This window comes from Macaca fascicularis, chromosome 3 (genome assembly GCF_037993035.2).
Source record: "Macaca fascicularis isolate 582-1 chromosome 3, T2T-MFA8v1.1".
Lineage (NCBI taxonomy): Eukaryota > Metazoa > Chordata > Mammalia > Primates > Cercopithecidae > Macaca > Macaca fascicularis.
In genome coordinates, this window is record NC_088377.1 from 165,320,125 (window position 1) to 165,438,083 (window position 117,959).

Consider the following 117,959-nt stretch of genomic DNA (forward strand, 5'->3'; position numbering starts at 1 on the left):
GAATATTTTAAAAATTAGGCATGTTATTGAAATGTATACCAATCTTCTCACATTAAAAACTGTAGTCACTAGCACTAACTGCTAAATGTCTTTCTCCCTAAATAGAATCTCAGAAGATCCATTAATCACTGTTACATAAACACCAAACAAATGATCTAAAGTCACTTTCAGGTTACAGTTTGCAAGTTGTCCTTCCTGAATCTATTGTGAAATAATTCCCTGTCAAGCTGGGGGTGGGTTGGTGGCAGCACCCAGATTAAAAGCCAATACATTCCTGTGAACAAATTATCCAATAAATAGCAGCTCAAAGGGATGCTTTACATTGAGGCAAAACTGGAAAAATACAGCTCTTTTTTTTCTTCTTAAATTACATTTAAGGGGAAGAGTCAGAGGGAAAATATATTGATACCTATTTGTGAATTTCTTTCTAGAAGTTATACCTCAATCTTCTGCAGTTCTTGCTTTTTCAACATGTTAGCAATTGGGAGTTGTGGTGACTATGCAGGAAACCAGCAGCAACTGAAAATATCACATTCAAGAGGAGCAAAATAACACCAACTTTTTCTCTAAATGCTGCCAAGAATTTCTGGTGACTGCAGAGACACTTCTGGAAAATTTAACAGGAATCTTGACCTGTTAGAACTTGCTGGGATGGATTACAATCCTTTTGCCTCAGAAGCTGTCACTAATAAAAGCTGTTTTTAAAGAAATACAAATCCAAGTTGTTCCTGACCTCCTTAAATTAAAAATCACCATTGGGTTCATTCAAAAGTATAAAATAAATATGAAATACTTAAGAAGACACATTGGCAGAGATTACTCTAAATTCACAAAGAAAACTCTGAGGTAATGCCAAATAAATTGTTATATAATCATTTATTAAGCATGTGGGATTACTCAAACATACCAGTTACCTAATCTAATATTTCAAGTGGAAAAAATATTTCATTGGTGAAGTAGGGAATGGGGATCAGGGATAAGCAAACCAGATAAAATATTTTAAAAATTATATTAATGTACTCCAAAAATCTGGGGCTGTTCTAATCTTAAAACTTGCCTTAGTGGCTGCTGGTTTAGTTGCATGATTATAATGTATTTTTCTTTCTGTTGCCTTTTTTTTTAAAATCAGTGTGACAGCATTTTTCTTTGAGTCTTTGCATGTGCATAAGCAGAAAAATCCCAAGCCCTCCACATTTGAAGTAGGTAATTGGAATAATCATTTTATCATTGCATCCAGACCATCTCTGGTGTCTTAATGCTACCTGGTAGGCAGGGTACTATAGTGGTGAACGGTTTGTATTAAGACAGACTTTATTTTGAAGCTCAGCTCTGCCATTTATTATTAGCTACTTAAATTTGTGCAAATTATTTAATCTAAGTTTCATTTGCTTTGGCTAAAATATTGGGATATCTTGCTTATAGAAACCATTTCATGTAGCATGCCACACTTCATAAGTGTTCCCATAAATACTAGTTAGTATTACAAGAATTCTTTTCAACATGATTTTCCTCAAAGGAAAAACATTTTGGTGATGAAGGTCTGGGAGTGGGGTGAGCACAGCCATGGGACTTTTGGAAGCCCCTCTAAATGGCTTCTTCACCATCATGAAAATGTAGTCCAGTTTGAAACTAGATGAGAGCCCACATACCACCACCTCTGTAGAAAGGAGACAGGGCCAGAGGATGCCACCCTCAGGAAGTCAGAGAGCAGTCTACACTGGGAAACGCAAACTAAGTGGTTCAATTGTGCCCTCTGGAAACTGTGTATTAGAAAAATACCACTATGGACGGATACACATATTGTCACTGCAAAGCAGGACGAATATTTTAAGGTATTCTTGTTACTACTAACAAGAAGTCCATGAAAGTTTCACTGTGCACCCATCCTCCAGTATCTATTCGCTTACAAGTTATAGAACCCACATATGAAAAAACAAATCCTCCTCTGTGCATTTTATATCCACCCCCCTCCACTGCCCTCTTAATACCTGCACCTGAAAATTCGTACTCACTGCTGTAATGGGGGACAGGAGGGAATGGCAGAAACTATAAAACAAAATTGCATTGGATAATTTCTCCAAGTTGTAAGCAGAATGAAGGTTATTACCATAATATTCAGAGAAAAAGTAAAGCAATGCTTTGAAGAGAAGCAGTAACTGAAGACTGAGAAGCAATACCATAATTCTCTGAAACCTGTTGTTTCTTCTAGTTGCCTGTTCAACATCATGCAGTTTCTATCTTTTGAGATGCTGCAGGGAACAAAAAAGCCATTGGAAATTTAGGTCTTGAAACCAAACAGTTGAGAAAAACAGTTTTCTACATTTTGAATTTTATATAGCATGATTTACGTTCCTCCATACGAGAACCGGAACAGCTCTAGCAAGCTGCCTAATCCCATTGCCAAGGTGCATATTTAGTCAGGCTAGTTCTTCCAGAATAGATATTCATCTAAAAACGCCACCTCCACCTACATTTCTCTCAATAGCATGTTGGACACAGAGACTTCTGCATGTCCAAAATCCTATGGTTAATGGTCCCTTTTTCCAATTATAAGAGAACAAACAGATGATTTAGCTTTGACAAAATGATTCAAGGATATGTTTCCTACATCAGTGACTTAAACTTTCATATTTAGAAATAAATTATGCAGCAATTTGATATGAACCATCTTGCAGAAAACAGCCTGTAGCCACCAAATCTTCCAACTAGCCTGTTTTCACCACTGAACCATTATCAGTTTTGTGGGTAACAATTACAAATATAAATCTCCTCCTTACCCTTTTATTTTACCAACATTTTTCCTTTAGATTAGATGCTGAGTGCAGTCATGTAAACCTCCCAAGAATCATGACCTATGGATAAAAAGCTATTTCTCGATCTAAATGGAGTCAGCCACAGAATAATTTATGCATTAGTTCCTTCTCCTTGTACTTAGCAAGTTGTTTTAAATTTCCACAGGTCACGATGGTTCTATAAATATTTTATATACATCAATATACATAAATGTTCTTGCCCATGCATACTAAGACAATCTCTAAATAACATGAAGTAGTTCCAAGACTGGCCTCTCCAGTGACCTGCTAACGCAGGCTTTGTGCTTTTGCACGTTTGGAAGTGGCCTCAGCTGTTGGTGTACACACACACACACACACACACACACACACACACACACACACACACAACCAATGTATCTCTTCAAGAGAGTGTCAAGCCTTTCCAGCTGTCCTTTACTTCTCCACCAATGCATGCCTTTTTGCCATTCTTTCCCAATTGGTCATGTGCACAATTTCTATCCCAAATCCCACTGTGCCAAGGGAACTTAACTATAAATACTTGCTAAGGAAGTGACAGAAGAAAAAAAAAAAAAAAGCCTGATTTCTCAATGGGACTTAGCATTATATGGTCACATGAATTTCCTGTATTACCATGATCTTAGAGATTAGTACAGAGAGAGATTTGTTTTATTCTGGGGTCTATTTCCAACTTACAGTAATAATCATTTAAAATAGTTTGTTTCAGTATAGGACATTAGAGTAATACTTGCATTCAAGTGCATTTATCCATTGGCTTTGAAAATAAATCATACTTCTGGAAATTTCTGAAGACTCAGGAATATTAATTAAGAGAACATTTCCTTACATTTCTGTTCTTTCTTGTTTTAGTCACCATTTCCCATTAATATTTAAGAAACGTGTATATTTAAAAGCTTTCTGGGGAAAACAGAAAAAATTCCTTTACAGTTTTACAACGCCTATGTCTACCCTCAATTTTGTGGAAAATCTTACCAATGTGAAGACAGAGCGATAGTTTTTCACAAGTTGAAAGATACCCCAAAGTTTATTATGGCAAGCAGTTCACATGTAGGCTCATTACCACAACCCTAATATCACAAGGTAAGACCAAGATACAAAGATAAGGCTACACTGAAGTGTTAACCTGCCATGCAGTGGTAATGGCAACTACATTTCTTTTTTTCTGTACATACAAGTTACCCTATCTTTTCCAACAACCTATCAAATACCATTTAACAGCAGTACATAATTAGTGAAGTAGTCTTTGCAAAGTCTTTACAGAATCAAAACTGAACTCAATGCACAATCTATTTGTTTTTCCTAAGCTGGTCGAATGATCTTGGTTAGTATGATTTAGACAATTTGGAATCAAACAAACCAACCAAAAAAACCATGAAAAATATAGTGATTCCCATAACAAATCAGTTTTTCTGCTGTTTTGAGTTTTTGGAAAACAAAGTGATGAAAGTGCTAAAGCAAACAGGGTGCTAAAGGGCTCATGTGGTGTGTGCAGACTACCTCTCTCTGCACAGTCTAATTGGCCTAAACCATGTCAAGTTAATGCAGTATGTTGGCTATAGAACTTAAGGGCACTGGTGCAGATCTAAATCTGGCTCAGAATCTACTTGAACTTCCTAAACATCTCTGGGCAGCAAGTCCATTATAAGCATGTTCTAGAGCATCCAGATATTCAACCATGGCCAAAGCAAGGCCTCTTAAATAGAATCCTAAGGTCCATTTAATGGTGGTTTGGAAAGAATGTGGTTGAAATACTAAGGCTATGCTTGTATCCACAACGAAGTTCAGAAAACTTAAAAAAAAAGAAAAAAAAAAGAAAAAGAAAAAGAAAAAACCCTTACACTTGAATGGTCAAGTGTAATTCTGAGCTTTAGCTACCAAAATTAAGAAAAGGTTTGGCCCTTATGCATTCACATCCTTGCTCAATAAACAAACAAAACACAAATATGAGTTTCCTTCTCTAGAACTAGTTTTCGTCCCTAAAAATGGAGATTCAACTGCATTTCTTAATTCTACTTGCTGAGCATTCCCCAGATCACCAAAATACGCTTACAAACACAAACTCTCCTTTCTGTTCTCTGCCTCCTTAAGATTCCCACCCTGGCTTAAAAAAAAAACTTATGCCAGACACTTACTTAGTGAGCTCAATTATACTTGCCTTTAAGACAACTATAGAACTGAGACATGAACAGCTTTGCTTTTCCATAGTTACCCGGACATAATGCCTTTTCATTTGTTTCTTGTATTTGTGAAACAAATTTTCCTACCTCTTTTCCAGTAAGGTTGAAATACATGCAACCAAGTTAGGATCTCCCTCTCTCTCATCAATAATAAAGCCAGAAAGTTGGATTTGAAACATTGTCCTTGTGGTCCTTGGAAGAACTCCCGGTCTTTAAATTGACAGTGCAGCTGTTGATCAAGTATTATTCAGAAAATTAATATATTCTTAAACTAATTTTCTGTCAGACAAGTTGATCGTAAAGACTTATACTTATGTCTAAGTAAAAACAATGCCTATTTACATCTGTAAGAAACTGACAAAAATAATTTGGATGTAGAATGAAAAGCTCAACCTCATTTCAACTCTGTACTAGATGACAGAAATGCCCTGTGATGACCAAATGCTTGGGCAATGTAGGGTGACTGCCACCAATGAGCCAAAATACAATCACATGCATCAGAGTCAGAGGCTGGCTCCTCAAAGCAAGCCAGCTTTTCTGGTTAGAGATGGACACAGAATGTTGGCGGCGTCTACCAACACCCAGATGATATGAGAAAGGGTGACATTTGTAGCCATATATCTTTCAGAAACAAATGAAATCTGCAGTTGATCCTTAAGAAAAAGAGAAAGCCATACAATAGGATTATAGTGCATGAGAAAGAGCAGCTGAACTAGTCAGATCCGGCTTCTAGTAAAGATACTTCTAATTAACCTCGGGCAAGCCCCATAAGCACTGTATGAACACCCTCACCTGCAAAATTAGAGAATAGGTGTGGTGGTGTCCACATGCCTCTGTTCTCATATAACTCAATGGTCTCCAAACGTCTTTCATTTATGAAGAAAGTATTTTAGATTTAAATGATGTAAATGTGGGTGGGGACCTATCCTATCCACTGTTGCATCTTAATGTCCACTACACATTTAGTTCATAATTAAATGTGATGATTTTGATGCTTTAAAAATCCTTAAAATAAGGCCTTGATGAAAATCTTCACACATCTAGCAATAGCTAGACAAGACAAAATTTAGGTCAAGAAATGCTAACCAATTCAAGACAGAAAACAGTGTTTTGTTCAAGTTCCATAATGCAATCTGATACTGCTGAAATTGAACTTTGCTAAATACTTTTTTTTTTTTAAACTTAAGGTAGATTTTTTGTGGTTGTTAAATAATTCAGGGACTACTTCAAGTTTTTAGAAATGCCCCAATACACAAATATCTGATTAGACTGAAACCACCTATAAACTACAATCCATTATGTTTTACTCAAAATAATTGTGTGCTATTCTTATCTTGACTTGTCCATCTTGATGGTGCGCATGGCCAATTTAGAGTTACACTGGACTTGGGTAATAGTAAACACTGTATCAACAGTTAACACAATCTGTGATGCTTTTCTTTTTTTGGAAAAACCTATGGCAGATGCACCTGGAGACAAATTTTTCAATAGGCTCCTCACGGCACTGGAGGATGCCACGTATTACATACAGAAGTAAAGGCGGTAGCTGCAAAGCATGTTCCCTAACATATTCATAACAGTGTACTATACCTTTCCCAGAGGCTTCCTTAGAAAGCAAAGTTTTGTTTTTTAATCCATGAATAAATGACCAAGAGATTATAAAGAATGCTGTGTTTTGGAGGTGAGACGTGACAATGTCAATAAATGTGGAAAGTAAAATTTCCCAACATTTCCATAAAGGTTTCTCTAGTGTACTATAAATAAGACTTATCTCTATACTTGTCCTTTAGGAACTCTGTTTCTAAAACAAGAGTTATCTTGGGAATCCCCTTTGTTCATTAGATAAAAATGATGTGACAGAAACAATTCTTAGGCATATTTCACTTCTCTTTAAAAAATTCTTTTAAAAGTCTAATATATTCTTAAGTGTTCACATTTGCACAACAGAAACAACTTTTATTTAACAGAATGTATTACTCTTGAAATGGTTGTTAAATTTGGCCAAAGCTCTTAAGTAATTTTGTAGCATCCTACACTCTGAATTCCGCAACTCAGTTTAATCTTCAGACACCCACTTGTTCCAGTCAGTGAAACAGAAAATTCTATTTATCAAAAACACAGTTTCCTGTTTAAAATGAGCACCCTCTTTGATATCATTTATTAAAAGCTACTTATGTCCCATTACAAGCTGCTATATTTGGCATTTATTGAAACTACCAGTAAACTCCAATATCATTATGATTTAGAAAACTTCAACATTTTTGGTATGTGGCAGAGTTCCAAACAGTTTGACCTTGCAATGTGAATGCTCTGTAAACCACAGCAGTGGCTTCTAGGGGAGCTGCTGAGCAGCTGTCATGTTTCCCAACAGAACAGGGTGTAACATTCTTCTGCTTACCATGTTTATTTAATGGCACACTCTAACTCTCAGGGCATGCAGTCTGCTGAAAACATCAACCATTATCACTGATTGCTGTGTACCCTTCGCTATACAGTTAAAAAACATTTAAACCTATTTGACTCTTTTGACAATAAATAAAACACATTATTTTATACTATTTGGGTCAAATTAATTTTATTATGCTCCATGATGAATTGCCACCAGTGCAACATCCTATTCACTATACATTTCAAAAAAAGAATTCACATACTAAACAAAATTTCAGTTGTTTGAAAATGAAATGATTGAAAGTCTTTATGAATCTCATACATACAATATGTGGCTAGCTGAAATTGTCTATCACGTAGCATTTAGATATAAAAAGCCTCATGCTAGTTTGTTAAATGCAAAGGCTACCAGACGACCATTTAGCTGGAGAATATACAGGAGGCTTTCAGACAACGCACAGGTATAGTGCTGCTCACAGTGCAGGATGGTAGAGGACTGAAACATGCAACCTTACGCCTTACTTGGTAAAGCAGATTTAGTCTTCATGCCTGGACTGAACTCCACAGCTGCTGTGTTTCAACCGATAGTAATTTAGACTTTTTGCAACAACAACCAATGTCTTTTTTTTCTTTAAGAAAAAAAGAGTAAACCAATTACCTTTGGCAAATTATATGTCCATTTTACATGTTTAAAATTGTGCTTCGAATTCAAAGAATGGATACTCTCTGCTGAGAGAAGCTCCTGATAAATATTTATTACCACCAAAGTTAGCTGGAAAATCTAGGATTTATTGGCCAAAAGTCTTTTAAGAGAGATCTTAAACTGGCCTTACCCTGAAGACATTTCTAGGAAATTTAAAATGTTTTTTATATTGTCAAAAAGAAAAAAAAAATTTTAATTAACATTACTTGAAATAAGTATAATATCCCATTTAACTTTTGTACAAATTCCTGATTTTATTGGTTAGTAGTTGTCCAGCCTCATCTGCACCAGATTCACTGAGCTCAAGCCACAATAAAAATGATAGTAAGTAGAAAAAGGTTTCTAGCAGCAGAGGGCACTGTTGTTGCAAGAAACAAAAAGTCTAGAATCTTTCCCATGTGCTTAAATTACTCTTGCAAGAAAGATAACATTCTTTGAATAACTTAACTGTTTTACTGCACCACTTACTGCTTTCAGCAACAAAACCTTTTAAATTATTTCTTATGATAACTAGATGCATGATCACTAGAGATTATGTAATAAATGGTTAAAATTCAAGCCATATCTTGCAGGTCCAGCCTGTCAAGATCTGCCAATACTAGATTTTGGTCGGTACAATTCTAGATAGCGTAATTTTTAGTTGGATATTGTGACTATAGTAATGAAATACATTTGGAACTACATTATGCATATGACTCAATGTGAGAAAAATATGTGTCTGTATTTAAATCAGATAATTTTCTACCTAAAATTTAAAGTAGGTAGGTATGACAATTAGCATTATAAATATGAAACAACCACCTTTAGGCAGATTAGTGTACTGTAGAGAGGCAAAGAAACCCTACTTTTAACACACCATTTAGTATGCATAACAAATGTGCAGGTTGTAAAGTTTTATCTTTAAAAAAAAATCTATCATTCAGTTATGTGTTTCAAGAAATTTGACATTGGGACCACCAATCTTAAGAAAAATGTAACCCTTCACATGCTATTTGACAAAAACCCTCAAAAATTATCAAAATAAATGCATGTTAGGTTCTGTGCTTTGATGCATATCTTTGCCAACTAGATTAGATTTTTATGGTTGGTATTTCTGAATACCTCAATCCACACAAAGTGCAAAATAAAAATGCTAAAATTCCACAGTATTTTAGTACTATTCTGATTTGTACAGTATTTTTAACCAATTATTGGAGTAATCATATTATTTCAGTTCATGTAGAATGAAAACTACTCCCTAAATCCCCCAAACTCCAACTTAAATTTTGTTTCAGAGTAATACCAAAAAAATTTTCACAAATTTGGCCAAAAAGAGCCTGCCACATTTGCTACAGCATAAAAATAACCTCAGTCAATAACAAGTATGTAAGGGCTCCTTATGATCCCAGTCTGCAAATACCACTCCTATACCAATAACAGGCAGTATTGCTGTAAGAGGTGTGTTACTCATCTTCCCCACTAGTATCTCTGTAGTGATTTTACGTAGAGCATATTGCTAAAATTTGAGAAACTGCATCGGTGTAGTGATATCTACAGAACTGTGCAATGTATCAGCTTCAACATTCATATGTAGTGTTGTATTCAAAATAAAGGGGCTAAAGAAACTAAGGTTTGCATCACTTAAAAAAGAATGTAGTGCTATACTAGATTTTCTTTTTTTAAGAAAATTTAGGTACAGAAAAAGTAGGGTATGAAAATAGTGTTCTCCTTCTGGCATTATAAGTAAATTACATTAAGGTTTTTGTCAGTCTCACATATAGTATTTAAACTCCCTTGTTGATGGAATGAAAAATATTCACAAATCAAGTGAGCATCCTGGTGTAAACTTGCACACAATAACAGGGAGTAGCTTTGTAGAGGATTACGACAAACCTTTACAGATTAAATGAGGTATTGCACAGATTAAAAAAAAGCAAAAAAGGCAACAAAAATATACAGCAAATTGGTAGAACATTTACATGATAATTTTACAGAATCCACAGACAGAAAGTAGAGTTTAGTATTTCACCTTAAAAATATATATATATATATAATATATAGATCAGTCTTCCCACTCATCATCATCCTCAAAATCTTCTTCATCATCTTCATCTTCATCTTCATCTAGAAGAAAATAATCGAGACAATTAAAACATATGCATAAATAAAATGACATTACATAATTCTTGGGTGGTTTCTCCAATTATTTAACTCCTGAAACACAGATAATGTGACTCCCAGAAGAATCCAGTTACTAAAACAGTTTAAAGTGAATCTAAAGAAAAATATTTATAGAGTATGATAGTAAACTAAAGATTAAAACAGGGCTCAGAAGACAACGGTTCTAGTTCCTTAACATCTATGTGACAAATTTCAACCTGTTAATGTATAAAATCACATCTGGGTTGACCTGTCACAAATCCAACTGCCTTCTTGTACTCTTCACGTGGATTCTCAAACTCAAAACTTCTAACTTTTATTTCCTTCCCCAATCTTCTTTTCCTGCTCCATCCTGGTCTGCTCCATTTCAATAAATGGCATCACCATCCTGTCACATCATCAGGCCAAAAACCTAGAAATTATTACTACTTCCTCCTTTTTCACGATCCAATTATCAACCCTGCTCTTTTTCACCTCTTTCACTGCTACTCTCCACACCACCATCACATCCTGCCTGGATTATTGTAACTCTAGAGTCTATCTGACTCAGAGCAAATGGAGTGATATTATTTAAATTCCAAGTTTAAAAAATATGTTGCTACCCTTCTTAAAAGTCCTCCTGTGGCTACCACTGCTATTTGAATGACGTCTGACGTTATCTCCCTCCACAAGATCCTACATGATTTGCCCAGATATAGTCTCTCCCTCTCCCCAAACTTTTCTCATAATGCACTCTCCATTCAAGTCACTCTCTCTAGTAAGATGGTTTCCTTTCTGTCCCTTAAACTTACCAATCTTATTCTGGCTTTAGAACTTCTGCAGTAGCTATTTCTTTTGTTAAACTGAATCTTTTCATCATTTAGGAACCATTCAAAAACTACTTCCTCAGAGAGGCCTTTCCTGACCATCATATGTAAAGTACAGCCCTTCCCCACAATCAGTAACTGCCTATCCCATTTTATTTTCCTCATATCACTTACTAACATCTAAAATTATTATACTTTATCTATTAAGTTCCATGACAGCGGGTACCTTGCCTATCTTATTTTTCACTGTATCCTCAACACCAAAACAGCGCTACGCATCAGTTGTTCAATAAATATTTGTTGAAGGAATATTTAGATGTCATCAGATTTTATAAGCATACTTCTATATTATACTGACTTTCCATATTTAACCTCTTTATATACCTACATAAAAAATATGTATAAATATATATGCTATATATAAATATATATACATTTATATATCTATACATACAGGACCCATGAAGGCCAAGTATATAAAGTGAGACAGTAGCTGAGTAATGTACTTGGTAATGATAAAGAGCCAGTAAGACTGTGTGACATATGTGTGGGTTACATGTACAGAACACAGAACCATCTTTTTCTTCTATTTTTCTCCATATAAAATTGATTGTGTGAAGGTAGTATTTGTAGTAGTACTGGAGTTGTAGTATTAGAACTTGAATAACAGAAGCCTGAGAGAGGCAACGTTATTTTCTCTTAGCCCTAAACTAAGTTGTTACTTTTACAACAATAATAATTATTTATTTATTTAAGTCTGATGGTCAGCTCTAAATTGTTACAGAATTTATTTGGAAAGGAGTTCAACTGACTTCATGTTAATTTTTGTGTTTACTTTCTAGCAAGGGAAATAATTTGCTACTAGCTTATGCTAGACATGCTTCACAAAATTTATCTGGATGAAAAGCATCAAAGACACCCAACTATGCTGGCATTACAGAGTGACAAAAGACAGAAACTTATCAGTATCTATGGTGAAGAGGAAGATGTAGCCAATAATTCCAACATAAGGTACTACCACAGAAATACTAATGGTTAAAAGAAATGGGTCTGAAAATAAGTAAAAACCATCCTATATTTTCATTATATTAGCATGACTATTATATATTATTTAAAAAAAAAAACAAAACGTATTGTAGGGAAATAATTAGCAGAACTCACAGATACCAGCATAGAATAAATGCATTTTCAGAATCATGTATCTCACAGAAGCCTTACATTTCTTATGAATGAATGAAGACCTTTATCTCTTCCTAGCAAACAACCTCTAAACAAAAGCTTGAGATTTTTAATCTCATTCCTGTGACATTACTATGACATAAAAAATTCAGGCAGTTTACCTCATCTGTGAGGATTAGGGCTAAGAATTTAGGCAATTTTCACTGTTTTTAGAGTTTGCTAAAGAAGACTATACCATAGATATAACCTTAACTTTAAATACCATGTGTCTACGTATATCCTACTGACGTGTAATTTAACAATTCAGACCTCTCCTGTGACTTCCAGACTCATAACCAAATGCCTACTCCAGATCTATAGTTGAATTAACAGGTATCTCAAATTTAATATGTAAAACCAAACTCCTAATCTTCCCTTTCAAACTTTTTCTTCCTAAGTCTTTCCCCTTTCCAGTTGTTCAAGTCAAAAACCTTGGAGTTATCTTGCACTCTTATTTTTCTTCAACTTTCATTTTCAAACCATCAGCAAACCCAGTGATCTCCACATTCAAAATATAACTAATATTTAACCACTTCTCATTGGTGCTATAAACCTGGTTCAAGTCTCCATGATCTCTTGCTTGGATCATTACTATACCTCTGCTAAAAACCCTCCAATGGCTTCCCATCACATTCAGAATAAAAGCTAGTGTACTTCAAGGGGTCTCCAATGACTTCTTGTATTTCATTCCTTACTATTCTTTCCCTCCCTCTCTTGCAAGCTCCCTGATCTCCTCATTGTTTCTCAACCTAACAGACTTTATATTTTCTGTTCTTTCCATCGGATACACTTTCCCTAGTTTTCTACATGGTTCACTTCCTGAACTGCTGGTCTTTTCTTAAATGTCACCTCAGTTAGGCTTTATCGTCCCTTATCATTCTTTATCATTTCAAAATGAACCTCTCTCTCTCTCTCAACAGCCTGCTCCCTATTTCTCTTTTCTGTTAGACTTTTGTCCTTAGTTCATGTCACCATTTAACATACTATACATTTTTCTAGTTTGTTTACTGCTTATCTCTCTCTCTCTCATTAGACCTAATGCATGTCGATGAAGGAAGGGACTTCTGTTGTTTTGTCAAAATTTTATTACTATTCCACAATAAATATTTATCTCTATCTCTGTAATGGAACAAATATGCCTATTTAAGGAAAATAAACATTGCTCAAGGATCTTAAGACATGCACATCCTTACAGAGAAACAAAAGGAAGATAACATTTATTGAGCACCTACCATGTGCTAGGCAATCTGCTGATTAGTGATATACTGTTTAATTCTCACATCTATATGCTTTGTGAATTCTCTGAATGTAACAAACAAGAAACTGAGGCTCAGAGATTAAATAAATCTAAGAAGAAGAAAGGTCTGTTTCTAGCACATTATGTTAGAGAAGCTATTTAGCAAACCTTAACCACTCCAATCAGCAAAACTCATATTCTTGTCCTTTCTTTAAAGCAATATTCATTTATATGGTGGTATGTATATGTTTAACAATAACCTCAGAATAGGTACTGGTTTATTCAAATCAACCTTTTAGAAAATGATAAAGGTTTAAAAAAGGTCAGTATTCTTTAGCAAACTCTAGAAACAGTAAAAATTACTTAAAATTCTTAGTCCTAATCCTCACAGATGAGGTAAATAGCCTGATTTATTATTATTTTTATTAATATTTAATTAATTTTTTTTTTTTGAGATGAAGTTTTGCTCTTGTTGCCCAGGCTGGAGTGCAATGGTGCGATCCTGGCTCATCGTGACCTCCACCTCCTGGGTTCAAGTGATTCTCCTGCCTCAGACTCCCGAGTAGCTGGAATTACAGGCATGTGCCACCACGCCGGCTAATTTTTTTGTATTTTTAGTAGAGACGGAATTTCTCCATGTTGGCTGGGCTGGTCTTGAACTCCCAACCTCAGGTGATCCACCCGTCTCGGCCTCCCAAACTGCTGGGATTACAGGCATGAGTCACTGCACCCAGCCCTGAATCTTTTATGTCACAGTAATAAGATCCAAAAAGCTCAAGCTTTGTTTAGAGGTTGTTTGCTAGGAAGTCTATCAGCATTTCCTGATATAGGAAACAAAACGGTCAATATTCCCAAAGCTGTTCTTTCAATTTATGGCTATGGCTGTGGTGGTGTTGCATTGGTAAGTCTCAGACTAGTCACAGAGGCAACAACTTTTTAAAATACACCCTAGAGCCCATATCAGTAGTTACTCAATTAGCAGAGAGAAAGCTAGCAAAGACAGTCATAAAATAAAAATAACAGAATGTCATTCAAATTTATTAAACACACACACACTCTGTCTCACTCTCTCTCTCTCTCTCTACCTGAAGAATGAATGGCTTTGCTCCTTTTCTGCATCACTTCCATTAATGCACCCACAATTCCTGAAGTGGGTGCAGGTGTTGGTGGTGTAGACTCTGGGCCATCAGACACCTTGGAAAAGAAAGTTAGCAAAACTCAGTAATAAATCTTTAGCAAAGAATCTTTGTCTCCAGAAAGTCCTACTTTCTTAGAATGACTTATTATCGTAAAAGACAAAAAAGATATTAAACTGGCAAGTCCAGGACAAGATTAATTAAATTAACAAGAAACAAACTGCTGCCTTAAAGATATTATTCAAAAATATTTCCTTTCCATCTTAATGTATAAGCCAACAATACATTTCTAAATCTATGTTTATATTCAGATAACAAACCCTCTCCTGAATAGTACTTGCTGGGTTACTTCTGTTTATTCCAGCACACACAGACTTAGACGATCAACTTTAAAGCTATTATCAAGGGACTTCAAGTTATAAACAGAGGGTAATATTTAGACTCAAGTTGTTACGTGGGAAGCACACTGAAGATATTGAAAAACAACTGTAGAAACTTATGTTTGCCTACAAAAATTCAGCTTTACACCTTTATGTTATATTTATACCTTCAAAATGAACCTCTTTTCTCATAGTATATAATTTCTTTTTAAGGAGATGAGTTGAACAACTTTCAAAATGTACCTGCCTCACTAGGCAAGTAACAATCCCTAACTGAAGTACTTCCATCTGTGCCAAAGTGCATTCAGGAAAAAAAAAAAATTATCACTAAAGATGAAACAGCACAGCTGTACTAAATATTACTTATGTTTTAATACATATATATATATAAAATATATATATTTTTGAAATTCTTAATCATTTCCCAAAGACAATTATTTTATTAAGACAAACTTCCCATTTTTGATCTGTATAATTCTTCCTCTAATGCTTTTTCTTCCTGGAGTAAACACGTTTTTTAAAAAAAATTCACAGCGGTTCCCCCTAAGATACAGATTCATTCCTTAGTATTTTGGCTTTAAACATTATGTATTAATTATTTCCAGTATAGAAGTACCACAAATGAAAAAAGATAACAGAGAGTTTCAGAGCTTTGTATTTCTGTACAAGGCTCTCAGAGGTACAACAGCAGTAGGGACATTTAGACTACCTTTAAGCAATGTGATAATGTAAAGTAGAGAGCACAAAGCAGAAGTGAGCACACTGTCATCAAACACATTTTTTGAAGTGCTTACTTGAACAAGGTACTATTTGAGGTACTGAAACCATGCAATTCAAAATATATGTGAGTATTGAATACTTCCTACTAGCTCTGTAAAGTAAATCCATGGTTTTATGTTAATCATATTCATCACAGAATAAACTGATGATTTACTCAAAAAATTTAAAGAAACACAGCCATAGAAATTTCAACCACAAAATGGTCTTTTTAAAAAAAATAACAAACTCAGATTACATATATAACATGCCAATAGTTCACTGACTATGCACTCTATGATTGCAATAAATGCAATCAAAAGGAAAGTGATTATTTAGGATAAAAATGGCCCCCATTCAACACTTAGAATAGAAAATATTTTTCTTTCTAAAAGGTACTTACACATCAATTAACGGGTTTTTCTTTTTGGAAAGAAAGGGAGCGTTGGGATGGGAGAAAGTTATGGAGAAAGTAAATAGAAAATTTAACTCTAACTTTTTAAAATAAATGAGGATACAACTTTATTCATTAAAAATTTAAAATCACCTTATTATAGCTAAATGAGAGAAAGAAACAAAAGTTGGTTTGTGAAAAGGAAATAGAAAAGGGAAAACAAAAAGGTAGGTTAGGAGTGGGAGTTACGGGAATGAGAGTGACACAGGAACTAGCAGAGATTCCAAGGCAAAAGCTGGGCTGTGGTCATTTTGACGTTAATTCTCCCCACTAAACACTCTTTAAAGTTCTTCAACTGCTTCTGACAGATCTTTAATCTGATCTAAACGGGGAAAGAGAATAGAGATGATTGCTCATAGGTTTAAGTGTCATCCTGAATACATATAAAGAAAAGAGTTAGATATATTTTAAAGATCAGAGTCTTCTTAAATCTATGCTAATGTTTACACGTTTTCATTCAATTAGTTGTGCTTCCTATCTATTACTCTCCTTTTAGACAAAGTTTCTGAGATCTAGAAAGCTACTTTAATTCCTATACTGGGAAATAATTTTCAATTAAAACATCCTCTGTCGTCTCCGTTTACTTCACAGAAAAAAAAACCTATCATTCATGACCTGCCTGAAGTCCTGGAGAACGTGTTATAAAAGGCTCCAAAAGACGTATGTAAATGTAGACAGGTCAGGCTCAAGGATAGGAGTAAGCAAACTACAGCCCATGGGCCAAATCCAGTCTGTTCTTGTATTTTTTTTTAAAAACTATCTAAAAACTAAGCTTGATTTTTACATTTTTAAATGGCTGATAGAAAATAAGAGTATTTTTGATATGTGAAAGTTATATAAAATTCAAATTTCAGTGTCCAAATACAGTTTTATAGAACACGAGCATGACCATTCATTTATGTATTATCTGTAGTGCTTCTGTGGTAAAACAGCAGAGCTGAGTGGTCACGACAAGAGGCCATATTGCCTATATAAGCCTAAAATTTTACTACCTGATCCTTTATGGAAAAATGTTTGCTTAACTCTAAGATTAAATGACCTGTAAGATTAAATGATTACCTCATCCAAATCAGATAATCCTAAATTTATTTGCCATCACTGTCAGAAATTCTATTACAACTCTTTCAATTTTTTTGAGTCTGATTCTCTACTAATCTAAATTTTAGAACATGAAAACTCTGGAACATGATTTAATTTTCATAAAGCTACTGGTTTAGATTTCCTAAGGAAATTGGTTTCAAGTAGGGCTATTTTTAATTCTCATAGCTTAATAAGGATTTTTCTTTAAAGTGTCTTTTATTTGAAAGTAAAGTCTAGAACAAGGAATTGCAAACATACTGTAAAATTCCATTCATATGAAGTTCTAGAACAGGTAAAACTAATCTACGGTGATTAGATCAGTGATTGTTTATGGAAAAATTAACTGGGAAGAGGTATGCAAAACCTTTGGGGTGACAGAAATGCCCTACATTTGCATATAGAGATAGGGGTTACATGGCTATAGAGATGTATCAAAGCTGAATTAAAACTTGTGCATGTCATTGCATGTAAAAGTATTTTTAAATTTATAGGGTTAAGAATGAATTAGCAAGAGAAAAAAAAGAACGAATACACTTTTCAAAAATGTCTTTCAATAAATTACTTTAAAATTTCATCATGATAGAGGATCTAAAATGAAAAAAAAAAGCTTACTTACAGACTTTAGTTGGATACCCTGTCGTATCTGGTCTAACAGTGCATCTCGTCCAGAGCAGGACACTGGCCGACTGTTCTGCTCCACTTTTTTTAGCTGAGCACCCTCTCTAATTTGATCTAAAAGAGCTGCTTTGTTTCCTGCAGTAGTTGGAACCTGATGGTCCCCGTCAGAAGGCAGGCCAGTGGGGGGCGGTGGCCCAGGTGGAGGCGGAGGTGGAGGCGGTGGGGGTGGTGCCACTGGCCCTACCCCCAACACAGATGGAGGTGGTGGTGGAGGCCCTGAAGGTGCTGAGGAGGGAAGGGCTGGAGGTGGAGGAGGGTACATCCTATTTGGCGGTGGTGGAGGGACTGCTACACTTGGCCTGGAAGGAGGCGGTGGTGGAGGTGCAGCTGTGGGAGCTCTTGAAGGTGGTGGGGGAGGAGCGCCTCTTCCCCTGGCAGGAGGAGGAGGAGGACCTGAGTTGTGTGGAGGGGGAGGAGGAGGAGGTGGCCCTCCCCTTGATGGTGGTGGAGGTGGTGGTGCTGAAATGCAAACAAAAAAACAGAAGGCATGCTTTTTTCTTTTCATAAACATCATATTGAAAAGTAATTCATTTTAACATGTATAAAAATCAAATATCAAAAAAGGGCCTCATCTTTGCATTTTATTTTACAAAGATACCTGAGCACAGATGATATCTCACAAATTTTTTTGAGAATTGTCAGCCTAAAGATCACTTTCTTATTGGTTCTTAAAAAAATATGAGCTAAAACAGAATAGTTCACTTTTTAGGAATTAGTACAGTTCCGAAAGTAAGGGGAATAAATTTCTACTTTACAAAATAATAACAAAATATACCAATGAAATTAAACATTTTGTTAATTAGCATTATTTTACATTTTAATAAAAATAAATGAATACCTTCCCTCTTTAAAAAAGAATCAAGTACACTTATTTTTTTTAAATAAAATCAATTCACATTCAGAATTACAGTGTAGTATAGCTTAACAGAATTCATTCACATTAATCTGCGCTAAAGCCCAAATATAATGCTTTCCTTTGAAAATGTAAGCCTTTGTCATCTAATTTACATTTGTACTTTCATAGTATAATGTCTGTATCTCTAAAAATAGTCTACAATTCTAGTAATGGCATTATGGGAGGCTGGTTGCTTCGCTGAAATGCTCAATTACTTATTCCAGAGATATAAACTAACGGGTTATTAACAAATTAACTGAGAATTTCTATACACTGCAAAATTGAAGTTATTAACAAAAATTACTATTATTCTAGCAGTCAGGATATTAGCATTCTTATTCTACATCAGTAAAAATGAAAGATATAACATGGCTGAGCATGGTGGCTCATGCCTGTAATCCTAGCACTTTGGGAGAGCAAAGCGGGAGGATCACTTGAGGCCAAGAGTTTGAGACCAACCTGGCTGACATGGAAAAACCCCGTTTCTATTAAAACTATAAAAATTAGCAGGGTGTAGTGGTGCATGCCTGTAATCCCAGCTACCTGGGTGGCTGAGGCATGAGACTCCTTTACATCTAAATATACTGAGACCAGTACTGGCATAATGTTTATGAACTATATGAATGAATCAATCAATCAATCAATCAAAGTTGAAATGAACACTGGCAGTGACAAAGACACAAGTAAACCGAATGCCTAATCTAAAATGACTGTTAAGTTCTTCAGAAGAATGTTTTAACAGGAGCTTTTGCTTGATTACACTATTATGAGTATGCAAAAGCTAGGAAGAAGGAAAGAAAGCAGTCCTAAATGAACAAGGTAGCAAAGAGATGACTGTTACATTGGAAAATTTAGAGTATTTTATCTGCATTTTACTGTGCTAATTATTAAGACAAAACTAAAATACAAGGTCCTTTAAAAGAAATATCAAATCTTAAAAGGTTATAAATTGTGCTCTCAGGTACAAAAGAACATTTTATACTTTATCCAAGAAAAAGGATTTGTATTTCAAAATTAATAGAAAGTTTACATTATTTATATTCTGAAAATATATTACTAATTAGAAAGTGATTATATTTAAATTACTACTTCTGAATTACAATAAAATCTGGCGATTTATATGACTTCTTAAGTAAAACATTTAGGCAACTATAAGTTTTTACTTTAAAATAGAATAGCTGGAAGATTTTGTATGGATTTTTATGAATAAAGACTTAATAAACAAAATCTTGTAAAGTTTTTAGTTATAATAAAATAATGTTAAGACGTAGTATGATGGGCCACATTTGTTGTCCAGAAACTTCAACACTCTGCTCAAGGAAGAGTTCACATGTATGAATGTACCTGTTTTCCATGAAACTGACCTCAAAAGATTAAAACAAAACAGAACGCTGAATAGAGATAAAAGTTACCTTGCCTTCGCAGTTCATTTTTAACAGCTTCAACACCTCCTGTTTTTTCAATAAAGTCATATATAACTTTTGATGTTTCTCTGTCTTTAAGCTGTGCCTCTGAGATTCCACACATATCAAAAAGATTCTTCAATTCTGGATCCAAATTATTCAGCTACAAAACAAAGTAACTGCTAACTATAAAAATACATCCCAATTAAAAAAAAAACACATTAATTTTAAGGCTCATCTGTGTCCTTCTGAAATTATTTTGCCTTTTTAAACTTTTAACATGCTTATATTACTTACATGCTAACTAAACGATTTTACTTAAAAAAAACTGAACAGATAGATTTCCTATTTTCTTCTTCTTCTTTTTTGTTCCCTGCCTTCAAAAAGAGGGCATCTCATCTAGATTTCTATTAGCCTATTCATGATTCAGACATCTCCAATGCTCATGTGATCTACCTTGTCCTAAGTATGTATGTAAAACCAGGAATACACAGACAAAAAAAGTAAATTAATTTGAAAATCTGAATCTTCCTGTAATCCCAAGCATAATGCCCAGCACAAAGAGGTGCTCAGTATGTTTGTAGAGTTAACATTGCAGCTATGACAAAAATAACCAAAAAGATTCTTTACTCCAATCATAAATAATACCTCTTTAAAATAACGTATCCAAACGCTGATTAATTTTTGCCAGCAATTTCACAGTGCTACAAAACAATGGCAAAACTGCCAAAAAGAACAGGAGAATGAAAAGATCTAGAGAATTCAACAACTGAATATTCAGATACTACTTTTTAGTAATTTGGTATACATTCCCCTGAAATTATCACTTGGCAGAAATGATTTTCTTCTCTTGGCTTTCAAAGCACAAGGATTTTATTTATACAGCATATAAAGCCAAGGTACACAAACCTTGGTCTAAGTCTTTAGCAACTTAGTCATGAATGACGGAACAATAATATGGTTTTAAACCTTAGTCGCATACGTACATAAAACACAAGCACATTCAAACAGATACTAGACACCACAAAAATGAATTTAAAAAAATCTAAAATAGGCCAATACATTTCCACAGAGCTATAATGTACATGATTTGAAAACATACTTACATCAAAGCCTGTATTTGGATCCCAACCAACATGTCCAATGTGCCTAAAGTAGAAAATAGAAAAAAAACCAGAAAAAACAAAATGCATAAAGGGCATTATAAACACAATATATATGAAATCCAGTCAACATTTGGCTTTGAATTTTTGGCCTGAACTAATAGTTCTCACAGACATAACCATATTATGATAAAAACTATGTACAAAGAGTCAGAAGAACAGGATTCTAGCCCTGACTCTGCTACTAACTGAAACTTAAAATTTTTGTACAATCTCTCTCAGCATCTATTTACTTAACTGTCAAATTAGCGTAAGAGTCCAAGCATTATATATATGACCGGATAGGGTTTCATAATGAGCTAATAAAATAATGCATATGAAAATGTTTGAAATATGTTATATAAATACCAAATGTTTTTACTGGCCCTAGGCAGTATCCGTACACAATTCCTAAATGCTATTTTTAGAACAAAGCGAGAAATCGTTTTTATGTTCAATAATTAGTTGAAGAAGCAACTTTATCTTATTTTTCTTTTCTCATAGTTGAAAAAGTAAATAAACTGTAAGATTCCAAGAACATCTATTGAGCAGCTGCCTTAAAAAAAAAAAACTCCAATAAAGTGCATAGTTAAAACAGTATCCAAGTGATGAATGTACACACCCTCCCAAAAAGAAAAGAAAATTTTCTAACAAGTTAAAAATCAAGAACAGCAATGAATAAATCAAAAGTGAAGATAAAAACAACAAAAGAACTGTCTTACTGGAAATTGCTTGGTGTTCCTATATCTGCCTTGGTTAATCTCTTCTTTTTAGCTTTTCCTTTTTTCTTTTCTTTGGTATGGGAGATGTTGTTGACTTGTGGACCATAAAATCTATTTGTTGTGATTTCTGGATTTTTTATGTCGACTGTAGCCATGGGTAGATTAGGACCTGCAAATAAAACCAAATTATGTAGAAAGGATATAATTTAACAATGATATAAAATCATAATTTACAATTTAAATTTTTTTTTCTGAAATAGGATCACTTCATTATAAATTATTTATATTTTAAACTTCTATATTTTTCCATAAAGTGCTGTCTAAATTTCTAAAATCTGTAAGTTCTTAAAGACATTAGTGTAGATGCACTATTTCAAAGCAAACTTACATTTTTATAACATTAAATTTCATAAAGAATATGAACTTCCAGCTAGAATTTAAATATAATTAGTCTAATCTCTTAAATTTTGATTATGATAGCCTCATACCCAACACATTGCTCAATGGTAAAGTGAAACGTATCTTATAACAAGGATAAAGAAAGTAAAGTAAGTGTCTATTTTGTTTTAAATTTAACAAAGAAATATAGGCTTAACTCTTTGTTTCAACTCTGTTAGTCAAGAGGAAAAAGGATACTTAAAATTATTACTACCATTTGTTCCAAAACTGACATACCTAAGTCAAATGATCTTTTCCCCACCAGTACGCATACACCTTCACTATCAGAAGTATAGAATTCAAAAACTTAAAATGCAAAAATTCTTAAAGCACTCATCTTGTGCAAGAATCAACAGTAAAAATATCAAAGGCATCTTTCCATATTATTAACAGTATCTTCAGAAGTGGTACTAAATGTAGCACAAAACTTGTCTTACAATTCAAAATAAAATTCTTGATCTCAAAAGTATGAAAGTTTGAATGTGAAGCATTCAACTGAAAAATTTCTTAAAAATTCAACTAAAGGGCAACGCATGTTCCTTAGAGATCCTATTTTTATATGTTTCTCTGACAAATCCTCCTATGAGGCCAAGTTCCTCTGAGGTGACTACATTAACGACCACTTCCAAAACATATGAAATACTATCATCGTTGTGTAGAAAATAATTTAACACAGCACACTTGAGACTGCTCTTCTTAGAAAGGACCACTTGCAAGGTTGGCCCTCAGTTGACCATTTGGGAAGTTGGATTTCAAGAGGGTTTCCACTATTCCCTGATAAGGTGGGCTTTTTGTGTCTAAATTGTTTGTGCTAACATTGCAGTTTATGTTGAACATCTACTTTCCTTCTGGGAGTCTGGAATCTTGGTAAGTGCAAGGCAGGGGAGACCTATGTAACCAGCCCCCAACAAAAACCCTGAGCACCAAGTCTCAAGCTTTTCCTTTAGACAACATTTCACATGTTGTCACAATTCATTATTGGAGGAATTAGGTGCAACCTTTATGACTCCACTGGGAGAACTCTTGGAAACTAGTGTGTGGTTTTTTTATGAACTTCATCCCACGTATCTTTTCCTTTGCGGATTTTGTTTTTTATGTGTTTTCACTGTAATAAATGTTTGCCATGAGTATATTTATATATTGAGTCCTGTAAATCCTTCTGGTGAATCGCCACCTCTGAGGATAGTCTTGAGGATCCCCAACATAATCAATAAATGGCAAATAGAAATCTCAAGGATAATTTATATTAGGTGATTCTTAAAATCCAATTTGACTGTAATTCTTTAATTATGCCCCAAACCACCAATGTATCCTACTTACTAAAATTATCTGGGGAAAAAAAAAAAAGAAGTTTATTTACATGGGTAAATTGTATATACCCTATTTTCTCCCAACTCTACTATTAAAGATAAAACAAAGCTAAAACAAATTTATGAAAGCCATGTCACCTTATCAAAAAAGTAAATAGTCTAGAAAGGTATATTTTTAATATCACCAAAATTCAACTATTTTCCCTTAATATTCAAATCCTATTTATATATAGTATGTTAATAATCCTAAAGTTTTAGTTACAATTTTATTCAAAAATTCCATAGGAAGTTGCTGATATTGATAAGGAATAATTTTTGGAAAAAATGAGAGCTAGTGAATAATATGCATAAAACCATTAAAAGCTTTTTCAGTGCCCAGGAATAATCTGAAAAATAACTAGATCAGTAAGTAAAGGTGAGTTAAGCAGTACAGAATGACCTGAAAGGCTTATTAGGAATATAGGATATGAATTTTCAAATTTGCTCAGGCATCAGATTTTGGCATTTACACAGTTGTACAAAATAAGGACTTACTGAGAATACCCAGAATGTGGGGGCTAGAGGGTTGAATTGGGATTACACTCAGACCTTCACAGACTTACCTGGTGGTCTGCTTTCACTTCTCATTCTTCCCTTTCTGCCCTCTCGCTTATCTTTACCAGTCAGTATCAGCAACACCATCCACAATAAGGATGCTACAAATTACTTTTAGCTTCTTATCTTTATATCTTAATAAAATTTAAGAATTAAGACAAAATTAGGAGTATCAGAATTAGGTACTCCCTGGCCAGGCACAGTGGCTCACGCCTATAATCAACACTTTGGGAGGCCAAGGCAGGCGGATCACGAGGTCAGGAGTTCCAGACCAGCCTGGCCAATACGGTGAAACCCCGTCTCTAATAAAATACAAAAATTAGCTGGGCGTGATGGTACGCGCCTATAATCCCATCTATTCAGGAGGCTGAGGCAGGAGAATCACTTGAACCTGGGAGGCTGAGATTGCGCCACTGACTCCAGCCTGGGTGACAGAGCAAGACTCTGTCTCAAAAAAGAAAAAAAAAAAAAAAAAAAGATTTAGGCACTCTCTTTATTCATATGACTTTTCCTGAACTAAGTATTCAAACAGCAACTACAATCAGACTCACCAGTAAAATATAAAAACAGAAAACAACAAAAATATTTTCTGCCACTTTAGCTTATGTAAAAGCCATCTATTATACTATAGATGATTAGCAATGGAAACAGAGTTGGATAAAGTTAAGTTTAATGATTTAAATTATCCAAGCTAGTACATTTTTGGAAAATCAGTTTCTTATAACCTTGATTTATAACTCACTAGAGAAAGTAATTCAGCTGTCTCTGAAGAAGATTCAAGAATGAAGATAGGAACAAAATATAAGTGATATGGGAAACGAATAACAATGTTTAACTCATACTGTAATCAGACTGTGTGTTTTCCCTCTTCCTCTACCCAAAAATCAGGTATGGATATATTATTATGCATCAACATTATCTCTTTAAGTCACTATAAATGAATTTCGTTAGTAGTAGTTAAAACATTATTTTAAGTAAGCCTATAAAGAAAAATCCATATAATGGAGATATATAGAAACTTAGTATTAGATGGGAAATTAAGAGTTTCTTTTCAAAATCACCTTTCATTTTATTAATGAAAATGAAGGACAGTAAGAGTCAGGGGATCTTTATAAAGTCACACGATTAGTGACAGAAGCAAACATGTACTCTGGTATCTTGGTTCCTAGTCCACTACCCTTCCAATTAACTATTTTACCTCTTTTATTTTTGAGATGGAGTCTCGCTCTCTCACCCAGGCTGGAGTGCAATGGCGCCATCTCGGCTCACTGCAACCTCCACCTCCTGGGTTCAAGCGATTCTCCTGCCTCAGCTTTCCGGATAGCTGGGACTACAGGTGCATGCCACCAAGCCTGGCTAATGTTTTGTATTTTTAGTAGAGATGGGGTTTCATTGTATTAGCTAGGATGGTCTTGATCTCCTGACCTTGTGATCCACCTGCCTCGGCCTCCCCAAGTGTTGGGATTACATGTGTGAGCCATCGTGCCTGGCCAACTATTCTACCTCTTACACAAAAGTCAAACTACAAGGTGGATGACATTGCTAATTTTACAAATGCCATAATACATTCTTTGTTTACCAATTTATCAGTTTTCTTGGTCTATAGTCCAACAATTCATTATTCAATAAATATGTACTAACAACTCACAGAATTTAGAAAAAAATGGAATTCTACACATTCAAGAGGTTAGGTACTTGGTTATTTCTGTTGACAATGGTTATTTACTACTTTAGGGTTTGAAGATGTTAGGAAATAAGTTTAAAATGGTATTCTAAAGCCAAATTAAATACCTGTTTCAAGTGACACACTAAAAAAAGTGAATACCTGTTTAAGGTATAGAGTCATTTTTAAAATAATGTAAAGTATATGAAAGATTTAGTAACAGAAATATGTACTCAAGTCATTTCTAGTAAAGTTTATTCCATTTATGAAATTACACTCATCCTAAGAACTACTATGTAAACATATAATGAAGGGGGGCTGTTTTCCTTCTTTTTTCAAAAAACAAACGACAAATTATCTCCTGATTAAGGACAACTGTTGCAGGAAAATGTTTTTAAATGTTCTTGTGAACAGACATGTCTAATTTTAAATCTAAAAGAACTCAAGTTTCCCATTAATTACATAAAAAGCAAAGAACCTCATCAAGGTATAAAACAGTAGAAAAACAGGTGGCCTAGAGGCCTCTGATGTCAAGCAGTCACGAAGCTGGGAACAAATCATTGGAAAGCATATACGCTAAATGTGAAATTGACCAATAAAAAAATTAGGAGTGAGGAAGATACTGAATTGCATTTTAGGAATGTATGTAAATTCCACAGAAAGTATCTTTTTAATAATTAAAATTTGAAAAGGTGTGGTAAACTGATAATCTAATCTAAGTAAGGATCTGAGACAAAGCACCTGCATGGCTACTGGAGGACATGGTACAGGGGCCCACTGCCACCTAGTGGTAGTGCACCAAATACAGTCAAGTAATAATGCTGCCTCGTCTCCACTTAAGAGGTGAAAGCAAGGTAGTTGAAAGCAAAGCAGTTTTAAAATATTACAACTTGTATTGATAATTATTTATTTCATTTTTTATTGTGTATTAATATATTAATTCCATATTATATGTATATTTTATAAGTATACAAGTATGGGCAACACATGCTGTATAATTTTGCCCTTTAACAACACTATTAAAAAAAAACCCCATCCACTTATTTGATAAAAGAAGTCTGAAACCACTGAGCCAAATGATTAAAACTAAAGATTAAAAACCAACAGCCAACTCAGAGAAAGAAACTACATTTAATTCTAAGTGGGTCTCTTAGTAGGGATAATAAAATTATGAAACACCACTGTTACATAAAGAGTTTTCAAATTCTATCTATTCATGGAAACTAGGTGCCTCTTCAGAAATTCATTTTATAAATATTCACCCCTCCATATTCACAGTTCCATGTCCATGCATTCCACATCCATGGATTCGACCAACTGTGGATTAAAAATAAAAATGGATGGGTCCATCTGTTCCGAGCATGTACAGACTATTCTTGCTATTATTTCCTAGACAATACAGTATAACAACTATTTACCCAGCACTGCTTCTCAGCCTTTTGGCTAAGATCAAATGTACCTAGCATTTACATTGTATTAGGTTTTATGAGTACTCTAAGGAGGATTTAAAGCATATAGGAGAATCTGTGGTTATATGCAAATACTATGTCATTTTGTATCACAGACTTGAGTACCAATGAAGTTTCCTATCCATGGGGGGATCCTGGAACTGATCCAACATGGATATATGTATTTACAACTTTAATTATATTGTTTCTACAGCATCTACACTTTAAAATCTGGGGTTACTTTACCCAAAGTGTTTCCATGGCACCACTAGAAAGTCTTCTCCATTGGTACTCAATACTGTATATACTCTCCAAACTCAAAATAATGTAACAAATTCAGAAAGGTTGAAATACTAGACTTATATCAAGGAAAATTTCCAATACTACATTGAAAGTTCACAGATGAGCAACTTGTAACTCAGCTGCTTCTGTTTCTTTTGCCTCTGCCAAGTACTAGCTTATATATTCTGAGACATGATATTTACCCTGTGTCTCAGTTTTGCCTTCAAAATCATTTGGACATAACATAGTGGTTAAGGGGCCAGGCTCTAGAGTCAAATCATCTGATGTTGAATCTTGCTTCACTACTTACTAGTTATGAGACCTTGAGCAAGTTACCTATCTGTGCCTCAGTTTCCTTATCTATAAAAGAGATAACAGGAGCTACTTCAGAAGGTTGCTGAACAGTGCCTGGCAGATAGTAAAAGATCATTAAATACTAGTTGCTATTATTATAGTTGTCATCATCTTCATCAGAATAACGAGTATTTATTAAGCACTATGCTAAGCTTTGATTACTTCAATCCCTGTAACAGCCCTAAAAAGTATTAATGTTTCTATTCAAAAGAGAAAGCGAAACTATACAATATTTGTTACCTGTTAAGCACTACTGAAGGTAGTCAGGCATTTAAAAAATTAATAAGGTAAATAACCCAGAATTTAGTACAGCAAAATTTGGTTCATGTTTCTGTATCAGGAAAAGAAATGTAAGGACAAAATCAAAAAGCAACATACCTGTTTAAAAGAAACAAACCCCAACAATCACCAATAGCTGTCAGATATTAAGAACTTTGGATTATGTAAGTTTTCCTTGAATAATCATTCTAGGTTCTGATAAAAGGATTTGAGATGTGATTTTAAAAAGCAGCAGCCATTTTCTCTATCATAATAAAGGGTCCTGGAGAATGGTTCTTTACCTTCACAGAGTCAGGGACCTCATTTAAACAGATGAAAGCCATGGATCCTCTCTCTCCAGAGAAAAGAACATATTTAGCACATATTTCAGGGACTTTATGAAGTCTAGGGTAAGAATTTCTACTCCTGGACTTTATCTTTTACTGCTTTTACTCTCTGGTATTTAATATTTTTTAAAAAATGAATTCATAATACTTCAAGTTGTCATTATCAAATTAAAGAGCATTATATGAAGCTAAATTAGTTCTAAATACACCATAACAGTAGGTGTTCATTCTGAAAGGGGCTTCATGTAACACATAACCAGTGTGAAATAATACTTTGAAATAAGAATGAAAGATAAATGTTAAAGTAGGAAATTAACAAATATGCTAGACAAAATTTACTGCCTCTAGGAAAAATGTTAAGGCTAGATTGTATACTCAGTCAACTGTGAATCCAGAATTAAGATATAAGTATTAGTGATCTCCACACTATGTATTCTTTCTTCATGTCAGAAAAATATCGAAGAATATTGTTTCCTAAGTCTCATCTGTCAGTCATTAATGAAAAAGAACACAATAAACCGTATAATTTGATCATAGATACTAAATATTACTTATTAATGTATGGTACATGTTTTCACAAGGATTAAGATGCAATAGATACTAAATATTACTAATGTATGGTACACGTTTCCACAAGGATTAAACTGTCATCTAAAATCTTAAACGATTAATAATTGTCAAAAAGCTTACCATTTGGGGGATCTCGTCTTTTCTCTGTTAGAAAATAAATTAGAAGAATATTATTAAATATATGTAAGACAACATCAACATAAAAAAATTAATTCACTAAACTGTCTTATTCCTAAATTGATGTATGTGTGACTAAGGAAGATTTTTCAGAAGACCCGACATTTAAGCAGAGATCTAAATAAAATAAGGAAGGGAACAATATATTCAAAGGCTCCAAGGAGGGTGCAACATGAAAGAACATCATGAAGGCTGAACTGTAGTGAGCAAAAGGCACAGTGAAAGGAAACAAGTCAGAAGGAAAGAACAGGACTAGATCATGTAGGATTCCGTAGGCCATGGTTAAGGACTATAGATTATATGTGTATATGATAGGAAGCTCTTACAGAATTTTAAATAGAGAAAGTGATATAACCTAATCTACAAGTTTACTCTGGCTACTGTATAGAAAAGTGATAGTAAAAAGGATTGAGTAGCAGCAGGGAGACTAGTCAGAGAGCTAGTGTAGCAGTCCAACCGACAGATCATGGCTGCCTGGATTAGAATGGTAGCAGCAGAAATGGTAAGAAATAGTCAGACAGGACAAGTTTTTGAAGGCAGAGCCAATCTGATAGGACTCTGATAGGATTTATGAGGGACCATGGTGAGCCTGAGGGATAAGATGGAACAAATGCCTTTTGCTGAAACAAGGAAGATTAGTAGAAGAACAGGAACAGGTCTGAGTGGGGCTAGGGTTCGGGATACAGGACATGGATCAAATATTCTGCTCAGACGTGTTAAGTCTAAAGGCTATTGTGTCACTTAACTTGAGTAGACAGAGTCTGAAGCTCAGGGAAGATGTGTCAGTACTGAAGACAAAACTTTGAGAGTCATCAGCATACAGTTTTTAGAACCATAGGACTGGATGAAAGCACATGTTCATTCTCCTGAAACTGATCTGCTTAAGATGATTTTGGAAAGGTTCCCCTTTCCTAGTCACCCTTCTCCACTTTACAAGAGAAAGGCCTGGTACACTGTTGTCGAACAATAGTTCTATACCAATTAATTTAAAGCTTTATACTATCCTGCATTGTTCTGTAATTGTTTTATATGTGTTACACAATAAACAGGTTCCTTATGGGTTTTATAGTATATAGTATTAGGAACAAAATAGAGAGACAAGGCAATGTTTATAGATCTTGTTAGCAACTCTGCTTATTTGCTTCTAAGTTTACCTAAAGTCTTTGTTTACAAAGTATAAAATACTTTTAAAACTTAACAAACAATGCTAACACAAATGCAAAATTAAAAGACAATACATATGACATTTTATCAACAAAAAATGTTATTGGAATGGGTCCTTCAGTAAATCTAAAAAAAACAGTTCTCAAGAAAAATATTATTTTAAGGTAAAGACCACCAAATTTTTTTGTAAATAGTAAATATTTTAGGTAATAAATAGTTTAGGCTTTGAGGACCACATAATCACTGTCATCACTATTGAACTGTGTTGTGGCAAAAAAGTAGCCAAACACAACATGTAAACCAATGAATATAGCTAAGTTTCAGTAAACTTTTATTTACAAAAACAGGAAGTGGCCCACACTTGTCCCATGAGCATTAGTTTGCTGGTCCAATTTAAGTAATTAAAAAAAGGGTTACCAGATTTCCTTTGTCGGCGGCCCAACAGGTCTGTAACTGCTTTTCGGAATTTTTTTGCTTCTTCTTCATTGGCAAAATTAAGAGCAACTTGACAAGTCTGAAATATTTTCATCATAAAGCAGAAACAACAGAATCATGCTTTATATAACAGCTTTATATCATAAAAACAATGAGCAAAAGAAGTATATTTCTAAAGAATGAAAGGTTAATTTTACTAGCAGATAAGACATTATTTCACCTTCAGCAAAAAAAAAAAAAACAGTAAATTGAATTTGATCTTTCAATAAGGCTCTATAAATAATTTGGATTAGAAAAGGCAAGCAATGAAAAAAGATGGTAATAAAGAAAAATATGACTTACATCTCCAGCAAAGGTATGAAAATATCCTCTAGGACTATTATATACAAAGTTATTGTATAGCTCTTGTTCCCACAATAGTTTCCCATCCTAGAAAAAAGTCAAAAATTAAAATAAGAACTACCAAAACATAATCTCTAGGAATAAAACAAAGCAGATGACTCATATTAAGATAACTGTTTATATTAAAAATAACTTTTACATGCACACATGCAACATATTTATAATATATAAATAGTGTCACATAATCTAATCAGTAATTTCTTAAAACTGTAAACACTGGATAACGTGTCTTTCATAAAACCTACATATCAAGTCAGTTTAATTCAGCTAAGATATAATCTCCCTAGCCAACCATTTCCAAATTCAGTTACTTGGTCAAATACATAACCAGAATAATTACTAGGTCATCAATGTTACATAGAAGGAATAGGACACTTTTGTACATGAACTGATTATCAAAGCACAGTTCTACCAGCAATATTTAGACAATGTACTATCAAACACTGCAGGAATACTTTATGATCTTTTCCTCTATTTTATAGATGTGGGAGGGTCAAATATACCTTCCTTGTACTGCTCATTAACCATCTTCAAATTCTTAACTTTTGCAGAGTACCTTTCTAATTACATACTGGTATAAGTAGTATTAATCATGATGCAGAAAGAGACTGATAATTAAAATGTATCAAGGTTAAACTATGGATAAGAGTACCATGATGACTGCCATATCTATTGTCATAGTATAAAAAATAGGTTTAACCTTAATACCAAAGGTGAAGAATCATGAACGTTCAGCAATTGGAAATAAGTGGTTAGAGAAACATAGTCATTGCCCTATTCAGAAATGCAAGGTTCTACCCAGACCACAATTTAAAAATATGTACAATACACTGTTCACCCATGATAACCACTGCAATGGAATTCCTTTCTTCTTAGTGTAGTATGCATAAGCCATTTCTAAACAGTGCTTCTCAACAGTTATGAGAAATATGTCAAAGCACTTGGGGGTTTCTTTCAAATTATGTATGTGTTCCCCACCCTCCAGAATCACTGCCATAGTAAGCCACTGCTAGTGACAGAAGCATGTCATATCTCTCAGCTGTCTTGGAAGCAGACTTTAAGAAGCACTAATTTAGCCTGGGACTGGTGGCTCAGGCCTGTAATCCCAGCACTTTGGGAGCCTGAGGCAGGAGGATCACTTGAGTCCAGGAGTTTGAAACCAGCCTGGGGCAAAACAGCAGAACCCATCTCTACAAAAAAATACAAAAATTAGCCAGGTGTGGTGGCATGTGCCTGTAGTCACAGCTACTCAGGAGGCTGAGGTGGGAAGATTGCTTGAGCCAAGGAGATCAAGGTTGCAGTAAGCTGTGCACTCCAGGCTGGTGACAGAGCAAGAGCAAGACCCTGTCTCAAAACAACAACAACAAAAGATGCACCAATTTACCAAATACCATAACTAAGATCTCATTTAAACTCAGTGAAATACTTCAAAACAGACCAAGATGGTTATCTGATTTTACAAATAAAGCTGAGACCAGGGGTGTAAAAATCTCTTGACTGTTATCTATCAGGTCATATTAGTGCCCAGTAGTTTAGAGGTAGTTTTAGTATTTTGTAATTAAAATCTCATTGCACTTATTGTCACATATAAATATTAACCATAGAGGCTTACTTACAGAAAGGTTTTTTAAAAATAATGGAGACTTCATCTTAGCAAAATGATGTTTTTATGACAACTGTAAGAAATGAATATCTAACAAAGGGTATCCAATCTATAGCAATGTGATTTATGATTGGGAGTGAGGGACATAAAGCTATGAAAATCTGAATATAGTCTATCATGAGAAACAACATAAGGAAAAATGAGTAGCAAACAGATTTTTATAGATATTGAAATGTTTTAAACCTGGGCTAAATAATAGTACATACTGAGCTAAAATATTATTTTGTTGTTCCCTGAATAGACTATGTATGCTAATCTATAATGAACAAGATAGAATAAAAGAGTATCATTAAAAAAATACAGAGTGTAGAGAAAGCCCAAGAACCAATAGGCATAATTAAAAAAAAAAAAAAAAGGCTTAATGCATGGTAGCAGTAGAAAGATAAAATAGGAAACTATTCACATTCTGGCTTCAGACATGTTCCCATTTGGTCATGATTTCCATATGTCAATATCTAAAAACCAAGCTTCGCTCTTCTAGTATCAGTTTATGTACAAATTTAAATATCACATGTAGGATAATCAAATCTAAACTGAATTGTAATTGATATAGAAAACCTAGCCGGGCGCGGTGCCTCACGCCTGTAATCTCAGCACTTTGGGAGGCCGAGACGGGCGGATCACAAGGTCAGGAGATCGAGACCATCCTGGCTAACATGGTGAAACCCCGTCTCTACTAAAAATACAAAAAATTAGCCAGGTGTGGTGGTGTGTGCCTGTAGTCCCAGCTACTCGGAGGCTGAGGCAGGAGAATGGTGTGAACCCAGGAGGCGGAGCTTGCAGTGAGCCGAGATGGTGCCACTGCACTCCAGCCTGAGCGACAAAGCGAGACTCCATCTCAAAAAAAAAAAAAAAAAAAAAAAGAAAACCTAATCACCTAGTTTAAAGTGAAAGCAAATCAAAGCTCACCTTAATGTCAAATATTCTTAAAAAATAAGATCTCTGTGGATTGTCCTTAACAAGACAAGCAACACCACTGCACTTCTTTGACCACATACAGTTCCGATCTGCTGCATATAACTGCACCACTGCTGAAGACATAGTCTGCAAAATATAAAATTTATAACCATTAGGTTCAAAATAGTATGTAGATAAAATAGTATGTAGATGATCACAGCCCCTGCTGACAGCTTGACTGCAGCCACCCAGCTAAGCAGCTCCTAAATTCCTGATTCACAGAAACAAGGAGATAATAAACATGTATTGTTATTTTAAGCCACTAGTTTTTGAAGTGATTTCTTATGTAGCAATAAAGAACTAATATAACACTCACATAACAATTACTGAAAACATTTACTGATGCTTAAAATGTGTTAGAAAATGTGTTAATCACTTTTAAATATAGCCTCATTTAATTTTTATTACTATGATAACCTCATTTTATACTTCAGAAACCCGACACTAAAGAGGGTAATTTGCCCAATACCACACAGCTAAATGGCAGAGCTGAAATTCCAAATCCAGGCAATTTGCGACTTCAAACCTAGCATTCTTATTCCCCCTATTATACAGTTTCCCAATAAAGTGAACATTTAGGCAATGAAGTAGTAGTAACGGCTAACTTCTATAAAGCAGTTAAGCACTTATCTAGATAAGGACTGAGTCAAACGTGAAAGCAGTATTACCACCCTGGAAGGCAGATTATAATATCTTCTTTCTAAAGTGAGTTTAAGATTTTAAGTGATTTGCAGAAGGGGCCACATAGTTTTAATGCTATACTGAGGATACGAAAAAGATCTGAAAGACTACTGTCTCAATTTTACCAAGGATAGTCCCTAAATAGAACCCTTTCAGATGTATAAAAGGGAAGCCAACTGGTTACATGCAATGGACACTTTAGGGCATTAGGATTTCCCAGTACACCATGTTGCCACCTTCCGTCTCAAGACTGTATCATGAAAAGGTATAAACTAATTTTATCCTAAGTTAAGTTTTATAACTAGAATGTAACTATTCAACCTTCAGTTACTATGAAAGTGATACATATATATACTGATAAAGCACTTACAAATCCTCTGAAAGCTGTAATTATGTTTTCTGATCCAGTAATTTCACTTCTAAACTAAAAATTAAGAAAATCATTTAGAATATACTTTGCATTTTAATGTAAATATAAAAATAAAGTATTTCACATAAATATGTATTCTTTTTAAAGAGGAAGAACTGAAATAACCTAAAATAGGAGCTGATTAAGTAATTATGGTATCTTAGTTCAATGGAATTGGGCTCTGTAATAAAAAATAGACTACATTAAGATTTGGAGATACGCTGTTTAAGGTTTACTTAACTATGCCTGAGGGGTGCCGCCCTCTTTTGGTAAGAGGAATTCTAAAGAACAATTGTATGCACAAACCTTTTATAACTGGATACTAAAGTCAGAAATGTAAGATCAGTATACTGTGAGGATCAAAAGTCCATAAAGACTTGCTCATATAACAATGTTCAATGTTATGTTTATTATTATTATTATTATTATAATTATACTTTAAGTTCTAGGGTACATGTGCATAACGTGCAGGTTTGTTACATATGTATATTTGTGCCATGATGGTGTGCTGCACCCATCAACTCGTCAGCACCCATCAACTCGTCATTTACATCAGGTATAACTCCCAATGCAATCCCTCCCCCTTCCCCTCAATGTTATGTTTTTAACATTACAGACCAAACTCAACCTTGAACTTCACACACAATACTGAGCAGGACACAAAGGAACAGAAAAATTTCTACAAGAGTCATTAAAAATTACGATAACTTAAAAACAAAAAATGTGTATACTGGGACACTGGGTTTCAAAGAGAAGACTGAAGAATGTGGGACATTTTTTGGCCTGCTCAAAACACACTTGTGTTTGCAAGTGTACAATCTCAGGATGACAGCGTCATAGGCATCCTGCTGCCAGCACTGAAAACTTCAGAAAAATGGGTCTTGCATACACTATCTAAAGGTATCAAATACCAGGCTGAATAATTCAAAAATCAAACAAGCAAATTTGTTAGTTCTAAGGAGAATTCATATAAAGTCTTTTTTAGTATGGTACTATCAAAAGACATTCATTTCTAAAAAGGAAAGCAATTAGGAAATTAGATGTACCAAAATGAAGATCTAAAAATCTCCCTACTTTTTACCAGAAATCAAGAAGTAACAGCTCACCAAAAAAAAAAAAAAAAAGAAAAAAAAAACCAAGTTATTCAATAGGGTCTGAAATTCCATTACGAAAATCCCCTTGCTAGCCAAAGGACTAAATATTCATGATGTTATAAATATTCATGTTGTAAAACACCACGCGGCTATATATGTGAACTTTAAAGAACAAAACAAAAAAACCCAAACTAAAAAACATATAAACTTTTAGATAAATTTAATTCTTAAAACACCTGCTTAAAAAATAAAGACTAACAATGCTATAATTTTTCACAGACAGGATATTGCATTATAAACATTAAAACTAAAAAAAAAACCAACTATTCGAAAGCAATTTTCAGTAACTGGATTTTCAAATATTTGCTACACTCTTATTATCAGTCTAAGTGTCTATTTCATTAATTCTTACCTTCAGTCTGAAAATGATACACCACAGTACCTTGTAAAGCCTTTTCTAATTCAGAATAATTACAGTGAATATGAGAATAACTAGCATACATTTAACACAGTATATTAATGCTAGACAATATAAAAATAATAATCCCCACACTCTAGATTGACAGTGACTTAATTAAGTTTTTAAAGACATTCCTTCCATTCCTTTAGGTAATTACAATGAATCAATTCCATTCCTTCTTGTCTTTTGTAATTAAGAAGATATTAATGAAAAACAACCTAAGAACAAGTGCTTAGGAAGGAAAATCTATTTCTTATTACCCTAATAATGTTAAGGTTAAAATCTGCTAATTAAAAGGAAAAAAAGTACTGTATCAACTTTGGTAGAAACAGAACCTGTCGTCTCTTGTGTATTCCTGATATTTCAGTACTGAGTAACTGTAATAACATATTCATTCTTAGAACTTTGATGATCAAGGGCAGGAAGAATATGGGGGATGTATTCTAGGAAGTGAATTCCCTCCCACTGTCCTTCTGCCTGGCACTTCCACCTCTTTTGAGGTTGACTCTGCAACAGTCTACTTGAAGTATTTCTCTGATTCCTTAGGTTGAAATGACTTTTTTGGGGGGGGCACATTTCTGAAGTACTTGTTTGTGTACCTTGTGTTACTGTTATTCCACTGGTCTTATTCTAAATCAGAATAATTTTCTGTATTGATTTCTTAACCACTAAAAAGACTGCAATTCCCATAAGCACTTAAATTAGTTCTGCAAGCTTATACTTCTACTCCACCTATACTTTGTCCCCAAGTGAACAAGTATTTGTTAAAAACTACATGTTCTGATTTTGATAATAATACTACAGTAATAAGAAAATGACTCTGATTTTAGGATATGTAAGCCTGAAATATTATAAAGAGGCATTATGTCTGCAACTTATTCTCACGTTATTCAGAAAAAAAATAACATGCATGTATACACACATAGAAAAAAAACATGGTAAATGTAATAAACATTTGGCAAATCTGGATGAAGGATATATAGAAGCTCTTTGTACTGTATCTGAAAGTATGAAATTATTTCTAACTTTAACAAGCACAAATGATTCATTAAAATGTATGACTCTTAGCTCTCTTTCACAACCACAGCAATCCTGAGAAGGTGATCCTCTCCCCAGAGCCATTACTACCTCTATATATGTTAGCCACTGCTGCAATGGCCCAAAACTAAGAAAACTCCCACTTTCTCCTATTCCCTCTATATGTATACCAACTTTCTTGAAAGTTCTATCCGAGTAAGACTTAAACCACAAACATTCAGCATTTCTACTGTTTAAATTCCTTTCACATTTTCAGAACAACCACATTATGTAACAGGTCAGAATAAGAATTTTAGATCAGGAAAATAGGTATTTCTTTGACTACAGAATCAGCTAGACAAGGAAAAGACTAGAAAATACTACGAGTCACAGGGATCCTTGAGTTTAGCCATCAACTGCCTACAACAAACACTAAGATGACTTAACACTGAATAACTGTCTACAATTATTTTAATAATCTAATAAATATACAATGTTGTTAAAGAAAATATTTAAAAATATTTTCTTTTTCTTTTTGAGACAAGGTCTTGCTGTGTTACCCATGCAGGAGTGCACTGGTGAGTGAAATTGCTCACCACAGCATCAAGCCCCTAGGTTCAAGTGATCCTCCTACCTCACCCAGCCTTCTGAGTAGCTGGGACTACCAGCACACACCACCATGACTGGCCAATTTTCTAATTTTTTTGTAGAGATGCGGTCTAACTATGTTGTGCAGGCTAGTCTCGAACTCCTCACCTCAAGTGATCCTCCTACCTTGGCCTCCTAAAGTGTTGGGATTACAGATGTGAGCCACTGGGTCTGGCCAAAAATATTTTTTCAATAAATATTCAAAATACACTAAATGTGGGGGGAAAACCATATGACTTAACAAAATAAAGCATTTTCTATGATCATGTTGGCCCAGATTAGCAGTCAAATACTCCAACTTTTATATGTATGCATGTATCCTAATGTGTATTTGGCCTCAAATGTCTGAAAACTAACATTGGAAAATCCATTCTAAGTTTTCTCATTATATAAAAGCTAAGATTTAAACACATTCCTAGATGTTCTGATGATATATTTAAATGAAATGACCTATTATTACTCTGAATATACAATTGGCCCTTGAACAACACAGGTTTGAACTGTGTGGGTCCACTTACATGCAGGTCTTTTTCACTAAATAGTCAGGACTCCATATTACAGGGTTCTGCATCCACAACCAAATGTCGATTGAAAAATATGGTTATTAGCAGGATGAGACACACACAAAACAGGAGGGCAGACTTTTCACATGGGTGGGTTCTGAAGGACCTCAGTATGTGTGAACTTTGGTATCCGTAGGTGGTCCTAGAACCAATCCCCCACGGATACTAGGAGATGACTGTAAAATTTTAATCTATACATTATAAAAAGTAGTATAAAAGTAAAGAAATGCAAAGAATTTAGTTGAATTCTTATAGTTTATTATGTAGTGATCTCACGAAGCAATGCTCTAAATAATTAAAGTAGCAACACCTGTTACATGCCCACCTCAAAAACCCAATACTGAAATAATAAATTAAAAAAAAAAAACAAAAAAAAAAAAAAAAAAAAAAAAACTGTATCTGGCAGGGAACAACAACTGAGTGGTATCAGTAAGAACTATCCAGGAAAAGAAAACATAAAAATTCACTTTGGAGAGAAGGGATCTTATCACCTGGTAATTTCTACAATGAGAAGTAACCAGAAAAGAAAAGAGAAAACAAACAAAAACAGTACAGAATTTATAAAGAATATGGCAATGACAAAAGACTCCACAAGAAATAATTTTTTAAAAAAGCAAAGCTGGAAGAATGAAGGAGGAAAACCACAAAAGCAAAAAGTAACCAACAGAATCTCAACAGTGAAGAAAAATGGAGCCAGATAAAAAGAGCTGCTATCTCAGGGACCAAACACAAAGAGTCTTTTAGATCTTAGCAGCTTTTCAAAAAAATTTCTAAGCCAGACATATTTGTTCACCAAATGTTTATGAAGAACCTACTATGTTCAAAGGACTGGGATAACTGGGGGTAAGGACAGGAATGAAAATGAGAGCAAATACAAAAATGAATTAGACAGGGTCCTCATAAAACATCTAGTTAATGGGAAGACTGGCATTAGTAACTATTAAAATGCTACTAGGAAAAATTAATATGCAAGAAAAATTAAAATCTAACTAGTGTAGGAAGGCTTCCCTGAGGTGATATCTTACCTGAAGAATGAAAAAGGGTGAGTTAAGTGAACAAAGGGTTGGTGGGGGGCAAGTATGGAGGAAATGGCATTCTAATCAGACTCATCAAAAAACATCCTACCATAGGATAGTTTGGTGAACTGTGTGGAGTAGGGAATAAGAAAGAGAAGAGTGGCATGGAATGAAGACACAGATTTAATGTTAAAGTAACACAAAACACAGCTCAATTCTGTGATTTAAAGACATAAACAGCCACATACGGTTTGGAAACTTTGACTGGAGATTTGGTATAGTAGCACATCATTCCTGTAATGGCCCTTGATTCAAGTTCTTATATATTCTCTTCCTCCACTTATGCTGGATTTATCTATGTGACTTGTTTTGACCAAAAAGACACTGGTAAATGGAAGGAGAAGCGGGAATACTTGTACCCTATAGCCTTGCCCTTTTGGAAAAGCTGCCCTAAAACCTGGAATCAGAAAGACCACATGGAGTGCAAGGCCCTAGCTCATTTCAACTGTCCTTTCTGAGCCCAGTCCCTACATTCTGGTGACATTAGTCACCAGCAGACCAATCACTCAATCTACAGAATGAGAAATATGTTGATACTGCTATTAAGTCACAAAGTCATTAGGTGGTTTGTTTGCAACAACAGATAACAGATGTAGGGGATTGTTTTAATATACTAAAAGACATATGACCTATAAGAAATGGCTCTACATCTTCCTCCATTCCATTTCTACCAGTATAGTTAGGACAAATTTTTGGTTACAAATCATAAAAGTTTTAGACCTCCCTTCATTATCAGTGCACATTCCTGTTTGGAACCATTTAAAAAATAACTTAATATACAAAAGCCATATGGAAAGGTGTGTGCTAGACAGCAGGCCTAGGTCATTCACAATCACACACCAATCTTATATACTGCCTATGATTTAAATTCATACATCCAGAAAATTGCAAATTATTATGTGGCATAGACCTCTAGCATTACCAGTAAACAATCAAAATTAGATATTAAAACTAAAAATGGCAAGTCTTACTGTATTCTCCTTAACTTTCTACTACTGGAAGGATAATCATATATAGATAAAGGTGAGAGGAATGCCGATCTCATTATAGACTGGGTTATATTTGCAAACGGGTGAGGACACTGTGTTAAAGGGTAGCTCATAGGTGTGGCTTATTCTCTTCTGCCCTACTCTGTAACTTAAGTGGATCTACTTAAAAGGAGTTTTTCCTCTCTCTTTTCTTCTGTCTCCTTTTCCTTCTGTTTCTTGCAAATTCAGTTGGATTATGGTAAAACTAGAAATTTGGTTCTGGATTTTCAGGGAATGAAGTTGGAAAGGAGGTACCCTAGGAGTCCCAGCTTACCAATTAAGGTTTTTTTAATTTTAATTTTAATTTTTTTTTAGACGGAGGCTCACGCTGTCACCCAGGGTGGAGGAGTGCAATAGCACGATTTTGGCTCACTATAACCTCCGCCTCCCAGGTTCAAGAGATTCTCCCACCTCAGCCGCCCAAGTAGCTGGGATTACAGGAACCCAGCATGATGTCCAGCTAATTTTTGTACTTTTGTAGAGATGGGGTTTCAGCATGCTGGCCAGGCTGGTCTTGAACTCCTGACCTCAGGCAATCTGCTTGCCTCACCCTCCCAAAGTGCTGGGATTACAGGCATGAGCCACTGTGCCCGGCCCAAAGTTTAGCATTACTAGTGGAGTCCCAAGTCCTGATAATAAGGGGAAAAAATACAGAAAGAATACAGGAAGGGAGGGAGAGTGCGACTGCAGGATGGAAAGAGAAAGAGGGAAAGAGAGAGAGGGAGAGAGACAGAGGGAGGCAGGAAGGAAGGGGGAGAGAAAGATTTTTGTTTTTTAACTTTGCTACTACTCTTCTGTGGGAACAGTTTGGGATGAGAGGGTGAAAAGTAGTTACTGCAGTTGCTGGTGTGATGTGGGTGTTCCTGAACGCTAGAGCCAAATAGCACTTAATACCATTTCACCATATATTTTATCAATCATATAATTTAATCCCCTCATTTTACAGATGAGCTCAATCTATTTGTCAGAGGTCACATATTATACAGCTTTGGATGCATTTCCCAATCAGCTGCTAATTCTATACTCAACATATACTACATAATCAGTGGTTCATCCCAATTCCTAATTTGTCATATTTTTGCCCTATGCCAGCTAAATGGTCCTCCAAGAATGATATATCCTTAATATAGTTGTATTCCTCTAACGTTCCCTTTTGGTTTGTTTTTTCACCTTAATTTTGGGGCAGGGAAAACGGCAGGGAGGGAGAGCTTGTGTTAGTGGTTGTAGAAAGTAAAGGACTGCTGATGCATGAGAAAAAAAAGGTGTTTATGAAGGGAAAATCTCCAAACAGACATTAAGTTGTTTGTCCTGGGGAAAAGAGATGAACTTACGATAAAGCTAATTAAGTTTAAGTTTCAGGATATTTTACTTGGTAGAGTCCCTTACAAGGCTTGGATTACTCTCCTTTGGGACACAGGACCAGCATCAACTGTAGCCTCATGCCTAGGGGCTCCTCTTTAACTATTCCTGAAGATGATCGTGGTACTTAAATCAAGGATGCACTATCTCTGTATCTGCCCAGCTCCTAGCAGTGATGCCCCGTCCCTCTTGGACCACATAATGCATCCAGACTCAATCTTTAACCCAAAGATTTGCATGAGTGTTGCCCAGCTCCTGCTGGGTGTGACATACTATGATCCAACTACATGGACACTTCTGGGGTCAGGGGCAGTGGTCCAAATGAAGGAGATATAAAGTTCTCCCCAGGCAAGAAACACGTTTTACATAAAGGGAAGGAAATTACAGATGTGCTATTACATTACTAGTAACTGGTTTCAAAACTTTTTTTTTCAGCTTCACAACTATCAGTAGGAAATAAATTTTGAGCAAATATGTTAGAGCAGGGGTCTTTTTCTGTAAAAAGCCAGATATTTAATACTTTAGGCTTTGTGGACCATATGATCTCTTTCAACTCATCCATTGTTGCACACAAACGCAGCCATAGATAATATGGAGATGCCTGTGCTACAAAAAACTTTATTTATAAAAACAAGCAGGCTGAATTTGGTCCATGGTTGGTACTCTGTCAAGCCTTGTGCAAGAGGAAAAGATTCTTCCTATAGAAAATATAAAACTGTCATGTAAAGAAGAGTTGAATGAATATATGGCCACAATAGGTAGAAAAAAAAGTACCAAAGAGGTATAATATATTGGGCTATTAATAGTAAACACAGTAAGTTATAATAATAATAAGCTATTTGTCTACATTTTGTGAAGTTTATGGCATTTATTTGTTGTGATCTTTTCTCACACCAAATAAACATTCACTTTTATACTTAATTTTGGATTATTTTCTTAAGGAGAGCCCCTCCAAATTATAAGCTTCAGGCCTCAAAACCTGGATTAGACTTGCTTGGGGTGAGAAAATGATGCATCAATCAGAACAACAGAATTTTGTATATGAAGAAAGCAAACAACTAAGCCAATATATTCATTTTGCCAAACTACACTTAATGAAACAACTTTTGAACATATAGTGATCTTATCCACTTAAGAAAACTAAAGCCAAGCAACTTCAAAAAAACACAAAAACACTAAGATCGGTGGGTAATGACAATGAGTGTATGTGGAAGGAGGAGAGTCTTCTATATTCAATGTTTTAAGAATCCTTCATATAACATTACTATTATTATTTTTTAAGAGATAGGGTCTCACTATGTGGTCCAAGCTGGTCTCCAGCTCCTAGCCTCAAGTGATCCTCCTGCAATGATCTCCCAAAGTGCTGGGATTACAGGCATACCACCATGCCCAGTCCCATTTTTAATAGATGATTACATAACATTTGCTTAAATGCTTGCTGTAATGGGGTACTCACAACTTGAGGGAAAAACTGTCTTATTGTTTTAGCAGTAAGAACATCTGACTGTTAGAAAATTTTAAACACTTAATCGAAACCTGTTTTCCTGGCAATTGCCACCCATAGGTTTTGAATTTTTTTTCTATAATTCAAGCATCTGTTCAGCATTTGTTATGTGGCAGGCATAATGCTAGGTACTGTAGCTACAATAATGCAAAAAACTTGAAGGTATATACCGTGTCCTCCAGTTACAGCATACTTATTTCTGTGTAGTGGCAGCAATATTTTCACTTCCACAGCAATGTTCCACTAAAACTCTACTTGTCACATCATCTCTTTTTAAGGTAAAATTTATTTTGATCACACCTCATCTGACCTGGTTTTTATGAATCCCTTTAGTAGTTTGGTCACCCTTGTTAAAATGAAGTCAATATTTTACATGTGGTCTGATCAGTGCAAAATATTGGTGAAATAATGCTTCTGATCATAAAAAGAAACGTGCAGCCTCATTGTCATCTACCACATCATATGCTGCAGTCACATGGGACTGTCTTAGAAGTCATTACCCTGTCTCATATCCTGATCCTTTATGTCGAAATCCAGGCTCCCAAAAGTGAAGTACCCTCTCTGACTCTCCTTTTACTTGGTCACTGTTCAAACTTCAGCTATGATGTTGCCCATGGGAACTGTGAAGTCCTAATTTGGGAGGGGAGTCAAGCTGGCAAGATGACCCAGGGAAAGCAAAAAGAGAAAGCAGATAAGCTGTAAGTCTGCCTTTCTTCATGGTCCAGGACACACAGTCCTTCTGCACAAATAACTCACGATCTTCCTGAGCTCAGCTATTAGCAGACCCTTGGCTGATAGAAATTAGCTCACTGCAACCTTGTTATCAGTACCGCACAAAGCCCTCTTCAGTACAGAGCACAAGCACCATTCTATAAAATCTCCAGCAAGCCTTTGTATCCTGGCAGTCAGCTCCTCTCTTGCCTGTCTGTTGCACCCTTGCAACATATTTTCTAAGAAATCTGCCTTTCTGTACCTACAACTGTCTTGGTAAATTCCTTTTACCCCCAGATAGTCTCTAGCCACTGCTCACCTGTGACAAGAACCTCCCAGTCCACCTTTCCCTCAGTACGGGTTCCCATAGTGCCTGGGAACCTTCACTATACCAGTTACTGTATTATAATCTGTTCACTTAGGTCTTCTCAGCAGACTGTCAACTCCTTGAAGATAGGGCCCTGAATTATTTCTATATTCACCTAGCACAAAATATATGGTTACCCCAAAACCCGTTTCCCAACAACCAGTTTATAAGAATTAAAATCAGTTCAGTTACGTGTTTGATCTATTTAACTAAACCAGGGTAAAAGGGTAACACACTTTACAATGACTTCTATCAAAATCATTATTTTAAATCATTAATTCAAATCTTCAGAATCTTAAAATTATCCGAAATTACTGGAATTTTTTTGGTCATCAAGAAAAATACCCAATTATTAAATAAAGCACAGTTTAGCTATACAAATAGGATACCAATACAGCTGCAAAAAACAAAAACAAACAAACCAAAACAACCAAGTTGTTCTTCAAGTAATGATAAGATGAACAAGATACACTGGTATCTGAATAAAAGGCAAGATGTAAAAGGAAGGGTAGCACATACTAACATCTGTACACAATACCACAAACAAGAATAAATAACTTACATTTGCCTATGTATGCACAGAACCTTCTGAAAAAGAGACAAAACTAGTAACAGTTGTTTAGACGTTCTGTGTGTGGGCATGTATTTTGTCAGAGAACAAATGACTAGGCAAATGAAGGACTGGATAAATGAGAAACATCACTTTCTTTTCACACTGTGGGATTTTTCTTTTTTTTTTTTTTTGAGATGGAGTCTTGCTCTGTCACCCAGGCTGGAGTGCAGTGGCACAATCTTGGCTCACTGCAAGCTCCGCCTCCCAGGTTCACACCATTCTCCTGCCTCAGCCTCCCGGTAGCTGGGACTACAGACGCTTGCACACTGTGGGATTTTTAAACCATGTGGATATTTTAGCTTTCCAAAAATTAAAAATTGATTTTTAAAAATACACGTAAAAAAAGACACTCAAATCACAATATGGTGCAAGTCTGAAACAACAACAACCACAACAAAATCACCTTTCTGACCTAGAAACAGTAACCTAGGAAGAATTTTGAGTAGCTCTTTAGCTTCCCCCTAAAAAATTAAACATAAACATTGCTGAATAACATACTACAGGGCCTACAGCGACTTAAAGTAATAAAAAGCAAACTTTGGCTACAATAGGGAGATAGCCGGTCTATAATGAAGGACAAAGTCTTTTATTTCTTTTACAAACTTGCAGACTTTCAAACTCTTAAACATGATTAATAAAAATAAGCAAATTAAAAATTTTTGTCTTCCATATTTGTTATTCTATATTCAGCAATTCAATGATCTAATAAGCATTTAAGGACAGTCACAGGGATGTACATATATTTTATAGAAATCAGCACTTTTAGTTTGTTTGACTTTGACATGTACAATCAAGGTGGGCAAAAAACATGCAAAAGGTAGGTTAATTTGCGAGACATTTTATTTAAATATGAGCTTTTGAAGGCATGAAGTAAAGGTAAGGAACTTTGTAACAAGTAACAGTTTAAATTCAACATACAACCTAAGAACTTAGACTACAACATTTGAGACACTCCTGTACATTATATACCAGAGCTAGATACCTTCCCCACCAAAAAACAGACAACAACAACAACAACAACAAAAAAAAACCCACTGAAGAACCCAAAAACCTTTCTCAAGTTTTGTTTTTAAGATATACATTGTATTCACAATTTAAGAGACTTAAGGCTGGGTATGGTGGCTCACATCTGTAATTTCAGCACTTTGGGAGGCCAAAGGATCACCTGAGGACCACCCTGTCCAACATGATGAAACCCCGTCTCTACTAAAAATACAAAATTTGGCCAGGTGAGGTGGTGGGCACCTGTAGTCCCAGTCCCAGCTACTCAGGAGGATGAGGCAGGAGAAATGCTTGAACCCAGGAGACAGAGGTTGCAGTCAGCTGAGATTGAGAATTAATAACTTAAATGTTCTCTATTTTTTAGAATGTATAAATTAATTGGGAATGATTTCACTTTGAGTCCACACAGATCTTTTACACTGTTACTGTCCTCTCTAGGTAAGTTCCAAAGCTGGGTGGCTTGTGGGGCAGGGGCAGGCGGGAGGGTACCGTTAGTTTCTGGACTCATCTTGCTTTTGCTCTCTGGAGCTGTACTGTTTAATAAGGTTACCACTAGCCACAAATGGCTATTCAAATAAAAGTTAAAAATGTAGTCTCTCAGTCACACCTGATACATTTCAAGTGTGCAATAATCAGATGTCTACCATATTGGACAGCATCATAAAAAGTTCTATTGGACAATAATGCTCTGGTAAGTCCTAGGGATAATCTTACGCAAATAACTTATTAGAACAAGATACGGAATTTATAAGGTCAAGAGAAGGTCAAAGCTGGAATAACTACACAAAGGAATGTTCCTAATAAAAATAATTTTAAAAATCATATTTACTCATAAAATGCCTGGCTAACCTAGAGACTAAATCTGAACAGCATTAATTCAATTAATAATTATTTATCATCTTAATCATCTTAGACGATTAAGAGAAGGTCTCTGTCTCCAAGATGTTAATAACCTAGAAAAGGAGATATGTTTAGAAAAATAATTGTAGGCTGGGCATGGTGGCTCACACCTGTAATCTTAGCACATTGGGAGGCTGAGGCAGGTGGATCACTCGAGGCCAGGAGTTCAACACCAGCATGGACAACATGGCGAAACCCCGCGCCTCTATTAAAAATACAAAAATTAGCCAGGCGTGGTGGTGGGCGGCTGTAATCCCAGAGGCATGAGAATCTCTTAAACCTGGGAAGCAGAGGTTGCAGTGAGCCAAGATCGCCACTGCACTCCAGCCTGGGTGACAGAGGGATACTGTGTCTCAAAAAATATAACGAAAATAATAATTATTATAACAAAGTATGATATAAGTATGAAAGCAAGAATAGATGTGTTCTGGGAAGGCTAAGAAGGGAGCCCTGAATTCTAACTGGACACAAGTGAGGGCAAAGCATCAGGAATGTTCCAGGGAAGAACAGTGTTACGACTTAAAGCACAGACTCTGGGATAGATCCCACCACTTATTAGCAATGTGGATTTAAGCAATTACTAAATTACCCTATTTCTGTTTTCCCATCTATAAAATGGAACTAACTTTAGTTAATACATGTAAAGTTCCTTATTACAGGGTTAATACACATAAAGTACTTAAAACATTGGCATTGTATGCATTATTAAATGCTAATTATGATATTCATATTATCAGATGCATCAGTTGTGACATTTCTAATCAGATCATTTTAAGGCTCTATTACTAACCAACAGAAGTTAGTAATGAAAAGACTAATACTTCTTTTATTTTCAGTATGTTGGTCAATTAAAGAGAATCTAAAAAAAGCCCAGGCTTCCAAAAATACGAAAGATAATATTCATACCTTTACTATGTGCAAATCTCAGATTGTAGCTGTAACTAAAAAAGCACTTCAGTACAGTAGAGTAAACATTTTGAACAATGGCATCTAAAGCAATTTTAGGTCAGTGAGAAACCAAATTAATCATCATGCAGTGTATTTTAATGGGATTTTTGCTGGCTTGTATAAATATGACAAATCTACCTTGCCAGCACCACCCGTTACCCAAACCCAATACTTCCAAGTGTTAGAAACTCAATGCCTCTCTCCAGGGACAAGCACTTGTGCTAAGCTCAATCAATTAAATTAAGATCCTCTCTCAGGAATTTAGAATTCTCAACTGGGACCCAGGACTGATGGGTTTAGTAAGGAAGCAGAGAGGTTTGGAGTTCAGAGAAGTTCCAATAACTCCTGCTGTTTTTCTCAGAGCTTCCCAGCTTCCTGCTGTTCCTGAAACTTCCTTGTTCAATTCTGTTTTGAATTCCATGGGATCCTCTGGTAGCCAAAAAATTCCTTTTTGGTTGAGCCAGCCAGAATCAGTTCATTTTATTTGTACAAAAAGAAGCTTAGCTAACAATACACTTCTTAAAGATTGTGTGTATTCTCATATCTCTGAAATCTTAATGAAATTCAATGAGAAATGACACACTTTTTCATCATATGTATATGCTATTATATGCAAGTGTGTAAGTGAGATCTGAAATTTATACCTCGTTTTGGTCTGAAGTATTGTAATGGCTCCCCGCTCCCAAGAGGAGATACTGCCTCTATTTTATTCTTTCATTAAGTACTTGCCAATTATCTTTTCGTACCCAGATCAAAATTCAAAAACATAACAGGTTCCTATTTAATAAAAATAAAGTCCAAACTCTTCTTCAAGAATTCAAGCTATTTCTTAGTCTGGGGCAATCAACATTTTGACACTATCTTGTTATGAACCCAATATACATCAGAGATAGCACCCAAATAATCTGCAGGCCCCCAAACATATCATACTTCTCAGCTTATAATGTTCACTCTGCTGAAATACAATGTTGAAAACTTTTCAGACTCCATATATGTAGTTCAAATATCACACTCGATCAAGTTTTTTTCAATTTCCTCAGGCAAATATTTCTCCCTTTCTATAGTCTCATAATATTTCATTTATACATCCAATAAAGCACTTATTGAATGACTATAAGTTCCTATGTGGGATCTGCTTCACCAAAACACTGTTCACCCTCTAAAGACAAGGGCTACATGCTCCTGAACTATTATTACCTTTAGCCTCCAACACAGTATTTTATATGTGTTTTGCATGTATTCATTTGCTAGATTGAACTGAAAGGGGTGCCTTTCTTAGAATCTTATTGATTACTGCTGTGCTATCAAAATTGTCCTAAATATTTTTTCAGAATATTACAAACTGTTAATCTGTGGTATTAAAATTAATTTTAGAAGAATGATGACACTTTTCTTCTTGGCACTTCATAACTAATCATAAGCATTTACATGACATGGTGAAAAACCTCAGTTAATGCATCCCCTTCATACTGTTTTAAATGCCGTAACAATTTGCTTCCACAACAGCTTCCCCGATAGAACGAAGCAGTGAGAGTTTGGGGGCAAAAAAAAGCATATCAAAGTCAACACACATTTTTTAAAAAGAATGTACTTTTCCTACCAATTCTCAAAGCTTCCCCAATAGAAGGTAGTGAGAGTTCTGAGGCAAAAAACAGCGTACCAAAGTCAACATACATTTTTAAAAAGAATGTACTTTTCCCACTAATTCTCAAAGTACAACAAGGCTGTGAGTCAGATGAGCACAGAAGCACGAAATAATTTTCAGTACATTTTGTTAGCTGAACAACTTTGTGGTTTTCAAGATGGTCTTAAAAACAGATGGTGTTCTATCTTTTACACATTGTTGTGGTACACAAACTGTATATAAATTTAATGTTCTATTAAATTACCCAATAAATATTACGTACACCCATCATTACTATGCTGTGAAAATACAGAACGGACTTTTAAACTCAAGATGTTAATAATCTGTTTTTTTAAAAAAGGAGGGATATAATTTGAAAACTGTAAAGCTATGCCAATATAAAAATTAAAACACATGTAATTTTACACAGAATTTATGCCTCTGAAACCTATTTCTATTTTAATTTACATTAGGTTATATTTTTTAAAATTTTCTTGAAATATGCCTTTTTCCTCATTAGAATCCCAAATAAAAATATTAATAACTGTCTAGAACTGATACTTGTATCAAGCAGATTGCTAAGAACTTATACTTGTATTTTCCTATTTAATATCAATCCTAGAAGGAACCAAGTTCATATATGAGGAAATTAAAATGGAGACAGACTTAGTAACTTGCCTATTGTCACAGAGGTAGAAACTCAAAGAACAGGGTTATAAATTTAGATCTGCTTTACTGCAGACCCCATGCTGTGAATCATGTGTCTCAGTGCAGAAAACATTTACACTAAATGTCCCACTGGCTTCTAGAGGGGGAGGTGGGATTTCAATTCCTTCCCTAAACAAAAAATTTTTATTCAACACTAAGTCTGTAAGAATCCCTAACAGTTAAATTTTGGTCACAAGAAAAGAAGATAAACAGATCAGTGTTTTAAAGCAAACATAAGTTCCCTGTTAAATATTACCTAGAGATCTGAAGAATATTTTTTAAAGGTATTGCAAAGCCAGCATTAACTCTGTTAATGTTACAGACCAATGTTTAGACCAATATTCTTCATGCATATGAATGTGAAAAATCAATCTAAATACAATCATATCAATAATATATTATATAAGGATGGAAAAACAAATTAATGCAACAGGTCAGACTCCAGAAACAGATCCAAACACATAAGGCCAATTATTATTAGAAAGGGTTCCAAGTCAATTCAATGACAAAAGATAAGGCTTTTTTACCAAATGGTGCTGTATCAAATTAACTACATAGGGAAAAAAATGAACCTATAAAGAAGAAATTCATATGACCACCTCATATGACCTTTTTTGCAAATTTGAGATGGATCATAAACCTCAAGTTAGAACCACAAAGCTCCTAGAAGAAGCAAAAGACTCCGACTGTGACCCCTTGGCATAGGCCAAGATTTCTCAGACCACAAATGTATGTGCTAGAAAAAAAAAAAAAAGATAAATTAACCTCATCAAAACTAAAAAACCCAGCCCATCAAAAAACATCATTAAAAATTAATTACGGCCAGGCATGGTGGCTGCCTGTAGTCCTAGTACTTTGGGAGGCCAAGGCAGGTGGATTACTTGAGGTCAGGAGTTCAAGACCAGTCTGGCCAACATGGTGAAACTCTCATCCCTACTCAAAATAGATAAATCAGCCAAGTGTGGTGGCACGTACCTGTAATCCCAGCTACTCGGGAGGCTGAAGCAAGAGAATCGCTTGAACCTGGGAGGCGGAGGTTGCAGTGAGCTGAGACTGTGACACTGCACTCCAGCCTGGGCGACAGAGTGAGACTTCATCTCAAATAATAACAACAACAACAACAATAATAATAATACTTAGGCAAGCCACAGACTGGGAGAAAATATCTGAAGTACATATCTCTAACAATAATCTTGTGTCCAGAATATATAAAACATCCCTACAAATCATTAATAAAGAGCAAACAACCCACGAAATCTATGGGCAAAAGACCTGAAGTGCTACACAAAAAACAAAGATACACAAATAGCCAATAAGCACATGAAAGGGAGAAAGAATACCATTAGTCATCAAGGAAATATAATCAAAAGTCACACTGAGATGCCATTTTACATCCACTAAAATGACCAAAAACAAAAGGACTGCCCACATAAAATACTGGAGATGTGGAGCAATGGGAAGTCTCATACATAGTTGGTGGAAGTGCAAAGATTGCACAACCACTTAGGGAACTATCTGAAAATTTCTTATAAAAATAAACACACATCTTTCCAATGACAATATAATTCCTGAGCTATTTGCCCAAAAGAAATGAAAATATGTGACACACACACGCGCACAAAAAAGTATACAAGAACATAGGAGACTTATTCCTAATAGTCAAAAACAGGAAACTCAAATATCCGTTAATAGAAGAACAAACAAATTGTGGTATATTCATAGTCAACACTGACCAGCTGACTAATAAAAAAAGAATAAACGTGTGCAATAACAGAGATGAATCTCAGAAACATACTGAGGGAAGAGGCCAAAACAGACAAAACTAAGCCATCATGAGAGAAATCAGAAAGTGATTGCAAAAGGTGGATGAAGATGGGAGAGAGGCAGGAATTAGAAAGAACCTAACTGGTTAGAGTCCCAAGGGAACTTTTTGAGGTATTACAGATATTCTAAACTTACTTTGGGGCTATGGTCATACTCTCTATCATTTGTCAAAATTCATGAAAGTTAATATTTAAGATCCATGTATTTTATTATACATAAATTATACCGTAATTTCTTAAGCGAAAAAAAGAATCTTAAGATGAAGCATTAAGGCAAAACACCAAAAACACTAACGACTTATGTTTGACACACTTCATTTCATGGTAGCTAGATAAATTAGAAAGAAAGTTCTTATTAACAATAAATATTAATGTAACCTTACTTGCTTTATTTGAAAAGAAATGTATCTCACTTTACAAGGGAGACAAGAAAGCTTAATTGTAAAATTTACTGCTGTATTCATCATCTCAGGCATCTACTTTCATTTTCAAAGTGATATGTCTCTAAGACTCTTACAAAAAGCATGGACAGCATTCAGAAAGATCGCATTTTAAAATTCAGAGCACTTAACGGAATTAAGTAATATAAAAAAAAAACTCAACACATTTGTTTAACATTACCTGGGGACTGGACACTTTCAAGAACTACAAAGAAAACACTAGACTGTCATTATAAAAGGTACAGATTATTGGAAAATGCAATTTGGCAAGGCAAAAATTAAACTTAAAACTGAGCAAACATATTTCTTAGAAATTGTCATAAAAGAATAAATCAAGTCTGGTGAAGACAGATGAAGAGCATGTGTGTGTGGCCTGCAACATTATGGTAGGGAGTAAAAAGGTAGAAAGGGAAAACAACAACCCAACAACTGTCCATCTCTAAGAAATTCCTAATTCCATAAATGTGTCCACTGATAATGGTATACTTACTGACAAGAAACAAAGTCTATGAAACATTAACGTCGGCCGGGCGCAGTGGCTCACACCTGTAATCCCAGCACTTCAGGAGGCCGAGGCAGGTGGCTCACGAGGTAAGGAGTTCGAGACCAGCCTGTCCAACATATTTGAAACCCTGTCTCTACTAAAAATACAAAAAATTATGGTGGTGGTGAGCGCCTGTAATCCCAGCTACTTAGGCTGAGGCAGGAGAATCGCTTGAACCTGGGAGGCAGAGGTTGCAGTGAGCCGAAATCGTACCACTGCACTCCTAGCCTGGGGGACTCCATTATATATAACTGGCGTTAGTCGTCTGGAGACTCTGTCTCAAAAAACAAACAAAAAAAACCCAAACCATTAATGTCTGTGCCTGTGGATGTGTGTTTGCTGAGAGTAAGTACATACACGTGTAGTTATTCAATAATTCATGTAAGACAAAACCTAGGAGGATTTGGACAAAAATGTTAATAAGTGTTATTTCTGGGTGGTAAGGTTTATAGATGATTTGCACTGTCATCATTATTACTCTGTGAACTGTCTACGTCTGCAGTATCTGTTGGAAATATAATGCAAACTAATAACCAATTTCAATTATTTTGCAGCCAAATTGTAAATCAAAAAGTGAAATCAATTTAAATAAATTTTATATACTGAATATATTAAAATTATACCATTTCAACATGTAATCAATATTAAACGAAATAGTTTACTTTTTTTTTTGTACTAGGTCTTAGAAATCCAGTGTGTATTTCACACTTACTCAACATCTCAATTTGAATTAATTACATTTCAACTGCTCAATAGCCCATGTGACTAGTGGCTACCAAGTACCGTAATGGACAGTGCAGGACTAAGTCTTTAATAATCAGCACTGTATTTTTAATGAGTAAGACACAGTATTTTTTAAATAAGTCACTTGACGGCTATCAGAGCTTTTTCCAAAGTCTCACAGCTGTGTATTACATAATGTTTTGGATTACTCCAAACTGTTCCTAGCATTCCATGGAAGATTCTTGTTTTTGGAAATGAACAGGTTGATGTAAAGTTATGGAATAAAGAGATAAAACATAAAAATCAAACTACAATGTAGTACTAAAATAAGTCTTCCTACAGATATGTATGTGGGTGTACACATGAAGCCAATCCCTAACTTCCAGATTTTCTAACAGTGAATTTCTGACAGTTAAATTCAATAGTTACTGACCATACTATGAGCATTACTTTGAGCTCCCTTAATATGAAATTATGATAATTCGGTGTATGTTTAATCAAATAAAGTTAAAAGCTTCTCAAACTTTCTTAAGTCTTTCTCAAAAATAGGAAAAAGATAATAATTAGTAGCATTAAACAAGGCTTAAAAAATTAAGAATTCATTCTGTGTGCCTTCAATAAACCTACAAATTCCTATTGGAGGAATTTTCTCTCCTGTGGAGGAAAAAAGTTAAGAATTATCTTGGATTTCTCTTTAGAAATCATGCAAACAAGGAGAGAGTGGAGCGAAAGAGTGGAATGAAATATTTAAAGTCCTGAAAGAAAAAACATACAACAACCTAAAATTCTGTATCCAGCACAATTATCCTTCAAACATGAAAGAGAAATAATTTTTCAATTGAAAATTGAAGAAATTTGTTACCGATATGTCTAGCAAAAAATGTTTAAAGTTCTTTAGAGAAAGAAAATTATATAGAGGTCAGAAACTTGAATACACATACATACAGAAAAAATATTGTTAGAGAAGGGATAAATGGTAAATATATTTTTTTCTTTTTAATTGATCTAACAGATAATGGTTTGATTAAAATAACAATAGATACAATGTATTCAGTGATTACAGCTTTTAGATAAATAAAATTAATGACAGTGGGGAGGGATGGGAGGAAGAAAATGGGAATATTGTGTTCTAAGGTACCTCCACTATTCAAAAAGCACTAGAGTATAATTTGAAACTAGACCGAGATTAGTTGTACATACATATTGCAAACTACAGGGTTGCAATCACTTAAAAAATTGTAAACATAAGTATAACTGCTGTTAGAAAAAGAGAGACAATGGAATCACATAAAATGCTCAATTAAAACTGAAGAATGGAAGAAGAAAAAAGACTAAGGACAACAAAAACAGTTCCAGTTGGTATTAATCCAACTGTCAATAATCATATGTGAATGGTCTAAATATACCAATTAAAAAAAGACTGTCAGAATGGGTTAAAAAATAACAACCCAACTCTATATAGTCTACAAGAAACCTATTTTATTCATTTCCAATTTTTATTTTAGGTTCAGGGAGTACATGTGCAGGTTTGTTACATGGGTAATTTCATGTCACAGGGGTTTGGTGTACAGGTGATTGTAACCCAGGTAATCAGCATAGTATCCCACTGGTAGTTTTTAAACCTTCATCCTTCTCCCACCCTGCCACCCTCAAGTAGGCCTCGGTGTCTGCTGTTGTCTTCTTTGCATCCATGTGTACTCAATGAAGACACCCATTTTAAATATAAAAACACAGAGATTAATTAAAAGCAAAGGGATAGAGAAAGACAGACCTTGCTAACACTAACTGAAGGAAAGTTGGAGCAGCTATATTAATTTCAGGCAAAGTATGCTTCAGAGTAAATATGTATACACACACATACATACATATATATATATGCACACACATATCAAGGATAAAAAGGGACAGCACCTAATGATAAAGGGTCAATTATACAAAAAGACATAACAATCTGTAATATGTATGCAGTTAACAATATAGTGTCAAAATACATGAGGCAAAAGCCCACATAACTACAAGGACAAATATAGATAGATCCTTTATTTTAGAGACTTCGACACCCCTCTATCAGTAATTGACAAGTGGGCAAAAAATCAGGAAGGACAGAACTGAACTGCACAGCACCAATCAACTGGATCTAGTTGACATTTATAGAATGCAGCATCTAACGACAGCACAACACACATTCTTCTCAAGCACATATGGAACAATCATCAAGAAAGACCACATTTTGAGCCATAAAACACACCTTAACAAATTAAAAAGAACAGAAATCACACAAAGTATGTTCCCAGATCATAATGGAATTGAACCATAAATTAGTAACAGACAGGAAAATTCGGAAATATTTCTAAACATACTTCTAAATAATTCATGAGTCAAAGAAGTCTCAAGAGAAATTTTAAAATATTCTAAACTAAATGAAAATTTAGGAGATGAAAATATAACTCCTGAAAATGAGTACAACGCAGCAAAAGCAGTAATGTGCTAGAAAAGAAAAAGGATTTAAAATCAATAACCTAAGCATCTAACTTTCAAAACTAGAAAAGGAAGACCAAATTAAACCCAACGTTAGCAGATGAAAAGAAAAAAAGAATTATAGCAGAAATCAATGCAACTGAAAATAGGAAATCAATACAGAAACGAAAGTCAATAAAACTGATAAGCTTCTAACCAGCTTAATCAACAAAAAAGAGAAAAGACACAAATCACTAACATAAAAACAAAGGAGGCGGCCGGGCGTGGTGGCTCACACCTGAATATCAGCACTTTGGGAGGCCAAGGCAGGCAGATCACGCGGTCAGGAGATCGAGACCATCCTGGCTAACATGTTGAAACCAAAATTTTAATTTTGCATTAAAAATACAAAAAAAAAAAAAAAAATTTAGCCAGGCGTGGTGGCGGGTGCCTGTAGTCCTGGCTACTTGGGAGGCTGAGGCAGGAGAATGGCATGAACCCGGGAGGCGGAGCTTGCCACTGCACTCCAGCCTGGGTGACAGAGCAAGAAAGACTCCGTCTCAAAAAATAAAAATATAAAAAATAATTAAACAAAAGGAGAGGCCTATCACTACTGATCTTCCAGACATTAAAAGACTAACAAGGAATATTTTGAAAAACTCTATGCCTACAAATTTTAGTAATCTAGATTAAATGGGTCAATTCCTGGAAGACACAATCTATCAAAATTTACACAAAAACTAGCCAATCTGAATAGGCCTACGACTATTTGAAAATTGGATTATTAATAACTTTCCAAAGCAAAAAACACCATAGCAGATGGTTTCACTGGTGAATTCTAAACACATGAGGAATACATGATACAAATTTCTCTAGAAATAGAAGCAGAACGACTACTTCGTAACTATTTTGTAAAGCCAGCATTAAGCTAATACCAACACCACACAAAGACTTAACAAAAAAGGAAAACTGCAAACCAGTATCTCTCATGAACAAAGATGGAAAAAAAATCAACAACATATTAGCAAATTGAACCCAATAATATATAAGAATTATACATCAAAACCAAGTGAAATTTATTCTAGGTATGCAAGGTTGGCTCAACACTCAATCAAAAAATGTAATCTATCATATCAACAGGCTAAAGAAAAACCAAATGATCATATGAACAGATACAGTAAAAGCATACTCCTTCATAATAAAAAAAAAAATCAAGAATAGCAGGGAACTTCCTCAACTTGATAAAAGCATATCCATCAATAACCTGCAGCTAACCCCATACTTAATGGAGAAAAAGTAGATTATTCCTCCCCTAATACTGGGAACAAAGTAAAAATGTTTCCTCTCACCACTCCTATTCCATATTATTCTAGAAGTTCTAGCTAATGCAACACAATAAACGGTATATGGATTGAGAAGGAAGAAATAAAACTGTCTTTGTTTGCAGATGACACAGTTATCAATGTAGAAAATCCTAAAGAATCAAAGAAACAAAAAACTTCTGGAAACCAATAAGCTTTTATATCAAGCAAGGTTGTAGCATAACCAAAGTTAATACGCAAAGTCAGTTGCTTGCCTGTGTACCAGGAATGAACAATTAACACCTGAAATTAAAAACACAGCACTACTTACATTAGTACCAAAAAAAATTTCTGTATAAATCTAATAAAAAAGTACAGGATCTACATGACTACAAAATTTTGATGAAAGAAATCAAAGATGACCTAAACAAGAGGTATTTCAGGTTCACATAGGAAAAAAATACTGCTCAAATGTCAATTTTCCACAAATGGATCTATAGATTCAATAGAACCCCAGTCAAAATCCTAGTTATTTTGTGGATATCAAAAAACTGAAAGGGAAAGGAAAAAGACACAGAATACTCAACACAATGCTGAAGAGTAAGAGTAACATCCCAGGACTGACACTACCTGTCTTCAAGACTTACTATAAAGCTGCAGTAATCAGGCAGTGTGGCCTTGTTGAGAGAAAACACAAATAGACAAAATAGACTGGTGGCCCAGAAGTAGACCCATACAAACGCAGTCATACGATCTTTGACAAAGGAGCAAAAGCAATCCAATAAAGAACTGATAACAATCTTCTCAACAAGTGGTAAAAAACTAGACATCAACGTGCCAAAAAAAAAAATCAAATCTAGGCACTGACCTTACAACTTACACAGAAATTAACTCAAAATGGATGAAAGATCTAAATGTCAACTGCAAAACTATTAAGAGTTCTAGAAGAGAACATAAGACAAAACTTGGGTGACCTGGGGGTCGGTGATGACTTTTTAGATATAATACCAAAAACATAATCAATCCATGAAAGAAAAAGTTGATGAACTGGACGGACTTCACTACAATCAAAAACTTCTTTCTGTGAGACACTGATAAAAGAATGAAAAGGCAAGCCATAGACTCAGATAAAAATACATGTGAAACACACAGCTGACACAGGAATTGATTCTGAAACAGATAAAGAACTCTTAAAGCTCATCAATAAGACATAAACACACCCAATAAAAAATCTGACAAAGGACTTGGACATCTCACCAAAGAAGACATACAAATGGCAAATAGTCAAACGAAAAGACGGTCAACATCATATGGCATTAGGGAATTGAGATATGACAGCAAAACTATTAAAATACCTAAAATCCAAAACACTGGTAAAAACAAATGCTGGTGTGAATGTGGAGCAACAGAAATAGGGAGGCAGTCTGTAAAGGCTACATACTGTATGATTCCAACTATACGACATTCTGGGAAAGGCAAAACTATAGAAAATGTTAAAAAAAAAAAAATTCAGTGGGTGCTAGGATTTCGGCAGGGAGGGGCTGGAGGAATAAGCGCAGTGCAACGTATTTTTTGGGCAGTTACACTATTCTGGTGTGACACTGTAATGGTGGACATGATGTTATGTACTTGTGAAACCAAAACCCAATGATCTGTACAAAAGGAAGACTAAAACCTAAGGTCAACTACAAACTTTAGTTAATAATAATGTATCAATACTGGATCATCAATTGTAACAAATTTACCTAATACAAAGTGTTATTAATAGGAGAAACTGAAGAAGGAGTAGGGAAGGAGACAGAATATATGGGAACCCTCTGCACTTTCTGCACAATTTTCCTGTAAATGTAAAACTGCTCTAAAAAATACGACTATTTCATTTTTAAAAAATGCAAGCCAGCTATCCATATTGAGCAAGCAGTCCTTCAAATATAAATATAAACAAACAACCAAGAATAATAAGACAACTGAGGAAAACCAGCAGTAAAGAGTAGAGGGACTACAATGAATACACAGTGCAAGTGACTTGACCAAAAAAAGAAAAAATTAATGGGAATTAAAAAAAATCTATCTGCATCTTCAGAAATGTTAAGTATTATTGTAAAGAGCACACAAAAGAGCAGGTTGCTATTAAAATAGATCAATTAGCAATTATACAAATGATTTCATGGAAAATAAAAAAAGTAACTTCTTACCATCAAAAATTCAAGACTGATAAAAAGAGTCAAGGTAAATTTTACAAAATCTGGCATTCAATCAAAAATTGCCAAACATGCAGGAAAAAAAAACAAAAACAAAAACAAAAACAGGAAAAGATGACCAATAGTGAAAATTGGAGTAAAACAAAAACTGACTCAGATGATAGCAGACAGGACATTAGAACAGTTGTTGTATCTGTAGTCCATAGATTTAAAAATGTAGCTAGAGCAAAGACTGAACATGTATTTAAAAAACACACAAATCAAACTTCTAGAAATGAAAACCACAATGTCTGAAATGAAAAACACAGTGGATGGTTTTAATGGCAGATATTGTAGCCAAAATATTTATGAATTTAAAGGCATAGCAACAGCTGCTATCCAAAAAAACACAGAAAAGGAAAAAGTGAGGAGGAGGAGGAAGACGAGGAGGAGAGGGAGGAAAAAAATGCTGTACAGCAGTAACGTATGGGACAACTTCAAGCAGTCTAATATATCTGCAACTCAAGCCCAATGGGGCCGGGGAAAGAGAAGTAGATACTTGAAAAACTCATATCTGAAGTTTCCAAATTTGATGTAAACTTAGTTAAAATCCAGCACGATAAAGAATAATAAAACTGCACGAAGACACATCATAATTGGATCCCTTCAAACTAGTAGTAAAGAGAAAAATCAGAAAAGCAGTCAGAGAAAAAAAGATACATTATGTACGGAAGATTAAAGAAAAAAACAACAGCAGATTTCTTGCCAGAAATAATGCAAACCAGAAGATACTGGAGCAGTATCTTTAAAGAACAGAAAGAAAAACCTATCAACCTATAATTCTATACCCAGAGAAAACGACTTTCAAGAATTGGGATAAAATATAGACTTTTAAGTTATGTCAACCTGAAAGAATTTATAAGTAGCAGACCTGCACTACAAGAAACATTTTAAAACAAGGAAAGAAAAAAATAGTTATCCTTCTCACTGAAAGAAAATGATACCAGAGAAATACCCAGATCTAGACAGATGAATTAAGGGTACCAGAAATGATAACCAAGTGAATAAATATAAGGTTTTTTCCCTTACTATTTAAATGTTTCTAAAAGATAACTGAATCTTTACAGCAAAAACTATAAAAATGTATCATGGAATTTATAACATTTGTAGAAGTAAAATACATGGCAACAATACAGCATAACAGCCGGTAGGGCTACATCACTGGATGATAGGTATTTTTCTGCTCCACTGTAATCTTATGGGACCTTATTATATATGTGGTCCATCACTGACTGAAACACCATTATGTGATATGTGACTGTAACTGGGTATTATTTTGTACTTCAAAAAACAATGTTAAAGAAATGGGTAGTGTATATATAAGAAAAGTATAAAACTATAGAAGAAAACAAGAAAATAATAAAATAAAATCTTGTTTTCCAATGGAAAGCCTCAATATGTCAATTCTTCCTAAATTAATCTACAAATCCAATGCTACTCCAAGTCAAATCGAATGTTTTTTTGGTAGAGGATAAAGCCTTAAAAAAAAAAACACTAAGCATATGCATATTAAAATAGCCAGAAAATATTGAAGAGTAATGAGAGACTCTAATCAAACTGTAGCATCATTATGAAGCTACACTAATTAAAATCCAGTGTACTGGCCAAGAAATAAACAAATGAAAGAAACAGAAGAAACTTCAAAAGTAAGTCTAAGACTTAGGGCTGTCTAATCTTTTGGCTTCCCTGGGCCACATTCAAAGAAGAATTGTCTTGGGCCTCACACAAAATACATTAACAACAGCTGATGAACTTCTTAAAAATTGCAAAAAAAACCCTCATGTTTTAAGACTGTACATGAATTTGTCTTGGGCTACATTTAAAACCGTCCTGGGCCACATGCAGCCCATGGGCCACAGGTTGGAAAAACTTGGTCTACGTACTCCTAGTAATTTAGTAAATTATAAAAGCAGCATTTCAGCCAGGCACAGTGCCTCATGCCTGTAATCCCAGCACTTTGGGAGGCTGAGGCGGGCAGATCATGAGGTGAAGAGATCAAGACCACCCTGGCCAACATGGTGAACCCTGTCTCTACTAAAAATACAAAAGTTAGCTGGGCATGGTGGTGCATGACTGTAGTCCCAGCTACTCAGGAGGCTGAGGCAGGAGAATCGCTTGACCCAGGAGGCGGAGCTTGCAGCGAGCAGAGATCGCACCACTGCCCTCCATCCCGGGTGACAAAGCGAAACTCCGTCTCAAAAAAAAAAAAAAAAAAAAAAAAAAAAGCATTTCATATGGGTGGGAGAAAATAAATTTCTCAATAAATGGTGTTGGGACAACTAGCCATTTACAAAAATAAAAAGCTGGATTTCTATTATATTCATTTTCCAAATTCACTTCCAGAAAGATTAAAGATTAAACGTTCAAAATAAAACCATAAAAATACCAGAAAAATGTGAGTAAATATTTTTGCAATTCTGACTTAGGGAACTTGATATTATAATAGAAAGATTATTCCACTTAACTACAAAAATTGTTAAACCTGTACAATGACCAAAACCAAATACCTGTTAAAAGATAAATGACAAACCACAAAAAATACTATAATATAGAATTATTATCTTTAACATATAAAGTGCTCCTCCAAGTCATTAAGACAAAAACAAATGATCCAATAGAAAATTGGTCTACGGACAAGAAGCAGCAATTGACAGAAGAAATATAAATGGCCAAATGACATGAAAAGATATTGAACTTCACCAAAAACTATGAATTTAACAAAAAGATGTTTTCACCAGTGTGAGACTGTCTACAGGGAAAACTATTACACCCATTAATAGAGGTAAATAAATTACACATAAATATAACTTGATACAGGCAATAATATATTAATAAAAAGGATGCAACAGATATAAACATGGATATATAATATATATTAATAAAAGTGAAAAAGTTAAGTTGCAGAACAATATGTATACCATGTTTCTAGTAAATTAAAGAGAGTAACACTTTAGCACTTAGCCAAAGCCATCCTTTTCCAATGCTGGCCAAGTAAAACATTAGCTAGACTGTTCACCTTCACAGATCTAATTCCACTGCCACAGCCGCAATAATCAACACTAGAGTCCACAGCTCTAGTTCCTACTATGAGGTTCTGCTGTCATCCAGAATTCACAAGCCAATTAAATACTGCCAATTAAATATTGCCAATTTTTTCTTCACATGTTTCTGGTATTTAGCCTTGGAATGACAACTAGATTTCATCTATCATGAACCTGGACAATTGATAGTGGTCACCTCTAGGAATACAACAGGCAGTCAGAGACCATGTCTGGACTCAGTAGGAAAAAAATGCTGTGATTGTTGGTGTCTGCCATGGACACACAGATCAAGGACTTAGTCCTTTTATTTTTGCTATACACAGATCAAGGACTTAGTCCTTTTATTTTTGCTATACATCAGGTCCAATCTTTTGGTTTCCCTGGGCCACATTGGAAGAAGAATTGTCTTGAGTCACACACAAAATACAGTAACACTAACGATAGCTGATGAGCAAAAAAAAAAAAACCAAAAAACAAACAAAAACAAAAAACTGCCAAAAAAAAAAAATCTCACTATGTTTTAAGAAAGTTTATGAATTTGGGTTGGGCCACCTTCAAAGCTATCCTGGGCCGTGGGTTGGACAAGCTTGCTCTAGAAGCTGCCACAATTCAGGTTTCTTAGTCAGATCTGATGTGCTAAACTAGTAAGTAAGAAATTTAGTAAACAATAAACTATTACTCAATTACTTCTATTATGAATAATAATTACCAATTTTCCTTCTCCAGATCCTTCCTATCTTGAAAATTCTTGAAGGAATCTTAGTGTTTCCTTACTGTCTAGGGAATAAAGTTCAATCCTTTGAAGTTCAAAGGTCTTCCAAAATCTAGCCTCAATTAACTCTTCAAACTTACCATCCACTATCTGCCCAAGCAAATATCATTCTCAATTCTAGCCAACCAGTCTCCTCAATACCTCCTACAATTATATACATATTTTCTACCCCAAACTTTTGTTTACACATTTCTCGATATAAATACTCCCCAATTAATGATGGTTCCACTTACAATTTTTCAGCTTTACAATGGTGCAAAAGCAATATGCATTCAGTAGAATCCATACTTTGAGTACTCATGCAACCATTTAGTTTTGTACTTTCAGTATGGAGTTCAATAAATTATGTAAAATATTCAACACTTTATTATAAAATGGGCTTTGTGTTACATGATGCTGCCCAAATGTAGGTTATTGTAAATGTTCTGAGCACATTTAAGGAAGGCTACGCTAAGCTATAATGTTTGGTAGGTTAGGTGTGTTAAATGCATTTTTGACTACAATATTTTCAACTTATCAGGACATAATCCATCATAAGTAGAAGAGCATCTGTACCTGATAAGTTGCTTCCTTGTTTCTGACATCAATTCTCTAGGTTATTTAAGGTTTTTTATATTCAAGTCCCACAATGATATACCTATCTCTCCTCTCTATTATTCAAATCTTTTATACATATGTGTGTGTGTGTGTGTGTATGTATGCTGGTTTAGAGCATATATCTTTTTGTGCATAATTTTTGTCTTCCTCAGCTATACAGTGAATAACTAGGGGTAAAACCTGGATTTTCCTTACCGCTCCCTCATAATCCAAGATACTGGGAGGGTGTTATGTGCTCAGTAAGTCCTCAAGACTTGACTATGTTTCACTAATAAAAATCATTTCAGTTTCTAACTAGCGCATGTATTGCATGTATTAGTAAAGGAGTTGATTGATAAGACATATATATCTCATACATATGTCAGATATATCTCATATATATTATCTTATATATATATCTTTCATTTGATCACATTTTCTTAAGGGGCTTTTCTGTATTTACCTCTTCAACATTACTCTATATTCAATTATTTGGTCTCTATAAAAAGGGGTTACAATTCCTCTACCATGCATTAACTCCAAAGAGAAAATAGTGTTTCCTAATTAGTTTTGCTCTCCTATATGCTATTATATAAATCTCTAATACTTCTGAGACTACTAACATAGACGCAATAAATAAGATTTTGTATTATACTATATTTATGAATATGGTTAAGTATGCCAAATGTCTCCTAATTACTAAATACTTAATACAGCTGGTCCTCAAATAACATCCTTTTGTTCAACATCATTTTGTTCAATGTCCTTTCATCGTAACTTTTTTTTTTTTTTTTTAAGAGACCAGGTCTCGCTATGTTGCCCCGGCTGGAGTGCAATGCCCTCATCATGGCTCACTGCATCCCTGAATTCCTGGGCTCAAGTGAACCTCCTGCCTCAGCCTCTGGAGTAGCTGGGACTACAGACATAAGCCCACCACTACCAGCTACTTTTTCTTGTAGAGATTAGGTCTATGTTGCCCACGGTGGTCTCAAACTCCTGGCCTCAAGTGATCTTTCTGCCCCAGCCTCCCAAAGTGCTGCGATTAAAGGTGTGAACCACCACACACAGCCCATTATTAACTTTGATGAGAAAAGAAAATCAATTTCCAGCTGGGCCACTATCTGTGTGGAGTTTGCAGGTACTCTCCATATTTACTGGGTTCTCTGGGTACTTGGATTTCCTCCCACATCCCAAAAATGTGCATATTAGGTTCACTGGTGTGTCTACATTATCCCAGGATGAGTGAGTGTACAAGTGAGGTGTGGGTGTAGGTATGAGTGCACCCTGCGATGGGATGATGTCCTGTCCGGGGTTGGTTCTTACCTTGTACCCTGAGCTGCCAGGAGACTGAAGTGAAGTAACTGGGTAGATAATTGTCTTGTTTTTATTACTCTTTCTTAAATGTGTTACAGCTTACATTTATTTCATTAATTAATATTAGAAGTGTTTTTGTCTTTATTTAGATATTTGGTGATATTTCTGTGACCATAAATATGCTATAGAAACTTAACTCTTGTTTATATCAATTACCCTATGGTAAAACTGGTTTCATTATGTGTTGTTTCACCTAAAGTCACAGTTTCCAAGAATCTATGAATGATGCTAGGTGACCTATAAGAATTACATTTATAGTATATCCTATCGTGACTATGAATGTATAACTTGTTTTGTTTCTAGAACCTTTAGAGTAAGAGTGAACTCTATTAACAAAACTATGACTTCCAGACAGAATAAATTGTAACAAAGCTCAACTCTTACCTGCTCTTTTAAAATTTGTTTTTCTACTCAAAACTAGAATGGGCTACCATTATACTTCCATCATTTATTTTAAAAATCTACAGAATATGGACAAAAGTGAAATAAACGAGACTACTACATGCATGCGTTTCCTTAGGAAAATCTTGTTCTTACCAGTTTTTATAAAGACTTATAAAAAATCTTACTATAGAAGACTAGAATACTGATGTACATGGTAGGAGTTGCTCGGCAGCAAAACAAGTAGAACCCGGCTACTCTGTACTTTGGCCAACACTTAAGCAGCTCCAATTCTGTATGTTATGAGGAATCTTGAATGTCCTAATCAAACCTGCTCTCTAATCAAGACTTTATTTCTAGACTTTACAATTTGATTTTACTCACAGATACAATTTTTACATTCAAAGATAACTTTTTTAAAAAATGGATATTTTAAATAAAATCCCTACAACTGTCCACAACAGAAAGATGGCCCAAGAGTGACTGGCAGAACTCGGTGTAGGAGACACTGTTCAGAGGGCCCAGTCACATATTTCCCTCAAGAGCTGTGCTTTCTAATACCCAGAGTACAGCAAGAACAGAAGTTAAATAAGCAAGAAAGACAGTAAAAGATAAAACCCAGTCCTTTCCATCTTAAAAGGATGCCTAATTTAGGCATTCATTTGGGTTTCAGAGAAGTTCTGTCAAAGGTTCTACTGTCTCTTGGTATGCGGTTTCAGGAATATAAAATTCACTGATAAAATAAGCCGTAATTTCAGCATGTTGTCTAGTGCATTAAAAAAAAATTTAAGAAAGGTAAGATTATTTTAATTACACGAATGAATCCCCATGGTAATCTCAATTTTGAACCAGTCTCTAAAATAACCAAGTCAATTCACTATAACTATTCAGTCTACTACTTAAACTAAAAACCTATGTTTTTAATGTTGGAAAATAAGCAGTAACGTGCAACACCTATCATATCACTAATACAATTTCATCCAGATTTAGGATTCTAGACGGAATTGGTTAACAAAAGGGAAATTCTTAAAAATAACTCCATCTTAATCAAAAAAGCAGTTTCTAACAACCCAAAAATACATTATAATTACAAATAATAATTCTAAGTTAGATAAAAGTTGATAATTCTATTACTAATGCCTTTTTATTCTGTTCACTCTGCTATTTTAAAAGTGAAATGCCTATTAAATTACAATGCTTAGAAAAAGGTGAATTAAAAATGGGAATTTTCAATGAAATAATTCAGGATTATCTACCTTCTGCTTAGATATATGCTATATTAGTCTCTGCTGTGCAAAACAAATATATGCTAGAGTTAACATTAGGCCTGTTCTCTCCCTGCTGGAGTCCCTGTTATCTAGAATAGTTAAACTGATTAAGCATTAAAGCTGGAAAGACTGTGGAGTTATCTTGTCCAACTGCTCATTTTCAAATTAGAAAAGTGAAGTTCAGGAAGGGAGAAATGACCAGGCACGGTGGCTCACACCTGTAATCCCAGCACTTTGGGAGGCTGAAGCGGACAGATCACCTGAGGTCAGGAGTTCAAGACCACCCTGGCCAGCATGGTGAAACCCTGTGTCTATTAAAAATACGAAAATTAGCTGTGGGTAGTGGCACATGCCTGTAGTCCCAGCTGCTTGGGAGGCTGAGGCAGGAGAATAACTTGAACCTGGAGGCGGAGGTTACAGTGAGCCGAAATTGTGCCACTGCACTCTAGCCTGGGCAACAAAGCAAAACTCTGCCTCAAAAAAAAAAAAAAAAGGTCAGAAATTCCTGTTCACATTCACAATGTATAGTAGCAGAGCATGGACTAAAATACAGGAACTCCTAACTTTTTCATCAGGACTCCTTTCTTCCTCTTCAATAAGCAGCCAGGGAGACTCAGGCTGCCCAGACACTCCCCAAAGAGATACATTCAAGCTGTTTCTTAACTTTTAATTTACACACTCTTTAATTAACTGACTTTAAAATTGTTAATGTACCTAAGTCAAAACAAATACAACACAGAGTTGAAAATTTTACTCTAAATCCTCCCTGCCAGTAACAGGAAATCTAAACTGAGCACTAAATAATATTAATAACAACTTTCTTTCATATGCTCCTCCAAACTCCCCGAATACTTTGTGTCATGGACTCTAAGCATCTTTCATAATTATTGTATACTCTTTGAAATCCTTGACTAAGCCCATTTTACAAATCTAGACATGAAGGCTGAGACTAGTTAAGAAATTTGCCTGTATTATAGAGCTAAGAATAAACAGAAACAAAATTCAAAATCCAACCGTTGGACTTTTCTGAATCTCTTCTTGTGCTTATAGCTACGCTGCCTCACATACATTTTTGTGCTAATCTTTTTCCTCTATACTAGACAAGGGTATCTTGTCATCTTTGTATATTCCAAATCCAGTGAATTTTTAACTTTTATTTTTCCTTACTACTCAAGGTGAAATACATTCCCAGCCTAACCTTTCCACCAGTAGTGCCTTACTCAGGCCATCATCAACACAATGATCCTGCTAAGCATATCCTTCCCTCTATGCCTATTTAAGAATCCCTACCCAAAAGGTCTGATTCAGAACAGAAACAAACTACTGTTAAACAACTGTTACCACCTATATTAGTTCAGCAGCAGAACTAAACCATTTTGGTCGCATAATAAATGAAGACTAAAGTCCAGATACCATGTACATTCAAAACTGAAGGGCTTAACAACCTAATCAAGCAATGAGAAATGCAGAACAAGCTCCTAAAAAATAAACAAGTGAGCAATTATAATTGTTCAATCAATCAATAAGTATTCACTGATCTGTGTGCTAGAAGTTATAAAAATTACAGAAGACTACCGAGGCATAAAGTCTATCTCTAAGAATTATATATAGAGAATGAGGAAACAAAAAACTAAAGAAAATAAGCAAGTTAAAACAAGTGCTGAGGAGATAAAGGAAATAAAGATTAAAGTTGATTTAAAAAAATGGCTTAAGTATCACTAAATCTTGAAAAAACCAACCAGGTGAGTATGGCAGGGAAAGATAACGCTCAATAACATTATCAACCCCAATCCATATAGACCAGAAATGGCTGTAGAGACATACTTTAATGTTTTACTTTTCCCTAATCCTTAGTTTCTCACTTATTCAGGACTATACATGCTGAACTCCACTTAGCAAAATTGCACATACTCTTTATATAAAATTAATTGAATCACACTACATGAAAGGCAACAGATATAACTACAAAACAAGACCTAGTAATCTTATTTATAACCTTCTTAAATAGTTCTCCCTTCATAATACTACCAGCTAATGAATGGCATCAGAACTATTTATGTAAAAGTACATATCATGTATTTACATATCACAATGAAATCTCAACTTTCACAAAATGAATTTTGTGGTAAAACAAAAGATTTACTGATGATTTGCCTCCTCCATGAAGCCAATCACCAATCCAGAGTCTCATTAACATTTAGGCATATTTGCAGTGAATGAAAATAAAAATATGTTTCTTTCTGCTGGTGGTTATAATGCCTGCCTTTATTGAAACTCCCTTCCCTCACCTTCTATATATAACTGGGACTAATTTCTGCTGGAGACTTTAATTGTTCTTGAATTCCCAAAGTACTCTCTTAATTTAGGCCCTCATCATATTTCACCTGCACTACTATAAAACAACTATCTGATTTCCCTTGTCTTTCCCTCACAATCCTCAATCCACGTTCTATACTGCCTCCACCTTTCCCCTGAAAATTTTCTAAGTCAAATATGATCTTGTGAGTCCCCCTTAAAGAGTGCAATACTTCCTCAACTGTATCTCCTTCTTAGTTGTGAAATGTACACTGATATCTTAAGCGGTCAGAGAAATGCTGTACTAAAAGAATTTGATTTAACTTAATTGAGCTTCAATTTGCAAAATATAGACCAAAAACTGAAGAAAAATCTATTAAGATTTCCAATGTGCTCAAGGATTATCCTATCAGACGTGGTCTTCAGCAGTGGTTTTCAAACTGTGATATACTTTAAAATCTTCTGTTAAGTTTGTTAAAAATAGACATGTCCAAGCTTCACCTCATATCCAGTGATTCTGAATATTATCTAGGAATTGGGTCTAGGCATATGCATTTCTCATAATCTCCACAATGATTCCAATGCATACCTAAATCTGAGAGCCCAAGCAGAAGCCCTCCTTGCTCCCTAAGAAATCTAATAAACTTATTAGTAGGTCTCCTAACTTTTCAAGTTGTTTCATACCTCTCATCAGCCTAGGGAGCACCTGTTTAGATATAAATATTCAGTTATCCATTTTAACAAGCTTTTACTCAACCTCTCTCCCCCCATTCTCTCCTTTAATCCCCTAAACCTGTATAAAAATAGTTTCCATATATTTACACACAGTCTTAATCCACACAACTACCCATGAGATAGTATCTTTGTTTTACACATGAGAAAACCAAATCTAGGATAGGAAGCTTAAGAAACTTACCCAAAGTGACCCCCAGTTTGAACCCATATTTGCTATTACAAAGCCAAGACATTTTCTATTGTGAAAAGTAGCCTCTTACACATCACTCTGAAGCACTGACTTATTTATCAGTTTACACGTTTCCCTTTTTAGACCTAGTAAGCTCCCTGAGGACAAGTTTCAGCCCTTCTAGATTTTGACCTCAACATTTAATCAATGCATGTTTGTTGAATGAAAGAAGATATGAAGCTCCTTCAGAGCTAAGACTGTAACTGCTTCTGTTTCATTTCTTGAATTCTTAAATAGAGCTCTGAGTACTCTTCTGCCTAACACATTTGGTCTGACCTGTAAATCTTACTGCTGGATTTATTATGAGACAATGTATTTCGGTAATGTTTTAAAAGACAAAAAAAACCCTGCATAATCAGCAAAGGGAGAAAAAGATTATTTCAAAAATTAAAATATCACTCTTAACTCTCTATTAACTAGGGACTTCAATTTTTGAAATTAGTGTATGCAACGACTTATCCCACAGAAGCAGGCAACTGACACAGTGTGGTTTTTAAATGACAGAAATGCAAAAGGTAAAGTTAATTAATAAAAGATGGCGTAAAGAAATTAAGCACTGAATACTGACAGCCTATTCAGCAATCCACTTACACTAACCAACGTGCAACATCATTTTTCCCTATCACAGTATTTTTCCCCATCTGCCATTTTTTGAAACCAGTAAAACTATAGGTAAGCACAGGACAATTACTATACTTGTGTATAAATGTAATGTTCTTTCTGCGTAAAGTTAATGTGTGTGGTATGTAGAACACAGTATGACTACTTCCTTTTTGATACAGGTTACACAGCTAATCTACTAAACCAACAACTGAATTTTTTTTTCATTGGAGGTAACTAACATTCAAAGTGCTGGAGATTTTCCTAAACTGAACATATGCAAACATTAGTGGTGCTTTAAGAATCTTGTATTTTAATTAGTTTTTGGTGAAAAAGGCAAAGTGGTTATTCCTTTAACACCACTTTTGGAAATAAATCGGTAACAAGAAAAAAAAAAAACACCCTTCTAAAACAACATGATGTAGTGGAAAGTACCAAGGGATAGGACGAGGCATGAGGAGTCCCGGTTTTCTGGTTCTGGTTACATCGTTAAACTGTTGTATGACTTGGGCTCACTGGATCAGTTTTCTCATTTGTTGAAAAAAGTGTGTGAATGGGGAGGGGCTTAAAGTTGTTACCCAAAATTCTCGTTTTGAGCCACTCCTCTCGTTTCATCCTTCTAATCACGAAACTCAATGTTCTCTAAGGTCTAAGTTCCGAAATTTGAAACACATCTGAAATTGAATGGAACGATTCAATCTCCAACCGGATGGCACAAGATACAAAGGGTGGACTCCTACGACGTTAACAATTAATCCAAGAACTTTCCAGAAATTGTCTAACCCTAACTTCGTAAAGAAGCAGGTGAAATCTGGTTTGGCATACCTAACATTAAAGGAGTTATAAAATGGTATTGCTCTGTTGAAATTTCCGTGTTTTCTGGATTCCAGTGGCACATACTCTGCAGGTGCTAGCAAACAAAGTGGAGAGAAAGAGACCCAGCCAGGATTTCAACAAACCACACTTCAACCCAGCACCGCAGCATGATTCCGACAAGGCCTATACCACAGAGCAGAACCTCCCCACCCCCAGAAGTGCCAGCAGCCAATGTAACGAATGCTTCCGTCAACAACACACATTCCCCTTCCCACAGCAGAACTGCTCGCTCCCAACCGGCCATCTGGGGTTGGAATTGGCCGCACAGCACCAAACTAAGAATCATTCTCGGCCCCAAAAACCAAGAACTACCAGAGATTGAGGTTTCCCTGCGCATGGCTGCGGGGAGAGCAGCACCCCCTCCCACCAATGGGGGAAAAAATCAGTGGGAAGGAAAGTAGAAACCAGGCCTAGACAAGGTTGCTGGAGAAATCAATCTTGTTTCTCTTTAACGAAGAGCAGTAACATTTTTTTTTATCCTCTCTAATCTGAAGAGAGCCCAGGCTCTTGCACTCGACTTCATTCCCTCCTGGAATCCTAATGGGAGAGTGAAAACCACCTTCCTTCCCCGACCTATCCACTCCTCAAACCTGGCATTGTTAAGGAAGGTACCCCCAGATCCAGCAGGAGGAGGTGACGCGAGAGCTAGAGCAAGGGCCCAGATTCTGGGACCAAGCGACTCTTACAAGAAAATCCCCTTGCGGCCTGAGAGTAAAGTTTTAACCAGCAGCCAGGGCGCGGACCGAGGCCCGGCCAGGCTGGAGGACAGGCCTGCGGAGGTGACACTCCCTTGTTCCCCAAAGCTCGGGGAGGCGGCGCCCGACCGCCACAGCCCGCACCCAGGGAGCAGGGCGAGGGCGCCGACGAGGGGCCGGGGCTGGCGGGAGGCCTGGCCGACAAGCGGGACCCTCCCCGCGCCGCTCCCGCCTCCTTCCCCACTCCCACTTCCCGGACCCCAAGTCCGGGCCCGTGAGGTAATGTCAGGGGTGGCGACGCGGTTCTTATCCACTGACCACACATTTCTTGCCGAGGAAAGTGAAGAGGGACTCGTTCTCCTGCGGGGTGAGCAGCAGGGACCCCACGTTGGTGACCCTCCGCGGCGGCGGCGGCTGCTGCTGGACGGAGCTCATGGTTTCGCCGGCAGGGTTGGGAGTCCAGGGCCGTCTCCTCCCGCGAGTGGGCGAGAGCTCGTTACCCCTCTCGGTGACAGGGGCGGGGAGAAGCGGAGTCAGAGGCGCCACATCTCGCAGCTCCTCCGGAGCGCGGAGGAGGAGGAGGTCGAGGGACGCAGGCGCCGACGGCGAACCACCTTCGGGCCGCGCTGAGAAAGGGAAGCTCCCAGCTCCCGCCCGGCCAGGATAGGGCCGGATGGTCGTTGTCCTCGCACTCCAGCGACTGCGCTAAACTCCCAACTCCTCCCCCAACCCTCCCGCAGCGGCGGCGGCGGCGGCGGCCGCACAATCCAACATGGCAGCGGGGACGGGCGAGACCACAGGACGGAGGGCGCGGGGGAGCGCACCGGAAACGCGCGGCCGGGGCCCGGGAGGAACCCCCCCCCACTCGGCGGCGGGCCTCGCCGCGCCGGCCCGAAGCCACGCCCCCTTCCGGCCGAGGCGCGGACCGCGCGGAGCTAAGTGGAATTCCGGTCGGCTCGGGGCGCAGGCTTTCAACTTCGTCCTCTGGCTTCTGGCGTCTCGGCTCGTCGGTTGGGTACCCAGAACCAGCTACTGCTGCTTGAAGAGAAGATGGGTAGGGAGACTCCTCGCCGTCGCTGCGCCGCCGGCCTTCCTTGGGCGGACGCACACCTTTGCGAAGCGTCAGTGAGGACCCAGGGCCTGTCCTTGAAATAGCGCTCATTTCTCAGGCGCGGCAGCGTGACGCTCGCTCTGCGGGTTCGAGAGGCCTGCGATCTGAAGACTGAAAACTGGGGAAGAGGTGCTTTCCCCTATGCTCCTCGCGGGCTTCACTAGGAGCCGCAGGTGCCTGGGATTTTCTCAAACTTTGTCCAAACTTTAACTGTGGGAGTGGAGGAACAAACAGGCCTCTCCCAGAATTGTGAAAGAGATCGCCCTGATGGATGTAACAAAAACAAATGCACTTGACTTCCACCGCCTCCCTGGCGTGTCACGTGGGCTTAATGTATGTGTCATATTTAAATTCAAAGTATTTTCTTTTAAGGGCCCTGGACACATTTTTTTCCCCCTGTATCGTGAATTGGAAAATAGCCCAGGATATTAAAAGTTATCTAAGATAACCCCCTTTGTTCTGTAAGTACTAAACGGCTTAAAATGAAATTTTGGAATCTAGAGACAATGATGCAGACTGCAGTGAGCTATCAAATATGCATGTCACTGTTCACATTAAACATTTTTGTTGCATAAATTCATGTCTGGTAATTGCTTAATTCCAATAAACAAAGAAGTTATATGTTAAACAAGACATCTATAACAGTTACACTTTGGTGAAACTGTTGGATGTTAACATCTCTGATAGCGCCAATAGAAATCTCTGATGTACTAACCAGACTGATAAACCATTATCATGCACTTTGAAAATAATTATAAAGTATTAAAATTAAAGCTGTCCTTAATGAAATAGGCTGAGCAACAATAAATTTACAAAGGAAAATAAGATTGGATAGCCTTGGGAGGTCTCACATAAAATATGGAGATTTCAAAGTTAAACTTGATTAATAATGTTAGGGTAAAAAGTGAATTAAAGCAACAGGACTATTTATAACATAATTAGATTTAGAAAGCATTAGTAGAAATGGAAGCCTGGAGTTGCTTCTGAATTACAGATCTAACAAAGCTAGAAGCTAAATCAGTTTGTCTTTTATCAAAACTGCAACCCCTGTAAGTTGAAAGCACAGTGACAAGAGAAAGCATTACAAATTCTTGAGAAATAGTAGAAATTAAAGCTCTTCTTTTCAAACCTGTGAGCAAGTATAGTGCCAGAAGTTTAAGATTCAGATAGACCCAAGTTGTAGTTCTTGTTATGAATCTTATAACCCAGTGGACTTTGGACAGATTACTTCTCTGCGTCTCAGTTTCCTCATCTGTAAAATGAAAATAATTTCTGTTTCATACAAGTATAGTCTAAATAGGGATAATTACACCTACTTCGAAGTTGTAAAATACAAAATTACAACTAGATAGGAGGTGTAAGCTCTAGTGTTCTGTAGCACTGTAGGATGACTGTAGTTAACAATACTATATAGTTTCAAATAGCTGGAAGGATATTGCATGTTCCCAAAACAAAGACATAATGTTTCTGAGATGATAGATATGCTAATTACCCTGATCTAATCACTATACGTTATATGTATTGCAACATCACTGTGTACCCCCATAAATATGTGCAGTTATTGTCTATTAAAATTTTTTTAAACTAAAATTATAAGACATTAAAAAAAGATATCACATGTAAAGTACCTGATACATAATGATTACTCAAGTATTAGTTGTCGGCCACTGACAGTCCTTGCCTATGGTCTGTTCTGCTTTCCCTGAGCTAAGGGATCAAGACTTAATATATGTATTCTTACCTTTGTTTTAAGTCTGACTCTTCAAAAACTGTACTTCAAATTTACAATTGTACATAATTTTTAAAAAATATAGTGAAGAACTTGATAGCAGAATTTCTGATTAGGCCATATATTATGCCAAATAAGTTACAGATATCCCAGTATGCCAAAATAAAACTTTTTAAAACTGTAAATCCAGAGATAGAATCCTATTAGCTTCTAATTAATAAAAACTGAAAGATTAGCAAATTTTATGTTAGAAATACCAGCTTTTAGAACTTGTAGACCACCAAACTATTTTGAAGACAGGAAAGAGTAGTGAGAGAGGGCTGTGGGGGAAAAAAAAAAGGTCATGTGATGATAGGTGAATGGACAGTAGCTGCCTTGAAGAATCTATCTCATTCTGAGAATCACTGAGTTCCAATCATTTCACAACCTCTTACTAGCCTAGACTATCTATTGTTTTATTGATTTTCTTTTCTTTCAGGAAATTTTATGACTTATCTAAATGCAATTTTTCTTTTACTATTTGACCTTGTTCTGTTTTCTTTAGACTTGGAGATGGAAAATTATGACCACAGTAGACTTTTTTCCTCAGGTCCAACCTTTCTTTAATTTTCTCAGAATTTTTAATATAATCCTTTGTCCACAAAATTGCAATTTAAGTTCTTGTCTTCTACCCTCTATTGTTATTTTTGTTTTTCTCTGGGCTTTTTCCAGCTCTTGATGTGGAAAATGTAAGCATGAACATTTCACTGGAAATATGACTTCCTTACTCATTTAAGCCTGTGAACAAGCAGTATTTGGGGATTCCCCCCTTACCATACATAAAGGATTCTATTTTTCCATACTCATCCTGAAACCAAGCAGTACTAGCTGTTTTTGTTTCAAAGTTTTAGCAAGTCCTTTCTTTCATTTTTGATAGCATATCCGCTGTTTGGCAGAACACAAGACATCTTTTCTGTCTGTTTTCTTTGGCAAGTTATTTCCTTATCTCAAATTCTTTTTACCCAGTTTGAGAGATTGGATTTTATCCAGGACATAAGCATTCTGTTTCCCTTCAACAGAGTATCTTGAAGTTTGTAAGCTCAGTTAAGAAGACTAGGGATTTTATCTTAATATACATATAAAATGCATATGCTAGAAATACCAGCTTTTAGAACTTGTAGACCACCAAACTATTTTGAAGACAGGAAAGAGTAGTGGGAGAGGGCTGTGGGGAAAAAAAAAAAAAAAAAAAAAAAAAAGCTTTATTAAGGTGTATATGAATATAACCAAAAAAAAAAAAAGGCAATTCATACATTTCATTTCTTCCATTTGACTTTCCTTACCTCAACTAGAATCTAATCTAGTACTTCATTTTCTTCTTTCTTTCTTTGGTATGATCTTTTAAGGTAAAGCCCTCATTTCAACAGAAAACATTAGGGTAGCTCATTATGGAAATGAGGGCATATTTTCAGATACATTCCTGCTGTTATCCTTATGGGTACTTTGCAAGCTTCTCTTGTTATGGTTCTTTATTTCTTCACAAATGTCTTTGTTTATGTACTGTTACAAGTCCTCTGAAACACCCTATTCCCCTTGCTAATGTTAATAATTTAAAATGTAGTGACACCCTTTACTGTGGGAGAATATAATGGTGGCTGAATGCACACGGCATTCAGCAGCCATTGTAGGCATAATTGCTGCTTGGCTATGGCAGAACTGATTTATAGAGACAGAACAACAGCAAATCTGAATATTGCAAATCTGGATTTGCAGACCAAGTGCAGGGACAATGAATGCTACTTCTCCCATTCAACCTCCACAAATGTCATGTGTTTAAAATGTTCATCTTGTAAAATATCTCTGCACATCTTTATGTAAATATTGCATATAGCAATGCTTACAAGAATTTGTTCTAGTACATGTTATCCCAAGTTAAATGTTAATTGTTTTCTTTTTCATCAACTGAAATCTGAAAAGTAAGCTAGCACACCATTTTTTTTTTCTGCCTCTCGTTTTTAAATTCATTTTAACTACAAACCTCTTTGGGGCTTTCTTTTTTAGGAATAAACAGTTTATTTACAAATCATTCTGATTTCTTATTGAAGTTACTGGAAAATTGAACACTTATTCATGCTACAAAATTACCAGTGATAGTTACTACCATTATATGACCTAGTCTCCAAATACCTAGTACTTACCTGTAATCAAGAAATGATTTGAAGAGCTAAGTATGTTATAGTTCCCAGGATGCTGCTTACTGGTTTTCTGGCTGCTCTTTAACTTTAATGAATATTCACTGGCTTATTATTATTCCAAATGAGACAGGAACAACATTGATTCCTTTATTGTAATGTGCTCAAGGTCAATCTACGTTATAAATGAGTAGGCAGGTTGGATACTTCGGAAAATTTGAAGATGCCACATGTCCCCATTACCACATTGACATTATTGGGGTCAAGGATATGGTCTCTGCTACCACATAATGTTTTTAAAATCAATTATTTTTATGCAAATGATAAATGCACATAATTTAAAAAATCAAATAGTAGTACAAAACTTAAAACAGCATAAAACAGAAGTTACATTCTTGTACCCTTTAACTTTATTGGATTTTCCCCCCTCAATAATTTGCTTAAATTTTCTTTCTTTTATTTCGTCTATATTAGCAACTATAAAGACCTTACTCATATTATTTTCCACATAATCAAGTGTATCAGGAATCTTAGACTCACTAATTTAAATCAGAGACCTGTCTCCCAAAGCCATCCATCATCCCATGTTAATCTGTACTGTTGCAACATGGCTATTGTCTGGAATTTTATTGAGTTACTATCCTGGGATTTCCCTTTATCTTTCTGTGTTAGACCCTCTGTTTCTTGGAATCTATGTCATCCATCTTGATGTACTCCCTTGTTTTGATAGTGTATATCCTTTAGTGGCTTCCTAAGAAAAAGTGAATAGGTAGTAAAATTTTGAGACCTTGCATATCTGATAGTTTTATTCTAATCTCACCCTTGATTAGTTTAACAAGGTAGAAAATTTCAGGTTGAATACCAGTTTTCTTCAGAATTTGAAGGTGTTATTTTATTGATTTCGAACTTTCAACATTGCTGTCGAAATCTGAAGTTATTCTGATTCTGATCTTTTGTATGTGACTCTTTATGCCTCTAAAGGTTTTTAGAATCTTCTGTTTGTTTATGGAATTCTGAAAGTTGATGATGTACCATAGTGGAATACTTTTATATTTATTGTACTGGGTATTCCAAAGGCCCTTTTTTATCTAAAAACTCATGTACTTTAGTGCTGGAAACTCTTCTTTTGTTATTTTCATATTTTTCTTCCTCTTAATTTTTTTTCTTTTCTCTTTCTGTAATGCCTGTTGGTCAAATGTCAGATTTCCGTACTCACTCTATACAATTAGGAACTATACCCAAGTTTCATTGTGGAACTACTCCAGTGAGTCCTTGACTGTTGTCATCTCTGGGCAGAGATACTATAAATTTACTGCTAACATTGGGAATTGGAAACTAGAATCTCTTCTGAGATTCTAAAAGCGAGGTGTTTCTGCTGCCACCCTTGCTGCCCTATGCCACATGCTTCTTCACTTTATGTGTTTTCAAATCATAGTTGCCCATGGGTGTGTCTGATTAGGGAAAGGTCACATACCTGTACCCTAGCTGCAAAAGACCTGTACATTTCAGGCTCAATGTTAAGGATCTGCAGATTCATAAGGTCAGAAATTCCATGAACACAGAAAAGGTATTCAAAAGGTACTCAGCAGCTAGTGAATTCAACTGGGGACAGTTGAAACTTCAGGACATTTGATGACTGGGGAGAGGGACTTTGTTTAAAAAAAAGCAATAATATGAAATATTAATGCTTTCCAATTTTATCAAGATGATAGCATTTTTGTGTACTGAATTACATGCATACTACATATATAATAAAATTGTAAAACTCTGTATCTAGGAAGTAAGCAGTATTTATTTACTTTTGCCTCCATACAAAGCCTTTAATAAGAACTAACATTGTTTTTTCCCCCACATTAACTAGGTTGTTTGTCCTTAGAAAGTTGGTAATGGTTGAATGGGTTAGTACTATATGTTCATACACGTTGATGTCATTTATCTATAAATAGTTATTTAGCTGATTCATTAAAGAAAATTGAAGTAAGTCATTTTGATATAATAAATTGTCAAAGTCAGTGATATACAGGCTTTTCATTTGTAAATTATAATTACTTTTAAAATGTTTGTCTCCTACATTAGCCTCAAAGCTCTCTAAGAGCTGGTATCATGTCTTATTCATCTTTGTATCTTTTTACTCTTAACATTGAACCTATGCATTATTCAACGTGTATTTGTTGATCAAACGACCACCTTTGATTCAAATAAAAATATATGAATTTTTTTATCAGGTACAAAGAATCTGAGATCAAATAAAGAGAAACTACAGTCTTGCCCAAACTCTTCCACACAGTACTAAGCATGTGGTATTCTGAGAGCACCTGGAGAGAAAACAGGATACATAAGAAATTGCACACAACCTAATGAGAGCAGGAGCAGGGCTTGTGACAACAGCAATAGAAAGGAATGACCTCCACTTGATATGACCCAGCAACCTAATTCAAGTACATAGGATAAAGTGATTTTTTTTTTTTTCCTCCTGAGTGAGCTCAGGTGTCGAGGGGCCTAGTCTGAGAAAAGAAATGTGTGTCATATTTTAGGAATTTTTGGGAATAATAGTTTTTCGCATGATGTGATTGCAAAAACAGTAAGTCAAGGCTTGACTTGGTCTTAGAAAGCAACTCTGGAAGCATATGGAAGCAAGCTCAGTATCCAAGAGCTTTGGAAACTGAAGTGAAAATGACCAGGACAAAAAGTAGGCAGGCATCCCAATGGACTAGGGGAGACTGACCAGCAGTTCTCATAGCAGTATTAGCATCATCTGGGAACGTGTTAGAAATGCACATTCTCAGGCCCCACTCTCAGGCTCCACTGAACCTGAAACTCTGGGGATAGGACTCATCAGTCTATGTTTTAACAAGCCCTCCTGGTGATTCCAATAAGTAGACCTTCAAGACGACTTCCAGGGGATGAAATTTACCACCCCCACCAGCCACCTTCCACCCTTTCCCAAGCATATAAGGCTTATGGCATTACACAAACTATGTTTGAATCATATTCTTTTGAGGGGACGGAACTGGTAATGAACCACTTGGATTTATTCTCGTCAGTTTAAGACCTAGATAGGATAGAGTCTGTAGGTAGAATGTCTTCATTGTTCACATCTGACAAAACAGCCGCAAGGGCAAGCAGATATTTATTTATCACCCATAGTTTTTCTAATCTGAGTTCTGATAGTAACTAGCCATGTAATCTTAGTAAAATCACTCAACTTCAGCACGCTTCTCCTTACTCATTTGTAAAATGAAACGAATGACTTAACGATTGCTAAGGTCCTTTTCAGCTCAAAATTATATAATCAATCCCATGTTTTTTGGATTTAAAAAAAAATCTTGCATTTTAAAAAGCAATGGGTAAAAGGCAGTGCATAGGGGAATATAAACAATTTCATGTTTTTTCACTATTACAAATCCTTTTTTGGTGGTATGAAAATGAATATATAAGCCTTATCATAAGCCTACTCTATTGAAAGAGGGGTTGGTAAGAATACAACCCCCTGAACATAAAAATCCTGCTTTTAGTTACCTCAGAGCAGGAAGGAAGGGTAATTAGTGACTATGGTTTCATGAAATTATTGATCTAATATTTGCCATTTATATTCAAAACTGGATTGTATAATACTTGATAGTTGTTACATCAATCATGATTCTCAGTTCCCCGTGGCTGGAAGTTAGTAGTATTCATTGATTTTTTTGTTTTGTTTTTTAATAGAGGAAGAAACACATTGAACAAGCAAATGACTTAGAGTCGATGGTCACATTAGAATAAGTTCCTCATTCCTAGTTTAGGAGTCATGCAGCTCAATATCTTTACTTAGAATCAGTTTAAAAATTAAATTACATATTCACTTTCTCACATTCAATTTTTTCCTCCTTTTAGGAAGATATAAGAGAATATTGGCACTTTTCTTTCACCTTGATCCTCTTGATACTGAAGCTATTGTGTGTTTATGATATGTTCTGTTAGATTGGGACTTTGAACTGATAAAAGAGGAAAGCTCTAACAAGCATCAGGGCTGACTTGGTATGTTGACTCAGTTCCCACATAATGATGGTATCTATATGCATGCACATTATAATGTTCTGACACACAGAAGGAAAATGTGTTACCCTGTCTCAATTTCCTGTTTTAATGCAAGTCCATACAACATCCCAATCTTCCTCAGGCTCTCCAAGCAACCTTGGATTTATTGTGTCATAAGGGACAATTCACAGATTGCCTCACCTCAGCCTGAACTTACTAGAGAGTCTTCTTTTGCTCTCAGTTCCATTGAGAGATAGCAGCATTGTGATCATTGGACAGTGTGATTGAAACAAGGCACTCAAAACTGTGCCTTATTGTCATTATCATCCAGAGATGCCCACCAAGCCTTGTTCTTGCTGGAAAGGCACGAAAGGAATAGCAACATGTCCTTCATTTTGAGGGACATATTTTTACATGCCTCAGAATAACAGGCCCCCAGAAACATCCATGAGGTATCAGGCTCCTATATTTCATGGCATTTATATCCCCCAGCATTCATTTATGTGACCAAGGACATAGTGTACTTGCAAATTCCTGCTCTAGAGGTCATTTCAGCATGATGTTATTTTGCACAATGAGCTAGTCTGATATCAAATGGAATAGGAAGATGGTCTAGGATAATTGACCTCTGCTTAAAAAATGAGTTGACCTGTGAGGCTCACAGTATCCTTCCCATAAATTCCCTTTTGCTTTAGCTAGCCTGGGTCAGATTCTGTTATTTACAAAAACTCTAGGTGATTCTGAACTGGAAACCTTAGGTATTCTAAAACTTGTACCAGGAAGGTGGTTACAGGCAACAGATCTTTCAGAAAACTGGGTTATTTGGCACTGTTTACTTGGCTATACTGAGGCAAGAGGTGGTGAAACCCTCATTCATATTCCAAGATGGGAAACTAGCATCAGACAACTGAGAATTACATTACTGCCTCTAATTATTAGGACCTAGAAAATTCTGAGGTTCTAGAAAGATGTATGGCCAGGATCAGCAAACTATACTCTACCTATCCTGTTGCCTGTTTTTGTAAATAGAGCTTTTTGGGGGGACACAGCCATGCTCATTCTTTTAGCATTGTCTATGACCACTTTCATGCTACAACAGCAGAGTTGAGTAGTTGTACCAGAAACCTTACGACCTGCAAAGCCTCAAATGTTTATTATCTGGCCATTTACAGAAAAAGTTTGCTAACCCTTGCTTTAGGTAACTGCATAATTTTTGCCATCGAATAATATAAGGGTGAGGAATTTAAGAATTGTGAGATAGCATTAGATAAATTAACCAGTAAGAATAAGTGAATGTTGCCTCTGAGGATAACCTGCTACAGGGATATTTTATGATAATTCTGAAAAAAAAAATATATCCTTGATAGTTATAGGACTGAGATAGCCAAAAGTGAAACCCATGATTTGATCCAGGGTTGCTAAACTAATAATTTATTAATTAAAGTATCTTAAATACGTTGTAATGAGATAGGAGATGACCATGAAAATAATTTATAACAAAGACATACAGTCTATCTTTGTGTAAATTTCTTACAAGAATCATTAAACTTAGGATAAAAAAACAAAACAGACAACTGTTCAAGTGTGCTTGAACTTGTTTAAAAAACAATCATTAAACTTAGGATGAAAAAAACAAAACAGACAACTGTTCAAGTGTGCTGATCTTTCCAGTGACAACAAATCACTGTTAGTAGATATCTTTGAAAAAAAGAAAAAGGAAGTACACATTTACTATATTGCTTCAATATTTTTAACCATAGTGAGAAAGAAACTACTTTTCAAAAGAAACTTACATTGCCAAAAGCATGTTTTGAAAACAGTCATTTGGAATCTTGTTGATCATTATGTGACTTTAAAGTTCAAAATGATAAAACACGTCACTTGTAAAAACATATTTCTAAACTTAAAAACAATCTTTATACCTGTTTAAAATTTTTCCAAGTAAAAAAGTTTTGGTGTTTTCTTATTTGCTAAAAATATGGAAATGAAATACTTCTCAGTTTGCAAGAAAATTACTAGCAAAATTTTAACAAATTTATAACAGGTGAATACAATTGAAAAACATAAGTATTGTGCTTAAATAAGCAAACCCTTGTATATTTCTCCCAGGTGGGTGTACCTTCATGTTTTTTGTAAAGTGTCCTTTTCAGTAATGGCCACTAAAATATAGTATAGATAAAATTCACCTTTTAGAAAAACCTTTGGATCCCATGTCAAAAAGTGTTAAGCCAAATTTTCAAAAATTATGGAGCATATTCAATCACATTGTGTGCATTAAAAACTATTTTCTTAATATTTTAGGGCAAGCAAACAATTGTCTTGTTTGTTTTACTATTACTTTATTGGCCATTTTACAGAAACTTATTTTGGTATCATTGATGTTCTTTATGGTTTTCAGTTTTCTATTTCTTTGATCTGTGATCATTAAATATGATGCTAGATGCCATTTATTAAATTGAGGAAGTTCTTTTCTATTCCATCTTCCTGAGAAGTGTTCCTCATAAATTTTGTCAAATGCTTTTAGTGTTTGTATTAAATAAACTCATATTTTGTCTCCTATTTAGTCTGTTGATACAGTGAATTACACTGATTTTTATTTTTATTTTTATTATACTTTAAATTCTGGGATACATGTGCAGAATGTTCAGGTTTGTTACATAGGTATACATGTGCTGTGGTGGTTTGCTACACCCATCAACCCGTTGTCTACATTAGGTATTTCTCTTAATGCTATCCCTCCCCTTCCCCTCCACTGCCCCCCACAGGCCCTAGTGTGTGATGTTCCCCTCCCTGTGTCCATATGTTCTCATTGTTCAACTCCCACTTATGAGTGAGAACATGCGGTGTTTGGTTTTCTGTTCCTGGAATTACACTGATTTTTAAATGTTGAAACAGGCTTGCATTCCTGGGATAAACCCCAGTTGATCATGATATATTATCCCTTTTTAAATATTGCTTAATTCCATTTGTTGATAATCTGTTAAGGGTTTTTGTGCCTATAAAATATTGGTCTAAGAGGATAGATCTCCTCTTCCAGTTCTACCAGCAGAAGGACTTTTCTGATGCTGATTTCATAGATTTCCAAGTAATTCCAATTCCTCTGTGCCCTGATTCTAAACATTGTTATTTCATGTTGAGCTCCTTTATAGTGACCACTGTTAAGATCATCATCTCCCCCAATGCTAAGATCTGCTTTCTGAACCAGAACTTTCCCACAGTGCCTGAAGCTGCACATGCCACCAGTTCCTGTTCATTCCCAGCGGTGAATTGATTTTCAGTTATTTCCCAGATGCTCATAGTGTTCTCTATCCTACTGTAGTTAGCACTCTCTCAATGTGGAATTCAGTAATTCTTTGATGGTCTCGGAATTCTTCAAGGGGCAATAAAGGTAACTCAAGCACCCATTAGGTCTGGCATCCCTCTGAGTGAAGCACTTTGCTCTTCCTAAGGCCTTCTGCTTTGCTGCGCTCTACATTTCCCTGTTTCCTTTTGCTCCATCAGTGATTCTCGTCTATATACATGGTTTTGTTTTCTCCATTGGCTCTTTCTGGTCATTGTAGAAGTATGTTCAGATATCTCTCAAATTAAAATAAAAACTACCTTCATTAAAACAATCAATTTAAATAAATAAATACCCTGAGTGTTACTAATTCGTGTCTTTCCTCTTCACAGCCAAGCTTCTGAAAAGAGTAACCTATACTCATTGTCTACATTTTTTCCTTTCTCTTTCACTTATCAAGTAATGTGAGCTCATTTCCACCCCCAATATTTTAATGACTAAAGTTGCCAAGGACTTAGTAACTACTAAACACCCGAAAACATTGAAAGCTTTAGTTGTGTGACATTTTTGTCCCATAACTAAATGTGAATTGGACATTTTCTTCTCTGCAAGCTCTCTACCATCAATCAATATGGTGTCTATCTGTCCTATGTCGGGTGTCTCTATCCCGCTTATATGATCACTCATTTGCCTTTCTCTATGGCTCTGCATCTTAAATATTAATTCCACCAAGAGTTCTATCATTTTGCCTCATTTATTTGGCCTTGAATACAGCAGGGGTCCCCAGAAAATTTAGCGAATAGGTGAATTTTGATTTTCTTTCTTTTTATTTATTTATTTATTTATTTATTTATTTATTTTTGAGATGGAGTCTGGCTCTGTTGTCCAGGCTGGAGTGCAGTGAGGCAATCTTGGCTCACTGCCAGCTCCACCTCCCAGGTTCACGCCATTCTCCTGCCTCAGCCTCCTGAGTAGCTGGGACTACAGGCACCCGCCACCACGCCCAGCTAATTTTTTGTATTTTTAGTGGAGACAGGGTTTCTCTGTGTTAGCCAGGATGGTCTCGATCTCCTGACTCATGATCAGCCCACCTCGGCCTCCAAAAGTGCTGGGATTACAGGCATGAGCCACTGCGCCCAGCCAGGTGAATTTTAATTTTCTAATCCGATTCATCAGAATAATATAAGGTAGCATTACCGAGCGCTTACTACATGCCTAACACCATGTTAAATGCTTTAGATACACTTCCATTTAATTCTTTAGTGGTTTGTAAGAGATATTATTAACAGCACGTTTCAGATTTAGGAAACTTATACAAGGTCAATGAGAGAGCCAACTCCAATCTGAGTCTTTTGACAGCAGAGCCTATGTCCTTAACAGTGACACTATTAATGTCGATAGCTTTTATTGCCCTCTTTGTGATTCCCAAATATTTATCCAAACCTCTCATCTGAGGCCTGGAACTATAGCTACAACTGGTAATTTCCTCAGAGTCATTGTGTACACATCTGTACTCATGATCTTTGTTCCAAATCTTTTCTGTTTCCTATCTTAGTGATTAATACCACCACACTCTCTTTTCCAATTAGAAACCTCAAAACCCATCTTGTTCTCCTACTGCTCACATTGTTCCTGCCTTCTAATCTTCAGTCGCCACCTCCCATCAATTTTACCTCCTATTGGCCCTCCACCACCACTTCCTTTTCATCTCTTCTGCCTGTGCCCTAAATCAAGCATCCTTCACCACCTCACTTCTCTCCCTGGTTTTATTCTCACAATTCATCCAGCACATCATTGCCAGCATGCAAGTGAGAATCTGATCATGTTACTCTCTCTCCTAAAAATTATTCAGAGGATCCTCATTGTTTGTAATATAAGATTTGAGTTCCTTACCATGACAGGTAAGGCCCTTTAATGTCTCTTCCTTCCAAGAGCTTAAGCCTCATCCTCTGGTAGCTGCTCCTCCCACCGCCAACCCCTCACTCAAACTTTATACTCTGTCAGTACTTGTAGTTCCCTGAACAGGCCGCACTTTTCTCACACTTTATTCCCTCTCCTTGGAATGTCTTCTCTCCTGTTTCCCCAAGTTTGTCTGTCAGGCAAGCTTTCCTTCAATTAATTAGTTTGTTGTTGTTTTTTGAGACGGAGGTTTACTCCAGTGCCCAGGCTGGAATGCAATGGCGAGATCATGGCTCATGCAGCCTTGACCTCTTTGGGCTCAGGTGATGTTCCCACCTCAGCCTCCTGAGTAGCTGGGACTACAGGTGTGCATCACCATGCCTAGCTAATTATTTGTAGAGACAGGATCTCACTGTGTTGCCCAGGCTAGACTTGCACCCCCAGGCTCAAGCAATCCTCACACCTGAGCCTCCTAGTGCTGCGATTATATGGGTGAGCCATCGTGCCTGGCCTCCTTCAATGTTTATGTCAGGTGTTTACCATCTTGAGACGCCTTCTCTGAATTTCCTGGGTGAGTTATCCCTTGTTCCTCCGTGCCCACGTTGCAACTTGCATCTAATCCCCTCACAGCTTAAAATGAATTGAACTTATTTGTACTTATCTGTCCCCTCATTTGACTCTAAGGAGATGGATCCTGACATTTACAAGTATATGTCCCCGTATATGTGTGTTTTTCATGAAGATGATCCTCCACTGCCTAGCACAGAGTCTGGGGGTCTCAATAAGAATTTGTTGGCCGGGCGCGGTGGCTCAAGCCTGTAATCCCAGCACTTTGGGAGGCCGAGAGGGGCGGATCACGAGGTCAGGAGATCGAGACCATCCTAGCACGGTGAAAACCCGTCTCTACTAAAATACAAAAAAAAATTAGCTGGGCGTGGTGGTGGGCGCCTGTAGTCCCAGCTACTTGGGAGGCTGAGGCAGGAGAATGGCGTGAACCCGGGAGGCAGAGCTTGCAGTGAGCTGAGATCCGGCCACTGCACTCCAGCCTGGGTGACAGAGCGAGACCCTGTCTCAAAAAAAAAAAAGAATTTGTTGACTAATGATTAAAGCATACAGTAGGGAGAAGGGAGGAAAGAAAGGAATGGAGTGAGTGACAAAGGCAAGATGGTTCGGAGTTTTAAGAAACTTTCCTTGTAGCTCTCTATCTCTTTTTCTGCTAAATAATCTTGGATCTCCCAATGCTAAATATTTTATTTTAATCATGGCTGAGACCTCTGTTCTCACCTGTTTGGATATAAATGCCAAAGTCATCCTTTGTAGCCAGGTAAGTGCCTTGAAAATCTCCCACCTTCATTGGAAGATCTTTTGCCAGCTACCAGCTTCCACTCCAGTTTTAGTTCCTTTTTATGGACACCCTTGATCCATAACAATCTGATAAGCAAAGACAACAAAATTTTCTTTTGAAAGTGATAATGATGCTTAATGATAGAAATATATTCAACCAAAGTGTCAGATTGCACAGCAATAACATATTATAATTAAATAGTCTGTCTAAAGATATTTCTATTACAAAAAAATGCAACATTAAGTACTTAAGAGTAACTTATTTTGGACATTTTATTCATTCAAAATATGTATTAATTTTTAATTTAAAAATGTCAGTTTCTCAAAGAAAAATATATTTCTGGAAGTTTTTGCATTTTAACTCTTTTGAGTTAACAAAGCTGTCAGCGATAAATAACAAAAATAAATTGCCACTCTGAGAGTGAAGAAAGATGATAAGATGATAACGGAGAGATGGTTTTTCTGTATAGAAAAATCTTATTTTCTAAGCAAGTTTCTAAGAAGGGTTAGGGAAGAGTTTTCATGTCAGTGTAGGTAAGAAGAAAAATAGTATACAATTAAGTATACATTAGAGATTTTTGCAAGTAAAGAGTTTAAAATGTAACCTTTAATTAGGTAGAGAAATCCTCACTCTTTAGAATATTAGGTATCTCTTACCTCTATGGGAAATGTGATATGAAAGGGACTTCAAGGTCTTTACTCTAATAATCTGACCTTAATTCCCTTCTTAGTTTTCATAAACTTTTCAGAAGTAAAATCTGCTAATGAATAGTTTGTATTTTCAAAATTAATCCAGTAGAAGGCAAATATTTATGTAATAAAAGAAAAAATAACTTTTAAATATTGACTTTATCAGAAATTAACACTTAAAGGAGTATCTGCTTTTGTAGTCTGCCTTTCTGTCGTCAGCATTTCAACTAATCTACTACCAACAGAGTGCATCTCTTTATCTTAGTCTTCATATTATTAAACCAAGGCTATGACTGAAACTACTTTATACCCCAAAATAGCAAACAATATACTCTTCCTGCTTCCTTAGTAAGAGAAATCATTGCCCCAAGGACATTTATTCTCTGGATATGTTTATTCTCTGGATGTGTTCTATCACTGTCTCGTGTGAGATTAGGTTTCATTTATTATTGTTTTACTCTTCCTTAAGCTATTTGAATTTCCTCTCCAAAATATGCTTTAGAAAGCCTAACTTCATATCTTTCTCTCATTTTTCTCTTGCTGTCGTTCCATTATATTACTTGTTCTTTCTTCAAAAACTATTCTTGATTTCCCACTTTCCAACTCCTATTCCTATAATTCCTAATAGAAAAGGCCTACTACACTTGGATTTCTAACAATGTACATTCTGTTCTGAGGGACATTATGCTGGTATCTTACCTATTATGAAAGGTTCCTAATTGTAATTGCTACAGAATTCTTTGAATTACCAAAAGCCTTTTTCTTTTTCTCATTAATAATACTTGTCTTTTGTTCTCTTGATTTTCAAAGCATATGAATCCATTAGCAATATATAGCACCACGATTCTAAAGCCACCTCAGATAGCTAATTGTTTGCTATTCAGCTACTTTCAAAACCCAGTAAGAGATGTGGGGTTTATGAAAGTTTTCAGTCTAAATTTTCTTCATTGAAACCCCTAGGTAACCTAAGCTTATTATTATTATTATTTTTCGTTAAATTAGATCCCTGAAAGGCTGCAAGGTTGTGCCATATTAACTTAAATTTTATAGAACCAGCTGTACTACAGTATATCTTTAAAACTGTTGACTTTAATGGAAGATTGTTATAAGAGAAAACATTAAAAATTTCCTTTTACATTGATGGTTTTATTTGATTATAAAACTATTGCTGAGGATATTCTTAAGTAATAAAGGTTAACAGTCTTCATATAAGTACTAAATGAGAAATTTGTTTTGGAATTTGGCTGCGGAGAATAAATAGGTTTTCCAGAAATATTGGCATGATTTTTCTTTTCTGATGATAGTTATAAAATAACACATTTCTCCCCCATTTCCTGCCCCAACCCTGACTGCTAGGTTACTCAAAGCAAAATGTGATATACAATCACATTAACTATGTCAATGCTCTCAAAATTGTGGACCCTTGCATGATACCTTCATGATATTTGCCATATCCTTATATTTCCATAAGAATAATTTATATTCTAATTTTAATCAAATCATGTTTTCACTTTAGCAAATGTCTTTTATAAGAACGTTTGGGTATGATGTGCTAGCTATGTATTTAATTCACATTGAAATAGTATTAAACTATCAAAATAAAAAATTGTTTATATATGTTTAAAATCTTCTTACTACAGGTAGTACACATATATTAGAAAACATTAAATTATGTTAACTTTTAGGATTGGCTTATTTTGCCCTCATATATTTGGTTCTGATTTTTCTATTTAATAACTTTATTGTATATGCCCCTCATTGCCTCAAAATGTCTTTGCTAAAAGAAACTTTTGGCTGCAGGTGGCAACAATTTAAGTGCACTAGCTTATGGGTTTTTTTTTGTGTGTGAATTGGATCTATCTGTTCTAACAGTGGAAAAGTCCAAGATAGACCTCTTCAGGCTTAGCTGGATCCAGGGCTCAATGACATCAGTAAGTCTCAGTCTTTTATTGTTCATCTTTCAGCTTTATCCTATGAAGTCACTATTTTGGACAGACTCTTTCCATGCGCTGGCTCCCTGCAGCTCCAGGACATATCACCAACAAGCTTAGCAATACTTTCAAAAACAAACAAGCAAAACAAGACAAAACAAATAAACAAAAAAAACTCTTTTATTTTCTACAAAGAGCAAAGTCTTAGGTCTGGCTCTCATTGTCCTGACCAGAGTCCTGTCCCCATTACTGAAACAATCACCGTGGCATGACATTGCAGTTAGGCTGATACAGCTTGAATCATGTACCTATAAGAGATGGGTCAGTTCCACCCACATACATATATTAATAGTAGAGTGGATAGTCCTTTAAAGGAAAAGAGAGGTTTGGTTACCAGTGGTAGGGAAAATGAATGCCAGATAATAAAAAACATCAGGTATGCATCACAAAGTATTGTTGCCAGATTTAGAGGGGAAATAAAAAGCAGGACAACTGAGGACATTTACAATTCAAATAAACAATGAATAACTTTTAGTATAAATATGTCCCATGCAACCTTTGAGACTACTTATACTAAAAAATTATTTATTATTTATCTGAAATTCAAATCTAAGTGAGTATTCTGTATTTTATCTGGCAAACCTATCACAAAGGTATGTAAATAAATTTAATTTTTAAAAAATGTAAGATTAAGGTTAACTTTAAAAGAATAGGAAAATAAGTAATCTCATATTAGGCAGCCACTTCATCCATCCAGAATCATAGGTGCTATAAACATAACCACCGTACTACATAACTGCAGTAAAAATAAATAACATTTACAATCAAATTTCCATTATTAAAATAAAAACCAACAATTTGATCTCAATCATTTAAGCAACCTGTCCTCACTTTATTTACGTAGGTTTGGTTGACATAATTGAAGTATCTATATTTTGTACTTCCTGGTTTATCTGGTAAAGACCTATCTCATTAGGATATTTCCACTTGTTTAGCCCTCCTGAAAAGTGCAACTATAGGGCATTTTGATTACATTTATTGGGCAATGGCTACTACAATATTGTCTTGATTCCTCCTCAGACTCAGAGTCTCTGGATGTTTTTTGCTTATGACATCTGATAGACTTGTATAAAGTAGGCCGATTCTCAGTCAGTGTACACTGTACATCTGCACCACCCCTATGGCAGCACTTCAGCTGCCATTTGAGGAGGTACATCTCCTGTTGCATGTAATCTTGGTAGTATTGTCAGTCCAGCGTCCTGCCATCTTTGATCAGGTGAACATGTGATACAACTCAGGCCAAGCAAACAATTTCTCCCTGAATTTTGAGTTTCAACAGGAATTACTTTGGAGCCAAAAAAGGAGCTGATTCATTCGGATGAGCTAGCTGAGGAGATTGTCCATTGGTTCCTTTTTTTGCTATGATTCCGGGCAAACGACGTTGCCCCTGTTTCTGTCCTAAGATTTGTATGAGCCTTTTAATAATTTCCTTTTTGTACGCCAGAGTCTGTTTCTGTTTTCAGAGGCCCATGAGCATTTCTAAGTAAAGGTAACATTATTTTGATATTTTAAATTGTGTTTCTCATGTCAGCTTATAAATTCAACATAAGAATCTACCAGTACTGAAGTAGAATTTTTATGATATCGTCACAGGGAGAGAAACACAAGTGAGTTCATTACCTATGTAGGTTTAGTCTTCTTTTTTTTCCTAAGTAGAATTATGGGTTCGAGCAAGAGGATCTGTCTTAATTAACCTTTCTAATTGTGTCAAGTACATGTTCAAGACACAACGTAAGGCTCTTGGGAAGGTGTAAAGATTAAAAGCACAGTTTTGGATTTCAATGAGTTAATAAAGAAGGTTGAGTTTCATAGGAAGCCAACTTTGGGATGGAGTTTAGCAGTTAGGCTGTGTATAGGAGTGTTTATGGTACCGGTACCTGTTAGAGAGAGGGGAAGGAGGAAGCAGGAGTAGGCAGAAGGAAAAGTTAAATTTGGAGCAGACGCAGCAACAGTTTTGCTGATCCAAGGAAAACCTCTGGGGTTAGAATGACCCTTCAGAGTATTCCTGACATTGTGTAAATTAGTCATTGGGTATGAGCTGCCAAGAAAGGGGCATGACCTTGACTGAGGTGGCTCTCTGCAATTGGAGCAATCCCGAAAAGGCTGGCAGCTGATGGCTTCTGCCAACAGCCCTTCCAGCACGGAGGAAACAAGTCCTCCTGGAAGGAGGATCTGGGTGATGCATCACAGTGTCCACTGCAATTCACCATCAAATGCAAGAGACTACACAATGCAAACATCTGTCTGCTCTACAGTTTAAATAATCCTTTTGTAAATAACCTCATAGAGTAATAATAACTGCCTCAAATCTGTAAGTGAAAAAGACTTGGGAAAAAAAAAAGTGATATAGGACTCTTGGATTTCACAGACCAGTGAAATTTCTCTCAACAACTGAAATAACAAACATGTGGTTATCAGCTTTTATTTTTGCCAAGGTTTTTTTTTTTTTTTTTTTTTTTTAAAAACAATATTTAAAAAGAGAGGATATTTTAATAATAAAAGGCTGGGCATAACATCAGAATAAAATTTAAACTAAATAAATATTCCTTTATAAAACGTTCACCTACTTTGTTCCTCATTTCATCATGGACAGGAGAAAAGTTTGTCACTGATGGTTTGTTTGTGAACTGGCTTTTGGAAATTATTACCCGTAAGTGGGCTATTAAAAAAAAAAAAAAAGCCCCTTTGGGAGGCCGAGGCTGGCGGATCACAAGGTCAGGAGATAGGGATCACCCCGCCTAACACCGTGAAGCCTCGTCTCTACTAAAAATATTAAAAAAAATAGCCGGGCGCGGTGGTGGGCGCCTGCAGTCCCAGCTTCTCAGGAGACTGAGGGAGGAGAATGGAGTGAACTCGGGAGGCGGAGCTTGCAGTGAGCGGAGATCACTCCACTGCACTCCAACCTGGGCGACAGAGAGAGACTCCGTCTCAAAAAACAAAAACAAAAACAAAAAAAATTCCTGCCCTGGAAGTTCCAGGGAAGACCTGGGAGAAAAGGTAACATTAAACCTGGAAAGATAGGTAACAAGATGAGTCAGGGAGGAGGTTTCTAGCTGAGTGGACAGTGTGAACAAAGGCTCAGAGATGCGGAAGAACAGGGCGTAATCACACAATGAAGTGTAGTAATCCTGCTCAGGGGAGCATTAGTCATGGAGAGGAGTGTTGAGAAATGAAACTAGAGTACATTGGGGTCAGATTATTCAGCAGACAATAGGAAGTAGTAGAGATTTTGGGGCAAAGAATTTACATAATCCGAGTTGTGCTTTAAGAAAAGTAATTTATCAATAAAAAGGTTTTATGTATGACATATGCTTAAAATGGATTACATGGCCGAGATTCTGTGTCTCATTATGAAGCAATTGTTGTAGCCTGTGAGAGGCAAAAGGAAGCAATTGTCGTAGTCTGTGAATTAGAGATGGGGTACTGAGAATAAGAAGGAGGAAAGGAATGTAAATACGGTAGGAATAGAACCAGAGCTTGGCAATTTACTGGAGGGCTTAAGGAGAAGAAAGAGAAAAAATAATGGTAGTTTCATTAACAGAAAAAGAAAGTGAGGAAGAGATAGGTTTTAGAAGAAGATAAAATGTCCAGTTAGTGCTAAGCATCCTAACTTTAAATAATCTGCCCTGAGAAGAGCAGGCTGAAGAGAAGATCTATTTCTAAAAATACCTTTCCTTTCCTGCTATAATATCATGGATAGTTGAGCTTCAACTGACAAATAAATAAAGGCAGTCCTCATCTTGCTTGGTACGATGTTAACTGAATCTCATATTTATTGAAATTATTTCCTCATTATTCACCAATTCCAAATTTCAGTCAACATGGTATCATGCAAAATGAGGGATACAGATTTCAAAAACTACATGTACAAGTTGTTGTGTGTATATGTATGTGTGTGTATATATATATATATTTATATATATATATATATATTTTTTTTTTTTTTTTTTTTGAGATGGAGTCTCCCTCTGTGGCCCAGGCCGGAGTGCAGTGGCGCGATCTCAGCTCACTGCAAACTCCGCCTTCCGGGTTCACGCCATTCTCCCGCCTCAGCCTCCCGAGCAGCTGGGATTACAGGCGCCCACCTCACGCCCGGCTAATTTTTTGTATTTTTAGTAGAGACGGGATTTCACCGTGTTAGCCAGGATGGTCGCGATCTCCTGGCCTCATGATCCGCCCACCTCGGCCTCCCAAAGTGCTGGGATTACAGGCGTGAGCCACCGCGTCCGGCCGAGTTCCTGTATTTTAGCACGAATGATATTTCAGACTGCATAATTCTTTGTTGTAGGACTGTCTGTGCATTGGAGGTTTAGCAACCTCTAGCTTCTACCCACTAGATGCCAGTAGCATCTAGTATCTGATTTCAGTTACCCAGCTTGTTATTCTCTTCAGCTCATTGTTCACATACATTGGCAATCTTATATATTTTTTCCACAGTGTTTCATCTCCTTACTAACACCTTGTTGCAATTTGAAACCTTTTAGTTGTTTGATATTTTGGCATTTTTGTTATTGGTAGTTTGTACATAACACCAATTATTTGACTTGTTGGTTAGTGTGTCAACTTGACTGGCCACAGGGTGCCTAGGTTAAACATTATTTCTGAGAGTGTCTGTGAAGGTGTTTCTGGATGAGATTAGCATTTGTTTTCTTTACTTGTTTTTTGTTTGTTTGGTTTGAGGGTTTTCTTTGTTGTGTGTTTTTTGTTGTTGTTTTTGTCTTTTTTTTTTTTTTTTAACTTACCCATCCATGTAGAGATTAGCATTTGAACTAATGGACTCAGTAAAGTACATTGCCCAAAATGGAGGGCATCATATAATCTGTTGCCGGCCTGAGTAGAACAAAAGGGAAAGGGAAGAGAAATTAACCACTTTTGCTTCCTGCCTGTCTGTTTGAGCTGGGACACATCACATCGTCTTCTTCAGCCCTCAGACTGGGATTTACACTACCAGCTCCCCTGGGTCTCAGGCCTTTGAACTCAGACTGACTGAATGGGCTTTCCTGAGTCTCCAGCTTGCAGATGGCAGATCATGCGACTTCTCAGCCTCCGTAATCATGTGAGCCAATTCCTCATAATAAATCTCCTTTTTTATATATCAAAAGGTGGAGACCCAGGAAGTTCAAAGCTCTGATATATATATTTCCTACTGGTTCTGTTTCTCTGGAGAACCTTGACTTACATACTTGGATTTGGATAGAAGTCACTAAGGCTGGAAGCAGAGTGATTGGTGGATAGATTCCCTGGGCAACAGCAATATCCAGTCGTGGTTCAGGCAATAGTGGGCATCTCAGTGGGTGGCAAGAGCATAATCATAATGCCCATGTATCTGAGGCATGTGACACTCTGGCATCTAGGCACGTGGCACGTGGGACTTGTCATCTGAGAGGCTTGTGCACAAATAACAGGATTTCCAACCATTGAAAACAATGTTTCTGGTACAAAATTTCAAACGCAGAGGCTAAAGTTAAAATAGACAAAAAGGTGCTTCATCTTAGTGGTAGGAATGAGTAAGTACACAAAAAACTAAGACTGAAACTAAGAATTAGGGACAAAGCAGTGATCCAATTATCTGATACATGTGGTGTAGAAATTGTGACTTGTGGAATAGTAAATGAAACCTGTAGAAAGTGAAGCATCTTCGAAATGGAATTATAGAAAATTGTCTTAAAGCCAAGCTCTTCCTGATGAAAGCTGCTTCTGTGCCTTTTGCCTCAAGTCAGAAGGAAGTGGGGTGGGACTGAAAGATCAAAGACTGCAGAGGGCCATCCACCTAGTGAGGAACAAGGACACTGTTAGCAGATGTTACAGTTAAACAGAATCTGATGTCAGACCAGACTACACCCATGAAAAAGAACTGATAGTGCCAGCTATTCATGGCACACCACATTGTCTCTCCTAAGATTCAGTGGTGGCCTTGATTTGTTTCCTTTTTTTTTCTATGTCATTGGAACTTGTATTCCCTAAGAATATTTTTCTGATGGTTTAAGTCTAATCTTGCCTATGAAAGCTACTGGAAGTCTTTGCTTTTCCCTGATTCTTATTCACACTTAGTTTTTGCTTCTTTATATTTTATAGTTAATTAAGGAGTTTTCGCTGTTAATGCAACAAATAGTCCAGGTGCTCTTCTTGTATGAGTTCCTGTTTGTGCTCTTATATGAGAAAAAACATACAAACTGTGGTTTGTCAGATTTAACCTAGTTCTACATTTTAAAAAAGTAAATATTTACTATTTCATTTATTTAATACTTATCTATTTATGAATAATAAGAGTGCTTTGTTATTTTCCTTAACTATTTCCTCTTTTTTATGGAAGATTAAGATAAGAATAAATTAATTACTACCTGAAATTACATTATTGGTTTTAAAATTTCATATTAATTTATACTAGCTCAATTTAATCTAGTTCAAACAAGAATAACTACAGAGTACTTACATACTTTAGGGATAGATGTTAATCCCACAGAATGTTTTTACATAATGTACATTTTTTACATGGTATTAGCTGTTAACAATTCAGTTTTACCTTGGGGTGGGTGTATGTGTGCGTGTGCATGTACGTTTGTGTGCATTTTCTGTATAGCAACCAACTCACTGAGTCAGACCTTTACTGTTTGCTTAATTAAATCCCTCAAGCTCATGATTCAGAATTCAAAAAATACCTCAATCTAAATGGGAATTTTTAAATTTTTCAAATTGAACTTTCTTCTTCTTAGGCAATGCTCATTCTTTGTTTTCACCTCTCCCTCAAGTTTCCTGCTTCTTAATGAATTTATTTAGTCAATCAGTCAAGAATTCCATATGCATCCATCCATTCATCAAACATTTGTTTTACACTCTGTTATGCATGGCAGTTTGCTAGGCAGTGGGGGGTCAAGTGTGAGTGAGACATGTCTTGCATGTTTAATTTAATTTAATTTTTAATTTTTGTTTTTTAAGAGGTAGAATCTTGTTCTGTTGCCCAGGCTGGAGTGCGGTGGCTTGATCATAAGCTCACTGCAGCTTCAAACTCCTAGGTTTGACTCCTGGGTTCAAGTGATCCTCCCACCTCAGCCTCCCAAGTAGCTGAGACTATAGGTGCATACGACCATGCGCAGCTAATTTTTTAAAAACTTTCTAGAGACACGGGTTTTTGCTGTGTTGCCCAAGCTGGTCTTAAACTCCTGGCTTCAAGCAGTCCTCCCACCTAGGCCTCCCAAAGTGCTGGGATTATAGGCATGAGCCACCGCGCCTAGTCACATGCTTAATTCTTGCTCCTATGTTTTGCTCACTGGATGTGGTATGCACCCTTGCCTTGACCTTCAGTTTCTCACAAAATCTTGTCAATTCTGCTTTTTTTTTTTTTCCTGTGAAACCTGTCCCTTTTTTTCCTGTGAAATCTGTCCCTTGCTGTTCTTAGCAGCCTCTGTTACCACCCTAGATCAGATATCTATTATAATTGGGATAGCGGCAACTGCTAATTAATGGATCTCTTTTTTTCCGCTAATTCATGGTCAAAGCTGCAGTCATAGGATCTCCTTGAAATGCAAAGCAGACTTTGTCTCAAACCACTCAAAAATCCTTGAGTATTTTTTCATTCCCATAACTATAAAGTCCAGATTACTAACGTTCTTCAAGGCTTTTTCTGATCTGGCTCACATAGATCTCACCTGCCTGTTCAGTTCCTTGAACATGTGTTCTCTCACCTCTGGGTCTCTGGAGGCGCTTTCCCTTCTGACTCTTCATGTCGATATACTTTATCTCTCACCTTCTTTGCCATGCTTTTCCTAGCTAATTCCAACCAAATTTAAGTCTCAGTTTTGCGCTCACTACTTCCAGGATGCTTTCTCTGGGTTAGGTATTTCTTCTATGTGTTCCTTTACCACAGACAGTACTAAAATTTCTTCTTTTCTTGTTCTACGTCCCTCCACAAGAAACTTGAGAGCAGGGAAAATATCCTTTCCACTCTGGATACCTGGAGTCTAGTTTGTTGCATCGTAGGTGCTAAATAAGCACTTGATTGAATGAGACCACTCATGAAATGTTTTAAGAGAATACTTGTATGTCTTTTAAAAATGCCTGGAGAGGTCAGGCATGGTGGCTCACGCTTGTAATCCCAGCACTTTGGGTGGTCAAAGCAGGAGGATTCCTTGAGGCCAGAAGTTTGAGACCAGCCTGGGCAACATCGCAAGACCTCATCCCTACAAAAAAAATTAAAAATTAGGCATGGTGGCACATGCCTATAGTACTAGCTACTCAAGAGGCTGAGGCGACAGGATTGCTTGAGCCTAGGAGTTTGAGGCTGCAATGAGCTGTGATTACGCCATGGCACTCCATACTGGGAGACAGAGCCAGATCCTGTCTCTTAAAAAATAAAAATTAAAATTAAAGTAAAAAAAATGCCATGGGAGTTCCTATTTTATATTCCATACTAAAGCTATATACATTTAAAATCAGAAACGACTTCAACCACATCTAGAATAAGACAAAAACTACAGCAAAGTCACTCTGCTTTGTGCCATGTATAAAATGCTGAGTGCAGTCCATTTGTGACAAGGACTCGATGGACTTGATGTAGCCTTCTTCATTCTGATCTCTGAATTTGGTTTTATCTTTTTTTCGTCCTCTGCATTAAATGACACACCTAAAGGGTTCCCTACTTTTTTTTGATCATTCTCCAGGTGAATCTTTAAAATGACACACTACCCTTGGCAACTGGTATAACAGGAAGCCCCCTAAACCAGAAGTTGGAAGACCTGCAGCTATCTGGAAATATAGAGCAGACCATGTGTATTTCAAGTTTGCAAGCTCAAACTTGCCTGGACACTTTAGCCATCTGGAAAATCAGAGGAATTGGATTAGAGAAGATTTTCTCAGGCACACCCAACACTTGCCATCTATAATCCATTTTAAATAGGAATTAATTTAGACAGTTTCAATTTATATAAAAGTTTCAAGAAAATGTCTACTACATAAAGTAAGATACCTTTCTGTAGGCTTCTGCTTATACAGCAAAGATCTCAGCTTTAAACTGTACTGTGCCTACTGCTGGGACTCAGCATGACTGGGTGGCATTTGAGAACTGGTAGGACAAGCCTAAGAAGAGCGTGATTTTCATGGATTGATTGAGATGAAGATTTTCTGGCTGCAGGAAGTCTGAGGAAGCTTTATGCGTGGGAGCCTGGAAGCTAGAAATCAATGCAATAAAGGGCGACATGCTGTCTTTTTCTTGATTTTGTATTAAATCAAGGCCCTTTGGGGAGAGGTTTGTTACGTGAAAGCTGCAGGTGTGTGTTTTTTTTGTTTTTTTTTTTTGAGATGAGGGATCACTGCACAAGCTGGAGTGCAGTGGTGTGATCATAGCTCACTGTAACCTCAAACTTCCGGACTCAAGTGATCTTTCTGCCTCAGTTTCCCAAGTAGTTGGGACTACAGGTGGGCATCACCATACCTGGCTAATTTTTATTTTTATATTTTGTAGAGATGTTGTTTTGCTATGTTGCAGTAGGCTGCTTGCGAACTCCTGGCCTCAAGCTGTCCTCCCACGTTGGCCTCCCAAAGTGCTGTGATTGTAGGTGTGAACCACTGTGCCTGGCTGAAGGCACCATTTTCATGAGGGAAGATGAAGTTTTGGAGAGGGACATGTCCTACATTTTGGGACAGCACACACTACAGCACTGGCACAAAGAGTTGTTAGGTGCTCTTTCCATCTTTACACTGCAGATGTATTAGGAAACATGTCTTTTGACAGTGATGATGCTTCCCTTCAAGTGGCTTCTCAACCAAGGTTGGTGAAAGGATTCATTGATTGTGACTACAGGCAAAATACCCCTGAAAACTCTCAAAAAAATAATTATGGTGAAGGGGAATTTTGCAACAGATCATTATCCTGGGAAATAACATAGGAGAATAAGAAGCTCACCAAATTCAAGTAATTACAGTTAATAAAACTCCTTGGCACTCCCAGATAATGAGACCATTTTTAAGCCATACACCACCACTATTGTGCCATTTTTATGGAAGAAATTTTCTTACCATTATTTATTCTTGCTCTGTGCTGAATGATAGCCACTGGCCACATGTGTCTGTTGACTGCTTGAAATGTGGCTGATTTGAATTGAGATATGGTATAAGTGTAAAATATATACTGGATTTCTGAAACAGTATAAAAAAGAATGTAAAATATTCATTTTTGTATTGATTACATATTGAAATAACAATGTCTTGGATATATTTGGTTAAATAAAACATATAACAAATTATTCATATGATTCTTTTCACTTCATTTTAATGTGGCTAACAGAAAATTAAAAATTATACATGTGGCTTGCATTATACTTTTGTTAGACAGAGATGACTGATATTTAACATTTAAGTGCTAAATCATTTGCTGCTTATTTTACTTTTTAATTCACATGTGCAAAAAGTTTTGGCTTGACGAAATTATAAACTCCTTGAGGATAGGTTCTGTGTTTCTAGTTTTCATTATTCCAGATGCTTGAGCACTGTTAGCACCTGATTTCACTATGTACTCATTGATTTGAATTAATTTAAAAAGATTTTTTTAATTTCCATAAAACTGTGAACCACTTTTAGATGGTGTCCTAGATAAGTGCATTTTGATTATAAACAGAATTTTGTATTGTTATAAAAAGCATTCAACTCATAAAATGTACTAATGAATAACAGAATTATTTTAATTCCACTATGAACTTATTTTTCCATCTCCTTGTTTTGTACTTCTAAAATAAGATATTTAAGAAAGAAGTCAGGGCAAATTTCTTCATTAGTTTTTTTTTTTTTTTGCTTATTTCTATAAGGTTTTATTTATAATTGAGAGAAATATTAACTGAAGTTCTAAAATTCTAAATTATTCTTTTTATTTTAACTACTTATTTTGAAATAATTTTCTCATAGAAGACTTGTAAGAACAGCACAAGACAACTCCTGTATACCTTTCAAGCAGATTTATCATTTTTTTTTTGCCACATTTGCTTTATCATTCCATATCCATCCATCCATCCATCTATCTATCTATCTATCTATCTATCTATCTATCTATCTATCTATCTATCTACTTATTACCTATTCGTATTATTTCATGAGTCATTTGAGAGACAGTTGCAGGCATTATACTTCTTTACTCCAAAATATATCAATGAGCATTTCCTAAGACTAAGTGTATTCTTTTATAAAATCATAATAAAACGATCGATTTCATGACATTTAACACTAATTCAGTGCAAGTATCCATTATACAATACATATCTAAATTTTGCCAATTGACAGGGGTTCAATTCAAGATCATGTCTTGCATGTAATTGCCATGTCTTTTTTAGTTTCCTTTAATCAAGAACAGTTTCCAGCCTTTTTTTTTTTTCCTCTTTTGTCTTTCATGACAGTAACATTTTTAAGAGTATGGACCTCTTAAATTTAAATAATTTTTCATTGTTTTGTACAATGTCTTTTGATGTGAGTTTCCTAGTGATGAGGTGCAGGTTATGAATCTTTTGGCAGGAGCACAACATAAGTGAAGCTGTGATCTCAGGCGCCATATCAGGAGCACATGATGTTAGCTTCCCATTTTGGTGATGCCAGCTTGATTAAGATGGTGTCTACAGATTTTTTTGTACTGCAAAATTTCAGGTTTTCCGTTTGTAATTCATAAATAGTAGAGAAATACTTTGACAATCTAAATATCTAAATATTCCTCTTCACATTTTTACCTATATTTTTAGCCCAGATAATGAATCCTACGTGAATTAATTATACTTCCTCATACTCTTTAGCCAAAGCAATATATTGCAACAGTTTAAATGCCAAAGTAGATATGAGAATCCAAATGAATTCTATTAAGCAGACATTGAAGAGATTTGTAAAAATGTAAAACAATGCCACTCTTCTCACTAGCTTTTTGGTTTGTTTGTTTTGGAAAAATAAATCTATTTACATACAAATATGTTACCCATGTTAATATGTAAGAAACTTATATAAGATTCCAGATTCCACATTTCAACTAAACTTTAGTGTTATTTTAAAATGAATTAATAAAGATTTTAAAAAATTTCTTAGTATTAATTTCTAATATGGTAAACATCAATAGATATAGCCCACATAAACCAAAGCTCTCTAAAGTCCTCAACAAGTTTGAGAATAAAAAGGGGCTTGAGAAGGAAAAGGTTGAGAACTACTGTCCAAGACCAAATGAAATGCTGGTATGAGTGCTACAACCTAGACATTTCTCGGGGCAGTGACAATAAAGGATAACTGAAACTGAGATTTCCAGAGTGCTTGTCCTTTGGACAAAAGCATCTTTAGCAAAGGCCTGAGATTTTCCATAGAACATCTTTAATAATGTACATAATGTAATATTTAGAGGTGAAAAAATATGATGCCTGAAATTTGTTTTAAAATAGTATAATGAAAATAATGGCGATGGTGGTGGTAAGGGTATAGATGGAATAAGATTGTGCTGTTAATTATTGAAGCTACATGATTGGTTCATGGGGATTCATTATAAAATTCTCTCAATTTTGAGTATGTTTGTACATTTTCAAATTAAAATTTTTTTTAAAGGTTTCATCTCTAGGTAAATTTTTTTTTTTTTGAGACAGAGTCTCGCTCTGTCACCCAGGCTGGAGTGCAGTGGCCGGATCTCAGCTCACTGCAAGCTCTGCCTCCCGGGTTTACGCCATTCTCCTGCCTCAGCCTCCCGAGTAGCTGGGATTACAGGCGCCCCCTACCTCGCCCGGCTAGTTTTTTTTTTGTATTTTTTACTAGAGACGGGGTTTCACCATGTTAGCCAGGATGGTGTCGATCTCCTGACCTCGTGATCCGCCCGTCTCGGCCTTCCAAAGTGCTGGGATTACAGGCTTGAGCCACCGCACCCGGCCAGTAAACTTTTTAATAGTATAAATTTAGGAGAGAATCAAGCTTAATTTTCCCAAATGTCATAATTATTTAAAAATTTTGTTAATTATGGGTTCTTGGATTTACATATACCATTCTTCTGTAGAGTTCAAACTGATTCATCTTGGCTGACTTTTAAAACATGAGTACTCATCTATTTATTTGGTCTTTTGAAACATCTTAGGGAAGTTTGCAAAGGAAAAAAAACCACATCAAATACACATAAAACTATCATACAATGACAAATAAAATTATTGCACTTTTGGAATTAGCTGTAATATAGTATATGTTGCTTGGATGCAAATGGTGTAATTCTCCTTAAGACTGTAGGCCCTAAAATCAGTTAAATTTGAGTTTGATTTCTGGCTCTCCTACTTTATAACACCTGTAATAACAGTAATAATAATAGAAATACTAACAAATCCAATATTTGTTGATCTTGAAATGTGACAGATTTTGTGCTAAGTCATACTGTAAGTTACTTTTGGTGAGTAAATAAGTTGCCTAAAATCATATATTCGCTAAGAATTTCATCAGGATTTCGAAACCAGGATGCCAGATCATCGTCCTTGCTCTTACCCACTGCACTACATTGCTTTATCAGCTAAGTACTTTGCTTAAGTTATTTAATCTTTATCAGCCTTAGTTCCCTATTTAATAAAATAGGGATAAAAAAAAGTATCCACTTCATAGGCACAAGGATTACCTCAGATAATGTACAGAAAAGACTTGACACATTGGCTGGCCCATAAGAATATAAGGAATGACAGTTAAGATTATTTTTATTATTCATTTTCCTTCACCAAGTAGTATAGCTCCCTTAGAATCATCACCTAAGAATATATGAAATCATCTGCACAGCCAAATACAAAGTATCTAAGGGGAGTTTTAGAACTCTGGCTCCAATATGGTTGCCACTGGTCACATATGCACTTGAAATGTGGCTAGTCGGAATTATGATGGGCTGTATGTATAAAATACACACCAGACTTCAAATATTTAGTATGAAAAAGAAAAGTATCTCTTTAATATTTTTATATTGCATGTATGTTGAAATAATAATACTATGGATATTTTGAGTTAAAATACTATTAAAATTAATTCTACCTGTTATTAAAAAATTTTTAAGTGGCTGTTAGAACCTGTAAAATCAAATTGTGACTGTCATGTTTCTATGGGCAGTGCTAGTCTAGAACCTGGGTTACTTAATAAATGGTAATTCCTTTATGAAGCTTTTTCTCTGTGGTACGGTTTCACTTTGTATCCCAGGCTGGAGTGCAGTGGCACGTTCCTGGCTCACTGCAGCCTTGGACTCGTGAGGCTCAAGAAATCCTCCCACCTCAACCTCCTGAGTAACTAAGACTATAGGCGCGCCACCACCCTGGGCTAATATGACGCTTTTTTCCCCCTTACATTAAAGCCTGAGATACTGCTGCCTTTCCATAGCTGAAATCATTTACAATGTGGTCAATATCAATAATACAAAAGAAAAAAGAGGTTGTTGACATATATGATCCTAGTATTTTTGGTGGGGTGGACTCTAGGCAGGAAGCCAGCATTCTTCAATTATCTTCCTAACTGCTAAATGAGAAATTCCACTGTGTGTTATTCTTCCCCAACCATACAACCTTATCATTCAAATTATAGTTTCAGGAAAAAAATCTGTAAGAGTGGTGAGAATCCTTGAGCTAGAAAAATAAAAATGTATCATTATTTTTAAAATGCAAGTGATCTTCCTCTTGATATCATCAACACATATACTAATAGCAGACGTGTATTGACATAAAATAGTTTTATCTCTTGGCCATAATAATTTAGTTTTTTTTCAAAGTGTATTAACAAAATCCTGTAAAAGTAGGGTGACCATACATCCTGATTTGCCTGGCAGGATCCCAGTTTGCACCTGTTGTCCTGGCATAATTATTAACTAGCTCTCCCTTTCACTTTCAAAAGTGTTTCAATTTGGACAGTAAGTTTCATGGTTCACCTTTCATAACATCCTCATTGATGGTAGGATTTCTTGGTTCAATAAACTTGGAAAATAAATCATATTCCACCTCCCTCTTAGAAATTTACAACACACACTAGCTTCTGAGAGGTCATATAATAAATGTTTTTAACTTAGTGTAACTCAATGTTTCCTAAATTTATTTCATTATGAAACTCCTTTTTTTCCTGTGACACATATAACATCCCATGGAACACACTTAAAATTAGTTTAACCATATTCAGAATTTTTCAATGCTAGGTTTTTAACTAACAGGTTTCTACCATAGGAGGAATGACAATTTTTTATCATTATGTAAATAAATATATAATCTTTATATAATAAGCCTTTGACTTTTTCTAAAGTGTAGCATTGATATGAGCAGGTATCTGCTTAAGGAAAGTTTTTCCTTTAATTCATGATCAGGAAATCCGAGTTTCAGCTAATTTCAGTTAATTTCAATAAATATTCATCCCATGCTTCCTACACATCAAGCCCTGGGCTAGTACTGATAATGCAAAGATGAATCAGACATGATCCTTTATGGATTAAGTTGCATAGAAAATGTGGATTAGTTTGCCTTCTCTATGTTGGGACTTTTTCCCTATTTTGTGTTGATTGGTTGTTTTCATAATTGCATTTCTACTTCTCATCATATTACCAACAGTCTATGAAAGTTAGTAGAATTAATCTAGTGGTAGAACACACATGATTGTATTAAGAATGAATAGTTAAGTGATATAACAAGATATAAGTGAAGTAATAATTAAACAGAGAAGGAATTACTCAGTTCTCCCCAGAATCATTGAAAAAGATTCACTGAGGAAGTCCTATGTGAGTAGAGCCTTGAAAAAAATTAAAATGCTGACAGACATAGAGAGAGTATAAATATTTCCAGGTCAAGAGAGTTTTTTGCATAAATCAAAACAATTCCGGTAGAGACCATGTAAGCCCATGTTCTGTGCTGCTGGGAATAGATTAGGGTGATGGCAGGGGGGCAAATATAAGTTTAAAAAAATAATTGGGAACCAAATGTAAAGTCTCTTTAAATATGATTTAAGGAGAATGAAGAAATGACCTATGATTTTAATGACTAGACTTTATGACTCTGGTGAATACCCTTCAATATTGGACAGCCAACTCTTTAAGAGCCTGATGAGAAACTTTCATAGGCGTGTTAAATGTCTACCAAACAAATAAAAAGTATGCTAAGTTACCACCACATAAAATAGCTTTTGGCCACTCCCTTTCAATAAAATAATTGTCATAAAATGTGTTTGTAATCTAATCTTACTATTTTAGCAAGAACTTCCTCCAGAAAGTACTTAGTCACTGTGTACGTGTGTGTGTGTGTTCATGCAATAGCAACAGAGTATATTTGTAAACGAGAGTTTAATCCTGTTGTTTGAATATCCTTTAGTTTCCCATCTGTATAGTAAACATTTTTCCTGGTATTTTAAAGTACGTCCAGTCTTGATTTAAAAAGAAACTCCTAAATTTCAGTATATTTGTTAAAATAAGATGTTAGATAAGTGAGTTCAAACTATGTCTAACAAACATATTAGTCAGAAATTTAGCACAGACTTTTTGTATACTACATAATAGCAATATAATTCATTTTCAAAACTCTTGAGATATTGATAATCTAGAACTTTACATTTTTCTCCAGTTGAGAAGTTGCTTAATCCAACTAGAAAATGTGACATAAGCCTCACACTGACCTCACTTAATGACCAGCAAAAGGAAAACAGAAGTTTAGAGGCTTCACAGCTGCTGACACAGAGTCCTTGGAAAGAATTATTTTGGAATATTCTTACTGTTGCTAAAGAAAGGAATTAGAAGGTCAGAAATAGGAAACCAGGAAGAAAACAAGCTTGTCAGCATTCAAAACTGATTACCAGGGAATTACTTTGTTGTTAAAAATCCACAGTGTTTCAGTAACTTTATTTAGCAATGTTTATCTCAAAGGACTTTCATTGCATGTGTTTTGCTACAAATAAATTTGCTTACCTTAACTCTATAAAGAACTCTACAAACCACATTTGCTTTTATTTGAATTTGCTAGTTTTCACCACCACTACCAATTCCACTGAAAACAAGGAGCCTTCCAGGATGTGGGAAGGACCTTGGCAGTCACAAGTTGGATTATGTGGTTGTTGCTTTTGTTACTGTACATATCTTAGAGTAAGTCAGATATCAAGTTGTGTGACCTCTAGAACTAGCAACTAGAATCCTGCTACTGCATTGGGGATTCGTATGCTGAGTGTAACAAAGGGAGAAGTGGTGTTTTTCTGATCGAAACCTGTTGGATAATTTATTTTCATTCTTCCATTTGCCTTAATACTTGTACCACAAACAATTATTGAAAAATTAAGTATATATATATTTTTTGAGACAGGGTCTCGCTCTGTCACCGGGACAAGAGTGCAGTGGCATGATTACGGTTCACTGCAGCCTCCACTTTCCAGGCTACAGCCTCTACATCCTGTGTTTAAATGATCCTCTGGCCTCAGCCTCCCAAGTAGGTGGGACTACAGGTGCACGCCACCATGCCTGGCTAATTTTTTTGATTATCTGTGGAGAAAATGTCTCCCTATGTTGCCCAGGTTGTTCTCAAACTTTTGGGCTCAAGTGATTCTCCCACCTTGGCTTCCTAAAGTGCTGGGATTACAGGCATGAGCCACTGTGCTGGGCCTGAGTATATGGATTTCTTTAAGCAAATAAAACATGTCTCACGTGGCTAGCTAGCCACTCCGCCTGTTATATGAGGCAGTGGGCAGTCCATGAGTTGAGATTCAGAAGGGCTGCACTCAATGTCCTACTTATTTACTACTTGATTAACCTTGTCTAAGGCAAGTTAACTTTCTTAATCCCAGTTTCACCATCTTTAAGAATGGGGATGATGATACCTATAATGTAAAGAAGTTATCAAAAGAGATTGTATGTGCCACGTATTTCATGAAAATAGTAATGTGCTGCACTCTGCTGTACTCCTTCATCTCCCATCCCTTCCACAAACACATTTTTACTTCCCTTTTGTTTCTTTAAGTTCTTTGAACTCAGAGCTGGATTAAGGCATGGGACGCATGGACAGCCTCAGCTGAGTGCCAACCTATAAAAATGGATTCCATTGAAAATACGTTGCCAGATAATGCAGGCTTTGATTTGCTATCCTAGGCAAAATGTAAATTTACAGTTCCTTGCCTGGCAAAAGAAGCAAGCCCTTCAATAGAAACAAGAAAACAAAACAAACAAACAAACAAAAAACAACTACAACTCCTTGCTAGAATCACCTCTCTTTTCTGAGCTTTCTTGCACACAAGCAGTTACAAATAGCCAAAATCCCAAGGTCCAAAATGCAGGCCATAATACTGCTTAATAGGGACATGATTCACCTTTTAATTTAAAATTTTAATCTCTGAATATGCTTCCAACTAAGTGGTCATATTTTTTCAAAATACAGACTGCGCTTTCAGCAGAAGTCAATCAGCAAAGAAATTTGTTTCTATGTAAAACTTTTTATTAATATAATTTTTCATACTCTACGGGTGAAAGAGGTGTCAAATCACTTGGTTGCCAAGGATGCTGAGGTTTTCTTGCACTCACTATGATTTTTCTACATATTTCCACCACCACACACACTATCCTTACTCCACTTTGTTCACTACTTATCTTTTGAGCCATTTGAAAAATCAATTCATCTATGATACCTTCTTTTCTCTGTTATTTCCGTATAGGGAATTACAATGACTCCTTGATTCCAAAACATCAGCTTTATTTTTTTTGAAAATCAAAGCAAAACAAATAGAATATTAAAAGTATGCATCAGTTTTAAGACATGTTCCAATGGGAAAACACTAAAGTAATCAAACAAGTGTTAAAATCTAGTAAATGGGGTAGTTGCTTTGTCTGCCACAATTGTTGTGTTGCAACGCTAGCACATAATACATTCTCTATTTTAGTGTGTATCACACTCTATCTATCTATTTATCTTTCATCTATCTATCTAAACTGTAAGGGGTAGAATTTGGTTCATGAGACTTGGGTGAATAAAGGCTGCATTATTGGCTGGGCGCTGTGGCTCATGCCTGTATTCCCAGCACTTTGAGAGGCTGAGGTGGGCAGATAACCTGAGGTAAGGAGTTCAAGATCAGCCTGGCCTATGTGGCAAAAACCCGTCTCTACTAAAAATACAAAAATTAGCTGGGCATGGTGGAGGGCACCTGTAATCCCCGCTACTTGGGAGGCTGAGGCAGGAGAATCACTGGAACCCAGGAGGTGGAGGTTGTAGTGAGCCGAGATTGCACCATTGCTCTCCAGCCTGGGCAACAGGAGCAAAACTCCATCTCAAAAAACAAACAAAAAAAAACAAAAAAAAAGCTACATTATTTTATTTTGAAAAATCAAAATGTATCTCACTCTGAACTTCCTTGTCAATATGCCTATGATTTACTAGAGGGCCCTTCCTTAGCATTGCTTAAGATTCCCTGGGACATTATATAGTTCATTCCATGTTATCATGGAAGAAAAGATTCTTTAAATTTTTTTTCTTTTTTCTGTGACAGGTCGACTAAGGAGAGGAAAGGATTCTTGAGTTCACTCTAGTTGCTTAATGTCATGCCCATTGCTCAAGCCCGTGTGGCCTGTTTGAAGGTAGGCTGCCCTCCTCCATGCCCAACTCAGCCCTAGCAGCCTTCTCCAAAGCTTGCAAGGCCATGGCAATATTGAGTCACCAGCCATTTATATGCATTTCTTATCAGCAGTCCTACCACCTATTGGGATTCTGAGTGGGAATAAGCCCAAGTCCCTACCCACCTTAGGAAATCCTCTCTATGGCCCAGTCAACCCCATCATCAATTTCAAACAATAACTTCCCCTTCTGAGGAGTGGATTGAGGAAGCATAATCTTTCTCAATGGACCTGAATCCCAAACAGTTTAACTTTGTCTCTAAAGAGTTCAGTGTATGTTTATTGAGTGGAGGAGGGGCAATTGCAATGACAGCAAACTTTGCCTCTTTGGATGAAAGACAGAAAAAGAGATAATTTTTTTTAACCATGGTGAGTCAACAGCAGGGAAATCCAAAAATACCATTAAGCAACAAATACAACTTTCCAGTTGGTTTGGTGTGTGTGTCCACCCCCTCTCAATAGACACGGGTCTTGAGGGTAAGAGCTTTGTTTCTTTATAAATGGGTCTTCAGCACTCAACATAGTACATGTTATCAGCCAATAAATATTGGCTCAATGGCCAGGAGAGGTGGCTCATGTCTGTAATCCCAGCACTTTGTGCAGCCAAGGCAGGAGGATCACTTGAGCCCCGGAGTTCGAGACTAGCCCTGGCAACACAGTGAGACCTCATCTCTACTAAACTAAATTGTAAAAATTAAGCTGGACATGGTAGTGTACACCTATAGTCTGAGCTACTCAGGAGGCTGAGCTGGGAGGAAAGGTTGAGCCCAGCCCGGACAACATAGTGAGATCTTGTCTCAAAAACAAATGCTCAATGAACTGAATGTATTGTCAGTTACTATTTGTGTCTTCTAGAATAATTCTGGTCTTAGAAACTTTTAGATGCATTAAAATATGAAATTATTTGAATAGAACTCAAGAACAAATCTCTGTTCTCCAACCATAACATTTTGATAAATTTGCTCCCAAATGAACAAGGAGTATTGGTTATCAAACATGCTAAATTAAAATTTTAAAATTCTGAGATCTAAAATAGATCTCAGCTCTGCTTTTAACCCCTGAGAAGTCATTCTATCTCTGTGTGCCACTGTGTCTCTTCACATATTGTGAAGTTACTAAAGTGTTCTGAATTTAGATGAAAAGTACACACTGTTCATGGAGGGTACAGGAATATTTTGAAAGTAAAATATTTGATGGGTACACAGACACTTGTACTTTGCTTTTGTTACATATTTAGCAGTTAGTTTATATCACTGACAAATATCAAGAACATTTCATGTGAGAACAAGGAAGTACCTTGGTTACTGTGCAGTTATCAGTGCATACTTCAAAATCTGTGCTATTTTACTACCTCTGTTCAAAAAATTCCTTCATTAAAAATGTAATTGTAAGCCAATTTTCAAGTTTGTTCTTTAGATAGCTAAAGCCCCATGCTACTGCTTTTCATCCTCTCACTAACCAATACATATTCACCACCCGACCACCACCATACATTAAAGATTACAGTCACTCTGATAGAAATTACTTATAGGACTTGTTATGGCACAAATTAGAGAGAAGAGATTGAATTCTGGAGACTGAAATGACCCATGAAGGTGTATTTATCTAGCACATATTTATGAAGACATCTTCACCAGGAGCCATAGTAGGCTCTGATAAAAGCTATGATTTATCAGGAAATGCCACTCTCAAGAAGATTGTTATTTCTAGAGGTGGAAACAACATAAACACACAAATAACTATAATTTAGAACCTGAAGTGATAAATAGTATAAGAGAAATGGAGTTTAGAAGAGGTAGTGACCACTTTCAGCTAGAGGAATTGAGCATTTCAGTTTAGAAGGGTCATTGAACTATGCCTTAGAGAATGGACTATAATCCATTTGGACAAGGGGTAACTGGGGAGGGAGGTAACATGATGCAAGGAACACCTTGAACAATGACATACACTCCGACCAGGACAGGCAAATCAGCTGCTCCAAACAATAGTGAATAGTCATGTGTCATTGTATTTCCTGCTTGGGTATATAAAATGGGCATATTTTATTGAAATAACAAAAGGTATAATTATGGAACATATGTTCTGTTATTTGCTACCTCATAAATACTCAAAAATGACCAACAGAAAATATATTGAGAGTAAAATAATACTTTCTGAAGTCCTTTTAATTGCTTTCCACATTTTTCTTGTCAAAGTAAGCTGTTAGCTCAGCTACTGGATTAGTCAGGGTTCTCCTGAGAAGTAGAACCAATAGGACGTATACATGAATACATCCATATACACATAAGTACAAACATATATGTGTGTGTGTGTGTCAGTGTGTGTATATATATGTCCTATTGGTTGGACAGACTGAGAGCCAGAGCCAGAGCGAGAGCAAGAATGAGTGAGCCAGAGAGAGAGATTTTAAGGAATTTAATCACATGATTATGGGGGCTGGCAAGTCTGAAATTTGAAGGGCTGTTAGGTAGGCTGAAAATTCTGGCAGGCGTTTATCTCAGTCTTGAGTCTGATGCAGTTTGGAGGCAGAAATTCTTTGAGGTGGGGGAAACCTCAGTCTTTTCCCTTAAGGCCTTCTACTGATTGGTTGAAGCCCACTCACATTAGCCAATTCAAGTTGATACATGAAATTGACCATCAGAGCTGTCATGAATCATGAATACGTGGCAGTAATGAAAACAGGGAAACAGTAAAGTCTTTCCTTTGCCTACACAGCTCATTATGTTTTGTAAATGTTTTTGCATACATAATCATTAAAAATCCCATGAGAAAAGAAGGGAGTATATTATTATAAACAATTTCTAAATGACAAATCTGAGGCACAGAGAAATTAATAATCTGGAAGTTTAGGGCACTAGAAGTGGCACAGCTGACATCAGAGTTAGAACTGATGTCTTCAGATTCATTATTTGGTGATCTTTCTGTTGCGCCATCTACTAATTCCAACCCAAATTTCTATAGCATTCATTATCTGTAACCCTCTCTTGCAACTTAGTGCAAAGTACCTTTATTGATATATATTCTATCTGTCCAACTAAATTCAAAGACATGTCTGTTTATGGCCAACCATATTATATACTACATATAATTCAATATCAGTAATTTTTTTTTTTAAGATGCAGTTTCGCACTTTCACCAAGGCTGGAGTGAAGTGGCATGACTTTGGCTCACTGCAACCTCTGCTCCCCAAGTTCAAGCAATTCTCCTGCCTCAGCCTCCCAAGTAGCTGGGAATATAGGCACCCGCCACCACACCTGGCTGACTTTTGTATTTTTAGTAGAGAGAGGGTTTCGACATGTTGGCCAGTCTGGAACTCTTGACCTCAGGTGATCCACCTGCCTCGGCCTCCCAAAGTGCTAGGATTACAGGCATGAGCCACTGCACCTGACCTGAATATCAGTCAGTATTTTTTTCAAAGAATAAATTCTGCTATATATTCTGTTTATGCTGGTAACAATTTGTTTATGCAGCTTGTGGTGATAGGCTCCTTGAATTAGTTTTCACAACATGTGGAGCGGTGCCACAGTGTTTTTCATAAAGCTGGGAAGTCTGAAAGGCCTGAATTCCTTATATTTAAAAGGGCTTATGAGTCATGTCAACATGGGCAAGTTGTTCAACTTTAAGGTCTAATTTCTTTATCTGTAAAAACAGGATGATAATAGAACTTCAGTAATGCATCATGTAAATAGAAAATGATTTATTGTCTGTAAAGTTATGAATAGCTTCTTGACACTCCAGATACAAGAGATGGTAGCTTCTTTATTTTCTAGATAAAGCCATCTCTAAATCATAAATTATCAGGGTCAATGATAAGCCCACGATCAGTGATTAACTGGAGTTATCCTCACTGGAACTTACAAAACCCCTGGGGCTTACATATTCCCAGGAAGATGGGGAAGGGCCTGGTTCTTGGTCCACAGGGACAGCCATTTACCCCTTGGCTTCACTTGGGTGCTATGCACAGGGCCATTTTGTATACAACCTTCACAGACATGAATGGCAGCTCAGTATTCCAAGTGTTCAACAGTAGTTGAGCATGGTTTCTTTGCCATGCACTGGCGACGGCCTCCTTGGGTGAGCTGGCCCAAAACTTCCTCAAAATTCCTCTCTGCTGACTGCTTAGTCACAAATGTCTTAAAAAGATGCTCAAGACATAGCATTTAATGGCCAATTCTCATCTATTCCAAACACCTGTTCCCATACAAGGACTTGCAACCTCCAGAATGCCAAGTCCAAGCACATGAAGAAATTCACAATTCTCCCAATGTTTCCATCTGTGAAATCAACTGCAGGGTTGGGCCACTCTCCCAAAGCCTCTATTCTCATCTTCTTTGGGATAGTCTAGTTTAATTTCTTCATTGGCTGAGAGCTTTGAAATGAGTCCTATGAACTCTCACTCTGAGGACAAGGGAACTCTAGATCTTAAGGGCATAGAGCCCTAATCTCATTGTTTCATGGATGAGAAGAAAATAGGGGGCAAAAATCAAGATACCAACAAATTCCTCAGGAAGTCACACTGTTACACAGGCAGATCACATAGCACATAGAAATTGCTCACTTTAGGTTGCTTTTTATCATTATTTAGAACACTGTATGTGTTTATTGGTTATGCTCCACTGAATCTTCCACCTCTTGAGGTGCTTTAAGGTGTGTAAGTAAGAGCCTGGCTTTTAGAGTCAGACAGCTCTGGTTTTGATTCCTGGCTTTGCCTCTTATCTCTTTGCACTTAGGTAAATTACCTTGCTGAGCCTCACCTTTTTCTCTGTAAAATTAATTGTGAAGGTTAAATGCACTGAACACAGATAGCTGTAGGCTTTACCTGCCAGGGCATATGAATAGTCACATATATAATAATAGTCCAAATCTCAAGGCTTGGAGCCCACACCAGCTTGACTTGGTCTTTCAGTAGAAGCCCTTCCTGTTAATTTATTCTGTCTGGGAGGTCCCATGAGTGAGGTTTGCCCACAAGTTCCTTTATTTTCATGTCCTGTCTCATCCCCAGACTGCTGATCTCTTGCTTTTCTCCCTCTCTGGCTAGTAGGATAACTCCCTTAGAGTCTCATGATCAGAGATGGTTCTCATAGAAGAACAGTTAGGGCCCTAGAAACAGATGTAACTGACATCCTAGCCTTCTACTGTCATAACACACTGATGCTCAGGGAGAAGGGAATAATATCAGGTAAGGTCAAGCTTCCTACTACCATGGTCCACTGCTTCTCTGACATTTGGGCAGGCTATCAGCTCAGGCCTGCTCTTCCAGACCTCCTCTCATAGGCTCTAAGGTCCCTTCAGGCCAGCCTTTTTCAGAGAATCCCAGTCCCCTAGACTGGTGTGTGGATGCCTTAACACAGTTGGTGGACCTAGACTGAGCTCTCTTCTACAGCTATCCTAAGACCATGCAAAACAAGGTATGTGTCTGGGCATTTATTGTGGTGTTTCAAAGCATTCTATGATGGTCAAGGAGCTCTGGAACTTTGTATAACAGTAAGCTGTGCTATCCAGGATGTACAGAGGGCCTCATGCCATGCTCCAAACTTAACCTGGTCCAAAATATTCCTTAAAGCAACTAGTGCTTGCCACACAATAAGCCACCCATTTTGCCTTCTTTGCTTAAGAACAATTTGAAGTATTTGCTATAAAGTTGTCTCTAAATATTTTGCCCTTATGCCTAACTGTTTTTACAGTGATAAAATCTGAGACCCAAAGTTGTTTGGGTCATGTTATTACATAGAACAACATAGAACATCTCAGGACTTGGGTGATTACTATCTGATATGGTTTGGTTGTGTCCCCACCCAAATCTTATCTTGAATTGTAATTTCCATAATCCCTAGGTATCATGGGAGGGAACTGGTGGAAAACAATTTAATCATGGAAGGCATTACCCTCATGCTCTTCTCATGATAGTGAGTGCTCACGAGATCTGATGGTTTTATAAGGGGCTTTCCCCACTTTTGCTCGACACTTCTTGTTGCCACCCTGTGAAGAAGGATGTGTTTATTTCCCCTTCCCCCATGATTGTAAGTGTCCTGAGGCTTCCCCAGCCATACTGAACTGTGAATCAATTAAACCTCTTTTCTTTATAAATTACCCAGTCTCAGATATATCTTTATTAGCAACACAAGAATGGACTAATACAGTAAATTAGCACCACAGAGAGTGGGGTGCTGCTGTAAAGATACCCCAAAATGTGGAAGCGACTTTGGAACTGGGTAACAGGCAGAAGTTGGAACCATTTGGAGGGCTCAGAAGAAGACAGGAAAATTTGGAAAAGTTTGGAACTTCCTAGAGACTTGGAGGACTCAGAAGGCAGGAAGATGTGAGAAGGTTTGCAATTTCCTACAGACTTGTTGAATAGCTTTGACCAAACTGCTGATAGTGATGTGGACAACAAAGTCCAGGCTGAGGTGGTCTCAGATGGAGATGAGGAATCTTCTGGGAACTGGAGCAAAGGTGACTTTAGCAAAGAGACTGGTGGCACTTTACCCCTGCCCTAGAGATCTGTGGATCTTTGAACTTGAGAGAGATGATTTAGGGTATCTGGTAGAAGGACCATCTAAGTGGCAAAGTGTTCAAGAGAAAGCAGAGCATAAAAGTTTGAAAAATTTGCAGCCTGACAATGTGATAGAAAAGAAAAACCCATTTTCTGGGGAGAAATTCAAGCCAGCTGTAGAAATTGGCGTAAGTAACAGGAGGTGAATGATAATCACCAAGACAATGGGGAAAATGTCTTCAGGGCATGTCGGAGACCTTTGTGGCAGCCCCTCCCATCACACGACTGGAGGCCTAGGAGGGAAAAATGGTCTCCTGGACCAGGCCCATTCTGCTCTATGCAGCCTTGAGACATGGTGCCCTGAGTCCCAGCTACTTCAGCTCCAGTCGTGTCTAAGAGGGG

The 117,959-nt window shown here is 36.2% G+C and overlaps 1 protein-coding gene across 1 annotated transcript; it reads right to left on the reverse strand.

The window, feature by feature from the left end:
- Positions 1-7,548: 7,548 nt before the first annotated feature.
- WASL (WASP like actin nucleation promoting factor) lies at positions 7,549-74,074 on the reverse strand. The gene is made up of 11 exons (XM_005550646.5): positions 73,590-74,074; positions 34,142-34,276; positions 31,510-31,596; positions 31,150-31,246; positions 29,512-29,535; positions 22,128-22,296; positions 21,370-21,412; positions 20,273-20,426; positions 17,904-18,424; positions 14,567-14,675; positions 7,549-10,184 (listed from the first exon to the last, which is right to left on the reverse strand). Exons 1-11 carry the CDS (start codon positions 73,704-73,706, stop codon positions 10,123-10,125), a joined length of 1,518 nt encoding a protein of 505 aa, XP_005550703.1. The 5' UTR covers positions 73,707-74,074; the 3' UTR covers positions 7,549-10,122.
- Positions 74,075-117,959: the final 43,885 nt, after the last annotated feature.

Excerpts from the sequence above, each read along its gene's own strand:
- WASL (XM_005550646.5), bottom strand. The coding sequence starts at position 73,706 with ATGAGCTCCGTCCAGCAGCAGCCGCCGCCGCCGCGGAGGGTCACCAAC. Across the intron at positions 31,247-31,509 it reads TTCATACCTTTGCTGGAGAT|ACTTGTCAAGTTGCTCTTAA; the intron begins GTAAGTCATATT and ends AAAATATTTCAG. Across the intron at positions 18,425-20,272 it reads AAATGAACTGCGAAGGCAAG|CACCACCACCTCCACCACCA; the intron begins GTAACTTTTATC and ends TTTGCATTTCAG.